The 144179-nt window shown below is 26.3% G+C and overlaps 11 protein-coding genes across 22 annotated transcripts in view; 4 read left to right on the forward strand and 7 right to left on the reverse strand.

Annotated features, from left to right (window-relative positions):
* The first annotated feature begins 4302 nt into the window (after positions 1-4302).
* Positions 4303-34891, forward strand: LOC132928932 (chloride channel protein 2). 5 transcript variants are annotated; one of them, XM_060993882.1, is made up of 18 exons: positions 4303-4534; positions 24173-24428; positions 25391-25519; positions 25591-25724; positions 26910-27192; positions 27564-27648; positions 27782-27883; positions 27986-28088; positions 28200-28331; positions 28409-28571; positions 28656-28771; positions 28861-28975; positions 29050-29187; positions 29281-29540; positions 29837-29976; positions 30187-30328; positions 30420-30647; positions 30735-34891. In XM_060993882.1, exons 1-18 carry the CDS (start codon positions 4478-4480, stop codon positions 30861-30863), a joined length of 2712 nt encoding a protein of 903 aa, XP_060849865.1. In that variant the 5' UTR covers positions 4303-4477; the 3' UTR covers positions 30864-34891. The 5 variants fall into 5 exon arrangements, with proteins under 5 accessions (XP_060849865.1, XP_060849868.1, XP_060849864.1 ...); XM_060993881.1 differs by lacking the exon at positions 4303-4534 and adding an exon at positions 15960-16375; XM_060993883.1 differs by lacking the exon at positions 4303-4534 and adding an exon at positions 23408-23526.
* Positions 34892-35339: 448 nt separating this feature from the next.
* On the reverse strand, positions 35340-37944 carry LOC132928933 (large ribosomal subunit protein eL34). The gene is made up of 4 exons (XM_060993886.1): positions 37789-37944; positions 37605-37677; positions 37306-37503; positions 35340-35485 (listed from the first exon to the last, which is right to left on the reverse strand). The coding sequence occupies exons 2-4, from the start codon at positions 37667-37669 to the stop codon at positions 35389-35391; spliced, it is 360 nt and encodes a 119-aa protein (XP_060849869.1). The 5' UTR covers positions 37670-37677; positions 37789-37944; the 3' UTR covers positions 35340-35388.
* Positions 37945-38896: 952 nt separating this feature from the next.
* Positions 38897-40207, reverse strand: LOC132930293 (gamma-aminobutyric acid receptor-associated protein). Its single transcript, XM_060996073.1, has 3 exons — positions 39966-40207; positions 39527-39724; positions 38897-39453 (listed from the first exon to the last, which is right to left on the reverse strand). Exons 1-3 carry the CDS (start codon positions 40053-40055, stop codon positions 39385-39387), a joined length of 357 nt encoding a protein of 118 aa, XP_060852056.1. The 5' UTR covers positions 40056-40207; the 3' UTR covers positions 38897-39384.
* Positions 40208-50643: 10436 nt separating this feature from the next.
* Positions 50644-53970, reverse strand: LOC132929089 (large ribosomal subunit protein eL22-like). The gene is made up of 6 exons (XM_060994179.1): positions 53810-53970; positions 53314-53547; positions 52517-53248; positions 52329-52450; positions 52146-52251; positions 50644-50766 (listed from the first exon to the last, which is right to left on the reverse strand). Exons 1-6 carry the CDS (start codon positions 53828-53830, stop codon positions 50722-50724), a joined length of 1260 nt encoding a protein of 419 aa, XP_060850162.1. The 5' UTR covers positions 53831-53970; the 3' UTR covers positions 50644-50721.
* Positions 53971-57432: 3462 nt separating this feature from the next.
* LOC132928268 (paired amphipathic helix protein Sin3b) lies at positions 57433-61775 on the reverse strand. The gene is made up of 2 exons (XM_060992820.1): positions 57588-61775; positions 57433-57518 (listed from the first exon to the last, which is right to left on the reverse strand). The coding sequence occupies exon 1, from the start codon at positions 61333-61335 to the stop codon at positions 57760-57762; it is 3576 nt and encodes a 1191-aa protein (XP_060848803.1). The 5' UTR covers positions 61336-61775; the 3' UTR covers positions 57433-57518; positions 57588-57759.
* A 399-nt stretch (positions 61776-62174) lies between these two features.
* Positions 62175-66057, forward strand: LOC132928269 (protein OSCP1). Its single transcript, XM_060992821.1, has 6 exons — positions 62175-63319; positions 63455-63765; positions 63846-64005; positions 64825-64978; positions 65053-65250; positions 65501-66057. The coding sequence occupies exons 1-6, from the start codon at positions 63208-63210 to the stop codon at positions 65655-65657; spliced, it is 1092 nt and encodes a 363-aa protein (XP_060848804.1). The 5' UTR covers positions 62175-63207; the 3' UTR covers positions 65658-66057.
* LOC132928270 (protein aveugle) lies at positions 64544-67414 on the reverse strand. The gene is made up of 4 exons (XM_060992822.1): positions 66949-67414; positions 66269-66385; positions 65662-65843; positions 64544-64984 (listed from the first exon to the last, which is right to left on the reverse strand). The coding sequence occupies exons 1-3, from the start codon at positions 66985-66987 to the stop codon at positions 65673-65675; spliced, it is 327 nt and encodes a 108-aa protein (XP_060848805.1). The 5' UTR covers positions 66988-67414; the 3' UTR covers positions 64544-64984; positions 65662-65672.
* A 752-nt stretch (positions 67415-68166) lies between these two features.
* LOC132929610 (NACHT and WD repeat domain-containing protein 2) lies at positions 68167-85893 on the forward strand. Of its 2 annotated transcripts, XM_060995083.1 has the most exons (23): positions 68167-68450; positions 68536-68624; positions 73002-73118; positions 75631-75834; positions 75892-76036; positions 76113-76338; positions 76681-76879; positions 76939-77388; positions 77462-77601; positions 77897-78352; positions 78423-78675; positions 78737-78909; positions 78993-79016; positions 79159-79378; positions 79437-79649; positions 79732-79892; positions 80039-80325; positions 80395-80608; positions 80704-80922; positions 80995-81544; positions 84952-85280; positions 85346-85526; positions 85598-85893. In XM_060995083.1, exons 1-23 carry the CDS (start codon positions 68348-68350, stop codon positions 85763-85765), a joined length of 5121 nt encoding a protein of 1706 aa, XP_060851066.1. In that variant the 5' UTR covers positions 68167-68347; the 3' UTR covers positions 85766-85893. The 2 variants fall into 2 exon arrangements, with proteins under 2 accessions (XP_060851066.1, XP_060851067.1); XM_060995084.1 differs by lacking the exon at positions 78993-79016.
* Positions 85894-85985: 92 nt separating this feature from the next.
* Positions 85986-89189, reverse strand: LOC132929611 (solute carrier family 25 member 16-like). The gene is made up of 7 exons (XM_060995085.1): positions 88728-89189; positions 88560-88652; positions 87328-87461; positions 87067-87252; positions 86849-87005; positions 86653-86791; positions 85986-86300 (listed from the first exon to the last, which is right to left on the reverse strand). Exons 1-7 carry the CDS (start codon positions 88819-88821, stop codon positions 86126-86128), a joined length of 978 nt encoding a protein of 325 aa, XP_060851068.1. The 5' UTR covers positions 88822-89189; the 3' UTR covers positions 85986-86125.
* Positions 89190-114729: 25540 nt separating this feature from the next.
* On the forward strand, positions 114730-135069 carry LOC132930514 (uncharacterized). Of its 7 annotated transcripts, none has more exons than XR_009662238.1 (8): positions 114732-114908; positions 116800-116879; positions 118916-119059; positions 119290-119370; positions 120388-120648; positions 128023-128337; positions 130348-130560; positions 134896-135069. XR_009662238.1 is itself a non-coding variant. In XM_060996436.1 (8 exons), the coding sequence occupies exons 1-8, from the start codon at positions 114890-114892 to the stop codon at positions 134901-134903; spliced, it is 1026 nt and encodes a 341-aa protein (XP_060852419.1). In that variant the 5' UTR covers positions 114732-114889; the 3' UTR covers positions 134904-135069. The 7 variants fall into 7 exon arrangements, 3 of the variants coding, with proteins under 3 accessions (XP_060852421.1, XP_060852419.1, XP_060852420.1); XR_009662239.1 differs by lacking the exon at positions 134896-135069 and adding an exon at positions 133490-134187; XM_060996436.1 differs by having other exon boundaries at positions 130348-130465.
* Positions 135070-141773: 6704 nt separating this feature from the next.
* The window catches only part of LOC132930757 (zinc finger protein 569-like), a 5554-nt gene continuing 3148 nt past the window's right edge, over positions 141774-144179 (reverse strand). The window contains exons 4-5 of the mRNA XM_060996789.1: positions 143753-144179; positions 141774-143444 (exon numbers count right to left, since the gene is read on the reverse strand). The exon at positions 143753-144179 is cut by the window's right edge and continues 112 nt beyond it. Of these exons, the coding sequence (XP_060852772.1) occupies positions 143285-143444; positions 143753-144179 (587 nt within the window). The 3' untranslated portion in view covers positions 141774-143284. The remainder of the gene's footprint in view (positions 143445-143752) is intronic.

Raw genomic sequence — 144179 nt, forward strand, 5'->3', positions numbered from 1 at the left:
ACATACCTATATAGGTATATGTAATATGCGTGTATTTTAATCATTAAACGCATGTCGTATAATATCAACTATATATTATACTCAATTGTAATATATATATTTTGGATTAACATACCTACGTAATATACTATGTGTTTATTAAATCTGAGCCATTAATAATTGCGGTTCAAATTAGTTCAGCTTATGACATTATATGTATAGTTCAATGTCAGCTTATTTATTAAGATAAAGTGTTAATGTATAATGTCTTATTGCAATTTGTTAGGTATACCTACGCAATACGCAATAGTAGAATTTATTTATAATTTTTGTTATTGTATCCACTATCCACCTTATGTTAGTTATGCGTACCACACAATCATTTTTTACTTAAATAAACTACCAATAGTAATAATGCACCAACAGAATAATCTTTTGCAGTGTTTATAAAAATAAAAAGCGAATCGGAATACAAACAAGTTAAAATAGAAACATTATATATTCTATTTTATAGGAAACATAACATTAATGTTTATCATCATTTAGTAAATGGTTGACGTTAGCCAACAAATAATAAAATGAACTAAATGATCCTTTTATAGGTTTTTACTTTTATATTTTACAACATTCCATTAAACATATGTTTACTTAAAACTAAAGAATAATCAAATTTTAAAATTCGTTCTTCGACTGATGGATAACTAGATTATAATTTAAGTTAGTTATTTTTTTATTTACGTAGGTTTAAAATAATTTTTATTTTTAATTATGTTCTTAATTCTAGGTTATGTCTTACTAAATTTCTCAATACCTATCGTCAATCCTTGAATCTCTTAAACTGCAGATATAAGGCTCAACGCAAGCATAGTTATGCTTATTATTTATTTTATATGTCTTCAGCTAAGTCTTCTTACTATTTAAAAGAGATTGATCATTAATAGTACAATAAATTATAATAATAAAGTTAATATACATGAATATATCTTTTAATTATAACCTGTAGACTTTATAACTTATAAGAAGAAAAATTCAGTGAGGCTGCAATTATTGTTCGTTATTTCGTTAACAATCTAAACATTCTAAACCTCATTTAAAGGATTTACACATAAACAAACAAAGTATATAATTTCCATCGACGAATAATTAATAATTAATATAATACATATAAATAGTTCCTGTGGTGGGTAGTACATACAGTATACTTTTAATTTTAATACATTGGTATGCAGGTAGGTACGGTGGATAATTTATTAATATAATAATATACGAGACTGTATAATAAAGTATTACGATTTTTGGAAAACTTCTGCCAACATGGGTGTTAAAAAATGTTTTTGTTTTTTTAATATTAACTTATTTTAATTATACTGTAAAAACTAAGACTGTAATATGAAATTACACATGCTTATCTACGTCCTACACGGCTAAACGTTTAATTAGTATTCATACATATTTAGTTGATTAATAATTGTATATGTATCACCTTCGTCTACTTGTATCTTGTGTTGTAAAAACAAGTTTTTTTTATTGTAACATAAATATGTGTAGTATGTTTACTATACAAATTAAATAATAAGTGAATCGATTAATAATTTAAAAATGAATAAATAAAATTGCATTAACTTAGAAGTTGAGAAAATTCGTTTTTAATAAATAAAAAACCATTATTATTATTAATCATTACATCTTAAATAAGCCTATACTAACTGAAATTACTTATACTCGTATATCATTAGAGTAGATTAAAACAAATATTTGGATTTAATTATTATTATTATTATTATTATTAACCAACTATTTTGTTTCCACGATCAAAATACGTATACGTAACTACCAAATACAAACAAAAATAAAAATAAAATTATAGGTACCTATCTGTGTGAATCTACGATAAATTAATAATACCTGTTGGTATTGAAATCGCAACCACTCTCACTATTGAATCATTAAAATAATAAAATGGCATAATTTAGCAATGCTGTAATAAAATAAAACGTTAGCTTGGGTGTCAGGTTATTGAAACCATAACAAGTGAAATCATTTTTATTAAAACAATTAAAATACTGACCTATCTATAATTTATACAAAAATTGTTATCAAATAACATTAATATAATTATTTGATAACTTTTTACGCAGAAAAAATAACACTTACTTACTCTCAAAACTTACTTGCTTATTGGGGGTTGCAAATTATTATATAAATCTATATTTTATTTTACTATAACCTATAAATTATGTAATACTATATATACATAATATATATTATTATCATGTATTATATTTTTTTTTATTTCCAAAATATACCTACATATTTTTTTTCATTGAATATACAATGTGTTCCGGGGGGAAGTGACCGGCCGACGTCACATGAAAGTATACCTAAAATGATGAGGAATGCTCTTTAAAGAGGGGGTCTAACATTTTTATTTTTTAAGTTATGGGCTAATCAACTTTTTTAAAATAAAACCAAACCTACCACAAATTTTTTTAAGTTTCTCCAAAACTTTTCACTATTTTAACATAATTCTTTTTTTATTTTAAAGCTATTTAATTATTCTATCAACCAACATACGCAATTAAACCAGAATTATGCAAATTATTATTATTAACTTGAAAAAGTAAACATTTTTTATTAAAAGTTAGAATTTTTAAAAATAAATCTCGCATTACTCCAAATAATTCAATATTTAGTATGGGTTATTTGTTTGTGTTTTAATTTAGTGAATAATACCTAGAATACCTTACAAGTTTGGTTTTCATATCTTCCATAATTGCAGAGTTATACGCAGCTAAACATAACCGATCTTTTGGGATCGTAATTATTGACTATTTATAATTTTACTAAACATGATGCATAAACTCACCAGCAGTGATATAAATAATTTAATAAGTATAAGTTTATTTTTTAAAAATAAAATGGAACCTAACTAACGAAAAAAACACAAAATAATAATAATGTAGTTTCATACAAAAATAAATAACAAAGAAATAAATGTTATATTTATTTAATTAGTTAATCAGATTTTCAAAGTTCCCCACCTGACTGTAAATAAACTTGAACTCTAAATGAAACACTTTTTGTAACTAGTTCTTTGTTTTAACGACCGATATTCGATTCTAAAAAATTAAGATAGTAACCATTAACAGCGTATAACTCTGCAATTATGAAAGATATGAAAACCAAACTTGTAAGGTATTCTAGGTATTATTCACTAAATTTAAACACAAACAAAAAAACCCATACTAAATATTGAATTATTTGGAGTAATGCAAGATTTATTTTTAAAAATTCTAACTTTTAATAAAAAATATTTACTTTTTCAAGTTAATAATAATAATTTGCATAATTCTGGTTTAATTGCGTATGTTGGTTGATAGAATAATTAAATAGCTTTAAAATAAAAAAAGAATTATGTTAAAATAGTGAAAAGTTTTGGAGAAACATAAAAAAATGTGTGGTAGGTTTGATTTTATTTTTAAAAAGTTGATTAGTTCATAACTTAAAAAATAAAAATGTTAGATCCCCTCTTTAAAGAGCATTCTTCATCATTTTAGGTATACTTTCATATGACGTCGGCCGGTCACTTCACCACTGAACACATTGTATAGTACAATATAAAAATAAAAGTTTAAGTTATAAAATTGAATAAAAAACAAACATTAGTATTTTATGAAAGAAGATTTTAACACCAAATTCATTATGAAGCGAATGTTAATTTTAATTTCACAATACATAATTTATTTAAATTTAATCTTAATCTGTGAATTATGACCTATAATGCGTCTTTATAGGTAAATTATAAAATTTTCAAATAACCCCAATATTAGATATTTATAATTGATTAATAATAAGTAATGTATTATTATATGTAAGAGAATATAATAATATAAAATAGTATCTATAAATACAAAGAATTATGTATATTTATATTTTATTGATGTACAATGTACATACTTACCAAAAAGTATTGATTATGAGTTTCAATATTTTTTTATTTATATATAATTGTATTAATGTTACAATCTGATTATAGTATTTTTATGATTTATGGTCAAATCATATTTTATAAAAGAAACACACATAATATACTATATAATTTAAAAATTATATGGTTAAAAGTTTAATAATGTGCAACAAATATTACTTGTTTAAAACAATTTTATTGATTTAAAATCCATGCTTTATTTCTATAATGAATTTAATAGTAAGTTCATTATTTAAAATAACTGTTTGAAATGCGATACATTCCCTTAGGTTTTGTAACGGTATTACAACTATAGATAATGTATTCCACGGATTACCAACAGTCATGTGGTCATCGTTGTGAAGAACTGTCGTGTATGCTCTCCTGATTATTGCTTGTAATTATTAACGTAAAATAATTATTGCTATTACCTTATTATTTTAAATATTTAATTTTAAATTTAAATTAAATATTTCATTATTTTTTTAAAATATAAATTGATGTTATTGTAAGTTATTATAACTAAGAATTATGGATAACGAAAATGGACGGCTTCCACCGGACTCACATGAATACCACCATACTTTGGTAAGTTAATTAACCAATTATGTTGAATTTTTGTTTAAAATAATTAAACTTAATTAAAGATGATATTTATTCTATTATAAATATAAACATATTTTACATAAAAACTAACTAAATACCTTGATGTTTTATATAAAAAAAAAATAGTGATTTATTTACTATTTATTTTTATATTAACATTTAAAATTACAACTTATTATACCAATTATGTTATATATAATTTACATCGTACACTGACCCTATTTATTTTAATTTGTAGATATACTATTATTTTCTATAATTAATTCTATAATTATAAATAGTGTTTCAGCTAATACTTGAAATGAGCTATACGCCTATATTTACATTTTATTTTATATATTAATAAAACTAAATATACTAATTAATTTAAATATAACTACCCATTTTTAACAAGAAAGAGTTAAGTAACTAAATTATTTGTTAAATAAATAAACGATAAATCATGTTATATCAACTATATAATTAAATTCATGCCTGTAGCTCATATCCGATGTAAACACGGATTTTATCAAAATAAAATAAAAGGCCAAATTTATTTATCAAAAACAGTAAAATAATTACTTCCGTAATGTCCATTAGGTAGTTAGTTAGTTAGTTTGTTTAAAAAATGCTAAGAGTTTATTATTTTTGTAAAAAAAAAATATTAAATCAACATAAGTTATTTAGCTATTCGTTGGTGTTTGTATGTTGATAACTTATATCATAAATAAAGTACGATTAGATATGATTCGGTACAACAAAAAATAAATCATATAAAGTAGTTAATATGATATATTGTGTAATATATTAAGTATAATTAACACATATACATACATCAATATTATACAACATACATGACACATAATGTGTATACTGTTAAAATTATTTTAAATTATGAATGTTAAATACATTTTTACAAGTAGTTGTATTTACGATTATAAAACTTACGGTTTGTTTATAACCAATTATCTATGTTATATGGTTTGTGTTATTTGACTTTGGATTATGCACTCGTAATTTTATCCTAAAATTTAAAACAGATTAGTTTCTTGAATTTTGAACGTTTTTGATTGTATATCACAAAAATACGACTTAATACTTTATTTAACATAAAATATGTTTATTTTTAAATACATTTTTAAAAAATTAAAAATTAAAATGTGGAGAAAATATTGTATAATTTTTATCAAGTTAAGCGAGTATAATAGTATAAATATTCGAGTTTCTAGATAAAAAAAAAAGTAGTTTTAATTTACTTATGTAGGTATTATAATAAATAATATAACATGTACTTACGTATAACTAGTATGATTATATTTTACATTTTTGTAATTATAACAAAGTATATTTAGTGAATTGTAACTATAAGTAATATAGCTGTAATATAGTTTGACTACAAATTACAAAATAGTGTATTTTTAACAATAATATATTTATATATATATATATAATCAATAATTTACAAAATTATACTTATAATTAAAAGTTCATTATATAATTACAAATTTCATTAATACTTGACTGTTATTTGCAGTTTTTTCACAAATTTTAAACGTAGTGTAATATACTAATATTATATATATTTATTAAATGCATTTACTGTTTAGGCTTAATCATAATATGATGCAAAATTATAAAAGCTAGTGAAATATGTAAATTCCTTCTATAAATTTTTACTATAACTACAGTTTATTTTAACAATTTCATTTAGAATTAAAATACGCACTGCATGTTAAGTTTATAATTTATATGATTTATTACTACGCGATTTCATAAATATTCAGGTATCTTGAATTACTAAATTATGTTGAATTGTGAGTTAAATATTATTTTAATAAATCATTTAAATATTATATATATATATTAAATTTAGATAAGAAGAATGGAGTGTTAAAGAATTGTTTATCTCCATATTATACGTATTTAGTTATATAATTCTTCATTCTAACAAACTTTAAATTATTGAAGTTGATAATTTCTTATTATTACTTCATTGAAAATCTATTCACCAGCAACATAGTATATGAATTAAACTATTCATTATAACCTTAATAATAAATAATAATGTTTGTTTGAACATTGAACATTTAATTGTTTGTGAGTTTAATGAATTAAAAGCTTATCTTGTGAAAAAATATAAAAAAAAGCCTAAAAGTCTGTTCATAATGGAGTAACATTTTGAAATTTTTAAAAATAAATGAATGAAAATATTTAATATGCCTAAATGGTAATATAGTTTAACTCTTAAAACTAATTCCTTTTGTTAAAATGATTGTTTTATGAGTGAAAATTAGCATTTATTCTGTACACAAGAATACACGTTGATGTGTAATTGTTCAACGATTTTTACCTCAAAAGAATTAATGATATCAAACTATCAGTTAGGGTTTTATTCACAAGGTAAAATAATTGACTTCAATTTTTAAAAAATCAGAATTTATCAAAGTTGAAATAAATATATAGAATACTACAATTATTATCCTCAATATTAAAATCATGTAATCATACCAAATGGTATAGTTAGGTAAGAATTAGAAGAATGGATAGAATTGAATGATGATGTACATAATTAACTGTGACTGACTAACCTAGACATCTTAAAAGAATGAACAACAGAAAATGACTAGACTAAAGACTGTTATACTACTGAGTACTAACAGTTTCAATACAATATATACATAGGTACGTATAATAAATGTATAATACATATTATATACGTGTATAACGAATTAGTACGTGTACATTTTGCAAATGAACTTCTTTTATGAAAACCGCAAGACTAGTCGTCTAAAAACTTCATAAAAAGCCAAACAATAAATTTAATTAAATAGCTTTTACCCAAAAACTTAAAATTTTAGAAAAATATAGTAATATTAAATATTGATGTAAGACTGTAAGAGTACTTTTCAAATCACTCATTTCATTCTTCTATATTTAGATATAGTAATATAATCACATATACTCCGCCTTTTTTTATGAATTATCATATAAATCATTTTTCCAAAGTTTATAAAACACTGTAGATCTTACGTATCTATGCATTTTTTAAATAATTAACAAATTGAAAAATCCATAAAAAGAAATTGTTGAAGGATTTAAATTGATTTAAATATTTTGATTTATTTAAGTCTCCAAGTATCTAACAAATACATATGATACTGAATTAAAAGTATATAATACGAAGAAATCTATTCTGAAATCATTAAATAAGATTAAATGTGAAAATTATAATAATTTTGTTTAATCAATTAGATATTACATTTTTATGAGTGATAAATAGACTATCAGTTTGAGTATTCTAATTTTAATTTATTACATTAAAAATTAAGCTTAATTTCCTCTAAAATTGTCAAAATGTTTTTTAATGTATGAACTTATTAAGTATTTCTTCTGTTTTTTTTTCAATCATAATCATGAAGTGAAAAATTAAAATCTGAACAAATGGAAATGGTATTGAAACTGGCTGAGTACCTACTTTTAAATTTTACTATTCTCTATAATCTATTTAGAATAAAAAATACAGTAAGAAATCTAATCATCGAGTGTATAGATTATTAAATTTATTTAATTTAATTGTTGCTCAAAATTTTAAAATTAATAAAAAAGTATATTAAATAAATTAAACAATTTACCTAAAAGGGTCAAGGTAAACAGATTATACATTTTAAGCAATAAGTATTTCTACCGTAGCCTGTTGTAATATAAAGTATAATAAAATATAAGTTATTTAATAATAGGTAAAAAGTACTAACATTTATAACCTATATTGGCTATAGTTACTTGAATTTTATTGTTAATTTGTAACATTTGTATAACTTGTCTATCCGGTTACGAATACTTAAAAGTAAAAATGTACGTTAACATTTCTTGGGAAAATAAAATATTTTATTTCAATTACGGATTTTTTTTACATAATTCGCAGATTTAAAAAATAAATTAGGTAACCGCTCTATTAAACATTAGATGTCGAGTTACCGTCATTGAGGAGTAAGTCACTATTATGTCTATGCGTGTGTTAAATTTGAATTCAATTATTATTGAATAAATCATCGTATACTTATAAGTTATGACGATTCTGAGCGAAGACGGTCTATCAGCTTATGTTACTAAGTATATTTTATGATATATATATATATATATATATATATATATATATATATGTATATTGCTATTAAAATAATTTGTTTTATTTTTATTAATATAAATTTCGAGTAACCACAGATAGTGTTAATAAATCTTAAAAAGTAAGATGATTATTTTCAATAAACTTTAAATTGAATTAAAATTTGTTTTTAAAATGTTCTCAGTGTTCTCACATTACTAATATAATTGGCATAACTGATAAAAGATGAGTATATTTTCGTAAAAAATCATTGGAAATATCGAATCTTCTTAGTTCTTATTAGTGTGGTTGAGGTAGCCAATATTTTTCATGCATAGACCAAGAAACAATAGACTAAATTAATCCTAATAAAATAATAACGGAACCACAAGGGTCCTAGTTTAATTTTGATAAACTGAAAACAATCACTTTTTTTACTTTTAATCTCAGTTTAATTATTATTACTATTATTTTTATAATTGTGTTAATATAATATTTTTAATAATAAATCTATAACACAATAAAGATGAGAATATTATTAGAATTGCACAGCGCGACAAAAATTGTGGCTCAAAAATTAAATACACTATTATTTTTATAATATTAATTAACTTATAATTTATTAGCATAATCTTAAAGTAAATGCGTTATATAAAACGCTTAATTAAACTTCCTTAGATTAGGTTACACTCCAACCTACAGGATGAAAGAAAAATTAATGGTAAAAAAATATCCAATCTCTATGTTGTATTTATTTCGCTAATATATCTTTCCAGCATAGAATTCGTCATCGGAATTACCTAATTTTATATTCATTATATGTAGTTTTTTTTATATAAGTACTATGCCGTGTTTTCCCAAATCCCTCTCACTCATACCACCTCTGCAAAAGGTGACGTATATGAATGAGACACCCAGTGTCTAATCATTTATAATTTTTGTATGATTTTTAAATGATTATAAGCGAATTAGTACCCATAATTAACCCTAATACATTTAATTCGTAAAAATGAATTTCATCATTTAAAATATATATATATTTAATTAACGTTTTAGTAATTATAACAATGTTTCAATAGTCTCGAACCCAATAACAACAGTCAGTTGATATTTCAATTATTATTCAGTAAGTAATATAAATTATACATTGGTACCTAGGTACTTTTAACTGTCGTATTAGCTTGATATATACAAAGTGTTTCTCAATGATATACTATCCAAATGTAATTTTACAGTAAAACTATTAGTGATCTTCTCGTGTGTCAATAAAAATGTATAATTACTTGTGTAGTTACTAATATATTATTATGCATTAACATATTATCCTTATAATAGACAATTCGCGGTGTTGATACAGTATGTCTGCTACAGTACTGAGGCAATAGGCAAGCATTTTTAAAAATTGTATGGTATAAATTCATAAAATAATAATACGCGTATTTTAATATAGGCGCAAGTTTTATAATTTTGTACAGGCGTACAGCAAATAGCCATTATACCGGAAACAATTACATTTGGTACTACATCTACCGGGAAAATCTGAAACCACATATATAAATATATAATATGATTACTAGTATTTGTTAAACATTTTTTCCTACTAATCTGAATGTATGTAAAAAAAGATCTAATAATAAGTACTATATAGGTAAAATGTCTGAAAATAAATCATATTATTGTAGTAGTAAAAAACGAAATTAACATTTCATCTCTGTGTAACTTTTAAAATCGATATTATTTAAATACTGCTATAAAATATTATAACTGACGATAGATGATATAAATATAACTACTCGTATTATTTCAATTTGGGAATTAATCTTAAGCATCGAAATTATAAATTTATATCAGTATGTTAACAATTTTAAATTTAAGAATTATCACTACACTACCCAATAAATATTACACAATAGTCAATATTTGTTAACATCAATATTTATGTATTTAGTGTCTATTCATTATACTAGACAATACATTATAAATTATTTTAATAATATTAGAATAAGTAACCTTGTTAAAATGCGTACGTTCATATTAAGTACCTAACAACTAAAACTATATCTACCTACTTGATTTTGTATGACAATCGCACAACTCAGTAGTTCAGTAGTTGATTACTTACTTCAAAAAAATTTTTTAACACAAAATAAAATATAATTGCGAGCAAATATTTTATTTGTTTAAAACATCTTGTTAACCATTATTGTGAACCAATTAAGAGTTTCGATGATCGACAAGACAAGGTCAAGTAACTCAATACTCAACGAAAATTATATAATCATATGTTAAACTTTAATTGATAACAAAAATAATAATTTTTGACAGTATATATCAATAATGAAAATTTAAATTATAGATAATTATAACATAATATGCATATTATGAAGTTGTGAGGCCAAACAAGAAATTCAAAATAAATAAAAACTATCGATACAGGAATTATAACTTGTAGGCTATGCGACGATTTAACATAATGTCTTCCAACAAAATATTTTTTACCTAAAGGTATCTGGTTTTACATTTTAGTATAAATCAAATATTTTTTTAAAAAATCAGAAAATTTTAAGTATGAAATAATATTTTGAGATTATGTGGATTCAATTTTTATACCTGTGGTAAATAATTTTAAAATGTATTCTAATCACATTATTAGCATTACATTAATCATTATATGATATCAGTGATTTAAATATTCAACTTTAAATTGGTTAAGTTAAAATAATTTAAAACGTAATGGGTAGTCCTAATAATATGCAAACATTGCAAACATAATATGAAATGTTGACTAAACACTGACTATTTGATTTTTCATTTATATAGGTATAATACATTTCAGACAAATAATAGGTAAACCGGATATAGTGTTATATTTTTTTATCCATTGTATTGTTGGTAGGTACTCGCGGTTAATGACCGATCATCAAAGATTATAGATGTATAATAACATTTCTTATTATAACTAAGCATGATGCTTACTTAAAATCATTTAGAAACAACCCAATTATAACTAATAAGTAGGTATCAGATATATTAGTTTAAATAACGTTCCAATAATGGAAAATTCAATGAAAATTAAATATTTAGTATTATTTATTTATTTGTAAATAATTATATTTACACAAATCACACAATTTATTATTTATTCTTTGCTAACTGCTGATTCGGTTCTACAAAACTCTATTCCGAAAATTTATTTTCACAAATTTAATGATTTTCTGTATTCATAAAATTATAACCGTATATCTAAACCTAAATTAAATATATCCAATTTTAGATCATTCTAAAACTGTACTATTAAAGTGTATTAATTTAAATTATATGTAAATAAAAGTATTTTTAAATGTTTTTAATATGTTTTTAATTCGCTGTACATTTTTATACTTTTAGTTCTAGGAGATTACAATTCTACGCAACTTAACGATATGAAATTTAACGGAATTCGTATATTATATATTTATATATTAATAGTAGGTATTACAGTTAACTTTTTATTTTATTTTAAATGATTAATTACATGTATGCGTTACATATAAAATGTACATAGTACATACTCAACCTTTCTAACTGAAAAACTCTGTAAGAGCTCCACAAATTATTTTTTTTTTTGTGAATTGGTTCCTGAATAATAATATTATGATAATTATATCTTTATTTTAACCAATACTTATAAGTTTTTAAAACTGAATTAATATGGTTTATTATATACCTAGTATAAAATATTTATGATTATAACTTAACCTGACCTGTCACCCAACCCAAAGATGTGAAGAATAAATATTTTAGTTGTACTAATATCATTTTTACATTTCATCCATGACTTTAAAAAAACATTTTAAACTCTAACCAATCAAATACTTTTCCACAACCAATCTAAGATTTTAAATATTATTATTTGCTAGTTTAATAAAAGCCAAATCCATCGCAAATGTGTTTTTATTTATTTCATTAAAATTACGAAAAAGTCATATTTAAAATCAATAAAATATTATTTTTATGAAATAATTACCTATTTGTTTAAACTGTGCGAGCATTGATTTTCAAATTACAACAAAAATTATATCACTTCACAGTCCACATTAGTGGATTAAAAATAGTACCAACCTTAAAGTATTATCAAACTAACTAGGCAATACCTACTATATACTATAAATTGACAACTTTTAATATTAGATAGGTACTTAAATCTGAAACAACCACATGATAAATTATTTATAGTTAAGATTCTTAACGTATCTATAAAAATGTGATAAGTTATACTATTAACAATATAATAAAAAATGATAGTTGACCTTGAATTTTCATAATGTTTGTGTGATTTGAATTGATAAAAAGCAATAGACCAAAAAAACAATCGTGAGAAAAATGTTACTTATATCTATAATTATAAACATATTAGCATGATATACTACTAGTTATTATAGCAATTATCATAATATGGAGGAAAACGTAAGTTTATTCAAATATGTAAGTCTCCCCACTATTGGTTTAACTAATCAGATATTTTTTTATACTTATACTCCAGCTAGTGTTTTAGATTTATAAATAAAAATAAAAAGTTAGATAAAATCATAACAATGTTTTTTATTTAATTTAAATAGATAAAAAGTTATATTTTCTATCAAACTGATTGAAATTAACAAGGTAAGTGTATAAAATATTTATTAGATTATCATAAAAGCACAAAATAATTCAAATTATTATAAATTATAATACTACATAATAATACTATGATTTGGTCTTGGATAGTCTTGGTGCACATAAGATTAGAATGCTTTAATAGTATGTTAAAAATAAATATTAGTAACACATTTTTTTTTTGTTATAAGATTTATAAATATGTAGCTAATTACTATCATAAAAAATATATTAGACATATATATATAAATGGGTACCTAATTAATATTGTTACTACTACTTATGTATTTGTTATTAGTAATAACTTATAAAAAACTTATTACTCTAAAATAGGTTGTTACAATCGTAATAATATGCTCTAAAAATACTAAAATATGCAAAAAAAACACTGTAACGATGTAAATACATTATTCGTATGAACTTAAAACTTATAATATTAATTATTAATACGCAATGGCAATTTTTATATATTCTTTTAAGATATTATTATCTATTTATATGAATCTATTTTTACTATTTTATGGTATTTACAAAAAGATGTTCTTCAATTTTAAGTTATCTAAGACATAAGTTGATATAATATGATATACATATATAATATTATTTAACTAAATACTAATAATATAATAAATACAATATTTTTGGGAAAGATTTTACCAACCTATACTGTAATGCCGAAAGTAAAAGAAATGATTTTAATAGCTATATAAAAAAACATACCACGAAACATACTTAGTGATAACAAAATGACCAGACCGTCTCCGATCATATAATTTTTCTTATACGATAATTTATCATTGAGACATTAAATAAAAATTTAACACACACATAATAGGGACCCACTCGACAATTAATGGACAGAATAGATCGGTACCGATTTGCCTACCTATTTTTCACAATTATACACCAAAGTATAAACTCAATAATATTAAAACGAAATAACCTATTATATTAAAAAGAAATACTAATTTTGAGAATATTATGAAAAATACATAATATATAAAATCACAAAAATCGACAATCTTAAAAAATAAAATATGTACATAATTTTATAATTAACGCGCCTCACTCTTTACGTGATGCATACACATAAACATTCATGTAGTATAATGTGTCCAGACATTTATTTTATTGAAATGATGTTGCTAAGTTGTTGAAGGCATAATTTTTATTAATGATAATAATATATAAATGTAAATTGTGATAAATGATTTTTTAATTATACTTAATTTTACACATACAATTATCGAGTATCTAATTAATAATTAAATAATAAACTCAACAAAATTACTTCGCTATAAATGTCATTATTTTTTAATCAAATTCACTTTTTTGAATATATTAAATGTTAATAATATTTATATGTTAATAGTTTATTTCTCGTCAAACTATATATTAAACATATGTATAATAATATTTTTTTTTAAATATATTTTTTTTATGATTCAAATAATGTATAAGTTGACATGCAATTAAATCCATTTATATACATATACAAAATTGTAAGCTTTTAACCTTTTACTATATATACACTATTTCCTTTAAATATTTTACTTTTATAAAATAATTTAATTACTTTTAGTAAATATAACTGTAAAATTTGAAAATCCAATATAATTAATTGTACTATTGCCCAATGTTTAAGTAATATTGTAATAATAAATTAATTATCAGCATATATTTATATTATGTACTCGAGACATTATCAAACAATTTAATACTTAAGGTATAGATTTATTAGACTTATATTATAAAAAATTTTTATGTATAATAAAAGTCAAAAGGGTTCCAAACACCAGGGTAATATTATCAACTAGAGTACACTATTATACAGTATACTATAACTATATCCATGCAAACTTTAAACTAAATTAAATTACTGAATCATAACGAAATTCTATAACGTAATTATCTATTTTTAACAAATTGAATAACTACTCTCAGACATCAGACCTTAATTTATTTGGGGAGGTACAATATAATTATTGATGATAATTCTTTGTGTTATTATTATTCATTAATACTAATTATTAAATTGTTTATTATTACTGTTTACTGTATAGGTTTTAAGATTACAATTCTACGGGATATCGTAATTTAAGACAATTAAATTTAGCTTTTATTATTAGGTATCAAGCGTAAGATAATCGTCTTTAGTGTGATAGTGAATACAATACAATCTAGATATATAAACAAAATTTAAATTAACCTTATTATAGTCATAGTGCAAAAATACAAAATACAATTAAAATATATAACGTAATAGATAAAAAATGTATTTTATAATACGATATCGTATGAATAATAACACTCTTCATCGGTAATAATAATCAATAACCACAGTATAAATGTATAATTAAATGGTACCTATATATCAAATAAGTAATAACATTACATGCACTAATTAGTTTATTATTCTGTTGTCTACTTGTCTAATTCACATTATGTTGACTAAAGATTTAATTTAGTTTCGCTTAAAAAGATCGCTAAAATACAGGACTCAGAATCAATTTTTTATTGCCTATAATCGTTATTATCCAAACAGATAAAATACAGTTACGATGTTAAAAGAAACAAAGTAGTAATATAGAGTAGATACATATAGTATACATTCATTAGTAATAGTGTTCAGTGTTAGCTTTGTGTAACCAACTATAAATTTATTTATCTAAACGTTTGTTACGTTTAATATCTTTTAATGCCAGACTTTTTATATCCTTCGTACAGCTTATCCTGTAAAGTAACACGCGTAGGTTTTATCATTGCCTCAGTGTAGTCCAATTTAAGGTGATTATTCAATTTGTACTCCCTTTTTTTGTGCACAGTTTATTCATGCCAAATAGTCGCACGTACAGTCAATCGTATATATGGACATAGTGATCAAATAGTAAACGTTTCTTTTCTGGCGAGCTATAAATAAAATATTAGAGTTAAAATTAAAAAATTAAACATCAAAGATGACTGTAGGGAAAACTGCGAAAATCTCATCACCCTCTATGAGGAGACGAAAATCTGCATTAGGCGAAGACGATGATTTGGAACGAGAAACAAAAGCATTAGCTTCATTTTATCCAAGTCCGCCGCCCGTGGACTTTGTTCAAAGTACTGTAAGTCAATAATGAATACAAATTCATGTTAAAGCTAGTAATTTAAATGGTTAGAAAAATGTCTATAAAATTAAATGTTATAACAAATTGATAAATCTTCTAATGTCTAATTATAAGTATTATTATTAACTTATAAATACGTGTCAAATTTTATAGATCCAAGTTTTAGGTGGGTATCTTCTTCTTACTTTAGAAAATTCTATTATTTAATAATAATGTATTATGATGCAAGACTAATGTATAATCTATAGCAGTGGTTCTTAACGGGGGCATTTCGGTCTCTCCTGGGGGCGATAATTTTGAAGGGGGCATTGAGGGGGCGGTGAGCTTTTTCAAACTCGGAGATTAAAAATAATACTTTATAATAATATTTTTGTATAGCAAAGTAAAATCGTTTTGTTTAGTGGAGTAAAATATATCCATTACTATCTTCTTAAAATAAGAGTTTTACTTTAATTTAGTATACCTACTGATGAATAAATAAATAAATATATGTATATATTTATAGGAAAAAAATTTGATTTTGCACGAGGTTAGCAGTAAGTTATAACGACAAAGGGGCGCTGAACCAAAAAAGGTTAAGAACCACTGGTCTATAGAATTTATTGTATCAATATGTCAACATATTATGTTAAATGTGTTTTTTTAGTTAAAAATATCAACATACTTAACTTAATATGCATGACGAGATTTGTTTTCTATAGAAATTAATAGGTAAAACAAATAATACATTGATCCATATTAAAATACAAAAATTATTTAATCATTCGTCGGCAACTATTTATAACTTTATAAGTAATTCCTTATAATTTTATCGAAATTAATATAATTTTGTTAAATCAAAACTTATATCCAAGTACTTAATAATGGTGGCTATCCCACAGGGTCAAGGTGAATCTTGTCTGTGATACACATTTAAATTTAGTGGGTATAGATAATACTATTTATTGAATATAGAACATAATACATATTATATAAACAAGTAAAAAGTTAGATTTATTTTTTGTTACAACTTGTACCGTTTTATATACTCTATAAACGTTTTGTACTTTAACAACACGTCAACACAACACAACAGCTACTTACATAAGGGATTGTTGATTGGTGAAGTATTTTAATTTTTCAATACACCATAATTTTTTACATATGACCACCACTATTTGAAAAACGCAGTTTATTTATTATTATTCTTGTAATTATATATTATATAATAAATATACATATTTATTTATAATAATATTACGGTATTTTTTCCACCTTGACCCAGATATTTTTATTCAATCCGTCTTCATATTTTATGAATTATGACAATCTAAAAAATCAGCTTCAGATAAAACGTATTATTATTATAGGTACCTACTTCCTTCACTGGCCGCTGTATATTGAACATTCCTATAAAACATCTTCAATATAGAAAGCTTCTAACTAATGTCATAAAAAACCAATCCAGTACTCATTTAAAATTTAGATTAATTTAATATGAATAATACTAACAATTAGAGTACATTGAACTAATTTAAGTATAATGAATAATTACCTATAAATATTTTTAAATTAATTTTATGTACAAGAGTTAAATAGCCAAAAAACCAATTTTAAATTCACAGCTAGCGTTGTACCTACTGATATCTAAGTATTGTGCAAACAATATAAGAGGGCGAGATTAGTTGATAGCGCTAGCTTTTCTACTAGGTACTTCTATTATTCACGATATGACGTACTTGGACAACTGAATGTTCAGAGTCCTCGCTCTTCAACAAAATCCTAGTTAAGATAGGTTATAGCAGCTTACTAAGAAGTCTTAATGTCTAATTTAAAATATGGAATTAAGCCCGCTAGAATTTGACACCTTTATATAATTTAATGAATTTAATGTAATGATAAACTATTTTAAAATACAGCTATAATAATTGACTATCATCTACACTGAAAAATAGAGTAGCAACTAATTACCAAAATTATTATTTTTTACTATTGATAGAACATCAGTATTTGTACTTAATAATATTTAAGTTTCTGTTTTAATAGTTAATAAAAAAGAAATCACTCATATTAAATGTTTTTATTCTTGATAAGTAATATATATTACGAAACAGCCATGGACAAACAAATATCTGGATTATTTAATTAAGTTATAAAAATAGACACCCGAATATTTTAAAGTTATGATCTTTTAATGAAAATCTGTTGAGGCTCTAAGAAATAGATGAAAATGTACATCTTCTTTATAGTATATACCTATTACCTACCTAATACCTATGTTTTTACTTCATAATCATTAATCAACATCCAAGAGTCCATGTTTTTAATTTTCCTCAAATACAACAAAGATAATCTATTATAGAAAGCAATAAGAATTTAATGTAATATAATAAAAGTAAGACGTCATAAATATCATTTAAACAAAATATATATATAGAGTCAAGTTTAAAACTATAGCTGCATTTTTTATATATAATATATATGTATAGGTACTAACTGTAAAATGTAAATTGTATAAAACTATAGACATCCTGATATCTTAAAAAGTACATTTCAGATTCTGAGCAACAGAAAGAATTTGGTTTAATCTTCTATGCCGATGGTGGTTTCCGATTAATCTAGTTAGAATGGGTCAAAAATATGAAAATTATTTTCTTAATAATTTAGAAAACCTATCAAAACAGCGGTAAACCAGGAATTTACGCAACACAAATTTTCGATAAAATCGAGTTATTTTTATGTAACTATTCAAAAAAGGAATAATTGAAGACTTGAAATTTACTAGATTTTATAGACAATTTAATACAATTTTCTAATTATATTGACCGTTTTGAACTTTTATAGACATTATTAGAAATTTTTCTATTTTTTTTTCCAAAGTTCCTCATAAAGTCATAAATAATGCTTTACATATAATTCATGTACAATATGTCAATATCTATGACATAAAATAGTTCAGCTTATTGAATAAATGAAATCCACAATATTGATAATAATTTTAACGCAATAAAAAATAAACTACCTTTAAAAATGGATGCTGATCCTCTTCATCCGTCTCTATCACTCAGAATCGTATTTTTGTATACTATGAATTAACAATAGCCATTACAATCACCTACTAAATTATAAGGTGTACTCATCAAAACCTAAAATTAGGCAGAAGCTAGAAATTTGAATTTTTTTTGTTTTTGTTTTAGTAATTTCTTTCTTTTAATAATGGCATTATAAAACACTTATTGTTCTTTCGAATTAGATAAGAGTATTATTAAATATATAGTTTAAAATTAATTTATATTGGTATGTCAAGTGTCAACAAAATTATTAAAGTTCAAATAAAATGTTTCACAATACAAAATTATTTAATCTGCTTAATACTTACTTATTTTTTAAATTCAAATTGTGGGGATAAGCTGGTTTCCCCATAGACACTGACTCGAGAACTTTATCGTTCGTATGTACTTCCTTATTTCTTTGTTATAATATTATTATTGATATACATTTTAAATTTGTCTAGCGTTTTGAAATAATATCTACGTGTTATAATTTTTACCATATCAGATATCCAATATTCATAGCTCATAGGTCATGACAATGCATAATAATTGTTTATATATAACATAGCAAGTTCTTGAGCCTTAATATTTATAGGTTCATGAAGTTCATAAAACATATAGTACGTTTATCATTTGTAACAACTTATCGAATATACAATATAAATTAAATTATTATTAATCATTTAAAATTTTAAAGTATTTGAATAAGGTTCAGTCTTCATTCGGAAGGGTTCAGTAAGCTAAATTTGAATTAATTAATTGATTACCATTTAATATATTTACTATTATATATTATATAACTATTTTTATAACTGAATACTAATATATAATACATATTTTATTCTAGGAACTAGATTTAACACAGTCACTCAAAAAAGAAAATTCATTACTACGTAAACTATTAAATACGTTTTTATGAATTTGATAATTCATAAGGAACAATTAGTATTATTTTAATAGATATACGATATACTCAAACAAATTAAAATATAAATTGTATAGGTATACGTGTAATAAAATTAATTAATAAAATTAATTTAAATACTTAGTAGTTAGTTAGTTTTTTTAGTTTTAGTTAGGTTTTAAAAATTCAAACCTCCCCCTTGACCTAAAAAAAAAGGATATAGAATTTCTTTTAAAAATGTATATAGATTTAATAGTTTTGTTATATACCTACCTGTATGAAATATGACGTAACTACTTTTAGGCAGCTTTATAACATTTAAAGTTTTAATACCACAGAATAGATTAAATTAATACTAAGTAGTAATCTAAGAAATTATCATCATATAAATTATAATGGCTTTTTGGTGAGCAAGTTACTTTATGTCGTATAGTACTATTTTCATATATCTACCTATCGATATCAGTATCGAATGTAAAATTAAGTGATAACAGATTAATGCACTAAACAGCCTATACACATTACATACTATACCTACGGGTGGCGGGATAATATATTTTAGAAATGAGCAGAGCCTTCTTAGGGTTTTATAGAGCCCCGGAGACCTAACATATTTCGCGGGCCTTGTAATACTTAATTATATGATATATATATTTTTAACACATAATGTATTATATTATTATTTATTTATTAAGTATTATACTTTTCAGTAAAAAGTGCATTTTTGTTTGAATTTCTTTTACTTATTATTGTTTGTTATTGTTTATTATAATTTTAAAATACACAGTCAAAAAAATACATAAATTAATATGTTTTAGCCGTTTTAGGGTTAAAATAAATGTAATTCGTTAAACAAAAACTAAAATAATTGTCATAAAAAACAGTATAGAATATAGATATAGATTTGTCAATTATAAAATACTTTTTAATGATTTCTAAGGTTTCTTCCTAGCTTTTTCATTCGCTAACTCGTCTATAATATTTTCATAATCTAAACTTGATAGTAGTTCATGTTCAATGATCATTAATGATAAATAGTTTAATCGTTTCTAGCTCATGGTACTCCTAAACTTTTCTTTAATTAAATTCAATTTAGAAAATGAACGTCCCTTACTGCAGTTGATAATCATCATTGATAAAAAAAAATTCTGAAAGATATTATGTTTGGAAATGTTTCTTCTAGTATATTTGATTATAAACATTTGTATGTAGGTAGGTACTATATAGAAAAAATTAATTCAGAAATTTCAAGTTCCTATAGATATGCTTTTAAGTGTATAAATTCTAAAATTAATTCATTTTCATTAATGTCTACATGTTAAAATTCCGCAAATGTTTTACAATGGATTTGTATGTCTTTTTTTCTAAATTTTTCAAGTTGGAGAAAAATTCAAACAATTTATTTATTGATTTGTATGATTTACCACTGATTTTTAAATAAGTTATTAATGTATCTATTATTATGAAGTAAATTTCCATTTTGGATTTTTCTCTACTTGAAAACGACTTACTTTCGTTAGTGTGTTCACCGGGAAATGTTTAACAAATACAAATAAAAATTTAGAAATTTATCAAATTGTATTATTTTTACAAAAAGATAATTTTAATATTTTTTCATTCGAGATTTATATTAAATATTTTATGAAAAAAAAATTAAAAATTATGATATTTAGTAAATAAAGTAATTTATTTGAACTAGGGAGCCCTTAAAGTTTCAGGGCCCTGGGCCCGGACCCTCCGGGCTCATACAGCACGGAAGATGAGCAAACAAAAGGTCATCAATCCCCATTCCTTGGGTAATTACTGGTATAGTCACTTTTATGATCAAAAATTATAGTTTAACTATATGTTTATAGACACATTACCTTAACTCTACCGGTTAATATTATTGCTGTATACCTAGTTAGAAAGCACTACTTGAATTTAACATTGAATCCAAAACACTTTTAGATAAAAGACAAAACAAAACCTAAAACCTTCAAAAAACTAAAACTACACACTTATTAAGAGTGTTGTATCAAAAACCCGCACATATTATAATTAATTAAAAATGTATATGTAGTATATTTTATGCAAAATATTGTATTTATTATCTATTTATATATTAATTTAAATTATAAAATATAAAACAAATTATTTTAATCTAAGTACTAATCATAATTTTAATAAACAATGAACCGATCAACGGGTGGTTTTTATCTATTAATTTTTTAAAGTCAAAATCATAAGTGTGTGGTTTTTGGATGGAACTGAATTTTAAATATTCTTTTATCCAAATAACATTTAGGAAAGAAAAAAAAAATAATATAATAAGAAAAAGTTATGTATGATAAACGTATTACAAAAAAATACATATTTTATTTAAATTATCGTATTAACATCGCATCATACCACTCATACTGTAAGAGTAGATAATTCCAAAGCTAATTTATTATTTATACATTTAATATCCAAAAATAGATGTATCTATCTACAATATATTATACTACAGTATGTCCCATAATTAGAAAGTTGAGGTTTTGAGTTGGAAAATAATTAATTAATATACTATCATATAATTTAAAGAAGTGATAATTAAAATACTTGTAACTAATCGTAATTTATTAAGTAATTAATAATTATTATTAAAATATACAAAAATACGATTTAAATACGAGTATTTCTTAAAACTACACTAAATCAATAAATCAAAAAACAAATCCAATAATATTCATCTCTTTATTCTCGATTTGCCAATAAACATCGAATTTACATACTATAGTATTATTTTAATTATATATACTATTCATTATACACTAATGATTAATTGTACTCAATGCGTTTTTTCAAGTTTAAGATAAACATTATCGTTTAAAAATTAAATATTTCACTTGTGTTATAATTATACAGAGTATAATACAAATTGTTGACAATTTTGTGAATATAATATATTTTAAATAATACTCCTTCCTGATACACTATGTATACCTACACTAAATACGCATGACTGATGTCTTTAAGTAGGTACTTCTTACACATTATATACAAATGGAAATATTCAATTATTTGATAGTTAATAATTATTCGTACATTTTATTATGGAAATATACCATACAGATAATAGATATTAATTGTATTATACATGATTCAGTTATTTAATATTTTACCGTAACAAAAATATCATAGAAACAATGAACCACAAATTTAAATGGTCAATTAATAACGAATATTCAGTAAGTGATGGTAATTTCTATTATCAATAAATAGTTCTTATACTCCGTTGAAATAAAAAATGTAAAACCATTTAAACAAAACGTTTATAACTAATTATAAATGAACTAAAATTGAATATTGCCATTATTTTTCGAAATACTAATTGTTATATTATATCATTAACTTTAACAAATATTATTTTATTTTTTATTTTAACTTCTTATCTACTTTTAATACAGTGCAATTAGATAATCATAATAATATAAAACAACACTTTCTTAGTAGGTAACATTAAGTTATTATCTATTACATATTGTAATAAAATAACGATAAGAAGTGCATAGTCCATACACCATACCTATGTATATATTTTTACTATTTAACTCGCCATTGCCTACTTGATACTAAAATTGATAAAAACAGTTTTCAGTTCGCATCTTACGACACGAATTTAAGTCCTGAGTTTCCATTTAATATTTTTTTCCCTGTCTGGCAACTCATTTGTATAGTCACATGACCCAATGAACTTTGATAACTTATATTACAAAAATAACATACAGCGGTAGATTATTATGAATTGAATTAGCTTTTAATTTAATGTCCTCTTTGATTTGATACGTTTAATGGTTCAAAAAACTGTTTTTTTTTATTATTATTATGGCACAGATGTATGGACAATATACAAAAGAATTGGGTGATTATGTCAAAGGAACGCAGCAGAACATCCCTGCGCCTGTCATACACGGCAGTGCTAACGAAGAATTCAGCAAGTATGGCGGGAAAATTAGTTCCACTTTGGAAGTCGTATGGCGCCATTCGTTCGCCAAGCTCAGCGAAGATTGGGTATTTCTCACGTTATTGGGTCTCGTCATGGCCGTATTAAGCTTTGCAATGGATTATGGTATAGACTTCACCAACGAAGGTTAGTACCTATACTACTATAACTATACAAAATGTTTAATTAGTAGTCAGTGATTGGTATTATACGTCACACTTAGTCAAAGAACTAAAAAAAAATTGTATAATGTATACAAAGTATAATGTTTTTGTACTACATTTGAAAAGGATTGGCATATTATACAATATTAACTAGTTATATTACACCGAATAACGTATAACTTTTTTTCTTAGAGTGATCGATAGGTCTTCTAATCACGGGCTTTATATCTTGTGAAAAATGCTATAAGAAAGTACCTACTTTTATATTTTTTTTTTCTGTTGATTACAGAGCTGTAAAATAAATGAATTCACGTGTTCTTCATCTATTACTACGTTAAAGTAACTAAATTTGGAAAATGTTATTTTAGAGTACTAAAACTATACCTAGTATATATACAAAAAGTATTTTGATCATTTTCTTCAAATATTGTAATTTAAACATATTTTTTGTATTTTACCTATTTATGGTTTCTCAGTCAATCTATTGAGCGTGGTTAGTGGTATCTACTGTTTAACATTTGTGGATTTTTAAACGTTGAATTACTCAAATGTCCAAAGATAAATGATTATTTAAATTGTCTCTGTCAATAGCACAATAATTTTCGATAAATAACAATAGCGATTAGCCAATATATATCATATACATAATAATAATAATAATAAAAGGTTCTAGACAAAGATTAATTTTTTTAATTCAATCAAAATCATATTTATAATATACGTATTATTCCGACTTAATAGATAAGTTATTAATCTTGAGTAACCAAGTAATATTTAGTTATAACGATGATAATAACATTAGCTTTTGCGTGGATATATTTATTTTTCTAGTCAACAGGTTAATTTTAGTTTTAGATCGAAATATAGGACTCGTTTTTATTTGATTTCTCGCCATTATATACTAAGTAATATTATATATTAATTAATTAAACATTTTGTGGTCAGGAAGGATATGGCTATTCAAAGATATGGCGTTCAACCAGTATTTGCAGTACATTGCTTGGGTACTGTTACCAGTCAGTTTAATAACATTTGCAGCAGGATTCGTACACTTAGTTGCACCTCAATCTATTGGTACGCAATTATAAATGTATAAGCTATCCGCTTATAACATTTTAAAATGGTCGATATTTTGTTTTATTTAGGTTCAGGTATACCAGAAATGAAAACAATATTAAGGGGCGTCGCATTAAAAGAATTCCTCACCTTAAGAACGTTGATCGCGAAAGTTGTCGGCGTTACAGCAACCTTAGGATCCGGTTTACCTCTCGGCAAAGAGGTTTGTGCTCTTAAATATTACCTTTAATATTTAAAAGTGTATCAATGTGTCATATATCCTCATGATTTTATCTTGTGTATAGATTTTCAAATCAATACAAGCTAATCTAACTTCGCATCTCGCACAATACACAAAATGAATTGTCGGAAAAAAAATTAGAATACCTATGTATTTTACTGGATATATTTTGTGGTTGTTACCTAGCTATAGCCTTAATTATTAGAAATCAAATATTCAAATGAATTTACGTCCAAGAATATCGCAGAATATATTGTAACGTGGTTGAGGGATCAAACTATGATTTTACTATATTAATTATCCAATATCTAAAGAAAGAACTCCAATCCTAATGGATAAGTTTACCATAACTGCAAGGTTAAGTAATATTGCAAGAGGTTTTATCAATACAAAGACATATTTAGTTTACAAATTTAAAATTATTTAAATATTTTATAGTATTTTGTAGTTAGTAGTGTTAGTACATTACTGTATCTTTGGGTTTGCTTGTATAAGTGATGTATACTGAGTTATTATTTTATTGAACAACACTGATTCTTTCAAAATCTATTAACTATTTGAAAATTTTTTTTTACATAATTTCCAGTTAAAATAAAACATTTTTTGTTTTATATATATATATTATATTGTTATACATTTTTAAGTTTTTTACTTTTATTTTAATAACAACATACATTTTAAATTACATAATCTGAAATAAAATATTTTTCGGAGTATTTCGATACATACAAATCGAAATTCGGACGAGTAGAGTATAAGTTATAACTGTTATATAAGTATTTAAAGTTTTGACGAGCGGAATAGCAGACTAACATTTTACGGGGTATACTCGTACTACTTCACTTCACTCAGTTCACTTAACTAAATTTTAAATACTTAAAGCGACTGAAAAATTAATAGATTTTGAAATAATAAGTGTTGTTTGATAAAAGAATCACACTCTATATATGGTAAATGTCGAACTAAATTCGGTGTGTCATTTCAATAATATATCGTGATTTTATCGGAGCAGAAAAGGGTCGAGTGTATGTATTTACTATTTAATGTTTAATTTATATGTAACAAATTTTAAAAAAATTTAAAAAAACTGATGAACGCGCAACTGAGATATAATATGGTACCATCCATACTGGTAAAATATTAGATTTTATGCGACAAATTTAATAGGGCCCGTTCGTGCACATTGCCAGCATAACAGCCACGCTTTTGACAAAAGTAATCACTTCGTTCAAAGGAATCTACGAGAACGAATCGCGAAACACTGAAATGCTGGCTGCGGCATGTGCGGTCGGAGTTGCGAGCTGTTTTGGGGCCCCTATTGGCGGTGTGCTTTTCAGCATCGAAGTAACAACCGTGTACTTCGCTGTGCGAAATTACTGGAGAGGTTTTTTTTCGGCCGTCTGCAGCGCGACTGTGTTCCGATTGCTAGCGGTATGGTTTAACAAAGCCGGTGCGTATATTTGATCATTATAGCTCTCCCGCACCAAGGGTATATCCTTAGTCTTTAATATATAATATATACCATCATCATAAATCGTAAATCTTATTTTAATGTAGACACCTATAAAGTGATAGTTTTGGGAGTTTAATCCTCTCCACAAAAAAAAATATTCCATCTAAACATTATCCATGTAGATTTTCATGATTTTTTTTAAAGATCGATGTCGAACACTTTTATGATAATGTCAAAATGATTAATTAACAATATTATGTTTATCAACGATAAGAATATTTCGTTTTTTTAATTATAAGCCCCCTTAAACTTTTTCTGGTTACATGCTTATTGATCATATGAAATAATCTATTTGTAAACCTATTTAGAAACCGTAAAGGCTTTTTTCCCGACCCATTTCACTATGGAATATCCGTTTGATCCTCAAGAATTGACCGTTTTCGCTTTACTTGGGTGAGTACATATATTCAAATGTGCGTGGCGTTACGGTGATGTATATTACGTTTCTGCGTATGTTTACCTAATGCGTCTCGTGTAATATATAATATGCGTGTATTACATACAACAACATTATATCACTTTGTAGGGTAGTCTGTGGAATTATCGGAGCCGGTTACGTTTGGGCGCACAGGCAATACGTGTTGTTTATGAGACAAAGTAAAAGAATGAACTCATTCCTACAGAAGAAGTAAGTGAGTATCATCACACAGCCGTCTAGTAACTTTTAATATATCACATGCAAAAGAAAAAAATTATATTTAATTTTGCTCGTTTATACATTATGTTATAGCCGTTTTTTATATCCGAGCCTTATAACGTTTCTCACGTTGACAATCACGTTCCCTCTAGGCACCGGTAAATATATTGCTGGTGAACTGAACGTACACGACCAAGTAAGAACGAACAATAATATAATAATAAATTATATGACCATCGCACTAATCGTTAAAAAATTCGGACTACATTACGCAAATTATAAACTTATTGTTTTTTTTTTGTTTTAGTTAACTGGGCTGTTTAGTAATTTCACGTGGACAAAAACTGAGTTTACCATTGAGGAGGCAGAAATGATGAATCATTGGCGAACGGAAAACACCAACGTTTTCATTTGTTTATCGGCTTACATAGCTTATAATGTAAGAAACATACTATTTTAATTTACCGATGAGTTATAATGATTTTCCTCTGGTTACTCAAGCAAGTTTGTTTTCAGTTTGTGTTCTCTATAATAGCATCGACCATTCCAATACCATCCGGTAGTTTCATTCCGGTGTTCAAAACTGGAGCCGCATTTGGTCGAATAGTCGGCGAACTCATGCACTTGTGGTTCCCGTACGGTGTTAGGCACGGAAAATTCATCACGCCTATAATACCGGGTGAACATTAATAAAACAGTTTTGAAATTATATAAATAGATAGTTAATGTCAATAATATATCTGTGACAATATTTTATATTTAGGAGGTTATGCCGTAGTCGGAGCAGCAGCTTTTGCCGGGGCCGTTACACATTCCATATCAGTGTCTGTAATTGCTTTTGAAATGACGGGACAGATCACACACATTGTACCTGTCATGGTATATTTTATCTTTAAAAATTGTATAGACTAATTAATCATTAATATTACCTGTATTAAACTGATTAAACTTCATGATTAATTTATTAGATCGCCGTATTAATATCAAACGCTGTAGCAGTATTACTACAACCTTCACTATACGACAGTATTATATTAATAAAGAATCTACCCTACTTACCGGATCTTCTTCCATCCATATCGGGTACAATTATTAGTTTAAATTTCTCTCATATAATCGAAACTGCTTATATAATAATATTTAACTTATGTTTATAGGTATTTACAGTGTGTATGTAGAAGATTTTATGGTCAGAGATGTCAAATACATTTGGTATAATATGAGTTATAGAGACCTGAAAAAGGTTCTAAGGGAAAACAAGGTTCTTAGAGTGTTTCCGTTAGTTGACAAACCAGGTAAAATCAAACAATCGCTATAAATTATCATAATACACTAATCAAATATATATATAAGTTATAATTATTATTAATTGTAAAATTTTATTTCAGACTCAATGATTTTATTGGGGTCGGTGCCTCGAATTGAATTAATAAAACTGATCGACAGACAAGTGGGTAAAGAAAGACGAATGCAGGTAGTTGCTAAATGGCAAAAAGAAGCACAAGAAAGACTTGACGAGGTAGAAAGAAGAAGAAGGGAAAACAAAGAAAGGAGGCCTTCCAGATTTGAAGTCACGCCAGCACCAGATACACTACAAAGGAAGTATTCAATTAGTTCTCAATCGCTTTCTACAAACCCCATAATCAAGGTATGTAATAATTTTTACATAGTACATACTAAAACTTTTCTACATTACACATAAATAAATCGAAACCAGTACTAGTAATTATGTAAACATATTACCACACGGCACATGGACAAATAAAATAATTTCCACTAACCTTATTCTAATAATATATTATTGTGAAAATATTATGACTAAATCTGGTTTACAAATATATAATAGTTAATTTCGTTTTAAAAATAAATACGATATCATGAGAATAATCATCTTATTGATTCGACCATTAACACCTTGAAATACAATATAAATTTTAATTTTAGGTGCAATGCAGTTCTTCGTTGAAAGGACATCCGAAAAAATCTATTTTAAAAAAAACCAATTCATTCACTCTACATAACCTGACACCAATGATGACTCCGTCAGCGACACCATATTCTACGATAACTGGAGCCGAGAGTCGGTAATTAATAATAATTATACAAGAACTGTAGAATAAATAGACCTTTACATTTTATATTCACACAACACACATGATATACACATTTCCATTTTGGATATTGTAAATATCTACAATATAATATTATTGTTACTGCTTACGAATTTATTTATTTATAGTTTAATTACATTTTAATTTATCTGTATAATATTTCAATTGCAATGTTTGTTATAGCATACGACTAGCGTTCGAAGCTATATTTCACAAATCTGCTACACTTCGAGATGCAAATCCAGAACAGCAGAGCTTGACAGATATTTCGGATAAGGATAGGTGTTCGTCGCAGATTATACAAGTGTCCAAAAAAGTTCAACTGGTACAACATTAAAAACATAATTGAAATCCCTATTTTCGATTTAAAGATTTAGTATACTCACGCAATGTTTTGTTTGTTCATTTACTCGCAGCCCAAGGAGAGAGTCATAGACATGTCACCGGAAGAACAGAGCGAATGGGAACAAACAGAGATGGACAAGATTTTAGATTTTGGTTCCTGTCATATTGACCCGGCACCGTTTCAGTTGGTCGAGAGGACATCATTACTTAAGGTCCATTCGGTGTTTTCGTTAGTTGGTGTCAATCACGCTTACGTCACTGCCATTGGTCGCTTGGTCGGCGTCGTCGGACTAAAAGAAGTAAGTTTCTAAATGCTCCGAATTTCGACAAAACATTTTTTATACAAATAAAGAACACAAAAAATTACATTATAATTACTGTAATAGTTAAGAAAAGCCATAGAAGACACCAACTCGGGAACAAAACTTGGACACCACAAGACATCTGGCTACCGTAGTGCTGCGATGGAATCGCTGTTAAGTAATCGACGAATGGATGATGATTATGACGTGTAAAATATATATAGGTACAATAAATACATTTTGTAAAGGCGATTCAATACTGACCGTTTTTCTTTTTTACGAAAACATACCTATCTTTTGACAATTACATACCAATAAGACTATAAATATAGGGTTCGTTAAAAAATATTATGTGAACATAGTACAATTTTCTATGTAGTTTACTTGAGATCGATCATCAAATTTTTCTAATTTTGGAATCATAAGTATATATTTTAACTTTTATCTTCCGTTTAAATTGTATTTTAAAATGAAAAAAAATAAGCGATTAATAATCATAAGGAAAAAATTCTAAATACTGGGATAAAGTAAATTCAAGTAAATTCCTTAAAAAATTTAATTTTCTTATCGTAACTTATGTAAAATAAAAAATAGATTTTACGTTTTTAATGAAAATTAATATTACTCGTTGGTTATACAAATTGGTGATGTCATATGCGTGTACGCGTGAAACCACTTTTAAACTACAACTATATACGACACACACTACGTATAAACTCAAGATACACTTAAGATATTTCCTAAATTGAACCTCATAAAAACGGTTGGTATCAAATCTCCTTGTATAAAATATTATTTAAGGTACCGTAACCAAGCATTAAATTTTAAAGTTAAAACTGTCTTACCATTAATTTGATAGGTTTTTGCTAAATGTTATGTATGAAATGTTGTGAGTATCTATTGTTGTATGATAAATACTTAAATATAGATATTTTATTGTTACTTTGTAAAATTATAAAAATAAAATAGTTAATATAGTTATAATAAGTTTAACGTGCTGTATAAATACCCGTATGTATAAGTCTATATACTTACCATTAATTTAATTTATTTTATAATATTATATTAATCTTTCGTTTAAGGCGGCGTAACCCCAACACTCTTGATTTCTCTTCCTGGCTCGGGCGTAATAAACTAATATAGCAACAATAGTATTCCATACTTCCACACAATTACAACTCTATAGGTTCAGTTTAAGGCAAATTGATCTATTATACGTATTGTAAAGAACGATATTTCCTGTGAATTGGCCAGGATATATAATACACAGAATCGTTGATGTTGTTTGATATCTGTTACTATGTGTTGTAAATACTGTTATTATTTTATTTTTATTTGAATAATGTCATAGTATCACGGCGTTTGGGATAGGCAATATGACTACTTTGCTGTGGTGTATCCATTTTCGTATAAAATAAATTATACTATTGTACAATGTACATAATATATTACATATCATTATGAATATTACTACACCTAAACCTAGCAACCTAAGTGCACATCATTTAGTAGCATATTAATGTTATAAGTACAAAAATATTCAAAACTATATTTAAATTACATCACACCTATAAAATATTAATATAGCTCAAGTTTAGTCATAGTATTTCTATTATACGTATCTCTTATTTCTCTATTACATAAATAACTATAATAGTTTTAATTCAATATTTAGTTTAAATTGTCAATACTTTTGGCTGTTTTTATATAGAATTTTATAACTTTTTCATGATAACATCAATTAATTATGTCTAAATCAATAATATTAGATATACGTACCTACTTATTAATTAGATACAAATTACTTTTGAAAATGTTGATTTTAATAATTTAATCTAATTTAATTAAAAATTAAATTTCCTCTTCAAACTCAAAACCTTTATTTACTCGTTCATTACTCTTACCTACAATCAATTTTTTTTTTTAATCTATACCCAACATTAATCACCTAAAATTTCATTTATAGTTATTTACTTACTTCAAATTAGACTTGACTAATAAAAGATTTCTTATCTTATTATAAATTACTAAAAACTGAAATTAATTTATGATATTTAATCACAACTTTAATTATTATCAATAATAGGCCTCTATCAATAGGTATGTGAATGGCTAGTTGGTTGAACAATTAAATATGTATATTATGATATCCAATAGTGGCATTGTTTCGATTTTTTTTTTTTAATACACATATTTTTATGCCTAGTCACAAACCCTTTTTTAGGCCAATTAGTACATTATTAGATTTAAAAAACCCAATAACACATACCTATTGCACAATTCAAATGATGGAACTATATATTATCCAAAGAACCCATTTTTAATTAATTAATTAATATACAAGATAAAATTCAAAATATCCAAAAAAATCCTAATATTTTATATTATTAAAGTAATTATTGAAATGTATCACGGGCCACTGTGTCAGTTAAAAATGGTACGTGGGCCGCCAGTTGCCCATTCCTGCTATAGACCATAGTTTCATAAATCCACATAGTTATAGTTTATTTTTATTGTGTGTTAATATAATAATGTATCGGTCAGCATTTATTTTGCGTGAATATACTCGTATTATATCGGTCTATAGTTAGTCGTAATAATATTTACTAATTATAAACATAATGTAGATTGAGTATTGAGTTTATATTGAATAACATACTTACTGCAGTACATATAGGTCTCATATGAAACATAATTGTTCCAAAATAATAATTTGTCTCTTGATGAATATTTTATACTTTGAAATAAATGACACAAGATAAATTTTATGTAAGCATTAAATGGTTAAAAAAATAATATTAAAAGGTAAATTTATTTTTGAGATTTTCATTTCAAAATTCATTACAACTAATTAATTGAAATATACATTTTAAATTAAACATTAAAATCAAATTTATACATAATATATTCTAAGTTTATATAATGTATATGTCAATATGTGTGTATATCACTGTAAATAAAACTATAATTTTTTCTTGTTCATACCTAGGTACTGAACATAATCATTTTATACAAACTCCTTGAATGAATAATTTAGTAGACACTGAAAATAGTAGTCCTCAACCACTACGGATGTCGGATAATAAACAAAAAAAAGGATTAACATGATGCTTTGTATGTTGTTAAATCACTAGAAATCCTAAATTCCTGTATTTTCTTGATTTCCATAGATGAAACTAATTTTTAAACGAATGAATTTAATAATTTCCTCCGCATTTACTTTAAAATGTTATAACCAGAGGTGAATTATTTAAGGGGGGTCATAAGGGCCTTGCCACCACCCCCCCCCCCCCATGTTGGCATAAGTTAAATACACATTTAAAATTATTGTCTATTTGTATGTATTTGTTAATTACTGAAAAAATTTAAGATTTGCATTTTGGACTATGCCCCCCCCCCTCAAAAAAAAATTAAATCCTAGATCCGCCACTAGTTATAATTGATTATAGATTACATCAATATAACTTAACATTGTCTAAACAATTCACATTAATTAATTTCAATGAGTTACATACATAAATCTATAAAGTACTAGTTAAAAAAAATGTTGATGAATAAAAAACAACAGATTAAACAAACAAAACAAATTTTCAAGGCTTTATAATAAATTATTTGTCAATAAAGAAATCCATACCCCAATAAATTCAAGCAATGAATGGTGTTCTTGTAGGTATACAGGTCATGTTATTGCAATATAGTATATATCAGTGTTATACTAATTTATGCAACCGAGAATTAATTCTCTAAAAGTAAAATTCCAGTTTAACTATTAGAAAATTTTTCTAGTTAGAATGTGTTTATTATTAATATTTATAAATTCTAAGTTATAAGAGTATAATTAATGTTAATTTTTATTAAATACTAAATTATGTGCACAAGAAAATATTATGATTCAATGACCAAAATTTATTATAAGCATGTATTTTTTTTAGTTATTTATAGTTGTATTTATCTTAAATTAAAGAGAACTTATGAAATTTAATGTTTATATTTGTTAATATGTAGATATAAAATTAATTTATATTTAATTATTTAACAAACAACTTGGCTAAGGATTTTTAAAATGAGTAAGTCACTGTCATAGATATAAATATGATGACAACAATTTGACTGTTTATATTTTCAATCATAAAATGAGTTACAGAAATAAGATTAATTTTATCCTAAGTTTACGCTATACTGTTAATGGTAATCCATTTTATAGATTTTTTTTGGCCTAATATTTAACATCATTATTTCCACATGATACAATTTACAAAATATTTTGGATTTTAGAAATATTTATAGTTATTCTAAGTTTTTTTCAATGTATGAACACTAATAAAAATATTTTTTGCAAATAAAAAGGGTTGAAAACTTAATATAAATTTTGTATCATACATTATTACTAATAACAACATTATATAAATAGTAAAATAATATATTTTTGTAATCTAGACTATGCTGATACACCGTCTCTACTTAGAATGATTTTTCATATACAATGTATCATCATAAAATTAAACACATCTATTAAATAGATCTGCTCACCTGCCACACAGAACAACTTCCTTGTTCATAATTTTTATGTCTGTATAGTTTATACTCAAATGACATATAAAAATAACATTATAGTGCAAACTGCAAAGGAAAAACTGTATAGATATATATATATAGAAATCAGATGGATAAAAATTAAAATATAATAAGTCTGTTATAAAATTAACATTTATTTTGAAAATTGGTTAAGTAAAACTACTCATTTGGTTTTCAACTTGTTTTTAGTTGAACTCTTCTGTGATCGTAGAACTTTAACGACAATTTTCTGTTCTTCAACCAAAAACGCTCTGAGGATCCTGAAAAATAAATAAATATACATTTAAAAAGCCATTAAATAAATTTTATAATATATATGTAGGGACTTATTGGAACAAAATTTGTTGCAACTTTGTAATAAAAAAATTATTTTTAAAATGTCAATGAGATAGTATGTTTTATTAAATATATTAAATAGAAACTTATAGAAAGGCAAATACTCATTAGTCATTAGGATTACATAATGCAATAATTAAATCATATAAATTCAATAAAATAAAATGATACCCAAGACAAGACAAATATATAAATTCACCTATTATATAGTTCTGTTTTTTTTTAACTTTTAAGCTCAGAATTAATGTATTCTACAAGAATATAATTTTTATAATATTCTAACTCTTAATCTATCATAATATCAATATAGTAAGTTAATCAAGTTATTTTAACCAAATAATTTAACCTTTTGTCTATAAGTAAATGAGCTAACATTTTGTCCCTAAATTAATAATTCTATGTCAAACAAAATTCTAAATAGCTGTCTTTTGTTTTATACAATTAATTATTTGTAATATGTATACAATAAATTACAAGCTAAAATAAGTCGGCCAAGTCAATACTTTCGCCTCATTATATGTCCATGCCAGAAGAGAAGCTTTCTCGCAAAATTATGCATATGGCTGTAGTTATTAATAATTATTAAATATGAAATACTCACATAGAATAATTAAAAACGGTAACTATTTTCAATATACAATTCATGAAATGTACAGTACTATAATAATGATTTAATAAATTTTTAATAACAATATTACTTTTTGATTTTTAATCATAGACAGAGCTTATTTACTACATATCATGTAACTAACAAAATAAATTATGAAGATTACATTTTAGTATATAACATTACAATTTAGATTGTAACAGATTTAGTAACTAATTGTACAGCAACATGTAGCCTTAGATTAAAACTTATTAGTTCTAAGAGTGTTCAATGCTTTAGTTACTTTGGGGAGTTTGTATCGATTAAATCACTAATGCTTTTGTGATGCAACCTTCTTTACTCCCTTAAAACATGTCAATACGTTTTCTCTCTCTCTGCTATATACACAATATAGACAAATCACAATCATAAAAAAAAAACAATTTTATGTGAATGAATTGTATCTACATTGCACACGGATAAGTGAAAGAAAACAACTAATGTATTGACTACATACCAATACAAATAAAACCAATATTATTTATATTTCTGAGTACTAAATTCATATATTTATTAAAAAATTTAATTTTAAACCGATATAAATATCAAATTCCCAAATAGAATTCATAACATATCAAGCTACAGTAAGAATGAATATTATTGAAAAAAAAATATTTATATTTAACAATTTTAATTTAATTAAATTATAACTGTGCAAAATCAAGTTACAATTTATAAGACTAATCATGAATTAATTGTTCAGTATTTAAACCATTTTGGATGGATATTCTGACATTAAAGATTAAAACATAAGGTATATTTTTAAGTTTAAATATAATTTTAATATTCAATGGTTGTTTGTGAAACATTGTATAATTAATAAACTGAATGATGCTGGACAATGCTTCAGTAATAAATTATTTTTACAAGGTAGATTACATATTACATGCTCATAATAAATTGCAAGACATATAGGTATATTAATATAATAGCATGACCTAACAGAAAATAAGTACCTAACCTATATTTAAATCATAATTAAAGACATAATGTGGTACAAAATCTACTACCCAAATAAGACCAAAATTAGTATTCAAATCCATTAACAGCCCAACATAATAACGTAAAAAATAATCAAAATGCGAGCATTATACGTACTTTTCACGGACACAACTATGACATAAAACTCCACCGTATGCTCGTTTTACTGTCTTCTTGCGTTTGCACATACGACTCTTCTCAATGGCCCTAGCCGGCTTGATACCATGTAACTTAATTTTACAGTTACCGCACTTGGGTACACGCTTTGGCTTTTTCAAGTATTGATAGACTAACCGTCCACCGGGAGTGCGTACCCTGAAATACGCATGATATTAAAATAATGTACACGATATTAATCAAACAAAAAATATTAAAATGAATCAAGTTCTCGAACCGATCGGTATTGTAATACTTACATACGCCTCCTGTTACTCTTGGTGTTATACGAAAGCCGCCTCCTAAATACTACACTTTGACCCATGGTTGGTCCTGAAAGCAATTACAAAATAAGCGTGAAAATTGGAATTCAAAATGCAAAACAACAAGGAATAGGTGTTGAAAATTATTTAGATCGAGTTGGATGAAAAAAAAATAACTTACCTTTTTTGTGCCAGTGACGGAGAAAAAGTAATGAAAGGATCCACACACGATTACCAGTGTGTGTGATCGACAGTCAACAAAACATTAACCAATAATGATAACGTGAGCATGGAAGAGACCAAAACGCCATGGAAGAAAAACCCGCGAAATATGTAACTGCACCATCCACAACTTTAAATTTCCCTTTTTTAATAACTACTATTGAACATACAAATTCATAAACATAATACGCATTATAATTTATAGTGCATTAGTGCATTACGCAGTTGTGTCAGACACTGGCAGGTGAGTTGACAAAATTAGTCGTCAAATCAATAACATGAGAATATTTTACATAATATATTTATTACTTTTACCTACGCAATATACCAATACCACATTGATTGAGTTTGTCCACTAGACCCTTTATCCTTGTATCAGTCTCTGGTGACATACTGACATACCTACCAAATACGTTCACTTAATTACATAAAAATTAATCAATATAGTAATTGTGATTTTTTATCGTAACAATGATAACATTTAAAAACAATGAAATCATTATAAATAATATTTCATTTTATATCATCATTCGATATTTCTATGTGACCTTGATATTTTTTACTTGAAAATATCAATTTTTTTGGAACACACTCATACTTTCAATTTTTAATAAAATAAAATTAACTGGAGAGATAACTATCCATTTCCATCTTAAAGTCAATAACATTTAAATTGAAATCCAATATTATAATTGATCAATTACGTTTGCATTCATGACTTAAATGCAGTAGTTGAATTTATACTAATCAAGAAAATCATAATAACTAAACAAAAAAAACTTACAGTTTAATTTGTGATTGACATCAAATCAAAAATAGATTAATGAACTCGTTTAAATTAATCTACTTTTATGATATATATTTAAATATATATTTTCTATAATTTAATTTGCTCCTATTAAATATTGTCATTTTAAGACAAATAATAACTTATCAATAATCTTAAACATTAAAGATGTACTCAATATAATTACATTCATAAAAAAAAATATTTTTGCTAGTTTATCAAGTTTTATTTTTAAACTATATGTCTATATGAGTAGTTAAATAAACAAATACACAATAAATATTACTAATATATAATAAAGAATTTATTTAAAATAATTATAAGTATATACAGGATGAGTGGCCAAATGTTTGTAATGCTAATCATTTCTGAAATGACAAAATAATTTAAAATATTTTTACACACAGAATTAGCACACCAAAACATTTAGCTATAAATATCTTATAAACAAGTCATAGTAAGCTTAATACAAATAATAAGAAATCAAACAAAGGTTAATATTTTAGCAAAATTATAATTTACAAAGTATCTAACAATACATAAACATGTCATACTTTTTGTTGCAATATAAAATAGTTTTTATACCACCATGTATGAGAAGCTTATATTATAAACATAATAATAGTATTATTATTTTTTTTGTTTTTGGTATAATATATTAACCAATTTTTAATACATTTTATTTCTTTTTTTAGGTCATTATATATTCAAGGAGTGCATTTTGAAATGAACAATGAAAAAACAACCAACCGATATTTCAGAAGTGAGTTATACTCGTCCGTAAACGTTTTCATCGCTATATGCGATATACAAGAAATAATCTTCTTCGCGGTGGTCCTACAAAATAAAACAAAAAAAAAAGGTTCAGATGAATGAAAGGCATTTAAGTATTGACCTTGGAAACACTTACATTGTATAATGATCCCATTGTGGCACTGGTTGGAGGAATGACGTTGTTGACGAAAAAGAACAGGGCGTCTTCTGGACGTAAGTGAACGCGTTTTCTGATGAGGAAGTAGAACTGGCCAACTGTCAGGTCGGAGGGTACCAGATACTTTTTCTTGTCGAGCTCACCAATACGCGATTTCGGGGCCTTCTCAACAATCACCTGTAAAAAAAAAAAAAAAATTAAAACGTAATACAACAACAACGAAGACAACGACGGCGGCGGCGGAGTAAAAACGAAAGAGGAGAAACCTGACATTGACCTTTGCCTCAGTAAAAATAAACAAGTCACGTCGTGGACAATGGCCAACAATACTGTTAGGAAAGGAGGAAAACGAAAAGGGGAAAAATGTCTGGGACGTTTCATCAATTCCGAACTGCCGTCATCATAGAACTCGTCTTACCGGGACCCTATCGGGATACTTCTTCCGGATTTTCTCGCCCTCAGTCTTCCTTTTCTCGAAAACGTTGTCTTCTTTGTACTGGAACTTCATTGTGTAGCGCGGAACGTAACAAAACTAGTCGACGATAGACGACCTGACAAACGGGAACGGTCTGTATCGACTGACGAAGGAACGGGTAGCAAACAGCAACGATTCAAACGCAGTAGGCGAACTTACAGTAACAGTATAGTAACAAATAACAATGACAATATTATACGTCGTTAGCTGTAGAGCGGCGGTGTACGGGGTTTGTTGTTTTCGTTCGGGCACGGCTGTGCGGGGCGCGGGCGTCAGCTGACCGACGGCTGTACCAACCGTACCGTCTCCGCAGTGGATGGCCGCAAACGGCCATCGCGGCCGTGATGGACGGACGTCGGTCGGCTAAAGGACGACAAACGGGTGGCCGCCAGCCACGGCCCAAAACGGTGCGTGGCCGTGGCCCTTCCGCCCGATCCCTGTTGAAATTTCGGGCGCCGCGATTGCCGGACCTGAGTGAACCGCCTCAGCTGATCGCCGCGGAAATTGCGACGATAATAAAAGTACAATAAGATCCCATTGGGCATTGGCCATTGCTTACTGCGCAGCAGTACCGACTCCGCCGATGACGGTCGCTTTTGTTATTTGTTCACGTTGCTTGACGGTGCAGCTGACGTCCGTGTTGACGTAGGTCCTTGTCTCGTAATCGCGCGATACGTATTATAAAATATAACTGTGTGCCATTGTTTTTTCTGACAAACGGCCGCTGCACGCCAGGCCAAGCTGGTCTACTGTCCGTCTACAAAAATATTTTTTTTTTAATTCAAGCTTATGCTTACAGCTTACGTCCTGGTAAAACGGGTACGGCCGTCCCGGGGTGTGCGCAAACTTCATATTATTTGCAGAGTTTATGGTACAATGGTACAAATAATATGGACCCGTTCCCTCTAAAATAAATAACAAAAAAATAATTGTTAAATACTAGTTATAAAATTATAATAAATGTATTATTTATTTATTTTATTATCTATATGTAAAACTGAAAGAAAATGATTATTGTACGATTTATGCGATTTTCCGTTTAATTCGATTATCCATCGATACCCATAGGTAATAGGTTAAGTTAGGTTAGGTATGCCCATATTATTTACAAGTAATTTGTTTCGATGAATTGAAAAGTTAACTTGAATTTTCATTTTAAAAACATTTTTTAGTATTTTGTATAATTTCGTACAATCACTTATTTTATTTTTTAGTTTTTAACTTTAATATAGGTATGTACCTACCTACGTGTTGTTTGATGTAAAACAACATCACTTATCACTATCATATAACTAAAATATGCATCATTTATTTTTATCTTAAAAAAATGTAATGTAGTAAATAATAAATATGTAGGTATATCTACTAATGATGAGTAAATACAACTATTGTAATATTATGAGAATTGAAAAAAATGAATTAATTTGATTAACTTATGATTACCTTCAATCACGACCCTTGTAAAACTCATTCGATCATAATTTTATTGTCCAAGTCTTTTAGAACTATTAGAACTAAAATATTATATAATGATGAACCATCCCCTTCCTCGGTTCATCATTATATAATATCTTGGTTAAGTTCATACTTTACATTATTTTATAAATTTGTAATTAATAAAATCGGTTGATATTGCTGTATCAAAAACATTAAACTTTCTGTCTATCCATCACTTGTTTTTATTTACATAGTAATTAAAGGTTACAGAACATTTGTTAATTATAAAAAAATGTTGAATGTGTAAAAATTTCATGATGAAGCAGGGGGCTCTCTATTTCCATTGGGAAATTATTTTGAATTCTACGCAAATTTTCTTGACGCATCTGTTTTCCAGGTTTTCCTTGAAAAATCACAGCTACAATTTTAACTTTTTATAAGTTAATCAAAAATATTTCAAACACGTCAACCAAGTAACAATAAAATGTAATACAAACATCTGCAATATGACTATTATGACTATGTACATTGTACAAGTGATATAACCAATCTAGGTACCATAAATAGTTCATACTACTACACCACATTAATTTACAAAGTAAGTGTTACACACACAAAGTAACATGATTCCACAATATATAGCATGTAGGCATGTATAGTCACACAATAAATATATTATTTAAAATTATAACATATCAGTAAATTGGTAGTCGGAAAAAATCCCAAGGAAATAAATTATACGAGTGCCACTTTTTTATTTCCCAAGTACGAAGTACCCAACTATTAATAACAATTTTAACAATTTTAACATTTGGACCGATTTGAGCAAAGTACAATTTAAAAGAGATATAAATTTATATCTCTTTTATCTTAAGGTTGCTATTTGTCTAGGTTTTTTAACGGCGTGTCATTAAGTTTGTCACGGTTAATGGAAGCAGAGAGAAAATAACGTTAATATTGTATTATTTAATAATATTTAACAATAAAATATAGAATAATTATATGATTAATGATTATCGTATTATATTTTATCTAAATGACTATTAGTCTAAAATATAGAAGTAAGTGAGTTGACTCCCAAGACTTACTTTATGTATATTAGTTGATTCCCGTAAATAAGAGGTATGTGCGAGTTGATTCCCTATTGTTGTATATCAATAGATTGAGTTGTTAGAACTTAGAAGTGCAGACAGTGCAGTTAAAATATTAAATGCAGAAGCAATGGGACTAGAAAATCCATGAAAACCGAGAAACACAAAATTTTTTGAGAGAAGTGATGTCACGGTATATTGGTTATTTAATTACCAGATACTAGTTTTTAAAAACAATGCGTTTTACATTTTTACCTAACTACTAATTTTTTTTTTAATAAATAATAAATTATAATATAATACAATGAATAATTGATAAATAGAAATTAAATGATTTTCAAAATATGAAAAAACTAAAAATAGACAACATTTTTGAAAAACTTGTCAGGTAACCTCCTCGTAGTGTCTCTTAGATCTGCGCTAAGCCGCTAATAGGCTGAATATTAGACTAAATATTGAAAAAAATATATAATGACTCGGGAGTCGGTAAATTGCGTCCCCCCAAAAAGATTATATTCATATACTATGTAAATTGCGGCTCATGTACTTTTATAACATTCGTAAATTGTGTCCAGGGTATATTTAGAATGTAACGTTAACTGCGGCCTGGGATATTCCGATTTCCGTTCGGCTGTACAATTTGATCAGTATTCATTTTTGCTTGATAATAATAAAATAAATTAGGCTTATATAGAGGTCCGTCAGCCTGGCACCCCGAATTCAAAATTTCGACCTCAAACCTTTTAAGATAACTAATTTGTAACAATTTGTAACGCAAAAATTAGAATTTGTAACACAAGATTTACCCCCGAAAAAAGGGGTAATTTTTTCGGGGTGCCAGGCTGACGTCAGCCCAGCACCCCAAAATTTGAAAACGCCGATTTCGAGGGTAATTTTTGGGTTACAAATTCCGATTTTTGCGTTACAAATTGTTACAAATTAGGTACTAATTATCTAAAAAGGTTTGAGGTCGAAATTTTTAATTCGGGGTACCAGGCTGACGTCAACACAGCACCCCTAAAAAATTACCCATTTTTTCGGGGGTAAATCCTGTGTTACAAATTCTAATTTTTGCGTTACAAATTGTTACAAATTAGTTACTAATTATCTAAAAAGGTTTGAAGTCGAAATTTTGAATTCGGGGTGCCAGGCTGACGGACCTTAGTTATATGTATGTTCACTAACATAAGCGTGCGCACAGGGGGGGCGTGGCCCACCCTGCGAGCTGTACCAAAATTTTTATACATAGTAATACATGTTCTAAACATAAAGATTTTTGATTTTTCAAAAATCATAAAACATTAAATAGGTAGGTGAAAAATAACTGATACACAATAATAATAAATTAAATGTCTTTAAAAATAAAATTGATAACATATTATGTCATATACCATTACAAATTGCGAAATTGTATTAAACTGTGTTGGCAATTACAATATTTCTTATTTGATTAAAAAAAAATATGTATCTGTTTTTAATCATATGAATGATTATGCCTTAATTCTTAAATAGTATAGGTGATTACTGATTATGAGTAGGTAAATTAAAGTATGTAACATTTTAATTGTTTCTTCCATCAGAGTTCAGGTTTCTTAATATTTATTGACTTAGCCCACCCTGCCACAAATGTCTGCGCACGCCTATATGTTCACTAATAAAATATACTAACAGCCTGCTCGAAGATCTTACGCAAAGTTTTACTTTTACGTTGCTTTACAGCTTACATATTTTTTCAATTTAATAAAAATGGACATTATGAAAGGCGAAAGGATTAAAACTTTGGAAGTATTTATGATAGTTTCAAATTTCATTTTCACAAATCGCTAAAAAATGATATTCAACGTTGGTGTTGCACAATTAAAATGTGTGTTTTTTGAAATTTAATGATAATAATAATATGTGTATAATGTGTATAAATAGTTTTCAAGATCACAATCATTTTGAAATTTCGGGACGAATAATAAATCGACAGAAATTTGACAACAATTTAAAAAGAAAAGCCGTTGATGATATGTTTATACCAGACCATCTAAAATTATTCATTCTGAAATACTGAATTAAAAAATTCTTATATGTAATTTACATATGAATAAAACATATTTAGGTAGGCATACATACAAAATTATACCCAGGCCGCAATTTACCTAAAAAATTAAAATTGGACACAATTTACAGCGACCTCGGGAATCAACTCGCACATACCTTTTAATCACCAGGGAATCAACTCGTACGCAGCCTAAAATACAAACGGCATGGTTTCAGGCTTACCTATCTAAAAAAAAAGGTTATTCTATTTATGATGTCCCGGTTTGGAAATTTCAAATTCTGACATACCTATTTTATCTAAAATGCTAAAGCTAAACAATAGCATGAAATTAAACTGTAACAACGAAAAAGAAACAATAAGCTTATTGCTTACATAATTACAATTTTGAAACCAAGTATAAAATTGTTATAATTAGAAAATTCTTTTCGTTGTTTTTCTCCGTAACTATTTTTTTTCGCGATTCCAGCAAATGAAATTAAATACGCAATAGAGTAAAAACAATCAGAATACTGAATTACATAATGTATTAATGTGTTCGAAATAACGAAAAGTACAATTATTGTACTCGCACCAGACTGCACTCTCACTACTAAAAGTTCCTCAAACATACCTACATTATATTATTATTCGAAAATAAGACTTAAAAAGTTCAAAACTGTACAAATGTCGATTATACGAGAGATAATAAATTTCGATGTCCCAGAATGTGATAAATGAATACTACAGGATGAATTTAATATATGAGAACCATCGTAAATCTAATATACTCACTCGTTGACAATAACTATAACAATAATTGTGAATCGGTCGCCCGTGTCGATTTCGTTCTACCAATTAGATACAATAATAAAAGACCCCTCTTCGTATTTAAAATTTAAACTATGATTTTCGCACTGCACGCGATATTAATATGCTATATAATATGGTGTATGAATGTATGATGTACCTATGTCCTGAATAAAAGACAGTAGAAAATATTTATTTTTATCATAAATAAAAAAGACAGGTACTTATAATTTATAGTTAATTTCTTTCGAATGTAAGTATACGTAATTTTAAATGTTTATGTATAATTTTTTATATGTCTATATATATATTATATTATATTGGGACACGTGGAGTCACGCCGCAGGGCCAGTAGCTACGGGGAGGTTTTAGAGGTTCAACCCCACCCCCTTTGACAAAGTAGAAAATGTAAAAATTTCTAGTACATTCTAAAATTTAAAATTTTTCAAACCATTTTTTTTTTTAACTGATTAAATACTTAATATAATATAGTACATTTATAGTATAGTGCCCAAGGTATATTGATGGTGATATCACTGATATCAGTCACAATTATGTATTTATCTAGGTACTACTTTTTAGTTGTTTTATAAAATATTTAGCTTGTGTAGTTTAATGCATTCAAATACTTTAAAAAAGCGTCTCACACTAATCACTAGTGAAATTGTTTCTCGATTATCTTAATTAGCACCTGTTGATATTGACCAAAATCAAGTAAGTATTATTTATAAATTGGATAAAATAATTTACTATTATACAGTATAATTATTAATTATTATTCATTTAGCATTATTTTAAATAAAAAGTTGATGCGCATTTGCTATCATTTGCAAATAAATCAGCGAAAATTCAAAATTAAGTGATAAAAAGAAAAATCTCTTTATTTTATTATGATGCATATACATTGCATATTTTTGTCTAGTGACTGATATTAGGATAAAAAGTATCTGGTAAAAAATTCACACGGAAAAATCTCCCGTTGCATATATGAAAATATATAAAATATAAAATTATAATAAATTTATTTATTAAAACTTAAAAAAAAATATCTTATAATAATATTATTATTTAAAAATATAATAATGTATTTATTCATTATAAAAAATCTCTATATAATTTTCTGACCTATTTATTTTAAAAAATTAGGAATATCTGCAGATTTATCTTCATCAAAACGTTGACATAAAATGTTCAATCAAACTTATTCATTATAAATTTATTAAAAATTAAAAGAATATGGTCTTATATAGTTATATAATAATATTATATTATTATTTAAAAAATATAAAAATGTATTTATTCAGTTATGAAAGATCTCTTATTTTTATATTTTAATCTATTTGTTTTAAATTAAAAATTAGGAATATCTGCAGATTTGTCTTTGTTTCCTTTTATTTTTACGGCAACTAGAGACTTTTTTCCGTTTACCCTAGTGACTATTCTAAACCTAAAACAACATTTTTATTGTATTTCTATTTTTTAATAATAAGTTTTAAAATTCCTATCTATAGAACTGGACCCTCCCCATAGAAAATTCCTAGCTGCGGCTCTGAGTCACGGTAAGATACATCACTGGGCACTGTAAATGTTCATTTGGACAAAGAAATTCGTTAAAGGAATATATCAATAAAGAAAATGGTACTATATATTTATTCAAATTTTATTACCGTTATGGAATTAATCCAAACAGGTAGGTATTCACTTTGATGTAATGTCGTACCTAGGTACCACAAAATATTTTTCTCATACATGATATATTCTATTTGTTGAATAATATTTTTCTATATTTTATGTATATAATACCCATCAAAATGTACCTACATGGCTACACACTAAAAATATACACATTTCTGTTTTTGTATGTCATTTTCGCGTTATATTCCAATAACTTAGATATAAACGTAAGGTTAGGTACTTAGGTATGTATGAATTATGAGTCTATGAAGAGTGATTAATTGGTAGGTACGATATATTCTATTATGTAGTGTTTATAAAAAATATTTTATGAGTTTTATCATATCTATAATGTCTATTAAATACTAGTAAGAATATTTTAGTAAAACTTTCAAATCCCTATAGTTAGATATTTATTTTTGAATTACTGCATCGTAACTAATAAATTATTTTGATTTTGTTGAAAGCTTCATAATTCGCTGTTTAAGCGTGAAAATTCTTGTTCTGAAATTACGATAAAATTTATTTCACTAGCCTGTTAAATGTGCCAATTATTTATTCAATTACCGAGTAGAAACCAGTAAACCACTCTAGAACTTAGAAGTAATTAATTTCTAAGTGTAGAGTCATCGTCTCGAAGCATTATTATTACAGATACAAAAGAAACTAACATCCAGGCACCCAGCATTGGAAAATCAATAGTTTTGTAATTTATTATTCTGCTTAGAATCTAAAATTGAATTTAAATTTTACATACAAAAAAAAATTTGTAGCGATTTATATATTACCATAGTCCATGGCTAAAAAGTAAGAATAAATTGATTTATATAATTTATATATGACCTCCTATAAATGCAGACAATTTAAATACTAAAATTTTAAGTTTTGTTGATAATACTGCTATAATACTATTATCTGAACAAACTATACAGATGCTTTGTATTATGAACTGGGAAGCAAACAAAATTCTAAATATTATCAATGATTGGTTTTGCAAGAATAAACTAAAACTGAACTTAAATATATTAATTAAATCTAGGTAAGTATATTTGTTTTAACATACCGACAAGGCCGTAACAAAAAAAAATTCAGGGGAAGTCCGGACCCCTTGGTCCCCACCCTCCCCACAGATACGGCCTTGCCTACAGAAATGTAATATTTTAAATTAAAATAATTTAATAGTCCATTAAATAAAATGTGTTTCAATATCTAATAATACATGTGGGCCAGAGTGTGTTAAACTAGAAAATGAGATGGAAATATGGAATTTAAATTTCTTGGTCTAATTATTGACTATAAATTTAAATGGGATAGCCATGTAAATTTTTTAAATAATACTTTACGAAAATTATTCTTCATATTTAATAATGCACACAAAAGAATTTTTTATTTATCTTTGCTACAATATATACTCATGGTATTTCGATTTGGGCAGGGACTTTAATATCCTTATTAATAGTAACAACTATAAATTGCATAATTAAATATCTATTTATTTTATTAATTCATACAACTACTACATTCATTTATTAATAAATTATTTCAGGTATGTTTTAAATTGTAATACTTTAATGAAAATTAATAAAAATAAACATTTAATTACCTATCTGTTTAGATCAGGATCCTAGTACATGATACAAACAAAATATAAATATACGTTTACCTATTTAAAATAAAGTTTTTGGTCAAATGTTAAGTATTAATATGAATCATTTTTGTAATTTGAAGTTATTCAAAACTCAAAAGCAATGTTAAAAGTCTTGTTTTATCTATATATGATTAATATTTTTAAACTTATATTTAGATAGATATTATGTATTTATTACCTTTACTCTTTACTTTTTTCTATTTGAAACCTATTTAAAAAAAATAATAAAATAAAATAAAGTATTCTAATAATATTGTATTCATAAGAATTGCTCCCCAGCACAAGTTTTGCTTATAGGGGGTGCTAATCTAATTTATACTAAATTGTATATAATATACAATGTATCACTTTGTTTATTTTGAAAAATATATTATATTATTATAATAAAACATTCTAAATTTATTACACAAAACTTATGAATTTACTTTTTAGTGAAAAAAATCCTATGAATTCAATTTGAGTCTTAAATCTTAAATGATTCTCCGAATCAAAATAATAAAAGTTTGCTTACAATATATATAATTATATAAATATAATATATTGGACTATAAAAATAAAAAAATTAACAGAGGAAATTGTTCTGTTACATAGTAGACGTTGAGTGTTCCTCTTCATTGAATAGGCCATTATACAATAAAAATTTGAGAATTAAATGATGAATCACTGCATAGAAAATATAGTTATGAAAGACGGTTCTAAACAATCTAAACTGAGGTCAGTCAACCATACTACTAAGGAATAAGAATATTTTAAAATATATTTATATCGATATTCTAAATTTATTTTTATATTAGTAATATGGTACGTAGGTTAAACTATTTTTTATCAAAAAGTAATCACAATGTATTAAGTTTTTAAAGTGTTGATTATTAAAATGGTGTAGTCTATTAATTTTTTCTTTGAAACACATTACAAAATGAAAATTAGAAAAAGTTGGTAAACAAAACCTTCAAAATGGTTATAAAGTATTTAATATTTGAAAATGTTTAGTTAGTAGTCATTAGTCAAATTTTTTATAGTACTGAAAATAGTGTATTATTTAAATTTATACATAAAGTAACTAAAACACAAGAAACCCAATACATAATATAACTTTTATTAAATTGTTATTATTTTAAAGGAGGTAATATTCCGAAGCGATAAGTAGTTCATTTACAGTGTTGGGTAAGTTACGTTACAGGTTATAAAATTGAAAAGGTAACTACATTACTTGTTAGTTACTTAAGAACAAAAGTAATGCGTTACATTACTTTTTTTGACTCAAAAGTAACTAGTTACAATAACGTTACTCTTATGTTATTTAAGTTTCATAAAAAAAGTCTATTTTAAATCAATCATGTTTTATATTTATTTTATACAATAATGTATCTTCAAAATTTTGATCAGTTATACATGCTTTTTTTTTTGTACAAATATCTCAAGCTACATTAAAGAGCCACGAAAGTGCCCTCAAAACACCGCGATATATATTCCCCAAAAACATTAAAATATAATTAAATGTATAATGTAACACGTTCTTCTGGTAAGTTACTTCTAAATAATTAACGTTGTTTCTCTTGGCGTTACCCAAAAATATTAGTAACGAAGTTACCATAACGTTACTGAAAATTGTAACTATGTTACAGTAACAAGTTACACATGTTACGTTATTACCAAACACTGTTCATTTAAAAGTTCTAAGTATCTTTCAATCTATTTAGTATTAATTTGGATAAAAGATTTCACCAAATATAAAGTGAAATTAAAATAAATTTATCATACTTCTTATGTGGTTATTGCCATCAAATATAACAAAAACTAATATTTTCTAGTATTTGATTAGAATATACAATATGGTATTAATATAATATTATTAATATCAGTGACTATTATATAATGCTTAGTCACAATTCCATGTTGAAAGCAGATATGTAACATAATAATTAGTAAGAATATGAATATTTTTTTGTTTTTTTATTATTAATAAGACGATGTACAAGGAGTCAAACAATTAAAAATAAAATTTGTTTTCAATCTTTAATCAGCATTATCCTCTTCGTCATCATCTTCAGCATTATTGATCTATAACAAACATTTTAAAAAATTAATTGATATAAAATTTATAGCAACTATTATAGATAAATTTGGTTATCATGAAATTTTAAATTAACTATTTAAAATAATACAGATCATGAGTATGAATTTTATTCATTGTAACATAAATATTTTTAAACTTTTTAATTTGTGGCCAAACTGTTCAAATTATATTAATATAATTGATTAGTAATTTTTATATTTACTAATACATAAATTTTTATTGAAGTATTTGATTATTTCACCATTGGCTGGGAAAGTTTTTATATGAACAAGGCATTTGGGGCAAAGGTTTTTTTCAACATAACAAACTATGGTTACAATTCAGTATTTCCTACAATTTATGTGAAACTTATATAACAATAATAGTATCGAGTTTTGTTTCTACATATTTCTTATTTTAAAGTATTATACACAAACTAATTTATACCTAAATTATACTTATAAATAAACAAAAACAGTAAGCATATTTATTGTAAACATTCTCTTTAAGTGAATTTATATAAAAATAAAACAATGAAATATTAATATTAATTAAACACAAAATTATTTTTATAGATTTAATGCCATAAGCATTGATTATTTATAGTATAGATACGCCACACGTAATAGAAAAATATGAAACGCCCAATATAAATTAAAAACATTTTTCAGACGGCAATAAGACAGGAATAAATTGATAAAAATTTAAATATGTTACAGGGTATATTTATACCTATAATATAATTATATACTAGCTGATTAATAATCCAATGTTTGGTTTACATCTATGGTTACAAATCTAACACTAACATTGTATGTATCCAATATTACTTCGAACGGTAACACTAAAAAATAGTCATATCCATTTGGAGTTTCTTATTTTCCCATTGGCATGTCTATACTACGTACAAACAATGCTAAAAGTATACTATACTCATTTTCTAGGACATATCTATTTTACAAAAAACTAAACTAAATTTATGTCTGGAATCCATTATGAGCTGATAGTAAAAATATGACAATTATTTGACACATGTTAAAATTTAAAGATAAGAAAATATGTTTGTTGTTGGATTTTTCTTTTGATATTTTTTAAAACGAATCTTTAATAGAATTTAATAATAGATCAATTAAATGGAATTTGCTATGAATTATGATGTTTGTTTATAGAACATATTATTAAACATTGATCATTTTCCAATAACTTAATAAAATACAAAACTTGAAACCATGGTCCTTAAGGACTCATACAAATATTTGGCCTAAATTAACAACATTATGCATCATGAGTCATATATTAGATTTTCTAGACCCAGTAATAAATCAGTATGTCTCACATACTTTTTCGTAATAAATATTATCAAACTTAAATTAAAATTTTGTACCTGGAAGTATCTGAGTTCATAGCTGTCTGGTCCACTATGGACTACCCTCAACCAATCTCTCAAATTGTTTTTCTTCAAGTATTTCTTCGTTAAATATTTCAAGTATCTAAAATTATAATACAATAATAAAAAAATGCTTAATTGTAAAATTGTTAAAAGCCAATATTATGATACGTTACATACCTCTTTGTGAAAGGTACATCAGAATTGACAATAATTTTAGTTTTTGTTTTTTCCAATGAAATAACATTACCAAAATTATTAGTTTTTCCGTTATACTTCATTCGTTCCTGAAGGAACTTTTCCTATAAATAAATATTAAATATATAATATTATAAAAACAAAACATATATAATAATATTTAGTCTTACGAAATTATTGACATCCATAATACTGTCTTCTACAGGATGAGTACAATCGATTGTCATTTTTCTAGTTTCCTTCTTCTTTTTCAAAGCAGCTCCTTTACCTCTCAATGTTGCCTTAGGTTTCTTCTGTACAGTGTTAGCTTTTTTTGTTAAAGCAATTTTCTTAGGCGCACCAGGTGCTTTCTTTAATGTGGGGGGAGCTACCGTCTTCTTAACAGTCACAGCAGCAGTCAAAGGCTTTTTGGCTGGAGCTGGAGCAGAAGTGGCAGATTTTTTCTCAACTGGTTTTTTATCGGTAGTAGGTTTTTTTTCAACTGCTTTTTTGGCAGCAGCTGGAGTTTTCTTGGCAGCTTCAGGTTCTTTCTTAGCAGCTTTAGCAGGTTCAGGTTTCTTTTCGGCTTTAACTGGTTCTTTCTTATCTTTTTTGACAGCTTTAGGAACTTCTTCAGCTGGACGTTTTGTAGCCTTGCTCTTGGGTTCTTCTTTAACTTTTTTTGGTTCTTCTTTCTTACCCTTAGCTGGCGGTGCTGCCTGTTGTTGAGCCTTCTTGGTTTGTTTTACTTCAGGCTCTTTAGCTTTTACTGGTTCAGCTTTTTTAGCTTTAGGATCAGCTTTGACAGCCTTAGGTTTTTCCTTAGCTGGTTCAGCTTTAGAATTAGCCTTAGATGGTTGTTGAGGAGCAGGCTTCTTACTGTCTTGGCTTCCTTTTGGTGCAACCTTCTTTGATGCAGGTGCCTTAAAAAAAAATTTAAGTTAGAAATTATTATTATCGAGTATTATAAATAATAAAAAATAATTACAGTTTCCTTCTTAGGTTGTTCCTTAGCCGGTTTCTTGTCTTGTGCAGGTTGAGCTTTGGGAACTTGTTTGGTGTTCTTTTTAGCTTGTTGTTTGGGTTCGACTACTGGTTCAGCTTTTTTAGGCTGAGTCTTAGGCTCAGCTTTTGGCTTAGGTGCTTCTTGTTTAGCCTTGGCAGGTTGTTGAGCCTGCGGCTTTTTGGCCGCAGGCTTTTTTTCACCACCAGCGGCTTTAGCCTTAAAAAATAACCATTATTATTATTATTTTGAAATAACGTTATTGTTTAAAGAAAGTAACTAAAATAAGTTTAAATCAATTACACTAAGTAAAGGTTATATAAAATTAACGTTAACTAAAAAGAGTAGAAAAATCACATGCGAGTCTTAAACACGAGTACAAGACGACCAGTCATAAATGATATACAAGTACTTTAGCACTTGTATTACAAATTAAATTTGCAATCTAAAGAATATAAATATAATATAATAAACATGTTACCTGTTTAGCAGCAGGAGCCATTTGAAACGAAAATATTAACTAGAAATACAAAAAATCTAAAATAAATTAACACTCGCTAAATAACGTGGTCGAGTATCACGAACAGAGAGTGAAAAGACGTGAAAATTAAACGACGATAGATGTGATGGGGGCCGGGGATGCTTTGGTAATCATGGAAGAAAAAAATTAAACTTACATGGCATCTTAACCTGTAAATCGTACAGTGCGGTACCCAGTACAATAGTTTTCGATTAATAGTTATTTTTTTTATCTTTTAAAACGCACGTGATCTTTTTTGTAATCAATTTATAATATAACGAAATTCTAATTCTTGGACGACCTAAACAGTTTTGTCTATTGGATTTTGTTTACAAATTACGAATAACAAATAACAATTTACAAACATTTTGAATGCCTTGAAATACCATTTATTTATCATATTTTAATGTCATAACTGTTATAAGTTATAACCACAGAAGAGATTTGTACTTAAAAGATAATGATTAATAGCATTTACCAGTAAACGAATTGATGATTATTTGTAATTCGTCGTAAACAATAATTATTACATCCATAAGTGATAACTCTTTTGTTGACCGTTCGGTTTACGCATTGGACTCATGAGAGACAATTGAGAGTCAGAGTACCACTAGTGCACTATTACCAGACGGCAGACATCAGAATTATAAATCTAACATGAAATAGTTCATCATTTTCATCAAATATTCAAATAGAATTTAATAATTTTATATATTTGTTGGTTGTTTTACAGACGGAAATTCTGTGTTTAAATTTCTTACATAACCCTTTTTTAAAAATTTTAAATAAGCTATGATTACAGATGTATTATTTAAAGAAAGAAAATGATGGTCAAAATAAAAATTCACAAATACAACATTTAACAATAAACAACAAATTTTAATTATGTCGTACATAATACTACATATTAAATGATTTGTGGTTTGTATGGACATAATAATATAAAATATATTTTAGATTATTGAAAAGTAATAAATACATCTGTACAGTTAAAATTCTACTTTTTGATAAGTGATAAATACAAATTAATTTTTACAGTTAAAATGCTACTTATTAATAATTTACATATAGTACCTATATAGTTTCACAATTTTAAAATTATAACATGGTTTACAATATAAAGGCTGGATGCCTGTTTTTAAAGGTAATTCTATTATTACAAATCTTATATTTTCTTATGTTTTATATAAAAATATAAAATTCACATTAATTATTCATAAAATGTTTTGAATAAAGGTAATTTTCTGTTTGAAAAAAAAAATGTCATTAAAAGTTATCATTTCCCTTTGACTTATTGAATGGTTAAAGAATGTATTGAATATTGTGGTTTGTGGAATTTTATTTAAAATGATACCAAACATAAACATTAATTTTTAAATTATGTTTTAGTATTAAACCCAATGTAAGGCAATGAGTATTTAAAATTTAAATAGAACACATAATAATTTGTGAATTATTAACATTACTAATTTTCATGAGTACCTATTTTTAACTTCATTGTTTTTTGTTGATACTTGATTGCTTTAGAAAAAAGAATAAATATAATACAAATATACAGTATAGTATATAGTATAAATATTGAATAGTATAAAGAATATATGTTTTTACTTATTGCTAAATGCTAATATTAATAAAAAATACTCATAGATATATTTTTACTTGAATAATCATTTAAAAATTGTTTATTCAATAATTATGTTTAACATAAGTCTAATAATTTAAAACCAGTCTTTATAACCCATTTTCAGCCTTTATTAAGTACCTATTGGTATTTATTATGGGTAAAGTAGGAATTAATCAAAAATGTATGTTTAGTTTCATATTAAAATTGTTTTAAAGTAACTACATTGTAAATTGTGTATAAAAACTCATTAAAATACATTTTTGTCAAATTAATATTTTATAATATTCACAAGATGTTTGATTGTTTACAAGAATTACGGTAAAAGTATAAAAGTAAATTCAAAAAGTATAAAATAAAACTTTAATTAATTCTTTTCAAATAAATTAATCAATATATATATAAACAAACTAAAAATAAAAAAAATATAATGCAAACAATTCAATTAAATTTTAAAAAAAAAACTGTAATAAACATATTACAATTTACAAGCAACCAAGGATATCAATTCAGAAAATGGCAATTTTATTGACATTTTTATTCATATAGATAATATATTTTAAATTTTCATGCCTATCTTAAAATTCATTAAAAATACTACTCTCTAAAAAATATTTTCCTATTTATTAAATAAATATTAACATTTCTATGGCATGTATAATACAATTATCAATTCAATCATTTCTACACGTTAAGAAATTATTTATAATGAAAAATATATAAATTATTTACACCATTATAGGCTATAAATACAAAAAATTGTAACAAAATAATTACACATTTTTTGTTTACAGATTTAAAAAAACCTATGCACAATGGAAGAACCCACATTTGAACATGATTTGCTATTGCTGCACGATATTAAATTTAAAACTATAATTTATTTTATGCTAAGATCCTACATTCACAGTTTAAAGTATAGATTCTTAATAAAATTGGTTATTTGTTCTAATAGTGAAATTCAATTTCACAATTTTCACAATTGTTCCTATTGGTGTTCTAAAAAACATCCATTGGTAACTGATTAAAATATCTATTTTTCTACAGAAAAAGTAAAATAAAAAAATATACATAAATACAGCATTTCTATACATAATATTAATTTTTTAAACAATAGTAAAAATGTACAAATAAATGATGTTAATGATGTAGAATGTAAAATGACTGTCCACTGTTGCTAGAATGGATGGTAATTGGATTGCTGAAAAAAATAATTTAATTAATTAATTTAACATTATATCAAATAGGTTCAAATAAAATTGTTTTTTAAATATTATTCAATAACCAATATTTTATAATATTAATTTGAAATACTAAGGAATCAAATTAAAGCTAAAAAATGTTATTTTCCTAATAAGTAGGTAAGTAGTTGCAATAAAAAGAGTTATTAATTGAATAATTAAAAATGAGAATTACTAATATATATTTAATATGTTGTAATGACGTGTCAAATGTAATTGTTGATATCAAGTTCTTTTAGGTTAATGTTAATGACTGGTGTCAAGTATTGTTGACAAAATGTAAACAGTTATAAACACATGACTTTTCACAATGGCTTATGCTAACAATAATATATTTTCTTTTAAATTATTAATTAGTTATATTTAACAAATCAAATTACTTTACTAAATCCAAACTCCCAGAATAATATTATTTTGACATCAACAAACTTAATACCATACACATTTTATTAAAATGATTATCATAATTTTAGGTGATTTGATATCACAATTACATATAACTACCATTTATATGACAAACAAGGAGATTAACTATATCTGTACCAAATTAAAAATATTTATTAAGTTACCTTAGTTATTCCTTGAATATTCAATCAACAAACCTTCGAGGAAATTAGTTTAATATTTTTCTGAAAAACAAAGACTTATTATTAATACATTTCTTTTATTTTATTACAAAAAATGTAGTTTAACAATTTTTTGAAAAAAAAATATATTCTTACTTTTATGAAAAAAAAATATGTGGCAACTGGCTTATTTGATGCTCATCAAATGTCAATGAATAGTTATATACAATTGTAAGGCAAAACTGAAACATAATTAAAAATATTAGTAACATAGTTACTTAGTTAATTTATAATTTTATAAATAGCATTACCTTTTAAAGTAATAGTTCAGACGAGACTTTGGAATCAATACAGAGCAAGAAAAATTAGGCTACATATTGTAGTAGAAACACAATTTATGTAAAAAATTAATAATAATAAATAATAATTAAGGTATAGAATACTTGGTTATTTAAGGTTAGATCATTTTAATAAACTGAATATTTAATTTTTAGGACTTTGGTTTTCTTCTTGTTTATCATCATTAGTTTCAGATAGTGGTTCGTTATCAAAACTTGTCCATTTACCACTGTCCTGATTATCATCTGTGTCAGTGTCCAGCAACTCAAACGTTAGTTTACAGTTAGATTTGTATATAAATATTTTATAGCAATTGTTATCGTTACTCAAGGCAGATTCAGCTCTACGTTGATATGCTGCTTCTTGTGCAATTCTTTGGCATGCTGTACTGCAAAGACCACCTGTCCCATTCTTTTTACTTTCTTTTATAAATAAATTATAACATTCTTGACAGTATTCATCAGACACTAAATGCTGCAACTGACGAACAGCATAAACAACAACCTTATCAAGTGTAAATCCTACATATGCGTGGATACCAAACATTTCTCTTAGCGTGTCTTCATATGTATTTGAATCCATATTGCCATCCAGGACATTTTTAATCATATCGAGTAGAGCAGGATAATAGTCTTCTAACAGAATTGGTGAATTGGGATTGAGATTAAGCTTTTCAGCTGCAGTCTCTGATCTAGTCACCTGATAAATACATTCGTCATGAAGTAATTGTGAGGCTTTTTTATATATCTGAGTAAGGCGATCACATAGTATATGATGTAGTCTGAGGAACAAATACCAATTATTATTGCCATAAAATAAAGTGTAACATTCTTCTGTACTAGAATGTTCAGGTGCTTTTAATTTATCATTGTCAGTTATTTTAAGCTCGGGTAAATCTTTTTCTTCGGAAATCCGCAAAGATGCTTTAGTTGTTTCAGGTGAATTATTATTAGAACAATCATTCTGACCGTCACGTTCATCGTCACTTAACTCTTGCCTCGGATGATGAAACATATCGGGTATAAACCTTCTAATAAGCGATTTTATTTTTTGTTTATCTTCTTTATTAATACTTGCTTGTCTCTTGACATGATGAATCAACAAATTAGCAGCATCATCTATAATTGATTTATCGACATATGAAAACACCAAATGAGGTCCAGTGCTAGTATCACTCTGTTCATTACGCTCATCATATAAAGCTTCAATTTCATTTAGTAACGATTTTGATCTAAGAAATTTCATATCACTTTGTTTAAAATTAACACCTTGATGATCTAATGATTTAAGATAGTACTTTTCATTTTGACTTTTCCAAATTTCATTAAAAGTATTTCGTGCTAATTTCCATTCTTCATTTTTGGATTTTAACCTTTTTAAAACTATTGGAACAGCGGATAATGGATTTTTTTGAAGTCCTTCAAGTATATCTGATGTCTTATCACCATATAATCTTTTAATAGCTCGTCTATTAGTTGTCATTGAAGTTGTATCACTACCAAAACTACAGTCTTCCAATTTAAACTTAGATATTTCTTCAGGTGTCATTCTACTAAATCTTCTTGATAGTTCTTCTAAACAATATATTGCTGCCAAATTAATTTCCATTACGAGATCAAGTTCAAATCTTTCATCTTCACACCTATGCATATATTCTTCATATTGAGTTTTTCGACTAGTGGCAAATGATGATTCTTCAGACCACGTAGGGAAAGAAACCCACGTGTCATTCAGTACTTCATAACACATTTTCGTCCTACCACTACATTTGGGAGTTAAATAATCTGAGGGTACAGCACAATAACTTGCACCTAACCTTTTACAGATGCTATAATCGATATCAGTAGGTAGATCACCAGCAGATCTATCTTGGCGATTAGATCCAGGATCGAGCAATGAAAAATGTGGTAAGCCACAAAGTTTATTTTCTGTTGGAACTGCGGCAGCATTATTGCTTTTTTCACTAGTCCCAATAAAATCTTTGAATCTTCTAAATAATTCTGAGTATTTTCCAAGGAAAGGCTGCACTAAATTTAGCAGTTCTGATTTCGATATGATCTCAGTGTAATACAAAACTAAGCACCTCAAGAAATCATCATACGCGGAAGCATTATGAATTGATTTCCTAACGAGATCAAAAAATGCAAAATCTGTTAATGTACCGTATTTATATGCTTCTTGATAAGATACATCTCCCAAGCTTGGAAATGGAGATTTTGGTTTTTTAGGCGGTGGTAAATTCTGACTGGAAGAAAATGACGAAGTTCTTTTGATAGCTACGTTTGGAACACTTGATTCTTTTACAATTTCTTTAGTAATTGGAATAGAGGCCGGATGTTCTTTTTTAATGGGGGGTGGCGGTGGCAAAGGAATTGCAGGAGGTGCACTAGTAACAACAGTAGTCTTCTTGGGAGGGACTATACTAGTTTCTGCTGCTTGTTTGGCATCAGGAGTTTTAGCATCAGGTAGAAACTGTCCAAATTCCAATAGTAAATCATCTTGGTTTTCAAACAATTTGGCAACTTGCTGATATACTTCGGCTTCAGTTAATGTTTTTTCTGCCACCGGCACATTATCTTTATGAGTTTTTTGCTCTTTTTGATAAGTATGTAATATTTCTAAAAATCTTTTATATTTTTCTGGTTGCCCTTGAAAACGATTTTTTATTTTATTCACATAATTTATGGCGTGATTAAACTCAACTGGTTGATTTTGTGAGTTGGTTGATTCTTGAGTTGTAGGTATCGACACTTGAGGTATATTCGATGCCACTTGGCTTAAGCTAGCTACAGACAAAGGTATTTGAGTTGGATGAACACTGCTAGTAGGCGCAGTAGGTGTCACACTATTGTGCGTCGTATGATGATTTATTACAACCGAAGTAGTATTGACCTGATTTATGGCAGGTAAATGTCCGGCTGGTTTAATTACTACGGGCGGTGTGGTAGTCAAAGTGACAGGTGGAGTAGTAACTATTGGAGTACTTGACATTATATGTTGAGTTGTCGAATGTATTATTGTCTGGGAAGATGTGATTGCCGGACTTTGAGGTATCGACACAGAAACATGAAAGCCAAGTTCGTTATTTTTTATTTCTATTTTATAACCCGGAGGTAGGAACGTATTGAAACCAACTATGAGCTCAGGATGACCTTTGAATAGGTTTGAGACCCGTGTTATCACTCCGGGGGTGTCTATGCTCTGTGATTTGAACTCTTTCATTATGTCCAAGAAGTCATTGTACACTTGAGGTTGATTACTAAATTTATATTTCACCTGATCCAAATAGGACAGGGCATCTTCGACCTTGAGCCTCTGAAACTGAGTCTGCTGTTGCTGCTGCTGTTGTTGCTGCTGTTGCTGTTGCTGCTGTTGCTGTTGAATTATGGTCGTGGGCGGTACGACTTTTTGCCTTATCTGCTGAATAGTGTGTTGCGCCTGTATCGTGTGGAGGGCTGGCATGGCGGAGCCACCAGGTAGCGAACCTGGAACCTTTTCGTTGATGGCTAGGACCGGCATTGTGGGCGCGCTGAACGGCTGCACGGTATTGAATTGTATGTTTGGATTATTTATGGCCTGCGAAACGAAATTCGACTGGACAACATTGGAAATGGTTACCAGGTTGGGCCTGGACCTAGGCGGTGAACGGGTCGCAGCGGCGGTGGCGTATGCGCCGACAGTGTCCGCGGACGCCATGTGTTCATCCGAATGCCGTTTCATTTCTCGTCACATTTGTCCGGTTAACTAACATTACGACGAGCATCGGATCGGACCAACGAGCGGACGTTAACATAGCATTATCGCCGGGCACGGCTGCGGCGCTCGGCACGAAAAACAAAACGTTTGGTCTCTGTGCACAGAACTGATGATCCGATGGACGGTTTGAGATAGATACGCGACGGAAGCGAACGGGACGACGGGGATAGAACAATTTTTCATGTGAGTAACGATACGCGGACAGACCGAAATGCAATGCAACGCAAAGTGTAAACAAACGTTACGCTACCGATCAGCGTTAGTGCGGGAGACGGGCCGCTTGTTGAGGTGAACCCCAGCGGGGAATGGTTGGCGGGTGGTGGGGACATATGAGAGAAATCTAGCGGTGGCCACGTTGCCGGACCGAACAACGGCCGTTCCGTTCCGGCTCTGACTAGTGTTCCGACGCTGCGCCGTCAGCCGATTTCCCCGGTTGAACACGACGCGTCTCTTATCAGCGACTGTCCGGCAACGCCGCATCAGGTGTTTCACTAACAACTGTTGCAAAATGGCTGACGATAATAAAACGGTTGTCGCGGTAAAATACGAACGCCTCGGCGACGTCCGCGCATCGCTCCCAGGTCCACAGATTTACGGGAGAGTTAAAGTTTAGTTTAATTTCCTAAGAGTTCTCTGCTTTTCATCGTCATCCGACATCCCGCAAGTAATCCGGAAATGGCCCAGACACAATGTTATCGTACCAAGTCGTTCCGTGCATTCTCGGATTGTTGTCGACTTGTATATATATTATCCGGTTGAAGGTGTTCGACGCCATAGTTATAGGTCGATCGCGGACGGTACATTATAATATAATTGTTATTACGATTTTTGGCTATTGTAGTCTGTACACAGAGATGACTGGTGTACCACGAAATTGACCATATTATTATTATCAAAAATATTTTCTCAAATCTCAGTTGTACACTTGTACACAGCTGCTACCACAATCCACTACAACAGTGATGACGACGAAATATTCCGTATTCGATGTATGATTTCTCTTCGCATCGTATAAGATTTGTGTTGCACATTTAAATTAACTAATAACTATATTATACTACGGATTTAAATAATACTTATCGTACTTTTATTTAATATTCGACGGGTAGTTATAAACGATTCAATTTTCAATATAATAACTACTAACTAGTTCAAAACGTACCTTCGATATAATTTTTTAGATAATACGCATATTCCGTAACACTTCCATACGTCGTTAACAGCTATTTGTACAATATAATATATATTATATATCTACCTACCAACTTTTGTTTAAATTTTGAGTATCTTGATGAATAATAATATATAGGTTCCTACAATTTATAAATTAGTCGTTGAATTATCAGCTAAATTGCCGGCTTTAACGTAACATATTAACCGGACGTTTAAAACGTTTAAATTCATTATTGTTTTAAATATTGACATGGTTTAATTTATGGAAAAATATTTATTTATTAAATATTGTTGGCCATATATTATAGGGTCAAGGTTACGCGTTTATATATTACATATAAGATATAACTTACTTAATACTTATTATATTATTATAGTTATTACTTAAATTTGTTCACACTGTAAGTTATATTTATGTGGTCATCACTTTATATCAATCCTATTGGTTAAATGTTGTTATAAGCAATAAAAACCAATATAATAATAATAATAATAACAATAATTGTTTACGAGCGTCGAGCAGGTATACCTTCTACCTATATTATATTATTATAATATAATATGCTTGGTTTCCATGGTTCCTCTGAACAATAACAAATTAAAGTTGGGTACCTAAATGCAATTTACATTAAACCTTTAATATTTTTACTGATATTTTTAAATATGGCTTTACAGACGTATTCGATTTTATATTTAAATTTAATATGTGAAATGATTTATGTAGTGGCAGAAAGATTAAAAACACAAAAGATTCAAATAGATAAATCTAAATTAGGTACTTATTATAATATCTGTTATCAATTATTACAAATAATAGATATTTTCATAAAAAAATTAAATCATTTACATAAATATATCAAATTTACACAAATATTATAAAAAGTAATGATTGTTTTGGTTTATATTACAGTTCTTAATGACATAATTGCTGCCTCGCTTAACTGTCCATTTTTATTTGTACCAACATCTATCATTGACAAAGATATTTTAGATAAAAGTATATGTTGTGCGGTTCATTCTTCAATTATGCGACTTAATAATTCTAGTATGGAAAAATTAATGGGTTTGATAGAAACCTCTGTTAAAATGCAAATGTTCTCAAGTAATGGTCCGAGGCAAGTATTACTAGTAACATTGAATCATTTAGATTCTATCCGTGAATTGGCAGGCACTCATCAATTGAAACAAAGTGTAGATGTCATTCAACATAATTTTTATCAAGTAATTGCTTGTTACTTTTCCTTCATTATTATATATAGCTTGAAATTTGAATAAGTAAGTATAATTCGTTATTATTAAAGACCTTTGAGAAAATGACAAATGGAGAAATAATGAGAATGCGTTACGCAATGTTGAACTATTTGCAAGATATACATGTCAAAGTTACCATATTTATTAAAGAAGGTTTACAGCGATATAATGGGTCATTTGTTTCAGTAGGAAAATGGGTGATACCATATGGTTAAGTATATTTATAATTTAGAACACATATTTTATTTAGGTTTAGAAATTTACCTTTTATAGTTTTAATATAATAATTAAAAAACTGTATATTATGTTCCATTATGTAATTAAACTATTTAATATTACTTCAGAATGATATTTTATAATTTGCATCAAAATTAGAACATTAATATAACAATATGTATCAAAAAATTATTATGAATGGTTCATAACGCATTTTAAAACATTTTATTCATAGACATAATTTGTATTTGTTAAGGATATAACTTTTTTTCAACATTAAATCCATACAATCATGTATATATTTCTCTTACTTTTATATACTGTAAAATAAAATGTTTATAAATTAATAGAACATTAAAAAAAATTAAAATGAAATTAACTATTTATGGTTTTTTTTTTTTTACAAACACTTTAATATAAAGTAAATTCAGTACAAAATTACCTAAAAATATTTTAATAAATAAGTTATATAGCTACCTATATTAATTTGTTCCAAAAATGTTTGAACCCTGAAGTACATAAGTAATATATATCAAAGTTTGTATTTATGTTTAATTAAAATGGTTGAAATATATATAGTAGTAAGCCATTATACAATTATAATATACAATTAAAATAACAAATTCAATTATTTATATAAACAAACAACAATTATGCTGAAATAGTTAAATTTAAGTTATAATAATTTGTAAAAAATAAATTATTTGTATTATTATAATATATTAAAAATAGTAATTTGATAATAAAATGGTTTAAAGTAGGTAATAGTTCTTATCAAAATATTTAGGATATCATATTTATAATGTATTGCAGGATGTGAAGCTCCAGGTGTTATAAGAGTATTCAATAAAAATAGTACTCTTATTGACATCAGTACATTTCATCCAATATCATTTTATAAAGTGGAAACCGAAATAGGTTCAATTAAGCCTAATAGTCCTCGTATCACAACTCTTGGGCTTTCAATGTAAAACTGAAAAATAAAAATACTAATTAATACATTAATATAATAAAATTAAATATTATTTTTTTTATTTTCAGATTTAATATTAATAAAAATATTAATCAATCATTAGAAGAAACGTCAGATCCATTATTTAATGGCCAAACTAGTCGTGATGGATATAAACAAGAGATGGATCTTTTTGTTACACAACTTATGGGAAGTGATAATGATAATGAAGAAATAGATAATTTGGATCTAGAAATATTAGAAACTCCATTAAATTTAAATGAAAGGTAATGAGAGAACAATATTTATTTCAATTTAAATTATTTTAAGTTATAAAAATATATTATTATTATTATAATATTACAGAAGATTTTATTTTTAAAATTGTATGATTTAAATTTTAAAGCCATACCAATTAGTACAATAAGTAACATTGTGTAACCATAGAAAAGATAAAATAAATAAATGGCAATAAATATTTCATCTATTCTATGATACAAAATATACAAATATTAGTAAAAAATAAATATATTTCAGCAAAATAGAAGAAAAAATGTCAGAACACAATATTTTAGATTTCAGTCAAATTACTAGCAATTTGTCTTTACAAAATATAAGAGCCGAAATGGATGATTCGGTTTCAAGACAAACAGAAGATTTACTAAAGATGATGCAGTTATTAGATTTAGAATAATTACCTATTGAGATTTTAATCATAAAGATTGTTTCGTTCCAGATCTCTAAATTCTAAAATATAAGTTTTAAGTCGTAGTTTAAGTATTTCACGACAAATTTCTTGACTATGATCTGGATTTATAATGCCCATACGATACAGTTGATTTTCATTAATTCTTATTAAAGCACGTCCAATTATTTCATGCTGAAAATAAATAATGATATAAACATTAGTAATAAATAATTATGAGAACAATTTTATTTAAATCTAATTTAGTAATTTGTGGTATTCTGTTTAGTATCACTTTAATGTACGTTTATTTTTTATTTTAAGTATTCAATTTTATAATTATGTTAAATCATTAATATGTTAAATTCTTTTTGAATTCTACAATAAAATATCTATTATTAGTTTTAAATTTTTAATGTTTAATTTATCAGTTTTTGTAATTTAAATCTTTATATTATAAAAATGACTAAAAATAATACAAGTCAAAAATATGAACCCATTCTTAATATAACTAAAATAAAAAGCATTTTATAAATACTCGCAATTCAGTTCTGATAGAAAAATAAGTTTTACATTTGATTTTAAATAAAGATATTTTTAATTATTTAATAATAAGGTACCTGCAAGAATTTTTCTCCATATAAAACATAATAATCATAGCAATGACGGCGAAACCATTTTTGAACATCTTGTACAGTCCATTGATAAACAACTTTGGGCCGAGCTGCTCGACTATTCTAAGGATAAAATAAAATTGTACACATCACAAATCAAATAATTTGAATAGATATATGTTCAACTTAATAATAATTATTATTTAATCAAAAATCACAAAAGTAAGTTTTGTTCTAAATAATTATTCCAATAAAAAAATTGTTATCTGCAAAATATAATTCATATTTCTTTTATTTAAGAGTTTAAGACCAAATAATTATAATTTTTGCAGGTTGTGGTATAAGTTTTAAAAAATTATTATTCAATAATATAAAATTTAATATAATATAATAAAATTTTGTACATAAAAATGTAATGAATAATTGAGATAATTTAAAAACACACATTGTTCCCAAAATAATTAAAATTTTAGAACAATTTAATAAGTATTTAAAATTTCTATTATAATGAACAGGTAATTAATAGGACAATTATTAATAATTATTACGTATGATAGGTAATTATAAGATTGCATTTTAGATCAAATATATTGATATATTATTCATACAACCTTAGTAGTTAAGTGTAATTAATTATATTAATAATAAATGTAATTAAATAATATTATCGTAAATTTAAATTTTACCCTTGGTTTGATGACATTTTGGTTATCTTCTAAAATCATTGCTTTTTTTACTATACTTTATAACTATACACTTAAAAAATATTGAAAAATTAAAACATTTTCACATTATCGCAAACCTAAATGCCTATCATAACTTAACAATTATATCCTAGATAGTCGGATAGATAATATAAGTATAGACATCTAAAATATGAATACAACTTCATTCAAAATTTTTGAATAGAATAGATTATTCAGTATTCTACAATTAATGTAAATAAATACTATATAGGCCTATAGGTAAGTAAATAATAAAAAAGCAATGATCGACAGGACACAGTTTTCTCAGATAATTCGTAGCCGATATCAGCGATAATAATTGATAACGTTCTTCAAGGCCTCGGCAGCTAGCAGCTGCTACTGCTTAGTGCTTACACGTGAGTTAGGGTCATGTGACAGCAGTTAGCAATGTAGCGAATATGCGATGTGAGCATGTGGCATACTGGCATGTGCTCAAGGTTTCAAAAGTTTGAAGTGTCTAAAACTAAACAGTAAACACACACATTGATGTGAACCTACAGCAGCTGCTGCCCATGTGGCAGATACCTGTATTGATATATTTTTTTGTTGTCTATCTACTAATAATGATCTGTTACGGTCATCGATTTCACCGATTGTCAATTGTAGTATTGTACCATTGTTATTATTATTTGTTCGATGATTTTGTATAGGTAACATCATGTTCAATGATCACTATTCGCAAATATTATGAATAAATGAATAATAATAGTATACATATTATTCAGTAGGTATATTATACATTCTGCAATCTACTTATAACTTATATCATCACGTCATATTTACATAATATTAAATTTTGTTCATTCATGTTTGAACTTATATAGATATAGGTACTTAGGCTGTCAGACACCATATCGTATTTTTATTTTGTCTAAGAGCGTTTTTACTCTAAATTGTATCGATCTGTATCAGTTTGAAACTAAGTACGAACTATTAAAATATCTATGTATATAGTAAATAATGCACAAATAATGCAATTACCTGTAAACTACCCCTCTCCATTCAGTGTGTAGAACTTCGTGTTCTTTATAGAACATGCAATTATAAATCAATATAATATTATAAGGAACCACATTTAACAATTGAATCGCTCTGTATAAACAAACAATAAAGAGACAAAGGGTTGCTATATTGTAGTTTTGCATTAAACGCACACACACAGATATATTATTATTAGGTTTAACTGTTATGAAAAAGTGCTTTCTCGTAAAGTTCAAAACGTATGGGATAGTAACACGCAGTCGTGATTCTTCATTCCAACACAATGCAACCACCATATTTTATAAATGAAAGATTTTAAACTACATAGTTAAACAAAAAATTATCATAACTTCACAATATGGACGACCGGACAGTAGACTTAATTTTCGCAGGATCTCTCGAGAACTTGCCTCCAGTTAGTTCGAAAATTGTTAGAATTTTTACCAGTTCTACATTTACAGGCACGTGATGATTGAAATGGCGATAGTTAAAACTATAAGGTAAAATAATATATTAACTTAACATTTGAAAACAAACTACTTTCAGATACTACGATGGAGAGAAATACATTAATGGCTCAATGTTATCCAAAACTAAAGGATTTTTGTCGGGAAAAGCATGGATTAGAATTTCAGGTGAAAATAATCTAACACCGCAAAATGAAACAAATCTGACTTGTGTACCATTTCTTTTTTTCTTTTTCAACATTATATCTTTTTATTGTTTATTTATAAGTAGTATAGGTTTTAAACCATTTTTATTCTATGCACTTAGACTTTGGTATTTATTATTATTATTTTACATATTTGTGGCAGTAACCAACAGTGGCATCGACGGCTAGGTTTTCAACAATATTATTTTTATTATTCAAAATTACTTAAGTATATATATATTATTAATATGGGATGTTTATTTTTATGCTTTTGAGTTGCAATTGGATTATATTTTGCGCTTATGGGCCACAACCCTTGTATAAGCAGTATTATTGGTGGATTAATTATTTTTGGAGACTATTAAATTGGCTTTCAATATTACTATATTAAGTGAGGTACCTAATCGAACATTGAATTGGTTCCCAAGAAAGGCAATATTGAATTGATTTCCAGTATAATTTTCAACAAGTGGCTCTCAAAATATAAAAGTTGAAAAAGTACGTGCTTTAATATTTTAGCCACACAATGCCGGTCACCAGATAACTGCTTGAAATTATAATTATTTGTTTATCCGATAACACATTAAACGGTCACAACCATCGTCGTCTTTGTAAAATTGAACTGCCTATATTTAAAAGATTTCACTGATATCATTAAACGCAGTATTCGCAATCTGTCGCAGTTTATTGAAATTTATCGCAATTCATATACATACCTAGTTAAATATACAATTAATTTAGTCGAAGAAAGTGAGTAACGAAAAGGAAAAATTGATTGTAATATCTAATAAATAAGTTTAAATTTAGCTATCATAAGCTTCTCCAAATGTATTTATACTATTCAAATATACTAAAGAAGGATGCAAAGCTTGTATGGTAATTTGTAACAACGAAAATGTTTATAAAATGTAATATTTGTATTTTAAATTATTAAAGTTAAATTTATTTTCGAAAAATGTTGACATGAAAATTAATGTTGAGGGAGCCAACTCAAAGCATACATTTTGGAAGCCAAATCAATACGCAAAAATATCGATTACTATGAGTTTGGGAGCCAAATCAATAGCTCTGTTATTTTTCAACGGAGGAGGTGGCTAAACATAGTAAATGATTATTAGGTAGTAACTATTTTTACTATAAAATGTATTAATTATTATCGTAACATATTTTCATAGGTATTAATACATTATAATTCATATAATTATTTATTTAATACAAGTTAGTGGCGCAATCGTATTCAAGGGAAGGGGAAGTCTAAAAAAATCTATAAAAATATATTAATATTAAAATTTAATTATCTACTGTTTTTCTTGTGTATATACATAAGTTGTATTACTTAATAAATACAATTGATCATTTTAACATATCCAATGATAATTGACAATATAATATTGAAAAACTGTATTATATCAAATATCAATACCATCAAAATTATACATTACATTTTTTGAATGATATAAAAATAAATTTAAAACATAATATTATGTCAATTATAAATTATAATAATATAATAAAAAGGACCAGCGGTTACCAAGTGTAATAAAATCCAAGCTCCAAGCTCTGGTTTTCTTCAGATAATATATTATTTATAACTTCTGCTGTAATTGGCACTTCTCGATGTATATTAAGATTAATCATCTCATTTAATCTATTTACAGAAGTAAACAGTAGTGTTTCTTAAATGGTTTTTTTTTTCAATCAATTAATTAGTTAATGAAAACCGGTAATTTTATCTACACCGTGTTCGAAATGTCATCAATAAAATACTAAATCTTTATCTAAATGTTGATATACTTCAATAAATTTAATACTAGGTACGACAATAGTTATAGCCTTATATGGAAGGTCGGAGAGGGTCCACCCGGCTGGGCCCTAGGTGTACCACTTATAGAAATATACAAAAATACAAAATATTTATATAAATCGTAATAATATTACTATATTATGTTACATAAAAGTTTGTAATACCTACGTTAAATTATATCATTAATTTTTATTTTTATATAGATGTAATTACATAGATACAAAATATACTTATATGTTATATAATTTGATCTAATCTAATTATCAAATTGTATTTTTTTGGGTGCATTTAAGTTTATAAGTTGCCTTACATACACTTCACAAGCATGTTCACTCCTTTTTTTTATTTAATAATACAGTTACTTATATTTTATAGGTTATATTTATTCAAAATCTGTTTTTTTTTTCAAATAAACTTATCCAAAGATAATATTTTCAAATACCTAACCTATACTTGAGATTTTTAGTTTTATACTTAAATCATATAGTATATGATCTAAGGTTTTATACCATTTAAGGAGTGTTTGGTACTTGGCAGTAATACAAACTTTGTTTTTTTCAGATGAAAATTTCCCCGATTTATTTTAAATTATTCTGCAATTATTTTTTTGAAAATGTTAATTCCTATATTTTAATCAAAATTCGAATGAGTAATAAATTTTAGGTATGTACAGATAATAGTCGATGGACGCCCAGTCAACGGGATAATAAACTTTATGGTTATACATCAAATTAAAATACATTTGATACTTATTTAGTCATGTTTTTATTAGTTATTATTCAAACAATTATAACGAATTGTAAAATGCTAATAGATTAATATAGAAGCCCACCAGAGTGGAAATCCTCTAACTTGTGGGGAGTGAGATCCCGACACCAATGCCTTTTTAATTGACGCGGGACCAAGGATTATCTGGAATGTATTCATTGTCTAAGTTAGATACTATATCTGCATAGTTGATACTTGATTGATTTGATGACGAAATTTTGTAGTAGTTTTTGCTGTAATAGAAACTGTTTTAAGTTTTAGGTTTTTGCGTAGTGATAAGTTTGAGATGTACCACGGTTTGGTATTATTTGGCAAATAGAGATTGACATGGGAGATCTGGACTCTGGATGGTACATCTTTAAACTTGAATGCCTTAGGCCAAGGGTGCCCGCAAGGAGGAACAGGGAGGGAACAACCGGACAACTCCCCCCTAGCTTTCCTGATAGTTAAAATAATTATATCCAAATTAAATATTCTAAAATCCCAAAAATCATTATTGGTATCAAGGTGTATTGATATTTGATATAGGTAATAAATAGTCGATAGGAAAATATTTCTTTTCTTAGAGAAGTATTATTATTTATATGACTATTTCACCAACAACTTGTAGTATAGAAAGGACATTCAGAAAATTACGTCGTATTAAAACCTGGTTACATTCAACAATGTGTGAGAACTGTTTATCCGGATTATGTATGTTAAGTTTACATAGAAATAAAATCGAAGAACTTAATTTATCTGAAAAAGTTATTAATGAATTATGAAAAATAAAATAAAATTACAATTTGTGTTCAATTAGTTAATATAGTTACTATACTTCTATAAGTGTAAAATATAATATTAATTATTATATTACCTTTAAACATTTTTTATAAATAAACCTAATACATTATACATTAATAGAAGTGTTTGATTATGAATAAAAATTAAAGCTATCCCCAAGGCCGTAACTGAAAAAAATTTCGGGGGTCCAACATTTTTTTAAAATATAAATGCTGAAAATTTTTAGTCAATAAACTATATTTACCACTAAAATATTTCCACTTTTAAAAATTTCGGGGGGCGGACCCCTTGGATCCCCGTCTCAGTTACGGCTTTGGCTATCCCCCCCTGAAATTTGACCTGCGGGCGCCCTTGCTTAGGCTCAAATAGGTCTTAGCATTGATTTGTATATTAATATGTAATACCTAATTCTTTGTTACTTTAGTTGAATAAGGCGTTATAGATAAAGTCTAGTGTTAAGAATCTTACTTTTAGTTTTAGGTATGGACCCCTAGTAGATGCTTGTCTAAGATTAGACCTGAATATTTAGTTTTAGTTGTAGTTAAGATATGTTTTTTTTGGATGTGGATTACATGCAGGCAGGTCACCTTTTCTTAGAGTGAGAGTGGTGTGAAAGGACTTATCTGAATTTATTTTGATTTATTTAATTTTTGGACTTTTTACTCATATTTTTAACTTATTAGTTTATTACAATATTTAATGTAATATTAGATACTCTATAATAATTGATTTTAAAATTTAGAACAGAAATTTGCTGCACACCTGCATATATCTATATGGTTATATACATATACCTATATATAGTATATTTTATGTGTGCTATTATATATGTGCTTATATATAATTCTTCCTTAGTTGTTATTGTAAATACTAAATTGCATGCATGTTTGTAAGTATTTAGCCTCAATATAAAAGTCTCGTAAATCAATACAATACATTTGACCTTGGTGTTTATCTAGGTACCAGGTACGGTCGGTATGATACATTTATAATTTTTAATTTTAGGTGGTTGATATGAGATGGGGTGTTCGTGATGAAGCCACAGACGATCATATGACAACTGAACTTTGTATGAAAGAAATTGAAAACTGTCAACGTTTATCAATGGGACCTAATTTTGTGGTAAAATTTAAAATCTACCTGACTATCCTTGTCCCTTGTATTATACATTTATACATAACCAGGATAATGGGTTGTTCTGTGTTCACTTTAATATTAAAGCAAACAACACACGATTGGTTCTATTGAACGCAAATTTGCTATGTATGTTGGCATAAGAAAAATTTTATAATGCGCTGATAATAATTTTATAATTTTCATATTATTGCTCAGGAATAAAAAAGTAGCTGTCGACTACCTAATCACAGAAAACTTTCAATAAATTATTAAAAAATAAATTTAATAAAGTTCTCAATTCTTAGAGACAAAAATAATTTTAATCATTTATAAAAAGTATAATATCGTTATGGAAACTGGAAATGGAAACCTTTGTAAACTTGCAATGATTATATAATGTAGTACCTATGATAAACATTTACCAAGTATCCAATAATAATCCATAATAAAATCCAATAATATCTTACATTCGATAGGTATCTAGGTGTGATATTTGATAAAACCATTAAAATATTAGATGGACTGTACATATCAACAATATTATTTTACGTTAACGCACTGTAACTTTCAGTTTATACATATTCCGAATCTTTTTAACAAAACAAACTATATTTATAATTTATACTTTGCTTTATATCAAGCGACAGTGACGTCATTTGGGGGTGGGGGAAATTTGGGCATTTGCCCTAGTCTAACATTTACATCAACCTTAAGTCAGCACATTTAAAAATTATAAGAAGTCTTATTTTTAATTACTAAAACTGTTGTTATAAATCATAATATTGAACATTGACATTTTATTTATTATTAATTTTGTTGTTGTATTTTGTAAAGAAGTACATTATATTATTAATCAAGATGTTTAGTATTTACATTATATGACTGTAAATACTGCTAACTACTTGTAAATCAGCATTAAAAGGTACCTATTATATATTTACACCTATTTATTATTTATTTACACATTACTCAATTATTCTATTTGACTTTCTAAGTCTAATAAATATTTGACAAAATGGTTTATATTTAATATTTCAAAATACTGTGTGTGACCTTCATATACTTGAAAATGTATCCCCCTGCCTACTATGGCACTATCCTATGTAAATCTACGTGGAAAAAATTTTGAGTCGGCAAATCAGTGAGTAGTTGCCCTAGTCAAACTGAAATGACGACACTGTCAAACGATAATTACGATATTCCAGCATAGTTTATTTTGGGTGGGGGGCTCTAGCTAAAAATCTATTACAACCACTTGAACCACTACTACTACAGCAAAGATAAGTTTTAAGCATAGGTGAAAACGGGGCGAAAGGGGGTAACTCCCCCCTCAAACAATTTAACGGAGCAATGCCTTTTTGTTATTTTGTAAAATTAATTTATAAAAATAAAAAGGCATTTTAGATTTGTAAGTATTATTTTTTCAAGAAAACTAAAAAATATAATATAAAATATAACTGAGTTTATATTTTGTTTAAAGTTAATGAAGTTAGTTTTTGAATTAACAAACTCTTTGTCATTACATTTAAAAAAAAGAAATGCTAACTTCTCTACTATTTATATGCTAACAGTAGATACTTTTGTGGAGCTACAATCTCTTTGCAGTGATGATAGTTTCGATTAAATTTGAATTAGCTGTTCTAGCTAGCTTCCAAAGAATCTATTTCACCGCCCACAATTCCAAGAATAAGAACAATACCTTCAAGATTAGGTGGTTGTTAAACTTTAGTTTTGAGAAACGTTGCATCATATTTTAAAATTAATATTTATTTTCCTGTGTTAGATATAATTATACATGATATACAAGTAAAAATAAAATTTTCAGAAAACAATTTCCTTTAATGTTAACCATAAAAATTGCCAAGTTATGTTTATAGTTTTAAGGATCTATATGGATATACAAAACTTAATTGGATTAACGACTGACGACTTTAAATTATTATATAGGTACCTACTTTACTTGTTGAAAGTCTGACAAGTCTGTATACAAAAGTAGTTATTAATGTTATTATGTTTATAAATAAAAAAATATGAATTATGAGTGGATGTAAAAAATATATGCAATAAAAGAGAAATTAGAACACAAGATGCAAAATCTAACTAGCTACACTAAAAATTCGTAGGTTATCTTGAACCTATCTTATTTTAATACAATGTCAGTCTATATTTAAAAAAAGAAATATTCGATGATACCATTAATTTTAAAAAGATTATTAATTATTGATTCATATTACTTGTTGTTTTTATTTATATAACAAATAACAATGTATTATTTAATTTTAAAATTTTTATTTATATGAGTATATTGTTTTTGTAATATACTAATTACTAATAACATTATTTTTAATTGTTATTAATTAATATATTATAAATTAAATTCTTTACTACTACCACAATAAACTTGCTTAAAAGTGGTAGATATTATAAATAAATTTAAAAAAAAAATCTTATTTATAGTAAGGTACCTTGCTAATTATTATATTCTAATATTTTATTACTATGTATTTTACTATTACAGGTATTTCTTGGACAAAAATATGGCTATCGTCCGATTCCTACATATATTATTTCATCAGAATTGGAATTATTAAGGGAAGAATTGGTTAATGTTGGTTCAGATGTTACCTTATTAGATATGTGGTATAGAAAAGATAGCAACGCTGTACCCCCAATTTCTGTTCTGCAACCAATTTCTTCAATACTTATCAATTTTAATAATAAGGTAATGTAAAAACCAATGTAGTAAGTCAACGACATTGTATACAATTTTATTTTCCAGCGAATCCCAAAACTTCAACAACAAGATCAAGCCATTTGGTGGGATACTTTAGCTAAAATGCAGAAATTGTTTAGAAAATCTTCAATAAGTTTATTTAATAGTGGGAAGATTGATAAAGACACTATGCACAACTATTATATGTCAGGTAACTAAGAAATAGAACATAAAATAATTTAAAATTTATTGCTGACTTATATTTAACTTGTTGAATTGGTATTTAGTGACTGAGAGAGAAGTTATAAATGGTATATTAAAAGTAAAGAACACAAAAAATCACTGTCTGGCTTATGTACGCTATATAAACAACATCAATCTTCAAAATCTGAAAAAAGCTTCAAATTTTTTGGACATTGTTAATAGGAGTATTGATACAGAGGCATCTCGTTTACTGGGAAACTTACGAGATGAACGTCTTGTGCAAAAAATAGAAACAACTAATTACCAAAAGTAATTTTATCAATATAATTATTATTATATGTACATTGTACAACATATCATAAATCATAATTATAATTAAATAAAATGTAGCTGAATATTAAATTAGGTAATATGTGTTACCCAATAGTACTTAGATGTAGGCATGTTGATGACTGATGAATATTAACATACTTTTTATTGTCAATTCCATGTACCTACATTTTAAAAGAATTAAAAAAAACAAATTTTTTCTTATTTATATTGTTATTAAATGTATTACCTACAGTAATTTATTTATAAATAATTAAAATGATGTTTAAAGTAATGAATCTAGTGAATTTTAATTTTAATTAATATTTAATTTATTTTTAGATATACAGTTGAATGGATTGGTCGAGAAGGATTGGATACTGAAACACATCAAGAATATTTACAAAATTTCATTATGCATTTTTACAAAAATATTACCAAGTTGGTGGATAGAGCAATGAGAAAAGAAGATTCTAGTCCTCAAGGGCAAATTGTAACTGAAATATTACAGCATTTACATGCTTGTCACAACTCTGTTAAAGTTGGTTTTTCAGCTATATGTAAAGAATTTTTTATTTTATTGTATTTTTTATTTTTAAGGTTTTTTATGGGCGCGAAGACAGTTTGAAACATATTGAACAGTATATGAAAAGTAAATGCGAAAAACCAATGATACTTTTTGGCGAAGGTGGTTGTGGTAAAACATCACTTTTAGCAAAGGCTGCAGGCTTAAGTTATTCAACATGGTTCAATAAGACAGCCACCAAGCCACTTTGTGTGATAAGATTCTTGGGAACAACTCCAGACAGTAGCACATTAACTCCAGCATTAATATCTATTTGTCAACAAATATCATATAATTATATGTTGCCATTTGATGACATACCTGATGACTTAGTACCACTAACAGCTCATTTTAAACATTTATTAACATATGCCACTCGAGAGCAACCTTTAGTATTGTTTTTGGATTCAGTGGATCAGTTAACAGGTACCCAAGATACTAATAATGTATCGTGGTTGCCAACAAGATTGCCTAATAATTGTAAAGTATGTATATTGAATGTTTATTTTATCAGAATATTTTACTTTTTACTATTATATAAATAAATTGCTGTTGTAGTTATTGGTGTCCGTAGCAAAAGAAGAAGGCAATTCAGATGTATCTCGAGATTACCATGTATTGCGTAGAATGATTGATGATGGAGAACAATTTATTGAAGTAACTGCGCTTGGAGAAGAATTAGCTGAAGAAGTTATTAGGTAAACTATTATTGACTTCATTTTAGCAATTTATAATTTTTAGCTGAATTGTTTTATAATATAAATTAAATTATTATTTATTATAAGTCATATAACTTTTTTTTTAATTGTATGTCATTATTTACAAACTATTTTTATTTTTACAGATTCTTATACTCATAAAATGCTTTTAAAATTGTACTTTTTCTTTATTTCAAAATCTTTTGCATGTTATTCTAATTAATTTTCAATACCAACCTGTTATTCAACTTTATCTTTAGTAATTAGTTTAGTATTATATACATTTAAATCATAGGAAGTGGATGGAAACAGCTCATCGAGATTTGACAAATTGTCAGTGGAGACTTGTATCTAATGCTATCAATCAATGTTCTTTGCCAATTTTTGTCAAATTAGTATTTGCTGAGATTTGCCGTTGGCGAAGTTACACAAAACCACAAGAAACTCATTTAGCATCTAATGTGATGGATTCAATTATGATGCTTTTTGAAAGGATTGAAAAGCAACACGGCCGACTTCTTGTCTTTCATGCTTTAGCATATATAACAGCATCAAAGAGTGGTTTGTCTGAATCAGAGCTAGAAGATCTAATATCTTTAGATGACAAAGTGTTAGATGATGTTTATCAATATCATTTACCACCAGTCAGGAGAATTCCTCCTTTACTGTGGACTAGGATTAGAAATGATTTACCAAATTACCTATCAGAAAGAGAAGCTGATGGTGTTAGTGTATTAAACTGGTACCATAGGTATGTTTAATTCAAAATATTATTTATTTTCAAATGTAGTTAAGTTATTAAAATTGAATATGTTTTACAGACAATTTAGAGATGCAGCTCGAGAAAGATACTTTAAAAATATGAATATGGTTACCTATTTTCATTCTTCTATAGCTGATTATTATTTAGGAATTTGGGGTGGGGGAAATCCAAAACCATTTAAGTATACTGAAATCCAGAGACATAGATTTAACTTACAAAATAGAGAAGGTTCAGCAGATAGAAAAGTACCAGTACAACCTCTAGTGTTTTATTCAAAAGAAGGAACAGCTTCAAGATATAATTTAAGAAAAGTTAGTAGTATAAAATGGTAGAATTATTTATACCAATAACAATTATTAATTCAATTCATAGTTTGGAGAGTTACCATATCACCTTGTACGAGCTCATCGTTTTCAAGATTTATACAAGAATGTTTTATTTAACTATCAATGGTTGCATGCAAAGTTATCTTCATGCCCTTTACAAGCCGTCCTAAGTGACTTTGAGGATGCTTGTGCAAATATTGATGACCGAGATGCTACTAGGTAAAATGTTTTAAACTATAAACCTCATTAGCATATTTCTTGAAATATTTAATATATATTTTTTATTTCAAAACGTCAATAAGCAATGAGATCAAATCAAAGCAAAGGTCAGGTTTTGATTTTATAAATAAAATGTGTTTGTCCCTTACAGGATATGCCAAATCTGACATGGCAATGGTCTAGGATGCCATACATCCTGAATGAAAACTTTTTCTAGAATTTCAAATTAATTTTAGTATTCATTTTTAGAGAGTTGATACTTGTCGCTGATGCTTTAAGACTAGGTGGAGCAATACTCAGTGAATTTCCTGATATGCTTGCTCCTCAGTTAATTGGTCGTTTATTACCAGAAATCGGATCAAATCCAAATATAAAAAGTTTATTAGCAGAATGTGATAAATTTGGACCAGATAATTGTGCTCTTATACCTTATTATCATTGTTTACATACTCCGGGAGGTCCATTAAAAGTATTAATTTTGTTAACTGTCATTATTTTTTTTCTAACCATATTTTATTTGTATATAGTATTCTCTAGAAGGTCATCAATTTGCTGTTTTTGATTTTCAAGTTACATCCGACTATAGATATATTGTATCAATATCAAATAGATTTATTACGTGGGATTTATCTACAAGTGATATGACTAGAAATGTAAATCCAGGATTGGAAGGAATTATGCAAGCGTTGTGTTTGAGTCCTGATAATCGCTATGCTGCAGCTTATACCAACAATAATCAAGTAAAATAACGGTTTTTAGATGTATCATTCATGATAATTTGAGTATAATTTATAAATATAAAAATATTGAAATTATCTATAGACTGTATTATTGAACTGTCTTACAAGTGAATTTATTGTTATTGAAAATCCTTTTGAAAATGGAGAAATGGTTTCGGGTGTTAATATGCTAAATACTCATTTATTTGTACATGGATCATTTTCATTATGCAGATATGACTTAAGAGGAAATTTAGAATCCAAGTATTCAATCAATTATTTTTAGAAATTTATTCAATCCATTACTATTTATAAGTTTAATATTTAAAATTTAATTTTTTTTTTATTTTTCTATTATAAGTTCAGATTATAAACTATTTCTTTTTCATTTGGTAAATATTGTTTTGCAGAATAACAACAAATGAAGATCCTAATAAATGGGTTTTAATGTCTGTGAAATTCACTACGTTGACTTGCAATCGTTTTATATTTTGGTCTGGCAGAATGGATGACACTAGGATGATGATGCAAACAACAAAAGATAATAATACTGGCCCACAATTCTATTTTCATAGTGCTATGGCTATTAATAAGGAAGAAACTAGATTGTATTGTTGTCCAACTAAAAATTCTTATGATATTTCTCAATTTGATTTTATTGACAATGAGTGGAAATTGATTAAAGATTTAGAACATAGTAAAGCATTATTTTTATCAAATTTCAATTGTACGAGTTGTATTTTAACACTATAATAATTAATTTTAGTTAGTAATTGCACAGTGCTTCAAATTAAATTATCAGAGGACTCGTCGTCACTTTTGGGTACAATTTCAAATGGTTTTTGTATTTGGGATTTGTCTTCAGAGTGTACAAAAGTGTTACATTTACCACATGGAGTACGTAACATTACTATAAACATGATGCAGTCAAATTCATGTATGTTGTCAGCCGACAAACGGTTTTTGGTTGCTGGAGTTCGGTAAGTACTAAGTAATAAGTATTAAACTATTACTATTAACCCAATAATCACATTAAAAGAATGCTATATACATATGGTTGCTTAATGATTTTTAGAAAAATGTTATATGTGTGGAATATGGAAACTGAATTATTAATTAAAGTATTAGACGCACATTTTGGTCGTATAATATCACTTTTGCCATTAACTACAGGGAATTGGAATTCTGTGATAACTTCATCCATTGACAGATCAGTAAAGGTATGGAACATCAACAATATATTTGAACAAGTCCATGTTATCGACCGACATGAATTACAAATTGATTCAATAAGGTAAAATGTGGATTTTAAAAATAGGTACCTAATTATATATAAACGATTAATTATTAATTAATGACTTTCAAGTTTATCACACTCTGGCTTGGCAGCTACTGTAACACGAGGTTGCGTTGGAATATGGGATATTAATACAGGAAGATTAATTCAACAGTTAGCGGATAATTTATTGGGAGCTATTGTTACTCAAGCATTAATTACACCTGATGGAAAATATATAGTGTGCTCTGAGTCTGGAAATTTACTTATCTGGAATCGTATCTTATGTCGAGTAATTTTTAAGCAACAACAACCTGGGATCCAGCAAATAATGCTTTTAGATGAAGCAACAAAATGCCTTACGGTTTCAAAACAAGAAGAAATAAATGTAGAAACTCAGCAGAATATTGATGCTACAGCGATTGTGAGATCTATTCCAGATGGAAAAACTATTTATTTATTTGATTATCAAGTACGTAATGTTACGGGTATGGAATTCAAAGAGCTTGTTGTAACCGCAGATGGACTTAATTTGATTGCTCTGGCTAGTGATAAAGGTCACAGAGAAGCACTTCATATATTTAATGCGTCCAACGGTGAATATGTTACTAAAATTGTTCTCAAACAATCAGGAATGAAGGTAGGCATACTTCTTGAATTCATATTTAATGCATTGTGGGATTAATTGAATAATACACTTATTAATTGTTAAACATAAAAAATATTTAAATTAAAACCTAAAATAAATGTTGTTCGGATATTCGAGAACAGAATAATTAAATGATTCTACCCTAGACTAGCACGATTAGAAATGGAATTATTATAATATAAGCGGTGATGCTACTTGCATAGGGCAAGGACTTACATGGATCCATAAATTTGGGATGTTAGATTAAGTATATACTATATAGGTATATATAGCCATATTTCTATGTGGCCGACTAGTAGCATGTTCATACATTTAGACCTTCCAACTTCCTTGATTATGAACAGAGGTTGTTCATATGCAAAAGTCTATTGCTGATTATTTAAACTAATTTATCTAATATGTATATATGTCTCCCCCTTTTATATATATATATAAATTAAACCTATCGCATATTAACATATTAATACACATCCATATAACAGAAGTTTATTTCAATAACAAGTTATATATGCAGGATGATACATGTAGGTTACTATAAATCTTCCACAAAAGAGGAAAGTTACTGATAAATTGTCAATTTGTATTAACTAATAATTTATTAGGTACTAATAGATATATGGGAATCTATTCCATAAAGGATTGACATGTTGTTCACTAGTTATTTTCAGTGTTGGGTAGTAACGTAACGTGCGTTACTCGTTACTGTAACGTAGTTACAATTTTCAGTAACGTTATGGTAACTTTGTTACTATTATTTTTGGGTAACGGCAAGAGAAACAACGTTAATTATTTAGAAGTAACTTACCAGAAGAACGCGTTACATTATACATTTAATTATATTTTTATATTTTAATGTTTTTGGGGAATATATATCGCGGTGTTACGAGGGCACTTTTGTGGCTCTTTAATGTAGCTTGAGACATTTGTACAAAAAAAAAAGCACGTATAACTAATTAAAATTTTGAAGATACATTATTGTATAAAATAAATATAAAACATGATTGATTTAAAATAGACTTTTTTTATGAAACTTAAATAACATAAAAGTAACGTTATTGTAACTAGTTACTTTTGAGTAAAAAAAAGTAATGTAACGCATTACTTTTGTTCTTAAGTAACTACCAAGTAATGTAGTTACCTTTTTAATTTTGTAACTTGTAACGTAACTTAGTTACTTATAAAAAGTAACTTACCCAACACTGGTTATTGTTATAAAAGTTCATGCAAATGGTCCAAATTAATGTATTGGTTAGAGGAATGTAGTATGGCTGCACTGAGGTTTTTAGTAGTGATGAGGAGAAAGGGATAAGGGACTGAGTTATATTGAGTTATAGTTATTCATAGTTATTCAAATTTAAATTGTATTCTTCCTTTATCTATGGTTGGTCTTACACATTGGAGGTCTGTAGAAGTATTCAATCTGCTTAATTATTTCAAGTTTGGTTATATAACTAAAATAACTATTTTATTTAATACAATTAAATGCTTAAAAAATCTATTTTGATGTTAATTAATACAAACAATAATTATTCATAACATTTCAGAAATGGGATTTAACCATTTAATGGTCATAAAATATGCCCAAAAGAGGCAGCATTATTTTATGTTAAGCAAAATGAATCATATTTTTATTACTTTAATCATGACAATCATGTGTGGTGCTGTAGTTGTAGTCAGATCTTGTGACTTGGAAATTTATAATGTTCAATGTCAACAGAGGGAGAAGTGTTTGGATTTAATAATTAATTCTCACGTGGCAATGTGTATTGATGAATGCATGAATGAAGCTTGAGATAATTGTATGCAAAGTATTTGGAACGTTTCAATGAATGACACTAGATATGGTGCTGATCTGAAGAGGAGAAATAAATGACAACCAGGAAGAACTACTGTTTTTTGTTGTATAACATGAGCACTTTTTTCAAGTATAGTTTATTTACAATTTTAGCCTATGTTCATTGATACATACAATTATTCTTATTTCGGAACATATTAATGTATGAAAAATTGAAAAGAAATATGTTGTTTTTTTTTTTTTTTGACATAAATCTTTTTTGACTTAACATTTTGTCATTGAGAGTTCTATAATATATAGATACTATACAAAGTACAAAAGAATAACAGAACGACCAAATTAGACATATAATTTGAATACACTCAGTGTTTGTAACCGTAGACAATAATTGATATTGATCTTTATTCAAGTCATGTGGCTTACATATATCAGATGTTGCCTATTTATTTTTATTCCTATCTACTAAAATAGAAATCAAGATTATACAAATTAGTAGTACCAATTTTTTTCTTTAAATTAAATTATATACCTAGAGTTTTAAATAATATTAAAATAGAATTAAAAAACCGTTTTGATAAATTAAATATAAAAACTAAATATTATAGTATGTATGCATGATTAGAAAAAAAAATGATCTATTTATGAATGTATGACAAATCAAAAAACCAAAATTTTAATATGTCCAAGTATTATTTATCATAGTATAAGTAGTTTAACTATAATACATAAAAAAAAAAAAAAATGAAATTCTGTTTTGCATCTTACTTAAGATAACATTAATTACCTATGTACAATTATAAATAGCTAGCTTTAGTAATAGACATTGTGATTAATAATTATTAATGTTTTTTTAAACTATAATGTATTTTTATTTTAATACTTCTTTATTACTTATTGATCCATTACAATCAATAGTGATAATTTGAAAAATGGATGTAAAATGTTTAAAATTGCTTAATTATTCAGTTGTTAAGATATTATAAATAACTTAAGTGAATCGGACTTAAAACAGCATTAATTACTTATAGCTAGTAATTAAGTTAGTAATAAAGACACCGTGGTTAATAGTTGTTAATACTTTTTAAACTATAGGTAGGCACTTAATATATTTTTAATTTAATAACTGTTATCTAGTTATCTTAATACTTCTCTATTCAGTCATTACATTTTTCTATGATAGTAAAAAAATGGATAACTATTTAATAAGATATGTTAAATATATATATATACTTCATGATTATTCAGTATAAAATTTTTACAAAATTATAATTATCTTGAATTAATTTTAGAACGACGTGTTCAATACATAAACAGGTTAAACAACAAAAATTATAGTGACAATAATCATTAATTAATAATGATTTTCCAAATAGTTTGATTATTGTAATATGAGCTGATAATAAACCATATTAATGGGGCGAAAAAGCTCAAAGATCTCCTACCTTGACTTTAAATTGTATTATTATGGAGCACTTAGAATTAAAATAAAGTTTAAGTGTTGGTTGAAAGTCATATACAAAATAATAATAAAAATAAATATTGTGACTGATATTCTTTCTTGATATGTCCGCAAGATTAACTAATAATATTTTCTTATTTCCAGGATATTATGTTTATTGTAGCAATGCCACATCGAGCTAATTTAGTTGCCGTAATAAATCCTGACAAAGGTATGTTGTTTGATATCCGTACAAAGAAATTTTTAAAATCAGTTCCAAAATGGGGAGGATTTTGTACAAAAGATGGAAAATACGGTTTATATGCACCCACCAGAGGAGGTCTAGAGCTTTTGGAACTTAAAAAAGGAAGCTCTGTAAAGACGTTTATACCACGAGTTGCTGAAGGTGTATTTACAGTAATTTGTATGTTTAATAAAACCGATGAATATGTATTGTATTATCATAGTGGAAAGAAAACATTGAGAGTTTTTCGGTTTGTTTAAAATTCCTTAGTGATGTTTAGTATTGTGCACTTATATATGAACAATTACTCAACAGACTTACTGATGCAAAAATGTTAGCCAACTATCGTGTACCTGCAGAGCTAAGCGCTATTGAAACAACAGAGGATGGACGAGCAGTTGTTATAGCTACAGTGGATGGATGTCTAACAGTTTTAGCCATAGCCGATCCGAATAAAGATTCATTCCTCTCAGCGTTGCCCTCTAGAGATGAAACTGTAAGTGCTAAGAATTTTTTTTCTTTTTATTATAAATTCTAACCATTTAACATTACTAATTATCAATTTAGTGGAAAAAGAAAATGGATAAACAACGAACAGCAAAATTATTCAAAGCTGCGGCTGCTATTACTAAGTTCTGTGTATCTGTAAATGAACCAAATTTAAAAGAAGAAGTTGGAAATAGTATAAATAATTCACAGCTAATACATTCATCAAAAATATTGTCAAAAGGATAAAATAGATTTGTATTTATCTTCCAGAGTTTGATTAGTTTGTAGTTGTACATTATAATATGTACTGTATTTAAATTGATTTTAATAAATCAAAATAAATCATTTTACATATTATTACTTTAAAAGTTAAATTATTTTTATTGATTCTTTCTTTTATTTAATATAATTTATTTAGATTATAGGATTTAATTTTTATTAACTATCAATAAGTTTAAGGCAACACTTCTGAAAAAATAATTTATTTTAATTTCAACAATAAATAAATTAAAAAAAAAAATAATAACTATATTTTAAAACAATAAATATTGTAATCTAATAAAAAAATCTAGGTCTAAACAGATTCATTGGTCGCTAAAAATGTATTCAGGAATCAACTCCAGTATCTAAGTGCAGAGTCTGTTTCATTAATTCATAAGTGGAAAATGACACAGCAACCATAGGTACAGCTCTAATAAAATTGATACTCATGCCTCGATATAATCCGTTTGTAACACCGTCAGTACGATAAACTGTTACTAAGGTCTTGATCATACCATGTCTGAAATGATAAATAAATGATTAAAAATAAAAACTGTATATTTTAGGTAGAATTATTAAGATGATTACAATGAATGTATTAAACCAGTGGCGTATTTTCAATTTTTTTTTTTTTGAGGGAAAATTTGAAAAATAGGAAAGTTGATAATATTAAAAAAAAAAACAACATACGAGTTATGAATTAAAATTATATTATTCCATTGTTATTATAAATACAAATTAAGAGTTTTTAAAGTTTAACGTCTTTTTTATTGTCAGTTCATTAATAATTTCTTCAGGTGTTATGACCCTCTCTCCAAAAAAATAAATATGCTGCTGTATTAAACTATAAAATGTAATTTTAAGTTACTCACCCATATTTTGCATTGTTATCCATGCTTGATAATTGCATTCTTCTTCTTGTTACATCCAATGGATAAGAAACGCACTGCGCAAGTGCACCAGATAAACCACCACATAGTAATTTTGCTGGTATAGTAAGCACAGCACCACCTATTTAAAATAAACTTTAATAATTTATGTAGCCTTTAATAAAGCATTAAAACTCACCAGAATCTTTGTCAGATGGTTTACTAAACCAATTTGGTAATGTTTTCAAACAAAATTTTTTAATAGTTTCAAAACAGAAGAATGTTAAACCTGCATATGGGACCATACCACATAATGTAGGAACAAAACCACGATATAGAGCTTTTACTCCTCCTTCCTATTAAAACTGTTATCAATATACATTATACACTTTATATAGCATGCGATTTTCAAAGTACATTTTGGATAATGGATTTAGCTGTATGTACAATCCCATTGTAAACATGTTCACCAGTTACTTGAAATGCTAATCGTGCTCTAATTGTATCTAGAGGATATGTGATGGTAACTGCTGTAACTCCAGCTGATGAACCAGCCACAAACTTTCCAATATGTGAACCATTCCCAAGAATGGATCCTAGTAGCTGAAAATAGTTAATTTTAAAATTGTTAATATTATAATTAAACTAAGAATAAATTAGTTTAATAGGTAATATTACTGTTTTGTAGAATTCAAATGAAGTGAATTGAATAGCAGCATATGGGAAAACTCTCACCATTTGAGCACCATTGCCCTTATATAATGCTATAAAACTCTCACGTTTAACAATTTCAGCAAGACCACTAAATACTCCTAAAATAGTTAATTAATAATCAATTAATTTGATTTGTATTTCAACAATATGAATAGCTACTTGTTTTATTAAATTACATAAGTATAAATGTATAGTAAAATAACAAATAATAAATAATTTAAAAATATTAATGTTATATTTGTGTTATTATATGGATTTAATATGGTAATTATCTATGTCAGTTAATTTCAATTCTAATGACCAAGTATTTCATAATATTTTATTGTTTAAACTGTCAAATAAAATATATAGGTAATCTACACATTTAATTATCCATTGTAAAGTTATTAAATTACATAATTGTGAAAATAATTTATTAACCTTGCATGATTATATATTATAGTATTTTTTTTATTTTTACAGAAGTTAAACTGTAGCAATACTTGTATATTTTACAGAATTTAAATTAAATAAAACATAATTTGATAAATAATTCTTTAAAATAACAATATTAGATGCAAACTGATTTTTCAGAGAAAATCTTAGGTCAGAGAAACTTTAGGTAAAATCTATCAATTTCTAGTAGTTTATTAATTTATTATTTACTTATAAATAATTATTTTTTTTTTTTTAATTTAGAATTTGCACAATTTGTAAACATATTTTTTTTGTATGATAAGTTAAATGATGTTTACAGGATTAATAAAATAAGATAAAAGAAATAAAATAAATTAGCTATATTTTAGAAAGACTAAAGACTTGAAGAAGGAGCCATTCAGTGATGGAAATTCATGACATTGAAGACTATTTAAAAAATTTATAAATGCATATTTTAAATATTCAATTTAAAGAATAGGTACAGTTTTGTTGTTTATTAAATTATTTTGCAATAACTTTTATAAATTGTTTTGGTTATAACATACACAGGTATCATTAAATATTGAAAATATAATAAAATTTAATTTTTATACTGCTTTATTTTACTTAATTTAGATAATTACAATGTTATTTTATTTTTATTTTTGACCAAAAATATGAATTTGTATGTAATTAACTAAGTTTTTATTTTAGTTAAAAATGTTACTTACAATTTAATAAAGCAATATTTAATGTATAATAATCTTGACATTAATTAAAATAGCAAAAGGAATTTTTACCGAAATTTGCATAATGCTTGTTATGGGCTTGTAACAGTATTTTTATTCGGTCCAAAGGAGCAACAGCAGTTTTTGAACACATACCAGCAACACCTATAAAAATCAATAGGGTGTTATTGAAGCAATCAAATAATATCGTATAGCAGCAAAAAAATAACAAAGCCTCACCACCCGCAAACAAAGATTTCATCACATAGGTTAAATCTTTTTCCTGCGTCTGCTTCAACACGATCACTTCTTTAGTTTCAGACGCCAAAGCCATGGTCTGTATGGATATTACTGGAAATTATTAACAATACGACGTACACTTTCACTCGGATTACGGCAGAGAGAGAAGAAATATCTCGACGAATTCGGTTTGTAAATTTATGACGGGAAAATTGCGGCAGACCGGAAGCACCACCGCACACCGTCCACAAACGAATGTGCCATGGCCCGATCGTCGCTTCGGGTTATATCATTCAAATTCCCAACTACTGGCTACTTAAAATATGGGTAGGTACAACTGCGGACCTTGAAAATAACTTTCACGCGCGACATTCAATTGAGGAGGATACGCCGCTTAAAATTTCTACGATAATATTATGCACGCACGATGCCGCGATAACAAAATGATATTACCCACTCCGCGTGTTAACAATAATACAACACAGTACACTCAGTACAGCGAGCGCCAGCAGTACACGCACATTAGACGGACGTCATGGCATAAATACACCGAATTATAACGTTATTATCTATGTATTATCTATGCCTGTATGTATGTTTTATGCCATGACGCGCGTAGAAAGCGCGGTTATGTCCACAGACTGAGCAGACCCTAATTTAATTTCTATTCTATATTTCTAGTTTATATTTCTACTCACTATTCACTATTCAGTTACTGGTCACTGGTGGCACGATACTGAGCACGATCAAGTGTAAAATCTGTTCTTTTTATTTGTAAGCACGACTGATAATAATAGAGTTAAGTTTAGAGACCAAATTTTTTAGATTCTTAAAAGTTTAAAATGCTCTAAAATAAAAAACTTAAAATATCATCTTAATATTCCATTAAATAAACTGGTAAAACATGCGTTCACTTGTTTTGAGTCAATATTATTCAATAATATAATGTATTCTTCTGTCTTGAAACTGGTTTGAACATTATACCTACCATTGATAAACATTAACGATTTGGTCAATTAGACTGAATAGTGTGTTATATAATATTATATTAGTGACCCCGATGGAAAGAATAATTGTTCCAGTAACATTACAATTTAAGATTAAACCATCGAAAAAGATTAACAAAAATTATCGATGTTTTAAACAAATTGATTTATTTAATGATTTTTTTTTAATATTACAATCATTATTTGCCTACTTTGGAAATGAACAATAATTACGATTTTTTTAAAGACAATAATACTATATGATATATATACATATATATATATATATATATACTGTAAAGAGGGACGAAAACAAACAATTCTACCACAGAATACAGTTATTCTGTGCTTCTATTTTAAAGTATGATAAAAACTGTTCAATTTGGATAACATGTTAATCAATACATAAAAATATTGGTCTCTTCAGGATACTCGTACATTGAATATACATTTTTTAAACAGAATATTTTATATATATATTTTTAGCACTAATTATATTTGCCCAAAAGTTAGTGTCAATAGAAATATATGGTTTTTTCACATATTATTCTACCAACCGAATGGTAAATAGAAACAATTGTTGAGATTTTTAAAAATAAGTGAACAAAATACTCTAATACCTACCTGGTGATTCTGAGCGGAGCGATGAATCATGAATGTATTGATTTTTTATTGATATTTTTGGTTGTCTGTCACTAGTTCATCGCCTCTTAGAGCAATTAAAATGCTTTAATATTTAACTTTAATGGTGGTTTTTGGTAGAAAATTGGATCTATATAGTTGGTATTTTAGAAGTTGTAAAAAAATCTCAGTATTAATATTATAAAATAAAATTTATTCCAGTAATATAATAATTTCTGTGAGCGATTGAACATGTTCTTGGAAGTTGGAACCTTAGATCATGTACTATATTATGATATGATTTTGGAACACACAACAGCAAATGACTGATATTATAGAACAGGGATGGGAAATCCACGGCACGCGAAAAATAAAAATATTAGATCATATTCTATTTTATAATTGTATACTTGATTATTTTACATTGTTAGACCACAATTTTACATTTTCGTTTTACTAAGAAACTAATTAGAAGAAATTTAGCGTGGTATATGGAGCAGTAGGCTGCAGTTTGATACAAAATACAGGAAATAAGATTTTAATAGTATAAAATACTATTCCAGAAAATTATTATACTTTAAAAAGAAACATTGGCTATTTTGTTAATTTTATCTTGAACTTATTTATGCGAGGTCATCTTTTCGAAAATAAATTTCATTAAATCTGATCTAAGTAACCGAGTAACCGACTAATGAATGAATGCAGTACCGCATGTACTTTATTAAAAGTTACAAATTTTAAATCGAATGTAAAAGAATTAGCAACAAATATAAACAAAATAATCAAATAAAACAAATTAATACTAAAGTAAAATGTTAAATACTAGTCGTATTACTTATATTATCTTACCTTATAATTATCTTATTTATTTACTAACAAAATACAATAAAGACATTTAGATTTAGGATTTAATTAAACAATTTTTTTTTATATATTTTTCTTATTTACCTATATACGTCTTTTATAATATTTTTATAATTGAATGGTAAGCAAGAAACAAAACAAAAAAAAAAAAAATCATTCAATCAACGTCATTTGAAACATTTGCCACCCCTGTTATAGAATATAACGAAGGTGCAATGAAGAAAGTTGTAACTTTTTTTTTTTATAAATCTTATAATTTTTTTTCATTTTTTCTTTCCAATTTGGAAGACTGGTAGACGGTAGTGGTATCTCTATTTTTCCCACGAATATGGCAATAACTGCATATTATTGTATAGAACTTCTTTGTTTAATTAAATGGAAACTGTTCCATGAGAAATCTTGAAAAAACTAAAAAGTAATACCACGGACTATGATATATTAGTCCGTGGTAATACTAATTAAAATAAATTGTTAAACGTATTTTTTCGTAGCAGCCACTGTCACGTTACTCACATTACATTACAATATAATTCATGTTATGTGCACTTAACACATTGAAAAGATTCCAAACTTAATCTAAACGTACATTAAACATTTTAAACATAGACTGCAGTATAAATCTTCATACATAATATATAGTTTATTATGATTTTTAGTAGGCATTAGGCATATTAATTCATCTTCAGAATTCATAGTTATTATTTGTATGCTTTTCTTAAAATTTTACTTCAATTGCATTAAATTTCTTTAAATATTTTCATTCGTTTAACTGGATTAAATACAAAACACATTTACTATAAGATTTAGAAACAGTCTGATAGTTTAGAGGTCAGGTGACAGGTATGTAGAAAATCATATTACCTAAACCTACAAATTTATGTAATCTTCTACAAAAGATAGACGTAACTCCTATACAAAATAATATAATATTAAAAAAAAATATGGCTATTTTTAAAGCAAAAACTAATGGTATATAATTTTGATTCATAAAACCATGAATAGTAAATAATTTCAGAAAATATTTTGTACAATAATTAAGTGTACCGTCTTATAATATTTTTTCGTTAAAATAGAGAAATTTTAAATTTTCTATAAAAGAAAATACTATAAGATACCCATAGTATCTTGATCATTTCACATTTGATAAAACAAATTATTGTTCAAAGTTGTTTGTTTTAATATCCATTAAATTAATCGTATCATGAACTTCGTTGATACTTTTATAGGTTGAGCTGGAAATTTAGATTTACACAATATATTATATCACATTATTATTAAATTTCTTCTAATATGTATAATTAAGATCAGTTGTATTTAGTTATGATCATTTTTTAGATTTTTGAGCTTTCCAGTTCAAAAATCGTTTATTAAAGTAAAAATGCTGGAGTATAGGATATTACCAACATTTTTTTCAGGTAAAAAGGTCCGTGTAGGAGACTATAATATCTTTTATTTGCAGGTCAAAAGGTTATTCGTGTAAGAGTTTACATTTGGCCAAACCAACAATCATAACAAATTTAATTTACATACAATATGGCACGCGAGTAAGTATAAATTATGTATTACAGATAATTGTTATATAATTACAATTGGTTTAAATTCAAATTAGACACTTAAGCTTAACTTTTACTGAAATTTATCTACAAAAATTATTAACTGATTATATTTATTATTATAAATGTTCACATTTTGTAAATATTCTTTTTTATGGTACTTATTGGTATTAAGAATTACCAAGAATAAAAGCTAGTCATAAATTGAATTTTAGTAAATGTATATAATTTACATAAATCAAAATAAAATATTGGTTACACATTTAAAATTTGTTTTCATTTTGAAATTAAGGGCAATAATTTACTTTGATTTAAATTATCTATTCAATTTAATATATGACGTAAGTACTAAACAATGCAGCTTTTAAGTAAATGATTAAGATAGTTTATTATGGTTATGATTTCAAGTTATCGAATTACATAGTAATTTGTATTTGATTTAGTGAAGGTTTCATAATAATAATATGAAAACTTAATTGTTGAGATACGAAGTAATAAATGTCCCAATTTAATTTCTATTCATGAATCATTGTTACTATTTTACCCCGTTTTACGGTACCTATCCAAATTCAATAAGTATAGTTACGTGAAAACCTAAAAATTTACTTTTTAATTACGACTCAAGACCGTAAGACCATATGGTTAAATAAGGTTATAAGCGTTATAATGTTATATGCATTTTGACTGTTTGGCGATTATTGATTAAAATCATTAAAAAAATGGGTGGGAGACTAGATCGTATAAAAGAAAAAATTTAGTCATATTTCAGGGGGGTTTATATTTAGAAAAAAATTCAAATAAAGTGTACATTTTGTAGGTATTAAGTGGCCAAACTAATTCAAAAATTGAAATGACTGCTCATTGGCGTATAGTTAAGGAATAAGGATAACTAGAAGATAAGCCCTCTAAAATATACAATTAGCATGCTCTATACTTATTTAGAATATAGGCATGTTTGTATAGAATGTAGGTAAACATTATATTAATTATACAATTGTCTGCATAAATTAATCAAATTGAAGTTGTCATATGAAATGCATACGATTTTAATTTAAACGTTCACCGATATGACCTTCAATTCCAAATTATTTCAAGTCAATATAGTTTGATTGATGGCCCTTTAAGCTTTTTGAACCGACCTTCCAAGATGACTGATGTTTTTTTTATCTTGATCTTAAATAGCTCTCGTGTATATATCGAAGTTATTGTTAGAAAATTAATATAGTTATTTTTTCTCTCTAAAATTGTAGTGAAATAAAATAATAAAATGATTCATCACTTCTTTTCAAACTCATTACATCTCAATATCTCATCTACCCCTTTTCAAATAAGTTTGGCTCACAATGTTGAAACTCAAAATGTATATTAATTCAAGTTGCTGTGAAAAAAAAACCAAAGATTTTATGCACTAATATATTATTACTACAGACAATTTTTTTAATAAATGTTATGTTACTTTAACAGCTAAAAATCAAAAATGTGTCAAACTTTTTAATTTGTTAGGTATATAATATATACATAATAACTAATAATGTAATCTTAAATAAAATAAAACGATTTTATCCCCACTATGAAACTTGGGCCAATTATAAAAATTATTAACTCCAAAAATATATAAAATAAAATTGAAATTGAAAATAATTTGAATATAGTAAATTATAGTAATCATAGTATCATACTTGAACGTTGAAATGTGAACTTTTTTTGGCGGGCTGTGGGCCCAAGATCCGTGAGGCATCAATAATTCTGTAGCGAAGACACAAATAATGTGCACACCTCTTTTATGTTTGGTATTTACGTCTTGGTCGAGTACTACAATAAAAGTCGGTATACTCGGTATTAACGAGTTGTGAATGTTGGTGTTACTACGGTGGAGTGTTAAAAATTAGGCATAAATACTTTCGCGCAAATTAATACATTGAGACGAAGTATAAAAAAAAACAAGTAATTTTTCAATATTTTTGATCACCGCCCAATGTCTGTGATTAGAAGATAAATATTTTTAATTTTAAATGTTAACAACAATTAACAAAACAACTGAATTTTGTTCAAAATCCACTAGCTAGAAACCTAGTAATTATTATTTTAATTATGTGTAACTTACTTACATTTAGTTGCATAATATAAACAATCGCTGAATAGCTTAACATGATTAACGAATCAATAGTTAGATAATATGGTCCTTAAATTGAGCTAAACATCATTTAGTGACCCATGAATGATCTTTGATCTATTACATTTTAGTGAATAATTAAATCAATAAATATTCAATATTTTTTCACTTTACATAATCAAAGATGTATATTTAGTATATAATAATATATAATATTATAATTTTTTTTATCTATTTTTTTAAATAATTTTATTTTTAATAGCCGTTTATATAATTTTTTTCTTTACCTACCTACCTACCTACCTACCAAAATTCACAAATATGAGATAATGAGCAATCAGGTAAAATTTAGTAAAAACGGGAAATTAAAGTTTGTTGAAATAAAAAATCATAGAGTATTTTGATTTTACATTTTAAAATTAAATTTAAATATTTAGGTTAGATAATAACATTTCACTCACGTCTATAAGTGCCTTTATTGGAAGGTTTCTTCATTCAAGTATATACTTAAGTACTAAATACTTATAATATTTACAGTACTTACACTTATTGTAAAAACTATTTTTTATAGATTATGTAATAAAAAATAAATGCTAAAAATAAGATAATATCATAAACGAAAAGATTGGTCTGGAATATGAGCATTTATTGTTATTACTAAAATAATATGTATTAATAAAATATATTGTAATAATATTATGAGTATGCGGAAGTGAGAGATTGGAATCGAAAAAACATTGTGACCATTTTTAGCCGTGTTATGGAGAAGTATTTTGTAGTTGGTTTTGTCTGTGTATTGTTTAATTTAGATTTTAAAATTACAAGTAACATTTAGTACTATAACTACTTGATTGAACGAAGGTTCGATGTTGTTAATGCAGCCCCCCCACAAAAAATATTGTTACTTGCGCTTTTCAAATTGACCAAATTAATCTTGTTGTAGTTATTAAAGGTGAAAATGTTATCTAGGAGCCTACCGTATATCTTAGGTTTTTAAATGTTTTAATTTTAAAATTTTAAAGTGCTCATAATATTTACCCAAAAATTAAATCATCTAAAAAATCTATACTACGTGGGCCCTTATATAGATAGTATTTTTATTATTTAATTCGATAATAGGTTTAATTCCTCAATTCCTTTTAATAAAAAAAATAATAACTGACTAAAATGGATTAGTCTAAACGTACAATTTACTAAGTTATGCATTATTATTTATTAGTAAATCGGAGAAAACACATAAATTTATGATGTCCTTTTATAATAATAATTATTGCAATTAGATAACCAAATTAAAATTTAAACATCAAACCATTTAATGGTGTAATTTTGTAAACGTTAAATAAGGATAATTAGTTCAAAACATACCTAAATAATTATTTAAAAATACACAGTTCAAAATTAGTCAGTGTATATATTGTATATATTTGTATATAATATAATATGTCAGAAAGCGTGGGGCCTATTCAAAGACGACATCTGTGGGGAATTTCATTTATCCTTCCCATAGACATCCTTGACCCTTGTATTTGCATTAATTAGAAGACATGAAAAAATTGAACATTGACCTCTAATGTATTTTTTGCACAATATTTGCTACTAAAGAGGTAAATACTAAATAGGTATGTATAAGGAAATGTTTGGTTTTTTTTTAGGATAAAATTATTACATTTTTTTCAACATTTTATTCATATAATATGGTGGTTAGATATGGTCAATAGATCCCGAACTTAACCTAGAAACTAAAAACAAATTTATTATTCAGGGAAAATAATATTATTTTGTGAAAATATTATTGATACATTTTTTAGTATAATATTTCCTCCTTTGAGGATAATCTTACATAGTACGCATTCGTGCTGGTTATGTTGATTACGGATCGAACGCGTACATAAATAGTATACTCAATTATACGAGTCGTATTAAATTTTTATTATTCTTATTTCGTTTATTTATCGCAACGGTGTCTATAATTGCAAAATAATGATTATTGAACAATATAATATATCGTGTAGCGCTGACTGGTGGACTGCGGTCAGACGACGCGCGTCGCGTCGGTACCTCTATATGTAATGTACGTGTAATACATATTATATACAAACAATATATTATATGCGAATGTCATCGCCGCCACGTATTTGCTGACTGCCTCTCACAAACGAGAGGAGAAATTTCACTTTATCGGCCTCGTCGTGCGTATACATTGTAATAATAAACACGACAACGTAGATCTATAGGTCTATGCGTTAAAATTTGACTGCGAATGAGACTAAGAGAGAAGGACCGAGCATATACTATAATATACGTTATACTTACATACATATATAAATATTTTTTTTACGTTTCTGTTGCGCTCCGATGACCATTCGGTATACTTATTCATTTAATTTCGAACGCTTGGCGTAGATATATTGTGTAGATACTGTACACTTATTATTGCAGGTTTATACGCTTATGCGCGCATCTAGTACGCTTTATTCGTAATTAGTATTTACCGCGTAGGTATAAAATGTATAAATTTTCTTTTCATTGAATTATATATTAGATTGTCGCTACCTACCTACGTGTGAAATGTACATGGTATACACCAAATACATACTTATATATAATATATATATACACATAAGTTAGGCTATATATTTTCAGTATATTGATACGCAGACACGCAGTATAGGTGATGTACGTACATGAAACATAATTTATTTGATAACTAGCTTGTAGATACTATCGAAATAAAAATGTCATAAGAATGGTTTAAATTGATTAATTAATTTGTTTAATTGTTGTATGATAAAAATTTATATTTTACAAACATTCGTTAAAATAATAATTACATAATAATTAATACTATGTATATAATATATTCACATAGATATGTTAAAGTTTACCTACGCACTCGCTAGGACATTATTGTGATCAGCCATATAGATTTTAAGCTTCAATTACAACATTTTGGTACTAATAAACTAAATTTGTATACAAATGTAATAATTATAATACATTATGATAATTCGCTATGTATAGCGAAAATATTCTTATATATTCAGATTTCAGAGATAAAATAACAGATATTAATACTAGGTTCGATACATGGTTTTAGTTTTATATGCACAATTATAGTTAATATTACAATAATGAATACAGTCGGTGCATGATTCAGACTTTCTCATTGACGAATTAGTCAGTTATGTATCATTTAATTATTGGTATCTCGTGTCTGTAGGTATGTGAATATCAGTATAATATGTTGTAGTTCCGTTTTTAGAATTATGATATAGGTATATAATATACTTAGATTTATGACAATAATGATGTATGTGTTCCGACATTTTTTGAAATAAATTAAAAATTATTCAATAAAAAAACTAATAAAATTACAATTGTATAATAATAGATAATATTAATAGCCAATAAATAATCAAATTGCTGTTCATAATGTATACAAGGGGGTCTTGAAATGGCCTATCTGCTGGACGACTATTGCTATAGCCTTTTATGTAATGGACAACAAATCGTATTGAATTATTTTTAAGTACACCTTTAGCTCTATACAACTAAGTAATCGATAATAATAGTTACCTATAAGATATTAACCATAAAAATAATAATAATTGATCAATAAATAATATAGAAAATTGAATTTTATTATATCTTATTAAACTATAGAAACTAGCAATTAATCAAGTTATTTTAAATTTAATATAATGTATCTGTACCTTCCTAATATATATTATTAGTTTTTAACTAAATTAAAAATGTTGAGAAATTTTAACTCTATTGGTAATGTTTTGAAGCAGGGCATATTAAAAACTATGGGGACTGGTTAACATTATATTTTGGAGGGCTTATCCTTCAGGCTCCTCCTACCCCTTAGTATATCCAATAAGAAATATATATGATTTTGCGATTTTATTACGCTATATCTACAAATAAATATTTAAATTAACTTTTTTTTTTCTAAATGTAAGTTCTTCAGAAATAAGACGAAATTTCCGAATGTTTTTCCGCGATTTTAAGACAATAATCCCCAAACAGTCAAAACTTTTTTAAAACGCTTTTGGTCTTACGCTCGTAAGTCTTAACTAGAAAGTGGATTATTAGATTTTCATATAGCTATATATTTTATGTAGTTTGTGTAGCTTAATGGCAGTAAATATAATTTTAATGATTTCTTTATTACAGAATGTTAGTAGGTATAAAAAAAATTGTTTTACATATTTGAGTATGATTTGTAGAATTTAATATAATATTTATTTAATTATAAATATTAATTATATTTAATGTATTATTTATAATATTGAATAATTACTTTAAGATAATATTAATTTTGTTCAGTGAAAAGGTTATTAAGTAATAACTTATTTTTTAGTGGGCAGGTAGACAGCATCGTCGATTTGCGAAAATCTGTTATAGTCATTTATAAGTTATAACTGCTTTTAATAGTGTTTAGTAGATATAGTTTTGAGTGATTTAACATTAAAGTTATGGGATGTAAAGCATCATTTTATAATCAGCAATCACTATTGGTTTTTTATACATATATTTTATCATGAAATAAAAATATTGTACCTATAATTATTAATAAAAATAACTTAAAAATATTGTTTTAACAATAGAATATTTAAAAAATATTGATTGAATAATCATGTTGTATATGTATTAATTAACTTGATAAATTTAGTTGTATTAATTTTGGCTAGAAAGTTGAGAACATTGTTAAGTATATATAAAAATTCCGGTTTTAATCTCTATTGAAAATGGTTAAACATATCATAAAATTAATGAAAATAGTTAAAAACAATTGAAGTATTAAATGGAAATAGAAAATTAATTTATTAGTGTTGCAGTGTTTTCAACTTTGTAGTTATTTTTCAAAATAAAGATGTAAGAAAGTTACTTTGCGTTTTCATACGCTGTGTAAGGCAAACAAATATAATTATACATTTATAAGTTTATAAATAATATATCTTTGATTTAAAATATTTAAATTTCTATAACACATTAAAAGATTAATATCATTAAAATGAAAAAAATTGACTATATAAAAAAAAAATCTATCATAAATCATAATATTATGGTTTGGTATATAATAACCGATCACAAATGATTTATGAGATTTGATTCTGTGTTAAAATATCCAGAACCAAAAATATTTTATTTAAAAATGTCTGGTTACAGAAATAATTAAAAAGTGCAAATATTTGAAAAAATTTTTATAACAAAAACATCGTCAATATAAACGATTATAATGATAATATACAATATAATTGTAATAAATAAATTTGAATAGTTAGCAAAAATTTACCTAACAGATATATTAATTATTAATGTTACACTTATCACGTTACATCGATGACTAGTTGTTTTTAATATTGTATGTATTACTTATTTTACTCGTTAATTTTTTATATGGCTACGGGATAAAAATCTGTATGATATTGAACATAAAAAGTTGTCAAAATGTAATCATGTCAAAGCCAATGTCATACAACAACTATAAATGAAAAGTGTCGGTATACCTAATCTGTTCTGCGAAAACAATATTTTGTTAAATAATTCTGTGAAATTCATGTGACATTCCACCATAGTGAAGTTGGTTTGGGTGGCATGATGTTGCGCGGTAACGCGCAGAAGAACTGATTATCATTGAACCATATAATATTTTCTCAATAGACTGAGTATAGTAAAGACCCAAGCCAAGTAAATAACATTTTAAATACCAATAAAAATATTTATAATAATATGAGTTGATGATGCTGAAACATATAAACATAAGAATAACTGTTTGATATTAGAAAATTATTAAGTTGCTTAAAAATATATTTTTCTTATTCCAATTGTTTTTAAAAATAAGACTTAAATTACAATTCGATGCGCATTTTTACCATAATGGATAAATAGTTTTGGAACTTACAGTTTATTTTGCTAGATAAAATACCAAGTAACGTTAATAAATATAAAAAGTGTTTTTACTAAATAATAATAATAATAATAATAATTTGGATTAAGTGAAATTAACATAATATAAATTATTCATTATTATTATTTTTAATTTGATTTTGTTGAGAGTATTTTATGATTTAAAATAAAAAGTTAAAGTATTTATTTTGTTGTTTAATATTATTTACTTTCCTTTGCGTTGAGAATATTTAATTATTTCATTATAAACTATATACCTATATCAGGTTCATATAGAATAAAAAGGTAACAACTATAGTTTGTTAAAATTATCAATTAATATATGCCATTGATAAATTTGTGGATACTTCAGTTAGTTAAGTTTCATCTTAATGATTAGACTAAGTACAATTTGTCTATACAATTTAAATGTTGCTGTTCCCCTTATTTATTTTTCTCGATCTTCTCAATAAACATTCATCAACTTTATTTGTAGCGTCGTTGTTATTTAAGTCAACAATAAAAATTACTCGCTGACCTATGTAAAACGTATTGAATAATTAAATAATAATTAATAATTATATATATATAATGTATGATGGTTTGAAAAACCATGTTTTTCAATTAAAAAAAAAGTTTTTCAAAAATAACATTTATATAATAATAATATTATTAAAACTTTTCATGAATGGATATTAAATTCTGAGTGGTGTGATAAGTATATTGATTTTATAATTATGTTTTTTTATGCAAATCTAATTATTGACCAAATCTATTTTGGTGTTTTGGTGTAATTTTCAAAATTTCTACTCTTTTGAAGCAATTTATAGGTAGGAGGAATTTTCCACTTTTTTAGTTTTATTTTCTAAAAATGTCGATAAAATCTATCAAAAAGTTAAACTAAAAATTACAAATTATTTTTTAGTTAGAAATTCATAAAAAATGTTCTCTTTGTTCGTAAAATTTGAGACATCAATAAAAGGTTCTTTATATGTTTTATATTCTATATGAAAAAAAAAACAATTTTTGATATTTTGTTGTATTTCAAAAACAAAAAAATCGTAGGTAGGTAAGTTGTAAAATTTTGATCAAATTTTTGTATTATTATTTTCAATGCAGTATTATGATAAAATTGTCAACAAATTTAAATTATTTTTATTGAGCTATTTTTAGGCATGAAATATTTAAAAAAAATTTTTAAAGTTCTTTCCTATAAATGTTCATAAAAAATTATAACAGTTTACCAATTACACCTAAAATTACTTTTTTATATACCTACCAATTGCGCTCAACAATTTTACAATACTTAAGGAATATTTATTAGTTAGTTATAATTATCATATAATAAATGAAAACACTAATCGATTTTGTTGTGAGTATTAATACATAATATAATATTAATAAATACATTTTTTTTTCTCCGAACTTTACAAGTTATTTTTCGTTTGTCAATTATTCAAAATTAAATACTTGCAGTTACATTACATATTTACATTATAATTCGTTTCATAAAATTCTCGATACCGTTATAAAATATATTATACCTTGCATAGTCACTTTAACCAATAATCAATTTATCAATAAATAAGTATGATTTTCATGTATTTTAATATGTGGTATACTGGTATACACTATACACTATACACGTATAATTGGTAAACTTATCCTAAAATCACGATGTAGAGAAGATAAAATCATTTAATATAAATTATAAATTATAATTTATTTAGGATGATAGAACTCGAGAAGTTTGGAATAACAGTATTCATCGAGAAATTACATACTTACCTATTATTGTCAGCTCGAAGACGCAATATGCAAAATATTAACATCTACTAAAATGCATAAAAGTATATTATTTGAAATATTAAAATATTTGGAAACAAATAATTTAAAAATTATATCCATCGGTTGCAATGAACATGGACAAAATTGCAAAATCCATTATAACTTTTTATTTGCAATGTCGTATGTATTTTGCATGTACTGTAGAAAATACAGGTAGAGAAAAAAATAAAAACAAAAAAATCTAACCAAGCATTCAAAATTATAATATAAATAATAATGATGTACCCGACTATTAAAAAAGAATATTTTTAATTTTAATTTTATAATACTACATTTTACCCACACATTATAATTTTATTTTTAGAAAACTATTTATACTTACTTAATAATTGTTAGTTTTTCATTATTTTAATTATTATATAAGGAACATGTAAAAAAAATGTTTATTTATTAGTCACATAATAAGTTATTGATATATTTTAATATTACTAATTTAAATGTGTCCTGACTTTTGACTGACTGATTGATAAATATAAATATTAGTGAAATGTAAATAGTAGGTAGGTCGTAGGTATTCCTATTCTATTATTTTAATTATTGAAAATAGTTCTTACTCAATGAACACATTGAAATATAAATTATAAAACAATATATCAGTCAGTGAGTCAGGTTCAACACTTGGTAAGTTTTAACTTCAAAATCTTACATTATTTTATAAAGAAAATCCTGCATAAACCTCATGGTTTTACATGCAACATAAAGGAAAAACAGGCCTCCGGGCAAATGGTGGCGCTACCTATCGCGCTCCCACGTTACTATCAAACTGCCGTCCAAATTGGCATTCGGAATATTTACGAGTGACATCACCTTAACTTCTCTACATCGTGCCTAAAATATAAGTAACGTATTTGGTTTACTAAACTTAAAAAAAAGAAGTGCAATTGGTATACTGACTTTAAACGAAATATTTGTGTTAGACGCAATATATAAACATAATTATTCTTTATAAAAATGTTTAGTTAAAAATTGAACGAAATTACTTATTTAAACGTTAAATAACAATGTTAATTATTTTGTTATAAATCAAAAATTGTGGGACCTTAAAACTTGTATTTATAATGTATATCATATATACATATTATAACGAATTTTACTATACTCACTACTCAGTATACTCAATATAATTTTTAATTTATTTTAAGGTATTATCTATTTATACTACGAACCTACTTTTACTGTTGTACGGTATTTACAGAAAAATGTTATTACATTTTGAGTTAGGACGTAAGGTATATAATACATTTATATAATATGATATAAATACGTACAATATATTATTATAATAATTAAATATAAAATACTAATAATACAATAAATGCTATATAAACTTACCATAATACTTAAATTAAAATAAATAACTATAATAGTTATACATATTATGAAATATACTTAGTGACTTAAATTGACATTCCGACTTATCGTCTCCGTTCAGAACCGTTTTTTGTATACAATAATATATCATTGAATTAAAATGTAACACTTTCATAACTTTGACTTAATTCAATTTGCTACCAGAAACCATTCCCTAAGTTGAAAATCGACGTATTTTGCTTCAAAAGATGATTTTGTAAAATTGCTCAGATCAAAGTCTAAAATATGGTTGTATGATGTCAGATGTTTCATAAGTATTGTTAAATACATCGGTGGAAATCCTAGAAAATGTTTGAGAAATAGTCCAAATACTCGATAATATAGAGAACCGTATGGACAAAATATCTACACTTCCAATGTAAATACTATTACGAACATAACTTGATTACAGATGTATTATGCATTAATAAAAAGAATTATAACTTAATTAAGTAACTATTTTAAGATGATATTTTTTTATTAAATTATTTTTTTGTTTGTCATTAGTCAAGTAGAAAAGTTTCTTCGATTGGCTCCAACAATCTGCTAGTCATTTATGCCTGGTGGCTGGTTTTATTAATGCTTAGTATACAATATAGTAGGTATAAGGTTTTTTTAAAAATTATAAATAAAAAGGAAAATATTGTCGATTGTTAAAATTTCTAATCAATATACGCGTCATTAAATGTATCAATACGAAAGGATTAAGATGATTCAAATAAATATAGTTTGACTACGATACTAAATATGCAATTTAAACTTTGCTGTTCTCCTTAATTATTTTTCTTGATCTTCTTAATATGCATTAATCAACTGTATGTGCCTATATGTAGTACAGTTTTTTTTTTAATATTGGGAATAAAAAAAAAAATGAGGAGAAAGACTGTACATTTACGCAAAATTGGTTTTCTTATTTTATTGTAATTAAAAAATATTTGTGCGAAATTGTTTATGTAAATTATTATACTTTTCTAACCACAATGACATTTTGAAAATATTGAGATTAAATTTTAATATATTATTTATTTATAAAGTTAGTATCGACAGTACCGTATTACTAATAATTATTAATTATAATAATACTATAAATTATAATAATACTAATAATATTATATTAATGTATATATAGTATATACTTAGTAATATAGCTTAATCTCCGCTCAGAATCGTTTTTTCTACGCAATAATTTATCATTGAATTCAAATTTTAACACATTTTTCTATTATAGTGATTAGTGACCTACTCAAAAGGTACTTTTGAATCATATCGTATTACATGAGCAATTACCTAATTTCCATTATTTTTTAAACAACTTTCATTCAAAATACAAATAAAATTAAATAATATTAATGTTTTAAAAATTAATATTTGAAAGAAAATAAACATGATTCTGATTGATTTCTGGTATAGATATAGATTAAAATTTAGGTTAGAATCTAATATAATTTAGTCTATTATAATTCTTTGAATATTTTAAGTATATTTGAACAGCCGAGTTTTTAAAAAATTTTGTATTAATAATTTTTACGTTGTTTAATAACTTGATAAGTATTATGAAATAATTCTTAATATTATGAAATTGTATTTCTAATAAATATTAATTTGTTGTGTTCGAAAGTTCATTTTATTTTTATTTGATTTAAATTGGAAAATAAAGATGGGTTATAATGTTTTTATTATTTTGTTCTTTATAATGGTAATAAATATATTAATTGTATAATAATATGGAAATAGTTAACGAGAGAGAAATAATGAATTATTACCACTAAAAACGATTTATATGCGAAAAAAGTAAAGCGATATTAATTTTAATGTTATCAGTTTTATGGGCATTTTAATATTTCAGTCAGCTACTTTTCAGGACTGCGGAAGTTTGATTTTGCACACTATATTATTATTATTAAAATAGTAGGTATTCTTTAAATAAAAGTGAAGTATACGAGTTTACGAAACATTTATACAAAAATTAAAATTAATATAACGATGTCTGATGCCAATCATAATAATTATTATAATAATATAATAGATTGAATATATAACATATTATAGAATATGTAACAATAATTAAACATTGTGACCATACTGTTTTTATAAATACCAATTCTCATAATATTATCTTAATAAAAATCATTACTTTATTTTACACAAAATAATTTTCTTTAATGATTAAATCAATATTAGCAGTTGCGTGTAAAAGTATAATTTAATAATATTTTTGTTGTTAGTGAAATTAATGTAGTATATGTTTTGATGATAAAACGACTAAATATTAAAACCATATTTGATAATAATATGTAACTGATTGTAACTTCTACATTTATATTTATATCGATATCATTATATTAACTTATATTAAAATATTAACTTTGAAAATGATTATCATCGATGCAGTACATAGTACACGCTAATTTATTGTTTAAAATGTTTAAATAACTACTTATACCCGTATAATTCCATTAATTGTATTTGTATTTATTTCTATATAAAATATTAAATTTATTAATTTTAACGTTTTATAATTAGTGCTTTATTAGTTTAATATCTGCCTATCGCCAGATCATGGATATCAATATTTTAATGAAAACAAATTTAATAAGTATAAACTTAAAAGGCAATCTTATCAAAACTATAATATAAATATCCATACTCATGTTTGATGATTTATGTATATTAATTCATATGTAATAATTAATTTATAATATCCTTTGAAATTGAACATATTACTATTAGGTTGAAGTATAACTTATTACCAGTTAAAAAGTATTAAACTTAAAATACATATTTCTGTCTATTTGAATTTGTTCTCGATCACCAAATATTTATGCATCATCAGAAATAAAAACTTACAGACTTTAAATATTTCAGAATTTAATTATGTCTATAATAATTATAATAGGTACATTATTTGTATATACCTACCTATATATACACGGTAATTGTTCCTATCAATTAATTATTTTTTTGCGCATAAATATTTTAAAAATAGGATTTTTTTAATATAATTTTATTACATGTATTTTTAGTACATATCTAGTATATAATATATGCTTGTAATAAAAAAAGATTTTTTTTCGTATTACCTATTTAAAATGTTGAAATATTAAACTAAAAGATTTATTATTTATGTAAATATTTCAAAGATAAACTATTAACTTTCACTAAGTATTCAAATAGATATTATTTATGTCTTAAACTAAAATTTTAGACAACTAGGTTTACAGAAACAGGTACAAATAAAAGCGGAAGATCCTAAAGGTATAAAGAAAATAATGGTGATACATGATATACTTATAAAAGGTTTTTGCCCAATATTCATATTATAAAATGTAGGTATAAAGTATGATTAATATAACTGAATTATCAAGTTTAAATTCACCGAAACGTCTGAAACCTATAATCTGCTCTTAAAATATAATTAAATATAAAATTGTATATGCTTATCAAAATATAAATTATTATTTTACGTATAACATATACAGAGTGCTTCATCAAAAAATACACTCAATCTCATATTTCAAATATATTTGAATTCATTCAAATTCTGATTTTCGGTTTTTTTTAGAATTTTTGGAATTTTTTAGTATATTTAAGAAATATATTTTCAAATTCTTAAGTTTTTTTTATTATTTAACGAGTAAACGTAGGGAAGAGTGTGGTAAGTTGATGAATTTAAGGTTTGAATGATATTTACATTATTAAATAATAGACAAAAAATCTTGAAATTTTGCACGAGTCATAAATATCAAGAATAACGTGTAATAATTTCAATGCTAAATATTTATATTCCACTTATATTTTGTAAAAATAATAATACATTACAGTAATATATGAATATTTTGGTATCTTTTACTATAAAATAATTATCGTTAAATTTTGGGAAACCCTGGCTGATTGATTAATATTAGCTAATTACTTAATAACTTATTAATAAATATTTTTTTTTTATGGAAATAATTTATTCAGTTAGTATAAAAAGATAAAGGTGAGGTGAAGATAAAAAATTTTTAAAAAAAAACTTGGGCCTGTTGATGTGCCATTGACAAATATGTCTGGGTACTGAAAGGTTAAAAGAATTACTATTATAATTACTTATAAATTTTACAAAAAAAATCCAGAATTCGTTATCATACTCCATATATGGCCACATGGGGTGAGTTGACTGGTGTATACTATACAATATATAAATTAACAAAATATTGAATAAATATTAAATTTATTATATCTATGATAGTATTAAACATATTATAACAAATTACTCAAAGTTAATGAATAAATATTATTTTTAAGTAAATTTGTTTTGAGAAATTAATTAATTTATTGTACTGGATATTATAAGTGTAATAATTTGTTTATATTTCAAATTTAAAAATGTGCATTTAATTAAGTAAAAAAAAAATTAGGTACTTAAAATATACATTAATAACAGTATAACCTAACGATAAAAACATTTTATTTTTTAAATCGAAATTTTCTCTTTTTTACCACAAATTCTTAATAGGATGACTTATTTTAAAATTGTAATGTACGAGTATATAATCTTAACCGAACTCGAATGAGTATTTTTTGTTTAAACTTTGTATACTGATGACAATAGGTCTATGCTAATGGGTTCGGATGACACTAGGAATATAGTGATTTGAAAATTATATAGATTTATAGAAATTAAATAAATGTTAAATTTATCAATATTTTATGATTTCTAAAAATGTTCGGATTTTTATTAATACTTAGTGGTTACTAAATTGAATATTATTTATCTATTATTATTTATATACTATTTATTGATTATTATTTACTTATATTTTTGTTAATCATTTTTAAGGATTAGTATATATCCTTAGTGCTTACATTTTAATAACTATAAAAAACTTTTCGTTTTAATTTTAACTAATACAAATAGGCTATTTAAAAAAAAAAAATCAATTTAACAATTTACAGTAAAAAGTTTTACTCTAATTTGAAAAATATCAAGTGTATATCGTCATTTACCACAGAACACTTCTTAAATTATACAAGAATATATAAGTATTTGAAAATATTGGCTTAAAGAAGGGGTCTCCAACTTTTTTAAACAAGTGAGCTTCATTCGAATTTTTAAGTCCCGGGTGATCGACATCCAGGAGAATTTAGGTCTTTAGGGGAAGATATTTGTTTGATGAGCGAAAAAAAAGGTCTGATGATCTTCAATGAATAATTATCCGATTTTTTATAACATTATATTAACTTATAATGGTAAAATTAATTTTTTTAACGATAGACTGATTAGCGACCCCTGTCCTAAAGTATTATTAACAATTTTGAAAATTTAAATTTAAATAAATTGATTATTAAAGCAAATTACTGGTGGGCTTTGTGTAGTATGCTGTATAATTAGGTCGTGCTTGTAATGTATATACATTATACAATAATATACATAATACATTTATTAATAATACATTTATTATAATATTGATTGTTTAGAAAACTCAACATTTATGTTGGTTTGCATAGAATTTTATATTAGTTATACAAGTTCTAACTATGTATTTATTACTTACAGAAATAAAAAGTTTATAATTAAAATATAAGCTTGTAATTTTAACATATGTGGCAAATTTTATAATAACCTAATCACGTGTGTATTTATTTATCAATTAATTATATGAGCTTTTGCTTTTTAATGTTTAATATTTGATTAATTGCGATGGTTGATGAAATAAGAAGTAATACAGGAATAATATTACTTATAAGATAGATTAATTTAATCACAAGAACTTTGAAGGTTATTTGAAATAACTTATTTCTTATCCCAGTTTAAAAAAAAAAAATTCAAAATCTAATTTAATAATAGTCTTTTGATTTGTGTACTTGCATTATTATGAAATTATTTACTAATTTATTTATATACTATCAATATTGAATGCTTGCAATATTTATATCTATAGGAACGTATTTTTTTTAAATACAATTGATTTATCATAAAAGTATTAAATTTTTAAATTTTTTATTATAAATTAATTATTTGTAAATTTACAATATTATGTTTTTATGCGTATTTTTACTATTTTTCCATATTATATGAATACTTAGACGGGTTAAAAGTTTTAACGAAGAAAATTGCATTTTTTTTTTCAAATTATACATTTTAATAAAATATAAATGTTGTAGTACTTAATTGTTGAGCTGTGTAATAATTTAGATATTGGATGCTATTAAAAATATATATATAAATAATGTGATATCACCCTACCACAGATGGTATTAAAAATATCATACTTACATTACCTATTATCCAAAATGTTTGGGCATTGTGTTACAATGGACATTCGACATTCTTTTAATGCTATAAAATTTAAGTATTTACAAATATAATTCTACAGTTAAACTAAAAAGTAAAATATTAAAAAATCTGCATAATTTGAATAAATTCATTATTAAACGGGAAAAATAGGAGTGAGCAATAAGCATGTTTAATCACTCTGTATACATACAACGTTGTATACATTTTAAAACATTAAATATTCGACATAGTAAAGAAATAATTAAACTTTATTTCTATATAATTGTAATCCTAGGCAATTAAAATAATAAGGATATTATAGGCACAAGTTAATTTAAATTATCATAAGATTCTATCAGTTGGTAGCTTTAGTGGTCTTGTAAAATTTATAAATTGATGGAATGTTATTTGGATAATATTATTTTTGTTTAGTTTTCATTATGTTGGCATAATATAATTTAATAGAAGTAGGTACTATATGTTTAAAAAAAATTGTTCAAAGACAATAAAAACATAATAAAATTTTAAAGTTTCATATTAAGTTTAAATTCTTTAGAATAATAATAAATTATAATAATCAATTGTATTTCTTATTAATAATAAAAATTATATTTAAATTTTTTGGGACGGGCCATTGAGTTTTTAAATCCATAAACTTTAAGAAATTGAGAATTACAAACTGTTCAAAATTCAAAATTTTCAAATACTGGACAGGGGTTTAGAATGTTTATATAATGTACAAACAATACTTACAGAATAAGTAAAGGCAGTTTAAGCCCATCAATTTAATTTAATTGTTGAATAATAAAAAATAATAATTAACAATAGGTGCATTTTAAAATTATTTTATATTTAAACATTTTTTTCAATTATCCAAGTTTTTGAATTGTATATTAAGTTGTAATGTTTGCTTGTTATTTGGTATAGGTACATCCAAGATAATCAATAGTTATAATGAAATACGTGCATTTCATAAAATGATTAGTTTGGATCAAATTCTTAAAAGTTATATACTTATATAATATATGCTATATACACTGTACAGTCAATAACAAAAAAGTGTAGTTTGCCGCATTGCAGTTGTCGAATTGACAAAATGTTAAAATAAATCCTGAGGTAAATTTAATGATAAAAAATATTTACATTATTTTGTTTCGAATTTCAAGCTATACTATTATATGAGATCATAACTTTTACGTTTCTCTAGGGTATATCTTAATATAATATAAACACATATATATATTTTAGTGTGAGCCAAAACTTTAAAATAAAACAAAAAAAATATAACCAGAGAAAATTTTAAGTATTGTGTACCTAGAATCCAATAATATTATTTTAAAACTTAAAATAATAAATATTTTTTGTTTGGGAACAAATAAAATAATGAAAAAAAAAATATATATATATAATAAAATATTAATTATCAAAATAAAATACAGCCCAGAGATAAAATTAATATAATATTAAAATAGAATGTATCATTGCAGTGCATATTATATTTTTTCTATCACATTATAATTATTAATTATCAACAAGCATAATGCATAAGAGACTCATTAATAGATGTATATATACATACCTGTTCATTTACTATTCAGTATTTAGTATTACTTTAAACATTAATTAAAATAGATTATGAAAATAAAATCATTAGATAAATTTTAAGAATATTATAATATTGTTTTATTTAGATTAATAAATATGTATATACATATTGTTACGATTAATTTAGTATTACATACAATTAATAGTTAATGGCAGTGGAGTATATAGGATTTTTTTTTTGGAACCTAAAATCGTTATTCTTTAAGCGAGTGTCCTAACTTCAAGTACGTGAGTATGAGTATGACTAGTAAGAGTTTCTTTGTATTTGTTTTAATCCATAATATTATACGTCGTAGATTTGTATAGCATATACACTATATAGCCATGTACGGAGTAGGTAGGTAAAGTTTGATAAAAAAAAGGTGGTTTAATTTTTGATATACTATAATTTATCATATATTTATATATTATATAGGATATACACTATACAGTATCCATAATATATGGATACATAATAATATATCTACATATATTAAATATTTTATACAGTGAGGCATAAGCACGATACTGTATACCGTATAGTTATTAGTTAATACTTATTAATAAACTTACTTGAATTCTTGATAATATGATAATAAAGTATACAAAATGTATGTTTTGTTTTGTCCGTATACCATCACTCGTCATACCAATGAGCGGAGTGGAGAGGATGTGGATACTTTGAAATATATTAGTCTATTACTCCGCTTAGATAAACCTTAATAACTTATGTTATAAGTATTATTATAACTCATAAACTACTCGTCCGAATTTTGATTTTTATGTATTGAAATACTCAGAAAAATATTTTGCTTCGGAGTATGGAATTAAAAATAAATGTTATCATTCAAAAAAGTAAAAATATAAAAAATATAATAATTAAATAAATTTTTGATTAGAAATTATGTAAACATTTTTTTTTCAAAAATGTTAAAAGGTTTTGATGTAATATCTATGTGTTATTCGATAAAATAAATACTCTATAGTCTATGACCACCATACAATGCTTTATAGTTAAATTCACAAGTCACAACACCTGTATATATTCTGATATAAACAAATTATGGGTATTAGGTATATTTAAAATTTAAAATTATTTTCTCCATCGAGTTGTGGTGTAGGTGTTTCACTACCCGCGTAATTCTATACAAAATACATACCCGAGAGTATAGGTTAACAGTATGTTCGTCACGAACGGTCAATCTACGCAAGTGATTATACACATATATATTTATATACAATAGATGTATACTATAACGATGACGACCTCGCTGGTTAGGAATATATATAATACACATAATATTATATGTGGTGGAATTATCGTTTTGAACAAAAGAACAACAAAGATATATTTATGATTATGAAAACGATACGCGCAGGCAAAAAATATACCTATATATGACTTTACTGTATGCTTAATATATAATATATCGATAATAATAATAATAATAATAATAATAAGATAATTATAATTAATACTATTGAACTGTAAAATCGCAATCGTCAACACCTGTAACAATAGTTTGTAACTTATAGGTGTCGATTTTTATTATTTTAGCTGACGAAATTGGGTTTTACCAATATTTAGTGTTTTAACACGACCATTGGTAGTGCTTCAATTTATGAGGGCGAATGGAAATACTCCATTTTTTTTGTATTATATTTTGAGAACACCCCTTCTAATAATTTTCATTCAAACGAGGAGAAATTATTTTTAAAAATTTTTTTATTTTATATAAATTATATTATTTTTGTAATTTTTATTTTGAAAAATTACATTGAATAAAATAGTACATCTTATTTCTATTAAATTACTGAATTTTACCATGATATTTAACATATTATAATATATATATATGAAATTTAAATAAGTTATAATAAAAAAAAATATATATAAATATATATTTAACTAATTAATTAAAATTTTATTTTAAATATGAATAAATGGCTATTGACCAACTTGTTTATTTTAATTGTTCATGATCATAAGTATAATTGTTACTAGCCATAATGGCATGGTCTTGTATTTCTAATTATTCTTGAATCACTCATAGTTGAGTGTGTGGGTGGTTTCGCCCCCCCCCCCCCAACAAGTAAGGTTGAGTTGAATCATTTTGAGAAACGCTGATTTTTTCAAGTCTAACAGTCACCGTTTTTAATTTTTAAAATTCGAGTACGGATCATTGGCAAAACTATAGTCAAAATTCTGATGAAAGGGTAGCTAAAATTTCAATAAAAAATGGATTTTAGTAAACATATGAAGCTTTACATGTTAATACTTTATTATCCCTTTCTCAACTAGGTAATACAAATTAAAAAAATATTTACAATTAATGGACTGTTGCATATACCTACAGAATAAATTAAAAAAAAAAATGTCTTCACAGGTAATTATAAATTATAATCAATACATTTCTCTTAATAAGTATCCATAATATTGCCAAATCCAAATGTGTATACATATTACTATTGTTACAATGTAACATAGTTGAATACTCTTGAACGTGTCAATCTTGACATAAAAGAGCGATCAATAATAAAATACGCAACATAATAAACTGTACATTGTTTTAAAATATTTTCCTATATTTAGGGGAGGGGTCGATTAAGGAGCTAAATGTTAACCTTTCCTATATATTATAATTGCATTATACAATTACGATCGCTAATGCAACGCAAAGTGCATCAGATAATACACCGCCCAAAAGTAACTAAAGAATAATAATGTAGCATTATCTACGTGTGCACTGCGTAAATTTTAGATGTGCACGCGCAAAATTATATTATGTAGGTATATGAGGCGACTATATTTTATCGATTTTGTTTTGGCGGCGCAACGGCGGCGACCGCGACGGAGGCGGCGGCAGCGGCGGCGGCGCGCGCTCGAGTAACCAAGGTCACGAGAGAACACCCGCCAGCGGCCCCGGATATTTAACTACAAGTCTGTTATATTTGGACGGACATTGCCGAGCGTACCGTCGTCGTAACTGCACGAGCACTACATAAAAAACGAATCGTTAATACAATCGTATCGTAATATATTATTATTATAAATTGTACTCTCGCGGCTAACCAAATTCACATTCAACATGTTTAACTTAGGAGGAGGTGAGTGTACACATTTTACATTTTTTTTACATTTTCTCATTTTAAAGATATTATTTTGTCAATTTGTTTATTTATATTACATATTTTATAACATATTATTTCGAAATCATGGAATTTGTCCAAAGCCAAACGTCAGAAATAGTAATGTTTTTGATGTGATTTAAGTATTTTACATAAATTTACCTCCCAAAGATAAAATCTTGATATATATAATACACGCGATGATAGTATTCCGTCTCATCATATTATTATTAACGTCTTATTTATTGCGTCTCTTAATGTCGCGCTATGCCCTATGCGCGAATCATCACGATCTCGTCGAAAACCGGTCAAACCGAATGCGACGGTATACTACAGTATTAGTGCGGTTTTATTATAATTTTTTGCGTGTATTCGACACCAACCTAACAAAGAATATGAAGTCACAATCCGTAATAACTAATAATACGTACGTCGATCGCAGTTCGAAAACCCCGAACATTATAAATATAGTGCCTTTTAACCGAAAATATGACTCCTTATAAAGATACCAATTAACAGGATAAACAGTTCTCTATACATATAGTCGGTTACGTACACTTTTTATTTTTTATAGCATAATTCCTTATGCGTTAATCCACACGGTGGCGTGTATTTTTATAAAATAAATAATATTAAACCCGAAGATTGAAAAAGAAAAATAGGATAAATTGGCTTCGTGATAGAAACGTATATTAATATTCAAATTTGACGTCATTTAGTGGTTAGTCGTATAAATAGACGGGATGTATAAATATATGTGCATATAAATATATAATATTGTATACAATAATATATAATATGTGTACGTACGAAATGATCATATTATAATAGCGCCACCATTTATTATGTATCGCGACTAAAGTGTATATATAGGTACGCTTATTGTAGGAGTAGGCTTTTCGAATTATATTTCATGCCTAATGTAGTAACATCTTCATGTATACGGCCTTGCCATTAGCAGCGTTGGTGTTGTTAATGCTTCGACAGGAAATTAACTTTTTATATTAGAATTATTATTATTCGTCCTCGCAATCGATTTAAATTTGTATGATTGAATTTTACAGGCATTTGTGGAAAAATAATATTAAATTAAATTTAAATAATACGATGGTCTAAACCCTTAGGTATAGCTGGCGTTCGTCGATAAAACGGTTAACATTTTTCTAGATGAATCCAAAATAACGACTTTATTAAAACAGGTTTTTTCGCATTGAATGTACATTTTCATAATATTGTATAATAATATGAAATAGACGAATGTAGCTGAAGTAGATGATTATTATATAGTCATTCTTTAGATTATTTTTATGCTTATACAGTTATACAAACTGTAAAACACTTCACACAGTAATAATTTAAAAATGTCCATGAATTTCTTTGAAAGAAAAACAATGAACAAAATATTATTCAACTGAAAAGTACTTAATCTTACACATGTTTAAGGAAGTTAAACACCTAATGACAGTGCGCGGGTAAGACGGATTGTTTTATTTAGATTGTAGGTGTCTTTTGACTATTGTATAGTTTAATTTATCTTTTACATTTCAAAAGTAGTAATTATTTATGTATTAACGATGAACAGGACTCTGGTAGATACCTATTGGTAACAAAAAATTGTTTAAAACATGTATTTCATTTTTCGTTTTAGTTAATTATTGTGGTGAAGTAAAATATGAAATATTATATGAAATATAATATTCAAGTAGGCAATATATAGTTCAAAATGTTGTCTAAGGTATCTGATTTCGAAATTTTACTTAATTGCGAAACACATCTGTTTACAAACAAACCATGTTTGACGTTTCATTATAATTAATAAACTCATCAAATAATTGAATCTATTAAACTTATTGATGTTTTTCTTTTATAGCAATGAAAAATATTACAGCAAAGGCCGAAGAATTAGTAGAGGAAAAGAAACATGCCGCAACTTCACTTCTTGAAAAACAGGTATGTTACGTAATATTATAATGGTTAACTAGAAATACACTTTAACTAAAATACTATTTCATAAAATCATCATGATATATTTGACCTATACAGTGGATTTTTCTCATTTTTATGTATACTTTAGTTTTCACACATTTTAATCATTATTATGAAGGTTGCATATTATAAAGAAATTGATTTTTTTTCCATAATAAAAAACTTCTAGATGAAAAAAATTAATTATCTACATAATTTTTGTATCAAACGAAACTAAAAAATAATAATAACTGCATTAGTATCGAATAATTAAGTATCTAGGTATTTATTTTTTTCAATTATTTCAATTGTGTAATCTGAATACTCGACTAAAATATATTTTATTTGTATCAAACAGTGCCATTAAAATCATGATAAATAGCTATACTATTTGTCTGTCTTTAGATAATAGAATTCAGTTTATGAAGTTAATCTGTAAATGTTTTTCAAATATATTTGTTAAATCAACACTATTTTGATTTTACCCTTATTTCATTTTTGAAAATTAATATTTAAAATGTTCCATTGGAATTTACAATTATGTCTATAATTAATTGTTATGCAAATATAGTATTTCAGAAATATAAAATAAATTGTATTTTATGACCTTGTATGAGACAAGATATGTATGATGCGACAAACATCTTAGTTGAAAAAAACAAAAATAGTTTAAATAGAAATTTTAAAATAATACATTACAAAGACTGACAAGTTAATATTTTATAATACATTCAATCTAAAATATTTGTTGAATTTGCGTAACAACTTTTATCTATATGATAAACTTCATAAAAACCTTGTATTTTCATGGGATAATCTTCATTGTTATGGGCACACTACAGTACACAAATTCTACTCCCATCAAAATAATGTCAATACAATCAATATAAAATGTATGTAATAATTTATTTCAATGTGCAAATTCAAATTATACAGTATACAATTTTTAATTAAAAAAATCTCAACACTTATCATTACAATTCTATTTAATTCATTTTTCAGTGATTAATAAGTTGTAAGATCCTAATATAAAATAACGGAATTTATAAATATTTTAAAAATATTATGAATCAATCAGATACAGCAGAAAAAAAATACAATTGAGCAATCGCTTTAAATTTAAATTTAAATTTCACATAATTTGTACGTATTTTATTACAAGCGTTATTGTGAATTCAACTGAATTCGAATGTATCATTTTTATGTTCCTTCTCCTTTCTATTGAACGGTCCTGTAATATGTATTAACTTATAATAAATAAACGAATTATGCTGACATAATATGCACTAAATTATCTATCATGTAAAAATCTATAGTCCATCTCATATTTAAATTGGTTTTTTTGCTTCCGGACTAACTAGTCTTTAAAAATGTAAAGCTTGAATCTATAATTAAAAATAATAAATTATTATATTATACTATATAAGAATACAATTTTAAAGTTATTTTATGGGAATTTTAAAATGTTTTAGTCTTTAAGTTCGAAAATTGTTAATAGGTAGTTATATTTACAAACAAAATATAGGTATTGTTTATTTAAATACCTTAAATGACTATAATAGAAATTCGTAGTATCAAATATCAATAGAACAAAGTAAATCTCTACGTATAATATAAAATATTATATTTTATCTTTGAACAATTTGTTTAAATTTATATAATTTAATATAAGTATAAAATCTTCAATATTGGAACCATCAAAACCAATTAATTTGTAAAATAGATAAAACAATCAATTATATCATGGTGGCTTTTAATATAACATAATGTATTTCATTAATTTAACAATTTAATATTTATATTGATAAATATTACTATATTATATTAGATACGTAATCATTTTGTATAAACTATATTAAATACATAAATAAATAATTTTAACAATAATGATTTTATTATTATTTCATCATATTATAATTATACTGTATAATATTGCTTTTTACGAAAATTGCTGTGGCGAAGTGATACTAAGTAATATATATATATACCATACACACATGTGTTGACTATGAAATCCTTAGGTCAAAGAAACCGGTGAGTTCTTGTCTCACACACTCAACGAGGCAGAAGGCAAAGCTGTGAACGCCGCAGAAGAGGCGAAAAAGGCAGCTGTGGATGGTTTTGACCAGGAGGTCGAAAAACTTGCTGATAGTGCCTTACAGGAGGTATTAGACGGGGCTTTATGATATATTGCTAGCTGAACCTAAAACAGCTTATGGGCTATGGCGGAAACAACTTTTTTATTGCACATCAGCTTATAAACGCAACATCCAAATTTATTTTATTTATTATTTCGACTATTTTGCACGGTTATTTTAATTTCAACATTTTATACATTTATAAACTTGAACCGTATCGTATGGCTTTTTCTGTAATTATTATACATTTTTTGTAGAATTCTAAACACGATATTGGTGGTGGTGGTTTATTAGGTGGAATTAAGAATTCAATTGGTCATGTTGCTAATCAAATAGAGGTCAGTATAATGTAAAACTACGTTTGATGAAATTGTATACGAGTTTTTACGAAGAGACCGAACAAATATGTTATAAAAAATAAAACCATTTAAGTACGATTTAAATAATTGTTTTATACTGCAGGTAGAAATTTTTTTTTTATTATTTTACTATACATAAATAATATTAAAAACAATTTATTGTTAAAGTTTGATTAGTGATTATTATTATAGTATTATAATATTATATTAGTAATATTTAATTTAGATAACACCTTATAAGTAATTTCCTTAACAGTATTTTATATGGATATTAGTTGGTCTTTCGAAAATTATAATGACGAATATCTTAGTTTTGTTAGTAAAAAAGCATATTTTAATATTGTTTAATATTATAACATTGTAGATTTACTGATAAAAATTTAGTTATTGTTTAAATACATGCATTTTATATATTATCATATAAAACGTAAACGTAAGCTGTATGCTTGTACCTATTATTTTATTAAGAGTGTGTTTAATCTAAAATTTATTCCATTGAATTTATTTAAATTTATTATCATGAGCATTTACAATTATTGTATATTTGTTTACTATTATTGATTTTGTTACATTCTTTACTATACTTAGCATTTTATTATATTTTTACAATAATCATTTTATGGTTTAATTGCGAACGAAACTTTGAAATGTTTATGTACACACTACATAATATTATATAATTATATATTACGTATATAATTTTATATTGTATAATGTTATAGTCTGGTGGTGGTCATGCGGGCCTTGATTTGGGTTCGCTGATCGAAAATACGGTCAAAAACGCTATAGCAACACCAAAATCCGTAAGAAATCGTGCAGTGCTGTGTACTTAAATTTTAAATGTGTTGTTAACATGTTTGTCGGTGTCTCAGAGTATTAAACTCGCATATAACAATAATACAATAATCTATACTTATATGATATATAGCTAAGTTAAATGTTTTAATTGCAACCTTGCTTGTGTGCACGTGTGTTTGAATCCGTGTAATATTTTAGAATAAAGTCGAGGGTTCGGTGCACGGGGTACAACAAAAAATAGAAGGCGCAGCAAGTTCGGTGACCCATAAAATTGATGAGTCAGTTGTCGGTAAGGTAGCGCATACGGTAGGGGATAAAGCTCATGAAGTGACTGGTAAAGTTCACGAAGCGGCTGGTGGTGTAGTCGGCGCAGTGAAGGATGTCCGTGGTAAGGTGCAGGGAGTCGCCAGTACGGTAAAAGGAGTCGCCAGTATGATGCAAAGTACTACTATCGGAATGGTGAGTACGGCGCAAGGGTTGGTTAGCACATTAGGCGTTGTAGCTGGAGGGATGTCCGGCGTAGTGGGTAGTATGTCCAACGGTATAAACGGCATGCTTAACGGAAGTCTCGCTGCTTCAAAGATGGCCATCTTGATAGCGACTAAGGTCCTACCTCTGGCCACGACCGTTCTCAACCAGACTACAAAAGCAACGGGATTGATATTCGGCAGAGTGGTACCCAAGGTATAAGTCAATAACCAATCTCCCCATCCATCAAAACACACCCTCTGACAAAAACAATATACATGATTTTGAAAAAAAACACGGTCTGAAGAGGCAGAGTTTAAATAAAAACATCTTGGATCATGATTTTTATTTACAAGTACCTATTAGAAATTTTGAAATAATATTATGTAATAAAATAATTGTTTTTGTCGGCTAAAACATTTAACTTGATTCCGGCAAGTTAGGTTTGATTTCCCTAGTCAGGGTTAGTTCAAACAAAATAATGAAGTTTATATCGTATCTGTTAGAGTTTCAATAAAGATTATTATTTTTATTACACAAAATATCTATTTGATATTTTTTATGACGAATTGTTTTTTTATGGCACACTGTTTAATAACACGATGTTCATCGCTATTATTGTACAATTTTACTTTTAAATATATCGATGGTTCATAATATTATGATTAATTTAAACCTGATCAAACAATATTCGTAACAGTAAAACATAATTTTTTTAACGAGTCCAAAGTACTAGTAATAAAAAAAATTCATCTTTGTCTCTAGTAAATTGACAAAAATTAAAAAAACACCGTTCATTCCTTTGAATATAGAATTTTGGTTTAGTCCTGAATACATTTTACGAACTATTATATTATTTGAAACTACTTGAGTTCTGACTACCTACAAAATGAGTAATTAAAATTTTTCGGACCAATATCTACACATTATTTGTACAGGGAAGTCTTATATACACGCTATAATATATAGGAGCGTAATAGTGCGACAATTATCAAAATGATTGAGAATTGAATATCAAATAGGTGTTACCGCTTAATATTGAAATATTGTAAGTGGAATGTGGTTAGAAACATAAATAAGTATAGAGAATTGACCTGCAAAAACCACAAATATGTACATTAACACGCATTAACACACCACTGTCCCTTAATAACATGCACTTTGCTTTGTAGATTGTTTGTTTAAATGTTTGTTATTTTTTAGTTTGTTGATCGGGTCTCTAACTGTGTAATACAATAAGCACATTAACACGGTACGGATTTGAAATCAATAATGGTTGAATCTATAATATGTAACTGAACTGCCAAGAACGATACATTTTATTGTGTTTATTTTCTGTATAATCTCTAAAATATAATATCTTACTCATAAATTGTCCTAAAATATTATAAAAACGAGTTTATTATTATAATGTCTTGTAGCTACAGATTTTAAAGCCCAAACCTAAAAGGTGGTATAAATGTGTGGCGCGGTTTTATTTGTTTGTTTGTTGTTGTTTTTTTTTTTGTTATAATATTATTCTATATATTGTTATTTATATTTAAATAAATGTACATTTTATATAAATCAGTTATAATAGTTTTAAATGTCTACAAACAGATTGCATATATCATCATTATCTCACTGCAAATTATATTTCCCAGAAATTCATTAATCTAATTAACCTAACCAAAGTCAGGATATTTATAACTTTATAAGTAATATTATAATAATGATATATTATAACAGTTTTATTAATTTCAAAATCTTATCCGAGTTTATTTGATTTATTTGTCAATAATTTTTCTCCGATGGTTTGTTATAAATAAATCGTCCGAAACGTAAATAATCACTTTTATAATACAGTTAATTAAAAGCCATATTATTCCATTTAATTGTAAATTTTATCATAATGCCGTCGATTGGTTTGCTGAAAACTAAAAATGTGGATAGTAAATAAAGCAATTTTGTTATTAAAATAGGAATACTAGAATAATATTAAAAACTGAACACAATAAAAAGTAAAATAACTTAAAATATAACTATCAAAAAAAAAAAAAAATTATTGATAATAATATAGATCATAATTTACAAGGTGCTTACCAAGCATGCTCACATTCATCTTATCCTTTAGTACTTAATGCATTTATTCAAATTATGATTGTTGTAATTTTTAGTATACATATAAAGACCAAATTTTTAGGAACGTAGATTTTTATACCATTTAAGCAGTGGTGATAAATATTTAATCACCCGAAGTTATGGTATTTTTATACTTCAATACTTAAAACTTTCAAGAACCCGAATCTAAATTAATTTATTATAAATGAAAAATATATGGTGAGAGGGGGTGAGCATAACTGGAGGAATCATCTTGTATAATATTATATATAATACAAAATAATACATAAACCCATAATCAAGTCACTATAGTTAATTAATATAAAACTATATATAATACTAATTGTTATCGCACAAAAACTGATCATATTATTACACCGAAGCTATTGTTTTCTATTATTTAATTTAAACTCATTAATTTTGAGAGCATCAAATACAAACAGCTATATACAAAGAGTACATTTTGGTTAGTATGAAAAAAAGGGTAACAAATATTTCGGAACACTAAAATAGTACGTCTCGTAGTAACTTTTTAGGTACCTATACTAATACAACATAGTAGATTATATAAAACACAATACAATAACAGAAAGTAGCTTCTGGTTTATGAAGATTATGTTTTGTTGAATAATAATAACAATAATATTATAATAATATAAAAAATTAGTTTGCAAGACGCCACAGTCGTGCAGGTATATAAACCATCTTGTGTTCTCTGTTCTTTAAATCGCATGGAATTTCAGATTTAAACAATACAATATGGTGACATATGATCGATACATGGAATGTGGGTTAGACGTACGAACTATAAATGCTATATCATTATGGTGTTTTATTTTTTTTTCGCTATGCATTATTTCCCGAGTTTCCAAGGTTATTATGGTCGGCGATTCGTTCACTTAAATGACCGCTGAATCGCGTGATGGTGTGCATTAATTTAATATTGTTAAAAATGGAATTCGGTCATTTGTTATCGATGTAGTGTAATTTTAATTATTTACAGTCGGACGAAATGAATACCGACAAATGACAATACATCGCGAGTATAATATTTAAATAAATATATAAGCAACTACTGATAATACAAATATTTAAATATTTCAAAACTTTTATATTGCCTTCGGTGGAGTGTTTTCTTTAACATACCTAATAAAATCGTGGATATACTTAATGCATATAATAAAATTGTTCTCTTTAGTCATATTATTATATAATAATATGCGCTTATTCAGATTATCTATTGTAACGAATCCATTAATGTATATCAGTTTTTGTGCTTTCAAATTAATTAATGTAGGCACGGAAACACTTATTAGTGATTAATAGTTACTATTTATATCAGAGTTAATGTTTTTTACGCGTTTAAATATTTTATGCGTTAAAAAAATACCTACTTTGCACATAATATGATTTTAATATTAATAATAAATTATAGGCAATAAAATACAAAAATAATTTAAAAAATAAATACAAAACAATAACCAAATATTAATTATATTAATCATATCAATCGATATTGCGTTTATATGTAGGTCATAGTTATTAATTTGGCATTAGACGAAAAAACACTCTCAAAAGGTATTCATCGAAATTAAAATTGCAATAATCAAGCATAGAACTATACCATCTCTTTAGTTGAACATTAATAAGACATTAAATGTCAGATTATACTAACACTATTAATAGATATTTAATGGATATATAATATATGGACATTATTTATGATTGATAAAGTATTTAAACATTAATTAATGAATTTATTTTATAAAGAGTAAATAAATGGATACTGCCAGACTTTGATTATATTTTATTAGTCGTATAATTGCAAATATCTGAAGACCTTTTGACCTTTATTAAAAATTAAAGGAGACCTTTAAATTGTTTATATCACCTTTTATCAAATATATCAATAATACGTTTAAAACACTTAAACTATAATAAATTATCTGAACAATTAAGAGAATAAAGGTTAATATTGAACATTAAAAACATAATCGTTACAAATCATAGATTCATGCATTATTATTGAATATTATTGCACGCTTTTTTAATATTGCATGCAAATGGTGATGGGTAATTTACCGAGTGTTATTATAGTAGTATAGTATTATATATTGTTATTGTAAAAATAACACAAAACGACACTCGAACTGCACCAACTGTGTACACATAAGAATATAGGATAACTTTTACTTATATATATATATATAATATATGTATGTATTATATGGTAATAAAATGTCACTTGTTTATTTAAATTTTATGCTCGAATCGGGTCAAAAGTAAAAATACAATTATTATTTTGTTTTATTAATTTTAATTTTTGGTGATATAATTAAGAATATCAAATTGATTTAGAAAATCACTCAATAGTTATATTATACATAAGAAGGCTAACTATTTTTAAACAGCTGTTCTGAACTCTGCAGAATAATAATAATATTATGTATTGGTGTACTATATTGTCTATATTATATGAAATAATCAAGTATATACATTATATTTTTTATATCGTGCTCCACGTTAAATACACCGAATATGTCTGTAGATACTTGGAAAATTAAATATATAGGTACGCTGTGCGCACCTACGGGCTACGATCGAGTCGTTTCAAAAACAGATACCTACCGATAATAGAATAGTACGTTGTAGATCCCAATGTGATAGAAAAAAATGAATTATAGAAAAGTAGACGGAATAAAAATTTTAAGCTGTGTAAACGTCTAATTCTAATACTACCGTCGCGTACCTACCGGCATTTATGGTGTACCTATGTATACGCCTCCTACTCGAATGTTTAGGAGCGTGAGTGAAGTGTCGCATTATTATGCAATATTATGTATTTTAATGTAGCGAAGGATCAAGGGGGCCACTGCCGCCCACGAATTTTGTTTCTTCCTATAATGCGGACATGTGAAGATATAATATAAACTACTATTATAATACAGCGTGATCCATTTAACGTAAAACACTCATTATTTTATAAAACACTTAGGTTTTGAAAATATTTCTTTTACCTAATTTTAAGTTGTTTTAAAAAAAATCATATTTTTTTATCGCTATTATTTTTTCAGTTTTTACTCTTTTGAATAACAACGTTTATTTTTAATCTTATATTCCTAAGTTGACTATTATTATGAGTATTTCGAACTATAAAAATTAAATTTCGGACAAGTGGGTTTATTATAGTTACCTATAAGTTTTCAGTTTAAATTTGTGAAGTTGGTCCTTAACATTTTGTGGGGTACCGCTGTACCCCACTCTGCTCATCAAAGCTTAAAATACTTATTAATCATACTACTCGACCAATATCGATTTTTATACATCAATAATAATATATGTATACAGATATTATCAATAAATTTTCAAAAATAATAACGATAGAACATACTAAAAAATATATATTTTTCTAGAAAAAGTTGTTTTTTTTAACCATTTAGTTATTCATAGAGAGAAAAACATTTTCAAAAATGTAAAAAAGTGTTTGAAATAATAAGTGTTTAATGTAATCCAACGTTAAATGGATCACTCGGTATAGTAATAATTTGTATACCATACATTAGCCGTGACCTTGCAGGAAACTAACGTTTTATATTTAATGTTGAGACAATTTGTTATGTCTTCCCCTCCTCGCAATAATGTATATATTAATTTTAGGTATACAACATATAGGTAGTGAAAAATCCTAATTGCGCCGTAACCGGTAGTCTCCGCGTGCACATAATATTATATTTGGCACGTCATACATCACATGGCGTCGTGGCTATTAAACAACTTACATGTAGGTACAATAAACTCGGCAATTTTTTCCAAACAAATTAAATTAAATTCGTCAAAAGCGCCCACGAGTTTCGTGTTTTTCTACTATATATGCCAAGGAACGCGTTGTCATACGATATATTTTGTAGCGTGGCGTTGATAGAAACATATTATATAAATCGACCATCTAACCCCTTTCTGGACGCTCTCATGCGAATAGGAGTGTAAAACATTTCGATGTGTTGTGCCATTATTGTGACCTACGACGGATGGCTAAATCACGAATCGCAGTGCGTGTTTTTACGTTATTTGCGATTCGTATTTAAAAGGCCATTCGATTTATGTATAGCAACCTTATTCAATGTATTTAATATTGTGTCCGAGTATTATATACATTTATATATATATATAATGCTAATCAGATATACCGGTGATACCACGTGTGGTATAATATTATCGCACCTATACCTACTATTACAAGTATTTAGATGTTTTATTACTTACTATTAATACTTAGTATTTACCCGTTTGTGTTTTTCATCACAGCCCCCCCACCATACATCCGGAACTTTCCGCAGTATCAACTGACAACCGTCAACCATTTCCACCCACTAGAAAGCTAAAACACGAAGAATATAAATAAATATGGGGTATATCATCAAACAATGGTACGCATTTGCGTTTTTAAATTTGTACACCCTTTATCCGTGACCTGTATAATACATATTATAAAATACTCACTAAAGTTTTTCGTATAAAACTAGTTGACTATATTTTCTGAGTAACCCGAATGCAAACGAAAAAAGTTGTATGATATATTTTTGACTTTTTCACCATTTATATCCATCACTAATGTAGGCGTGATTTGTTATAATGATGACATTATTTTATTATATTTGAAAATAAAACTATCCACCTAGAATGGAAAAATGTCTTTAATACATTATTTAGCAGACAATTCTCTCAACAGTACAAAACATCTAGATTTCCCCAAAAAAGATCTGTTACGTACTCACTCACAAAAAAATTAAAGTTCTAATCTCGGGACATGTAATTTCGAATTGTTCCACAGATAAAATAAGTTTAATTTTATACTGAAAAATGTCGATTCTGTTCCGTTTATGACAAGGATAGTGTGACAACTTCTATACGGTTATCTAAAGTTTGTAAGGGCGGTTTTGTTATTTATTCTAACAGTTACACAACGGCGGCTGATCAAAATGTCGATAGTGGTTAAAGTTAGTGCAGTTCGCGATGTCGTCGTGTTACTCCTCGACCCATCCTCCCAAACGTATTACAGTGAAACCTCCAATATATCTGACATTCTCTGTCCGCTATTCGGAAATGTTCGTTATAAGGGATAGGTTTCACTGTACATGTTTTAATATATTATCAATTATATTATTATCTACCTGTACCTATTTATGTGTTATAATAAACGAGCACTGCGCGTATATTATACACTTTGCCGAGCACCCGAAATATACAATTTTGGACCGATATTAGGACACACCCGCCGCACCGGCGACCGCCCCCGCCGCTGTCACCCCGGAACAACAGTCGACCGTCAACCAGGTGGCGGCCGAGGCCAAAACACTGGTGGACAAGACGACTGCCGAACTGAAACCGGCCCTGGATCAAGCGGTGCACAACAAAATCAACCCGTTGGCGCAAGACCTGGCCAAGAAGCTGCAGCCGATCACTGGCGACGTGTCCGCACACATCAACACGGCGCTGGCTGAGGGCGTCAAACAACTGAACCCGATCGTCGATGATGTGTCCACGAAAGCCAAAGGGTTCGTCGACGATGCTGCCAAACAGGTACGGTTCGCCTGCCCGCCCGCCTATAACCGCCGACGATATACCTATAGAAAATCGCGGATTCGATATGACAATATGATAATAACGACAAAGTTATTTGTTCAGTAGCCCAACCCCAACCCCAACCCCCAACACCCTCACCGAAAAGATCGCCGAGATCTAAATCACACATAATTATATATGACATATAATATTATGATATTATACATATAGGTATGTTCGAACGCGCGTATTTACCGCAATATATGTATTGTACATAACAACAGGTAGGTGTGTATTGTGCGTGTAGAACGTAGGAAAAATAGACGCAAACGTTTTATTCATTTATTGTCGTTGCTGTTATATGATATCATGTATTATATCTTATACGTAATATTATTTATGCGGTCTATTCACATTTATCATTAATTTAATATATAATATAACAGCTCCAAATAAAGAAGAGGTGAGACTTTATGCATAAATATTGTATAGCTATACGGTTTTCTGATTTTATGACGTAGTTTAGTATATTATTATATACCTACCACACACGAATGCGATAACGACTATTGCGGTCATTTTTTTCATATGTTTTATTTTATTTTCATATTTCCATCACACGCCACACCCGGTTGTTTTAGTAGTTATTGTCATGCAGCTTTGTATAGACCATAGACGCGTATATATATATATTATAATTTATAATTTTATAAATATGTATAATATGTACATGGGTGTATTACATTATATAGTTCAATAGTTGAGTGTTTCTCAACCTCTTTGAGACAATTTATACATTGATTTTTACACCACTACTAATTGCAGTTAAATTCGATTAACGTGTATGTGTATATACGTATACAATTTGTCCGCGACATCGAAATTAAACTACTTACTCGCGAAGTGTTTTGAAACAATTTTTTTGTTTACACTTCGCGTTGAAACGTAAAAAGTTTTTAAGAAAAAAAAATATAACTATCGAAAATAAACTGTTGCAGGGTTGAGAAACGCTAAATATACATTATACGTATACAGAGTGTAACTGCTGGAAAGACTGGCGTGATTTAATTAATTAACTATAGGTTTATGTTAAATATATCTGCAGTATATATGTAACAAAAGTTAATATATAGTTAGTATTAATTATATATTTGTCAGCTATTTCTGCTACACTCTGTGTATACCAGGTGATTATTTTATTGAAAAACACTCTTAATTTCAAAAAATATTAACGATTTTGAAAAAAACTCGATACATCTTCTATTTTTGAAGCTTTTACTTTGTGTAATAACAATATCCATTTTTAATTTCTTGTTACGAAGCAAAATATTTTTCGGAGTACTTATTCAAAGCATAATAATTTTTAATGTGTAATTTATGTGTTATAACTTTATAAGTATTTAACTATAGGTACTAATCTGAAATTTAGCTTTAAATATCGAATATTTTGCTTTAAAATATGAAATCAAAAATATATGCTGTTATTTAAAAAAGTAAAAAGTAAAATAATTCTACCTATACAACATTTTAGGAATAAAATAAAATTATGTAAAAAATATATTCCTAAGGATTAATGAGTGTTTTGAGTTAAATATGAATCACCTGTAGATATATATACACGCAATCATTAAATTATCATTTATCATATTATGGACCACCTGAACACACACCTGCGTGTATATTAAAGGCAATCTTTTGATCATAGAACACCTCCACTCGATATCTCTCAACCTATAACCCAATACGACGAACTTAGATGAAAGTCCATCGTACGACTCTTACAAGCTTCGTTCAATCGTCGAATCGGGTCGGATCGACAGATATCGAGTGCATTCTGCAAACACACTGCAGTACACACTATTATAATATGTACGTATTATTATATTACCGACGGTCGTTTGTCACAAATGTGTATATATAATACTCATAATATAATATTGTGTACTTATGGTGATTCCGCTGATCGAGGCATTATATTATTATTAATCATGCATTTTATTTTTGTTCGCGTCTTTCGCATATTCGCAGGTGAGCACTGTGGTAGACGACAAGCTCAAGGAGGCCGACCAGTTAATCAGCGAGAAGCGTGACGCTCTTGGGGAACCGGCCAAGAGCATTATGTCCAAGGCCAAGGGATTGTTCGGCTGTAAGTTAGGTTGCTGTACTATCATGTAGGAAAAAAAATTCTCACACAAAACCCGTGTACGCACAGACTACACACACTGTCGATGTATATTGCCAGTAAGGATAATCTTTATCGGTTGAACGTTTGTTTATTTTATTTTATTTTATTTTTTTGATTTTTGATTTTTCACACATAATCGGATCGATTGCGGATGACGCGTACATAAAACGCATGCCATGCGTGGATTTTGTATGGTGGCAGTGTATAGTAGTATTATAATATAATATATAACGCAATCACATTTTTAATCGCGCCCAAAAAGTATTTATTTGTATAAGCATACAATAACAGTAACAAAAATACATACGCATATTGCAGTGTTAAGTTATACCTAATAGTTTGTTGTTTTATAATATAATATATAAAAAAAAAAAATTAAATAATTTCGCCGCCCAAAACGATTTTTGTCGTTTTAAACGACCCACATCGACTTATTGCAGAATTGTATATTATGACCTAAAACAATACCGGTTCAAATTTGCAATAATATATATACAACTAGGAATATGACAAGCTTAGACTAAAATACACATTTCTATCATCGGTGTAAATCAATAATCACATATGTTTTAATGATGACCTGATTCAACAGCAATGCTGAACTGAGGGTATACGAAACTAATACTCTGATACATAGTATTATGTTGTAACCACTAACGAGAGCTGTGGATTTAATGATTTTTTGTATCGATAAATTGTATTGTAAATTTAAAATAATCGTAAGATACCAAATTTGACTTTCAACACATTACTATTTCAAATATGAGATTTATTTTGCATAATTTTGCACGTTGTTTATTCATTCATAGTATGTATTTAATTTTTTTTAATTTTTTTATTTAATTTTCGGGAAAACAATTTTGAATTTGGTGTTGTACACTTTTACATTAATATATATAACTAAAGATAATGTAATGAAATATAATATGATATTTTAATACAAATTATTTCATAAAATAATTTTTTTATTGAGCCCATTATCTATTTATTTTGTTTTATCCTACAATTATTGTTGCAGATTTAAATATTTCATTTAATTATTTCCTATAAAATTTCTTGCTATAATATTCATAATAATTGTGAATTTATTTTATTAGGTTTATTCTGCAGAATTTCTAATACATTTCCCTGTTTTGAGTGCATGATGAGCGAATGTACATATCATGATAATTTTCAGTGATTTAAATGTACAACCTTGGTGGAATCATAATTGAATCTTCGTTTTATTAAATCCCATAACGTTATAACTTATAGTATTCCGCAAATTTTCTAACGTTTAAAAAAATCAGTTTGGGCGATCATTCGGTTTTTATCAAACCTTTATAGTATATTATTTTTAGTATTAGTACACATAAATAAAAATATATAATAATAAATGATAGACGATGACATGCAATTTCCTTATACAGTCAAACTGGGTAACTCGAACTTCTTTAATTCGAAATTGTCAATACCTTGAACTTTTTCCCCGGTCTCCAAAATCTCCTAATTAAACAATGCGAAAAAATCTTGTTTAACTTCAATATTTTCGTGAATAATTCGAAATTTCGAGTTGTATTAATATTATAACATTTTAACATTTCCCTCGTGTACTTATGTATATTTACTATTGAAAATAAAATAAAATAGAACGATTCACTGCAAATCAACAGCAAAACTCAAACAAAAACATATACCTTTTTAAAATAATACATAATAAATAAATAGTAAATATTTTTTATTACAAATTATAATAAATACATAGGAATTAATATATTGTACTGTTTTAAAAAAAATGCATATGTATTTTGAAATTTTACTTGGATAACTCGAATTTTTATTACGGTCTCTTCAACTTCGAGTTAACCAAGTTCGACTGCAAATATAACTTTAATATGCTAAATATTAATCATCAAAAATATATTATACGAGAGATGATGTCTCATTGTTCATTATCCGTTAGAGTAGATAGTAATTAAATCATTATGTTTTCACATAATATTAGGTATATGTATATCTATAATTGATTAATTTTTTTTTCTGATCTATCAATCTTGGCTAACACAATTAACACATAACATTTTAATATACTATATACATCATTCATACACATAACAGTGCATACACAAAGGGTTACAAGGTGATTCTATTGTAAAATGTGAACAATCATTTTTTCGAAAAGTATAAACTCATATTTGAAAATATTTATTTAAAGTCATTACAAAATAACTGAATAAAACATATATTTTTTTATTTCTTATCCTAGTTATCATTTTTATTTTACCTATTTGAACACAGCATAGTGTTATATATAGGTACATTTTGGATTTCATATTTTAGAAAAATGTTTTGAAACTATTAATACTTACAAAAAAAAAAATCGAAGTTGTTTTCTAAATTAGTAGGAAGAATAATAGTTTGCGAGTTAAAAGTACTTAAATATTTGATCAACATTTGGTGTACCAATATTTTGCAAGGATGTATTGCATGTACACTTTTTTATCAACACTTTAAACGCCTATAAAAAACTAAATACTCGTTCAAAATTCAATTTTATACATTGAAATCCTTAAAAAAATATTTTGCCCCGGAATACGAAATTAAAAATGTATTACACTGTCATTACCATAAGTAAAACAATTTAAAAATTATACCTATAATAAATAGTAAAACATATGTTGTTTAAAAATAAAAATTATTTTAAATTATGTAACAAATTTTTTTTCAAAAAAATATATCACAGTTAAAACTTATAAGTTATATAAATCACTCTTAATACTGATTGTTCACCTTTTAACACAATATCACACACATTGATTGTACATAACAATATAATACGTCTTAATTAATAATAATATTACTATTTACTAACACGTTTGTGTTATTCCAGTAAAGTTTAAATAACATATTATTATATTGTTAATGAACATACCAGAATACCTAACTATCTCTATACGCTAATTTAACCATCTTATCTTTGGTTTTTTCTTTTTTTTCTTTTTTCAGGAATCAATCAACTACTAATCACTACATATTATATGCGTATAATAGTGGAAGTAGCGAGTTGGCTATAAAACTGCTATAGCGTACTAACTGCTAAATCATTTTAATTTTACTCATTTTTCATGATACATAATATTCCACATCTATTACTTATGATATAAAGGAACATTACTTTAAGTGGCACACACGTATAATATAATAATTGTATTTTTTTTCCTTAACTTTATGTTTATCGGAAATTGTAGTCATTTTAAGCTGCACTCTTGATTTAAATATTTATTTTTTTATATATACACGCGATTTATTTTATATCATTATGTTATTATATACGTTTTACTATTAATTTGTTTTTTGTTTTTACGCGTCCTTATATATAAATATATTTATACCCCTAGTCGTTCACTGTGTAATTTACATTCATAAAACAATTTAAATAACCAATACCGTATTTTACAATATTACCTATACCGCTTTCGCGGATAATATGACGGAGACAATGTACCGTAACGTAAATATTATAATAATTCATAATCTAATATTGTAATGTATTCAACTATGAACTATAACGGTCGATTACACTGATAATAAACGATATTATATTATAATCATTCTCGTCCACAGATATTATATTGTTGTGATATTTTTATTTACTTAAAATCATTATTTGGTATAATATACGATTAACACGCTTGCTATTTTTACATCAAGACATATGTCGTTGGTTTTTTTTATATCATCATCGACTGCCGAAGTGCCGACGATGATATTGGTTACCTGTAATCTTTTATTGACTGTGGCGTATTTATAAGAGATATGGTAAATATGTTTCCATTTCCTTCGAAGGGGCTTATAATATTTCTATATATTTTCTTGATAACCTTTCTTTTTTTTGTTGTAGAACATTTATTTTGGTATCACTTTATCGAGATAAACTAATAAAAATGTCTTATATATTATAGAATAATTAAAAACTGCGATACAGGTACATCAAATTACATCAGTTACTGTTATTATTTTTAACAAAAGTTTAAAATTAAAATTAATATTTTATCGGTACGTATAATATGAAGGATTTTACTCAGGTGTTGAGTGATATTTATTTAATTATCTATACTTTAAATCATTAATTATTTTTTAATATTTTATAGGCGCTTATAAGATTATTACTTATTTACTTATAATTACATCCCTCTCACACAAAAATAAATTTATAAATACGCCATTCTGGTAATTACAATCTATTAAAACAGTGCTCATCTATAGTACGTGCGCATGTCGAATTGCGGTGGTAATGGTATACGCAGTAGTTAGACGTTTTTAACGATATTTGCATCGTACTATAATAATGCGATTGATATGATACAGGCATTTTGTTTTTGTTTTTAATTTTAATTTTTTTTTTTTTTTAGTTAGATGATCACATTGGAAATCCACAATCGATAGACGTTCACAAATAAATCGGGGTCATTATTATTATATATACCTTAAGTGTCAATTTCTTTAAAAACATATATTAATTTTTTATTGTAATACGTTTTAGATACCTACTTATATAAATAATTATACTTATAATAATATTATAACTTTTCGTTCATTTATACTACCTATTTAGTATTTATTATTATAATATATATACTTTTAAAAACAAAACGAATTGAACACTGCGTAATTGTGATTATTTTTTAGATAACAAGTTCAATAATAAATAATATTATGGTATATACTCATTTAAATTTAGTTTGATGAATGGAAATATTTATACGGTGCGGTGCATATATTTAATTATATAGTCGTATTCATATAAATATAGTTATTAATTTATATTATTATTATAAGTAGATATAATTTTAAAAATGTTTAATACCTCACTCCTATAAATTTATTATAGTAATTATGTAAAAAAAAATTCGCAACTGTAGTTACTCATAGGTCTATACAGTATAGTCTGAAATAATGAAATATCGTAATAAGTCTTTGTTCACACGACCAAAAATACATCATATTTAAAAAAATATATAAATATGGAAATGGCTATAAAATATGATGTTGGTGATGTGTCAAGTATCTATCATGTATTATTTGGGAATAGTTTGTCATGTAATACAATACACATTTAACAATTTAACTGACGTGAAATATTATATGGGCAATTTGCTTAATTAATTTGGGTCATGTAATAATATCAATAAATTATTATTTTTTTAATCTAACGAAGATATGTCAAATTGACAGTATAGGGGCTCATCGTGACGATCAGTAGCTATATAATATAATAGTTTTACATTAATAAATTTATCAATTACATCAACTTTAAAGAGTAGAACATGAAGGTTACTAATTTAATTTAAAGTAGGTCGTGTTGTTAGGACATTAACCTTCTACATATTAATATGGTGTAAGATCAGTGCTTGTTTCAGAACTCCCGGGAGGATATTAAAATTTTCGAGGAAATAAAAAAATGATTAAGACAATTTTTTTTATAAAGTTTAATTATTTATTTATTACATTAGGTACCAACATTTTAAAAATATCTATAAATATAATTTTAAATTCTGATGAATGTATTGATTTTATAATTATTTGTGTATGTATAGTGTATACTGTATACTCGATCACTAGTTTAAAAAATGGTTTTATTTTAAACTATGATGATGGTTTCGGATAAAAAAAAATTGGCCTAGTAGGGCAAACGGAAATTTTTACGCAAGTCCAGTTTTTTACCGAATCGTTTTTTTTTTTTTTATAACCGTAGTTAATTTTAATTTTCACCAAATGTTTGTATAAACATTTTTCATACATAGTGAAATTTTCTCACAACAATCCACAGTCGTGTGCTACAAAGTATTAACAAATAATAAAATGACGATCGGTGCACTAAACTACTTGTACGACGACGCTTGCTGACACGAATAACTACGACCGTTCGTATTGCACGTACCATCCGCACCCGCGTGCGTTTAATATCAAAAGAAAATACATAAAAAATGTCCGTACAATTTATACGCCTATACAGCTATACGTATGTATATACAAACCACTGCGTCCGTGTGCATGAAATAGGAAACGGGCAATACGGGCAATACGGGTGTATACGTACACGAAAAACATCGATACGTCCGCGCTGACAAAATAAAAAAACGGACGATAAATCAAGCACACAACGGCGGCTCGACGAAGACTTATTGTATTTTGTAATACACCTGTAAACGCGACGGACTATACCATCCGAGTCCGTTGTCGTACATAGACCTTATAGTAATTCACTAGAATATTATGGAATGTTATCGCTAATCGCACCAAAATAGGCAGACGCAATCGGTCCAGAATATATACATTGTTATCGATTTACCGGTAGCAATTAAATTTAATTTTTAAAAAACTTTGTTTTTAATTAAAAACCCGTGGTTTGAACTATTATACATTGTTATATTAATATTATGTAAATTTCTACTATCAAATCATTATTCATTAGTCATTGTTAATAGTTATTTCACATGTGAACATGTGTTTAACAGTTATCATAATATTTTATGTTTGTATTTACTTAATCACGATACAAAATAAAGTTTAGTTTTTCGACTATGCATGCTTTTTTCATGTTACATTTTTACTGGGACTGTAAACACAAAATAGATTTAAAATATTTCATGTATTACAATTCATAATTTGTGAATTATCATAACTTATAAGGAACCGTGTAGTGAATTGTAAAATCTTAGGTGTATGCATATTAAAATTGTACAAATTTATTACAAAATAACTCACATTTTATCATTTTCAACGAATTTTGTTAAAAAACTTCAAACGCTCATTAAAAAATTACACTAGATTTACCTTCAGTTTTTTTTTTATTTCAGTGTTAAAAACTTATAATGAATTTTACCTTAAAACATGAATTTAGGTATAGAACAAATTATTATCACACGGCGTAACGGGTATGCAATAAAGGTACAGTACTGTTGTGAATTCATGTTTTCAGTATTTCCCAAAAAAACCTTATTATTACGCACGTGCTCGTGAAGTCGATTTAAGTCAAATCAAAACTCTGAAAGAATCCACTCAGTATTATTAATTGTGCATATATAATAGATATATTAATACAGATTAATAGCCGTCTACACTGTATAATGCCTGTTCATATTTTTACGTACAACATTCCACATGAATATGTTATTATGTAACATAATAGAAACACAAATAATTATTAGAATATTAGACAGATCACAACATATAAACAAAAATGATCTGTTAACAATTTACAGGAAAAACGGACGATTTTTGTTTGAAAAAAAATGAAATCGGTTAAAATATAATATTATATAAGTCTCTTTAGTCTATACAACATATTACGCTGCGCGACAGGAATGCAACGATGACGATGACGCAGACAAGGATGGACGATACACGAAAGCCAGCTGGACGCTCTCGCAGTCGGACGTCCATGTACATATGTTTAGGATATATAATATTTATGAATTATGTACGAATAGCGAATTCACATACGAGGAGTCATGTTCGCTATTATTTGTCAATAAGTCACCGTGTATTATATGCGAGTACGTGTACATGATTTACGTATATATATTGTGTATATTGTTTATGTATGTATATACAAAAATATATATTTATGTATGTATTAAGTCCTTATATAATATGCACATATTGCACACAATTATACTATAAAGGAGGTCGTCTAATCAATCGCGAGTTTCACAACGACGACGACAAAAATACATTTGTAATTATATTAATAATATTTATTTTAATAAAGTTCATAATGTAGATTTGTTTTTAAATAATTAAATTAATTTTACTATTTAAAAAAAATTAATAATAATCAACTATTTTTTAAATCGTACCTAGGGCTATTTATGACCCATCTATCATTATTACATTATGTCATTATGATAAACGATTTTATACACAATATTACATTTTGCATGAATATAAATTATAATCATGTAGAACAATGTACCTACATGGGTATAATATTAATACTTTATAGTTATACGATAAAAATGTATTGTAATTATTTAATTATATTAACTGTTTGATAGATTTGTATTTTGAATTGTGAACTAATAACTAATAAGCCCCCCCCCCACACGAACATTTTCAGTTGGACCAATATAATCTTCTTAAAAAATATATATATATCCAATCTTATTATTACATATGTTTAGGCTTTAGTTTATTTATATCTGTGTACTTTGACATCCCTCAATGTCAGCTAGAACTCTAGAAAACAGGAAGACAGGCGTGGATCCAAAGGGGAGCCAAGGGGCCATGACCCCCTCCCCCCGTAGACTCTGCCACACTGCAGGTAAATTTTAGGATGTCTGTTTTTGCAGGAAGGTGGGAAAATAAAAAATGATGGTTTGTGAGTATATTGTAATGCAATTTCGTTTTATTGATGCCAGTTATTCCAATATGCATTTCTATGTTTGAAATAGGTATTTAATTTCTACACATATTTGATTGTCAAGTGTTATGTAACATAATATGCAAAACACAATAAACATAATGTTCTTGAAAACAAATTTGTATTGTACATTCAACACTCAAACAAACGAACTTAGATTTTGATTTTTGGAGGTGTCTATTATTTATTTTAATCCCGTGTGTGTTCTTAACCATTAATTATATTATAAAATATAAAAAAAACTCCGCTTGTGCAACTGATAAACAGTATCTCGTAATATATTATTATAAAACGCATTTTCGTTGTTACTATAATACAGTTTTTTTATTGTTGGACACGAGTGGTGCTGACGTGTCCACGACAAGCTGATCAACTTCATCGACTACAACTGCTTCGGCGGGTTTTACTAGCTTTTTCTTTTTCACGACGTTCTTTTTCCGCGGAGACGAATGCAGCAGAGCAGCGGGTTGTGTTCGCGTGGGCAACGACGAACCAGACGATTTTTCGTCATCGGCGTCATAACTCACGGTCTGGTAAACGGTACCGGGCAAGACATCGTCTCTGTGGTCCTCTGGATTTTCCGGAGTAATTGGTCTCTGTCTGCGGGACATGCCTGAGTATTTTATCAAAGTGTTATTGTCGTGAAAATTATTGGTGTATGATTATATTTGACAGCAGGACGAAATTTTGTGTGAAAAGTGTTAAAAGATAGTTTATGTATTTTAATATATTATATTATATACTTCGTAAAGTTCGAATCGTACTAATTATATTATTTATATAAAGTAGGTAGATATGTGTTAAAATAAAAACCCTCTGTCCCCCGAGCGTTTCATATTAGGTATAATATTGTAATGTTTTTTCTCTATGCCAAAATTTACGTTATATGCGATATTTATACACAACACCGCGCGTACCCATGTACAACTATATAATTCTAGCCAGCTGCATGTGTAGTAAATTTATATAATCACCTAATCATGACTAGAATATATCTACGTCTATACGGTATAAGTATGGTAAATAGATACATACTAAATAATACTAGGTAGTCTAGATATATACATATTGAATATACTACTATACATAGTGGCAGATCCAGAGGGATCGGCACCTAAAGATCATAATAAAAATTGCTAGTATTTTTTTTATAATAAAATCGCGAAAAACAAAAAAAAAAAATAAGAAAAAACGAAAATTTTTATTCAAATTCGATTTTTGAAAATATCGATTTTGTTTTTTGATTTACTCGAGCAAATAACCGTAGATACTTAAAATTTTCACGAACTTTTCATAGAATAATTTTTTATTTATAATATTTTTTTTCTAAAATAGTAGATTAGAAATTTTCGTTGGGTAATAGAAAATTTAACATGGAACTCCTCATAAGTTATTCGTTTTTAATTAAAAAATATCTAAAATCTATTTTCACGTTTTTACATTACATTTTTATAAGCGTTTAAACTTATAATTTTATTGAAATTCGTCAAAATATCAAAAATATATAAATTATTTTATAAATTAAATAAATAATATATAATATATTTTTTTTAAATTCATCAAAACTTGTTTTTCATTTGAGATTTGAAAATTTAATACAATGTTCTTTTATAAATTTATAACATATAAAATTAAAAAAAATTCTACCATGAACTTATTACTTATGAACATTTGAAATACTTTTATAGCATTGGATATTTACCAACGAAATAATTATTTCACTTTAAAATATTTTTAATATTTTACTATATTCCCAAAAAAATAACAGTAAATATTTCAAATTTTCACCAAAATTTTGTATTATAATTTTAAAAATATTAAAATAAATAAAATTTAGATTCTGAGCGGAGTGTATTAATTTTACAATGATATGGTATTTTTTCTATCTTCGCTTTTGGGTAGTAAAAATTCTTTGATTTCAACTTTGGGAGTAATTTCTAGTAAAAATTTGGATCTAGTCTATACTTGGGAAGGGGGGGGGATTAAAAGTAAAAAATTTCCAGTACTTACCTTTTATAATCAAGACAAATAAAAATAAATTAAGGAAAAGCATGATTTCTTACGCTAAATCCGGTTTCATCAAAAATAGATTTCTTTGTTTTATTATAATTCAAAAATGAATCGTCGTAAAATCTTTTAAAATATTCACCAAGTGTTCAATGTATTCATATCATTTTATATAAAGGTGTAATTTTAAAAAAATCTCATTTTGAGTTACTTAAAACAGTTGTAGATGCTTGAGAAATTAATACAGATACTTCATAATAATATGTTGTTCGTTTTTCAATTAAAAAATATCAAAAATTTATTATTACAATAATTTTTTATAAATATTTAAAGTCAAAAATCTTTAAAATAATTAATTTAAACGTTTTGTAGTAAAAAATGTATAACATCTTCAATCTTTAAAACCGAAATTTTAAAATTTACATACAATGTTCTTTGTAAGTGTTCATATTGGAACATTTGGAACTAAAAAATAAACAAACATAATTGTTTTAATAATCATTTGTTGTAATTAAAATTTGGAAAAAAATGACGTATTTTAACGATGTAAATTATTTTATAATAATTCAAAAACATTATTCGTGGTGACATAAAATTTTTATGTTCACTATGAATTTTACCATACCCAACAAAATTTTTAAAATATGCAGATTAATTCTAAGAAATATCTATTTACTCTACTTATAAATCTTTTCACACTATTTAAAGTAAGGTGTTATTAAAAACGTTTAATTGCTCTAGTTAATTACAATAATATAATATGATTTAAATATATACAATTATTATTATAATAATTAAATACTTTAGTAAATGCAATGTTTTTGGGAAAAATAAATCAACCTAATGTAATACCAAAAGTAAAATAAATTACTTTAATATCTGTACTTAAAAACATATGAAAATACCTATATACTGAATGATATAAGCTGTCTTCGTTGAAAATTGTTGTACAATGATATATAACTGAATTTAAATTTACTACACCCATCACAGTGACCCACTCGACACAATATGTTCAGCAAAGCAGTATTCAATTGCCTACCTTTTTTTAAATTTTTAATTAAATGTTCTACACTTTAGGTGGCATGGTAATAAATTAAATGTTCTAGTTATCATACATTTTCAGAATTAATTTTAGGTAGTTAATTTATTAAAATGAAACAAAAACTATGATTATTTTTAAAAAATAATATAATATAATTGCATATATTATAAAATATTTTGACATTCTTATAACTTATACATTTTCTACTGCAAAAGAACCAAATTTAAAAACTAAATAAATTCTAAATTGCATTATAAGAAATTTAATATTCTCTAAATTAATAGATATATTATAAATAAAATAAATTATAAAATCATAACAAACAATGGGTAGGTTATTAAAAACATTAACTTATAACATTATTTTACAATTTTTCCGAAAATTTACCTAAAATATATTTTATCTTCATAAAATTAAAACGTTTTTATTATATTTACTTAAATAAATAATTATGTTAAACATGTACTTTTAAAACTATGGCTACAAAAATAATATATTTATTTTGTAAATTCCAATTTTAAATAAATTATAAAACATGCTTTGTATTTTAACATAAATATAAATTTAATACAGAAAAAATTTTAATTTTAAACTTCAGTATTTTTAAGGAAAATATGAAAAATTATAAATTATTTACACATTTTTTGTACGTACATCTATTTGCAAGAAATTGAAAATTACAATATAATTTTATTTACAAGTTGCATTAGTTAATTTTAATTTTAAAAATAATATCGACAATTTATAAAAACAAAAGTTGTAAAATAACATTAATATTATCATAAATAAAAAAAATATATTCGCCATGCTAAACTTAATATATATATTGCATAGGTACCTAACATATAACTAAAAATACTTAAGGTAAATAACTTAACACAAGTGCTTTGATTAATAGTAGACAATCGAAGGATACACACGAACATATAAACACACACATTTGTTCACAAAAATTGCAAGAACCCAGTCAAGTACAATTTAAATCACTATTAAAGATGAGTTGGTAATAACATATTCAATAATTAAAATAATGTATTAATATAAGAGATGGTAAATACTTAAACTGATGGTTAAAATTATTTATGTTTTTAATTTCAGAAGTTATTTATAATATTATTTATATATATAATGTCTACAGTATTGGTAATAAACAAATAAATAAGAATATAAAAATGCAGACATATTGATAAAATATGTTGAAATCACTATTATATTGGACCAGCCAATCTATAGATAAAATTTAGTTTATAAAAATTATTCCTTAAGTCTAAATCTTAAAACTATTGTTTTGTAAATTATTAATGTAGGTTAAAACTGCTATATATTAACCTTCAGTGTTTATTGTTTCTCTTGCATGATGTGTACGGACATGTTTGTTGTGATTTGACTTAGAGCTAGTTGTTTTACCGCATATATGACATGTATGAGGCTTTTGTCCGGTGTGTGTCTTTATGTGATCTGTCAGATAATAACTACGATGGAACCTAAGCAACAAAATTACAAAAAATTAGTTTTTGTTTAAATTAAACATTTAAAAACAAATGTATTAGGAAGGCATTACAAATCAAGATATTGAATAAAAAATAATTAATTTTTATAACACAATATTATGCTTGTTCATTCGTTCATAACATAGTTATCATAATAAGATGAGATTCTAAGAGTATTATTTCTGATACAGCTCTATTAATTTTTGTGCATGGAGTTACAATATTTTCATAAAAGTAAAAATATTTATCAGTTCAATATATTTCTTGATGTAATATATTATTTTAATTTTAATTTTACTCACCTTTTGCCACATTCTTTGCATTCATATGAACGATTGCCTTCTTCATGTTCTGCCATATGTCTCATACAATGCTTTTTCCTAATAAATTGTTTTCCACATTCATTGCATGTAAATGGACGAACACCATTGTGTGCACGTACATGAGCTTCCCATTCATGTTTGAGATAAAATGCACTTTTGCATTGGGTACATTTAAAAGGTTTGTGCGTACGTGACATATGAGTCCACTGATGCATTCTTAAATTCCATTTAGTCCGAAATGATCGGTTGCATATATTGCAAGAATAAGGTCTTAAATCTTTGTGAATAAGCATATGAGTAGCAAAAGATTTACGTAAAAATGTATTATTACATATATGACAGGTCATGTTTTCAAAATCACGATCTTTTGTAGGTAAATATGATGAATCATGTGAACGCCTTATAT

The sequence above is a fragment of the Rhopalosiphum padi genome, chromosome 4, assembly GCF_020882245.1.
Source record: "Rhopalosiphum padi isolate XX-2018 chromosome 4, ASM2088224v1, whole genome shotgun sequence".
NCBI lineage: Eukaryota > Metazoa > Arthropoda > Insecta > Hemiptera > Aphididae > Rhopalosiphum > Rhopalosiphum padi.

Excerpts from the sequence above, each read along its gene's own strand:
- LOC132929089 (XM_060994179.1), bottom strand. The coding sequence starts at position 53,830 with ATGGCTCCTGCTGCTAAACAG. Across the intron at positions 52,451-52,516 it reads TTATGGATGTCAATAATTTC|GAAAAGTTCCTTCAGGAACG; the intron begins GTAAGACTAAAT and ends ATTTATTTATAG. Across the intron at positions 52,252-52,328 it reads GATGTACCTTTCACAAAGAG|ATACTTGAAATATTTAACGA; the intron begins GTATGTAACGTA and ends TTATAATTTTAG.
- LOC132928269 (XM_060992821.1), top strand. The coding sequence starts at position 63,208 with ATGGCTTTACAGACGTATTCGATTTTATATTTAAATTTAATATGTGAA. Across the intron at positions 63,320-63,454 it reads AATAGATAAATCTAAATTAG|TTCTTAATGACATAATTGCT; the intron begins GTACTTATTATA and ends TTTATATTACAG. Across the intron at positions 64,006-64,824 it reads AAAATGGGTGATACCATATG|GATGTGAAGCTCCAGGTGTT; the intron begins GTTAAGTATATT and ends AATGTATTGCAG.
- LOC132929610 (XM_060995083.1), top strand. The coding sequence starts at position 68,348 with ATGGACGACCGGACAGTAGACTTAATTTTCGCAGGATCTCTCGAGAAC. Across the intron at positions 80,326-80,394 it reads GATTAAAGATTTAGAACATA|TTAGTAATTGCACAGTGCTT; the intron begins GTAAAGCATTAT and ends AATTAATTTTAG. Across the intron at positions 80,609-80,703 it reads TTTTTGGTTGCTGGAGTTCG|AAAAATGTTATATGTGTGGA; the intron begins GTAAGTACTAAG and ends AATGATTTTTAG.
- LOC132930293 (XM_060996073.1), bottom strand. The coding sequence starts at position 40,055 with ATGAAGTTCCAGTACAAAGAAGACAACGTTTTCGAGAAAAGGAAGACT. Across the intron at positions 39,725-39,965 it reads AGTATCCCGATAGGGTCCCG|GTGATTGTTGAGAAGGCCCC; the intron begins GTAAGACGAGTT and ends TTTTTTTTACAG. Across the intron at positions 39,454-39,526 it reads CAATGGGATCATTATACAAT|GACCACCGCGAAGAAGATTA; the intron begins GTAAGTGTTTCC and ends TTTATTTTGTAG.
- LOC132930514 (XM_060996436.1), top strand. Across the intron at positions 119,371-120,387 it reads ATGTTGCTAATCAAATAGAG|AATAAAGTCGAGGGTTCGGT; the intron begins GTCAGTATAATG and ends GTAATATTTTAG. Across the intron at positions 120,649-128,022 it reads AAAGTACTACTATCGGAATG|GACACACCCGCCGCACCGGC; the intron begins GTGAGTACGGCG and ends GACCGATATTAG.
- LOC132928932 (XM_060993881.1), top strand. The coding sequence starts at position 16,226 with ATGACTGTAGGGAAAACTGCGAAAATCTCATCACCCTCTATGAGGAGA. Across the intron at positions 24,429-25,390 it reads TATAGACTTCACCAACGAAG|GAAGGATATGGCTATTCAAA; the intron begins GTTAGTACCTAT and ends TTTTGTGGTCAG. Across the intron at positions 29,541-29,836 it reads CTACAAACCCCATAATCAAG|GTGCAATGCAGTTCTTCGTT; the intron begins GTATGTAATAAT and ends TTTTAATTTTAG.
- LOC132928268 (XM_060992820.1), bottom strand. The coding sequence starts at position 61,335 with ATGAAACGGCATTCGGATGAACACATGGCGTCCGCGGACACTGTCGGC.
- LOC132928933 (XM_060993886.1), bottom strand. The coding sequence starts at position 37,669 with ATGGGTCAAAGTGTAGTATTTAGGAGGCGGCTTTCGTATAACACCAAG. Across the intron at positions 37,504-37,604 it reads AAGAGTAACAGGAGGCGTAT|GGTACGCACTCCCGGTGGAC; the intron begins GTAAGTATTACA and ends TGCGTATTTCAG. Across the intron at positions 35,486-37,305 it reads CATAGTTGTGTCCGTGAAAA|GATCCTCAGAGCGTTTTTGG; the intron begins GTACGTATAATG and ends TTTATTTTTCAG.
- LOC132929611 (XM_060995085.1), bottom strand. The coding sequence starts at position 88,821 with ATGGCTTTGGCGTCTGAAACTAAAGAAGTGATCGTGTTGAAGCAGACG. Across the intron at positions 88,653-88,727 it reads GAAATCTTTGTTTGCGGGTG|GTGTTGCTGGTATGTGTTCA; the intron begins GTGAGGCTTTGT and ends TGATTTTTATAG. Across the intron at positions 86,792-86,848 it reads ACCATCTGACAAAGATTCTG|GTGGTGCTGTGCTTACTATA; the intron begins GTGAGTTTTAAT and ends TATTTTAAATAG.
- LOC132928270 (XM_060992822.1), bottom strand. The coding sequence starts at position 66,987 with ATGATTTTAGAAGATAACCAAAATGTCATCAAACCAAGG. Across the intron at positions 66,386-66,948 it reads AAAATGTCATCAAACCAAGG|AATAGTCGAGCAGCTCGGCC; the intron begins GTAAAATTTAAA and ends TTTTATCCTTAG. Across the intron at positions 65,844-66,268 it reads ATGGAGAAAAATTCTTGCAG|CATGAAATAATTGGACGTGC; the intron begins GTACCTTATTAT and ends ATTTATTTTCAG.